We start from the raw sequence: 137,225 nt of genomic DNA on the forward strand, positions 1-137,225 counted from the left end.
ACATGAACTGACATTCACTGACCCTGAGCTCACTCAGCACCGCTCCGACTCCCACACTGTACCAGTCTCAAGGTTGCACTAGCAGACCCAAAGACAAATACAGACTTAGAACAAAGCCCATTCCCATGCCTCTGTCCTCCCTCTCCTCTTCCAGTGCTGTTACACCCCTGCTTCACTCTGAAGAAGTTTGGCTAGGCCTTAACAAACAGCTCATATGGCTACAGTCCTTCAATAGCAAAAGCCTGCCACAGACTACAACTCTGTAGCACCAGCTCTGCAAGGCTCTGAACTTCCAGTGCCAAGTCAGAGAACCAAGGAACAGAGGAAGCAGGACAGGATTCCAGGACAGGACACTGTGTGTGTGTATGGGGGGTGGGGGGGGGGGTGGGCAGAGCTGTATAGTATTCTACTAAACCTGAGGCAAAGCACATAGCATCCAGATGGGGCCAGTTCTGAAAACCAGTTCTAGGACAGGGATCTAGGCTGGCAAACCATAAATTGTACAGCATGGAAAGACGTTGAAATTCTTTGAGATGCAAAACCTCCCTACCCACCCCACCCCCCAACCCAAGGATATGGCCATCAGAAGGAACATACTCAGAAAGTAAATAAGGGAAAAGAAAGAGGAAAGAAGGAAGGAAGGAAGGAAGGGAAGGAAGGGAGGGAGGGAGGGAGGGAGGAAGGCAGGCAGGAAGGCAGGCAGGCAGGCAGGCAGGCAGGCAGGCAGGCAGGCAGGCAGGCAGGCAGGCAGGAAGGCAGGAAGGCAGGAAGGCAGGAAGGCAGGAAGAAAAGGAAGGGAAGTAAAGGAAAAGAAAGGACCAAAGATCTAAGGGAAAAGGAAACTCAAAGACCCTGAACATAAGCAAATAAATCAATAGGAAAAAAATATTAACAAACAATGAAAATATGGTCTCCAGATCTAGTAAAGGAGTACAGACATGTATGGATAAAAACTATGAAACAAAGGAAAATGATCCAACACTTGATGCAGCAGAAGAGCCTGTGGAGTGAGAGGAGAACATGGCACTACAACTTGCTGCTCCTGGGTGATTCAAAAGAAAAATGAAAATTATAAACGTGCAATTTATGGCCTACACAGTAAAAATAATGGGAAAAACATAAAAACTGAAATCCTTGATGGAATTTTATCAAAGAAGCAAAAAAGAATAATCGATTGGGAGTGCAAATGTACAAAAGTAAAAGACAATCTAGAAAAAGAGAAGTAAAACCCAGTAACTTTAAAAGAAAATATGCCCACTATGCAAGCAAAACATACTGATCTCAAAAACAAGATGCATGGAGACAACCATAGTTCATAAGTCTCCCAGAAGTATATGACAGGACAAAGAACCTTAGCGCCATACAAAATGACTAATATGATAAGGTTTCACATAATTGCACATGTATAACCTAGATCTGATTTCTTACTGGGAGAGGGAAAGGGCAGGAGTGGAGGGATAAAATTTGGAATTCAAAACTTTAAATAAAAATGTTTATTATTTACAGGAAAAAAAATAATCAAAGCCCCTAGAACTTCTGAACTTAGAAAATGAAATATCAATTGAAAGAATCCACAGATTGCCTGTAGGGAAAAAAAAAAAAACCAAAGCAGCAAATTTCAAGATACATAGTAGCTAAATTTAACAATTCAATTCAGAAACAAGTTCAGCAAGTGATCAGGAGAAAGTCTTTCAAATACAGAGGAAAGAAAATTCTGATAATGCAAGAGTATTCTGCAACCAGCAGAAAATGTAGAAGGGAATGGAATGTGTTCTGAAGAGCAGGGGAGCTCAGGATTCAGCACAGGGTGACCTATCCTGCAAATCTCAGCTTAACCACTCATGGAAAAAGATGGACATTTGATAATAAAGAGGCATTCAAAATATTTTTTAAAAGAAAGTGGATGTTGCAAAATTACAAAGGACTAGCAAGACTTCAAAGAAGCAAAATTAAAAGACACCTCCACCCCATTCCTCTGCAGAGGTAGAAAGTTCACAGGTAGGGTACATTGAATACATTTTCAGATTTTTTTTTCAATGTATTTATTGGTTTTGCTGATTTCATTTCTCCTTACTCTTTTTTTATTTTATAAAGTATTTGTGATGCATGACTCTGGAAAGGTGAAGAGGAAGGAGAGTTATACTGGGGGAAGTTCTGGTGATTTGAAAAACAACAGAGCAATGAAATCTTATTAAAAAAAAAGATTTGGTGAGATTCTGAATTAAAACAAAGGACCTTTTACAATGTGGCATCATTATTTACAAAGCTATTGCGGTTGTTTTTTGTCCTTCGTTTTTTCAAAGACCAATGAAAAGCAACTTTTGGGGCAGGTAGGTGGCACCATGGATAAAGCACAGGACCCTGGATTCAGGAGGACCTGAGTTCAAATTCAGCCTCAGACATTTGACAGTTACTAGCTGTGTGACCTTGGGCAAATTACTTAACCCTCATTGCCCTGCCCCCAAAAGAAAAGAAAAGAAACTTTTAATGAGCAGCAGAATTTAAGGATCCCTCAAACCTAGGGATAGTAGGGCAACCACTCACTTTGCTCCTAGGCTAAACCACATCTCCAATCCCAGCCTCATCAACCCTGGGTGGGAGCAGCTTGGCCTGAATGTACATAGACTATCATCAGTTCCCCACATGAGACTACATTTGATCCTCTTTAATGAGATAATATGTGAAAATTCTCTGAAAAATTCAAAGCACCACATAAATATAAGATTATGAAAGGAAAGGATAAAACGGTTTGTCTTACCCCAGAAGCAGGAAATACATGCCAGGGTGGTATTTCTAACAAAAATATTGATGCATATTTTTATGCTGTATGCTTGTGCTAATGCAAAACTGTATGGGGGAGGTAAAGGGGTTGGGGGGGGGGCAGGGTTCCTTATTAGAATGATGAAGCATTTCAGTGAGAGACAGTATTAAAACTGCTGCTTACAGGGGCAGCTAGATAGTGCAGTGGTAAAGCGCCAGCCCTGGATTCAGGAGTACCTGAGTTCAAGTCCAACCTCAGACACTTGACACTTACTAGCTGTGTGACCCTGGGCAAGTCACTTAACCCTCATTGCCCTGCAAAACAAAACAAAACAAAACAAAAACCTGCTGTTTACCTAGTAGATCCCCTGAGTTAGGTAGGAACCAAACCTGTCTCTCCAGTAGCCCTTTGGCCCAGGAGCCAGAGCTGATGAGTCCCCTAGGGCCAGCTCAATCCAGGTTTCTTCCAGTAGAAAAGTCTCCAGAAGGCCCAAAGGCTACAGATCTAGCTTGAAATCTCCTGGTATGCACTAAAGAATGATCTCTAGTGCTTAATATTCTGAAAGGGAATCTATACAGGCCTGCAGTACAGAAATTTGGAAAGGTGAGCTGGTATTATGGAAAGACCATGGGACATGGAGTTAGGAAACACCAGGATTCAAATACCTATTTTGACATTTTCTAGCTATGTGACTATAAGAAAGTTGCTTTAACTTCTTCATCTGCATTTTAATATTTCAATGGGTCCATCATTTCATCAGCATAACCATTCATATATACATATATATACACACACACATACATACATGTATATATATATACATGTGTGTACATATACATATATTGTGTGGAGAGAGAGGTGGGGGAAAGGGGGGAAAAAAGTTACATGATAATTTTATTATATATTTAAAAGCAATAGCCAGTTTCACATAATAGATTTACAGTTTATTGTGCAATCATCTTTTTTTCTATTCCACTGTTATGGAAATGCTTGTTTTACTTCTTAAGTTCAGAATAAAAAGTAAAAATCTGAAAAGAAAAAAAAATAAATTGCATGCTGTGAAATTATAATGACTGAGCTTTCTCCCAAAGAAGCGATATAAGAAAGCACCTTCACCCCTTCTATGCAGAGGTCGGGGAGTATGGGTATTGAATAGTTCATATAGTGTTAGACTTTTGATGCATTGGTTTAGTTTTGATGAATTGGGGGGGGAGTTCTCTTTTTATTCATTGTTTTAGAAAAAGCTTTCTGAGATAGGGGATATAGTGGATACACTGAGAAATGTAGGTGATATAAAAACAAAAATGTCGGCAATTTTTTATTATTATGTGGGTGTCAATGTGCTATGTCCATCTATTATCCTTGTTCTTGCAACACACCAGTCCTACCTCCTTTTCTATCCATACATCTTTCTGAAAATTCCTTCCTGCTGCTTCTTGTGTTTAGTTGGTAATATGCTACAGGATGTTTATGACCGTCATCTGTCTCTCCATTACACTTTGGGTGACCCAAAATTCTGATTCTTTGTAAGTGGTGTTATTCCATGAATCATAGCCATATAGCATCAGCAGAATAACTGATGATTAAAAGGATGGCTTTTGTTTTGGGAAGAAGCCTGGTGTCCTTGGAAGCACTACTTTCCCAATGCAATTGTTCATTGTCCATCTACAGCATTAGTCTAAGATGGACTAATGGACAAACTCAATGGACTATGTATCATTTGTACATCATAATTTGGAAAATAGAGATTCTTCAATACTTTGGTTTTTTGTGTTGATTATTAAGGTGTGCTCATTTGAGTGGTTGTAAATCTCATACAGAGAATCTGAATTGTTCCCAGGGATTGGTACATTAAGAACAATGTCAATCCCCAACAGAAACATCTGGAGATGTATGCCTGTGATGTATAACTCTTCTATTTGGACTCTATACTAGAAGTCACTGTATCTTGTATGAGCATCCATGGCCATATTGATTCCTGACATGTACATCTCTTTTGTACATCTTCCTTGACAACCGTGTAGGTTCTCTGAAGGGGTGCCCTCTCTGTGTATTCCCTGGTCATGCATGTTCTCTGTGTTGATACCTTTCCCCATTGGTGGTATGGTACCTTGTGAGAACACAATCTCTGTAAGTACATGAGGTAGAGACTGGGTAGGGAGGGGGTAGCAGAGACTCTTTGCTTTTTTGTCTTATTTTGAATTAATATGACCTCTGCTTGGCATAAGTGAACAAGTTAGTGGGTGTTCATGAACCAAGGTCTTGAGGGGATAGGGACTCACAAACTACATTGAACTTGGAGCAGCTTTTCTGGCTGTCCACCTGTGAGAGGAAGCTCCAGGTGCTGCATCTGTAAATGGGGATAATCATACCCATAGAACCTATTTTAAGGGGTAGTTATAAGGATCAAATAGGATAATGCTGACAAAGCTCTTTCACACCTATAAACATGAAACAATACATTTTAGTTCTTTTTTGTTGTTAAATCTAGCCCTTCTCCACCTTTCCTGGGGGATAGTGAAGGGCATATGTTATAAGCAAAAGAGCACCGGTCAGTCAAACTGTCACTACAAGGCAGTGTGGTGTAATGGAAAGAGTCCTAGGCGGATAGAGCTGTGTGATCTTGAGTAGGTCCCTTAACCTCCCAGCCCATTCTCAGTTGCAAAGTAGAGATGATGCTTGCAATAGCTACCTCACAAGGTCATTATTCAGAAAGCACTTTATAAACCCTGTAACCTGATATAGGGATGAACAACAATGACTCCCAGCTACTCCCATCCTACTCAGCTGTGTGACCTTGAGAATGTCTTTTCTCCCATTTCTTCTATTTAAGGCCTTGCTGATAGGAAACTTGACCTCTCCAGGTGGTTATAGTATAATTGTTGGGAAGTAATTCCTTAGATGAAGCCAAAAACTGACTCACTGAACCTTCTACCTATTCTGCTCCTCTTTTGCCTTTCTTAGACCAAACAAAGCAAGGCTAATCCTTTGAATCATGTGTAAGAGACCTCATAGGCCAAAGAATGTTTTGAGAATTCTCTGTCCAGTTCTTAGTATTTCAGTGACTTGAATTTTAATATGGTTTGTGATCTCTTTCTAAAACATGATGTACTTAAAGGAGTGAGATAAAAATTAGGACCCAAAGAACTGAAAGTGGAATGGGAGATCACTGTAGCAATTGTTCCTGGAGAGCTGGAATGTGTGGTACAGAGTAGAGTAAAAGGGATTTGGAGCTCTGCCTCTCCACTTGGTTACCTTCATGACCCTGAGCAAGGCACTTCTTCTCTCTGAGCCTCAATTCCCTCATCTATAAAATGAGTGGAGAGGAGAGGACCAGATGACCTCTAAGGTCCCTTGCAGTCTAAATCTATTATCCTATGAAGCTATGAAGAAACAAATTTATTTGTATAAGATTTGAGGATAGGAGTCAGATATGGCAGAGGTGGCCAGTAAAAGAGACAGCAATGAGTAGCCAGTAGATTATACAAAACAGGGAAAGACAGAAGGAATTTACCTTGTGAAAGAGGACAATCTACCTCATTATTGCAGATGCTGATTTTTCTACCTGATACTTATCACCAGGTCAGATTCATAGGCAGTGGTGTGCTGGTCAATATTTAACTGGTTCTAGTGGGGGAGGGGGGAGAGAGAGAGGAAGCATCACATGTCTAAAGTTTAATTGGAATTATTAGCATCTTCTCTCTCACTTTATTATGTCTAGATGATCAACAAAATAATAAATCAAATCCTGATTTGTAGTGTTTGCTGATTTCCAAGGTACAAATGCTCTCACTTAAAATTTAACTATCAACTCTTACAAGAGCTGGCACAAGCTGGCTTCAACACAGTCCTTTGCCACAGAGTATTTTTAATGAAATGTGGTAATTAAATGGAAAGCATAAATGTAATGTTTTTGTGACCTTTTTCTACAGAATTTTAAAGATTCATTTTGGAATGTGTCCAGAAAGGTAAGTTCTCTAATGAGGATGATTTTTCACTGGTAAATTAATTCATTTTTATAAAGGATTGAAATTCTTTCCAGCTTGGGGAATGAAAGAGAAAATTTTGTAGGACTTTTGCCAAATGATCTTCTATCAAACATAAATGTTTCAGACAGCCTGGACAAAGACAAGGATTCCACATGTAACAGGGTTCCATGAAATTGTGACAAATTGTCCCATTCACAGTAACACTGCCAGATTCCGTCACACAGTGTGGGAGACATTAATAAATATATGTCAGCCTGTCATCCCCTCACAAAACACTCCCTTAGCCCAAACAAATGGGCATTTTGCTGCCACAATGGAGATCTTTATGTGAGAAACACACATTCAACTTGTTTGCTTTAAATGGAGAATAAGACAAAACTCTTTATACCTGGAAAATCCAAAAAACATTCTTTACTGGAACCACAGATCATCCCCTCTGCCTCCCAGAATCTCTGCGAGAAAGTACAATCCTCCATCATCAAGGCTTTCAGAAAGAGTGGCAGAAAATCAAACCTAATATATTTCAGAGATGAAGCTCTAACAACAAGACAAATTGGAACAACTATCAAATAATTTTAACTTCCAATGATGTGACAGCACAGCTCAACAATGTGAGACTGCTGATTCATTTCATTTATTACTTTCAGAGAATACTAATGCAAGCATTTTGTAGCCCTGTTCATAGTAAAGTTATTTTGGTACGTTAAATAAAAATTCTTGAAAGAAGAATGAGTTTCTTCTCCTTTTTCCTTTTTCTTCTTTCTTAATCTTTTTTCTTCTTTTTCTTCTTTTTTTTCTTTTCTTTTTCTTCCTCTTTCTTCTTTCTTACTGTTGTAGTTGTTGTAGTTGTTATTGCTCTTCTTATTTTACTGATAATATTAATCTCCAAATGAGGAAAGAGGAAGTCTTGGGAAGTTATCTGAGGCATTAAGATGTTAAGTGACTCACCCAGGGTCACAAAGACAATATGTGGTAGTGACACTACTTGAACCTATGTCTTTCTCATTCCTAACCAGCATTATCTCTACTATATTATCCAAACACAATCAATTTCAAGATCATAGACTGAGAGCTGGAAGGGATCCTCAGAGATTCACAAGACCAATTCACTCACATTACAGTTGAGAAAACTGAGACCAGAGAGATTCAAGTGACTTCCTGTGGTTTGCACAGCTAAGTAAATGTCTGAGGTGGAAAATGATACTGGGTCTTCCTGACGCCATGGCCAGCATTCCATCAGCTACACTGTTCAGTCTCTCAAATATTTCATATGAAACAAAATATCCCTCAAATTTTTTTTTAAGTTACTTGGCAGAATATCTTTCCAATAAAACTCACACCTACCTCTTGTGATGAAAAATAGCATTGGGGTAACTTCCAAGTACATTAGTGTTAGGGCCCCCTAGCTCTGCCTAAGCTCCCCTTTAGTTAATGGCTCATTCAAGAGCACTAAATGGGACCTTCTTGCACTGAAAGAGTCCCTTCAGTGCATTTGGCTAAGTAGCGCTCTGCCAAAAACCTGCTTATTCACCACAGAATGAGGCATCATTAATAAGCAATCACTGAATTTCATATTAGGAGAGTGCTTTGTTCATTACCTCTGTCTTCCCTTTTATGATAGTGGTGAGAGTAATATTGCTAATAACAGGGAATTTAGAACCAAATGAGATGTGGAGGAAAATCATTAGTATTGGTCTGGCAGATTTCAAATCATAGAAAGGTGGGGAGAAATCAATTAATGCTAATGTTACATGCATATTTAATGCATATTTAAGGTTGTCCCTTGAATTCCTCTTCTGGTTCTGCTCCTAATCCTTTATGTGATAGACTTGAATTTCCTTCACTCATCTTTGACTCAGTTGGCCCAGATTTCTCCATTGGACAATGCTTTCTTCTTATTCAATTAAAAGATACTCCTGATCCTGACCCCCCCCCCCATAGGATGTTTTTATCCTGCCAGAGTTGGTTTGGGGTCAGGTTTTGCAAAATCAGGGTTTTTACCCAACAATGGATAATTTGGGTTTGGGTTTTGGCACTGTGGACTATAAGAACATGCAGCATTTTCACTTTCTAAGTTTTCTTAGCTAACTGGTGATGCTTCCTGAAACAAGAATCCCTTTTTTCCTTTCCAATAATTCCTTCTCTGCTGTAAAGATAGCCATTCGTGTGTGTGTGTGTGTGTGTGTGTGTGTGTGTGTGTTTTCCAGGTATAAAAAACTTCAACCCAATGAAAACATGCAATAACATCATTGAAAAATTATTCATCAGAGTAGACAAAATCCCAATATCCTCTGTCCTCTTGAACACAGAGAGGAGCTAAAGATTTGGGGTGAGATAACCATGGGCAAGCATTCTTCACTACTCTAAAGGAAAAGTGGCTTCCTACTTTTTAACCTGGTCATTTCTCCCTGACTTCTGACATTTCTACACACACACACACACACACACACACACACACACACCCTTCCTATGCTACAGTTTTATTCCTTTCCTCACAAACTCACACTTCCTAAAACTTACCTTTTCATGACTAAGGGCAAATAGGAAAATTAGGGAAAAGGCATTAAATTCTTCCCTTTGTTTTTCTGAAAATAAATAACTAGGACTGCTGACTTCTCCTCTACCCACCTCCATCCCTCTAGTGATTTACTTTTTGCTTTATTTTTCTCATATATGCTATGTTTTGGCTCAAACCACTGCTTGGGCTTATTTAAGGCCTACTCTCTGTTACTTCTGTTTTTATGATATTTACAAATTCTGGGTAAAATAGCTACAGAGTCACAGTGTAAAAACACAGCAATTTTCAAGAAAAAGGTACACTGTCTTGCTAAGAACTTTCACCAAAGCGAACTACAGGGTATACAATCCTAAAGCAGGGGGTTCTTAACCCATATTGTGCCATGGACCTCTCTGGCAGTCTGGTGAACTCTTATCTACTCCTTCTCATGATTTATTGTCATTGTTGTTGTTCAATCATTTTTCAGTCATGTCCAACTCTTTTTTTTTTTAGTGAGGCAATTGGGGTTAAGTGACTTGTCCAGGGTCACACAGCTAGTAAGTGTTAAGTGTCTGAGGCTGGATTTGAACTCAGGTCCTCCTGAATCCAGGGCCAGTGCTCTATCCACTGTGCCACCTAGCTGCCCCACATGTCCAACTCTTTATGAACCCTTGTTGGGTTTTCTTGGCAAAGATATTAGCATGATTTGTCATTTCCTTCTCCGGCTCATTTTACAGATGAGGAAACTGAGGCAAAAATGGTTAAGTGACCAGCCTAAGGTCACACAGCTAGCAAATGTCCAAAGCTAGATTTGAACTCAGGAAGGAGAGTCTTCTTGACTTTAGGTCTGGCACTCTATCCACTGTGCCACCTAGCTGTCTTCTCATGATAATGTTTTTAAATGCAAAAGATTTAGAAAGAAGCCAAATTTCCATTAGATTATAAGCTCCTTGAGGTCAGGAACTACCTTTGCCTCTTTCTGTATTCCCAGTGGACATATACTAGGGATTTTTTTTAATGTTGATTGATTGATATTAGAATAAAGTTATCCCCCAAAAAAAATTTTTAAATAACAAGTGTATGGACCCCAAGTTAATAACCCTTTATTAGGCTTCCTAAAGCATGACATTTTTCTCTAAATTCAGACTGCACAGTTACTCAGTCACACCACAGAGGGGATACAAATTTTACCTTTCTTTTAAATGGCATGAGGAAGTTTCCATTTATCAGGAGTAGTAATGGTTTGGGGCAGGGGGATGGAAAGCAGCAAGTATGGAATCAGAGACCCTGAGTTCATGACTTTGGACAGTCTTCAGGAGATAATGGAGAATAGAAGGACCTGGTGTTCTAAGGTCCATGGAGTCAAAGAGTCTGACAACAAGTCTAAACAACAACAACAAGTCCAGAATCCTGCTATGCCACTAATTGCCTTCACAACCTTGGGGAAATTATTTCTATGTTTTAGTCCTGTTTCCTCAGCTGTAAAAGGAGGGCTGAATCTTTACAATTCCTCTCCCCTCAGAAATCAATACCACCTACCAGTGGTCCTGACCATCCTGCCTGTTGTAGGAGACAGTAAAGGCCTTTCACAACTATTCTAGTGCTTCCTTTCTACCTGCCTGTCCACACTCTGTCTCCCTTCCAGTAAAACAATGTGAGCAAAAAGATGCCAGAGTAGAGGTGGAGACACTTCCAAATGTGGCACTAGGACCCATTATCACACGCCACCTCAGTCAAAGGTTTAGATGGGCACTAGCCCAGTGCCCTGCAGCTCCCCTCCTTCATGCAGCTCCTACTAAGCTAATTCTTCCCTTAGGCTTCCAGTAGTTTTGCCAAAGGGTTAGTTCCATAAATAACTCTTCCATTTATGATGCCTCCTCATGATCTCTGGGACCCTTGGGTCTTAAATTCAAGATGTAGACCTTATTTGCAGAAATAAATCAGGAAAAAAGTGTCTGCCTGAAGCGACTAACCTGTCATTTTCTCTTTCTATTTTGAAGCTGACAGTTTAGGAGTTTAGCTTGTCCCTTTAAAAAAAAAGGCATTTAGAAAATACTTGGTTAGACAGCCTATTTTCCATGCTATGAATGAAACCGGTGGTCAGAGATAAACCATAAACTCTATTGTGTGTCTTCTCATTTCTATTTTTTCTATACATTTTTCCTTTATTTTCTTTTAATAAAAAAGTTACTAGCTTACAAAGTGATGTGGAAATAGCTGGAAAATACCTAGAAAATAATTTATTTACTAAAGCCTCACTAACTTTATAAAACATAAAAAGTACCCTACTTTATAAAGTTAAAAACTAGAGTTTCATATCTCTCTCTCTCTCTCTCTCTTTCTCTCTCTCTCTCTCTCTCCTCTGCCTCGCTACCTCCCTTCTTAGCTCTCTCCCTATTCAGTCTGAATGTCTCTCCCCACTTTCCTTTCCTCCCCTTGCTCCCCTCCCCCCAACAGTGAGAGTAAATATGATTTTCATTTCACTTTGGGCTTGCATTTTAATAGAGCTTGCTTTGTTTAGATGCCCCAGCCTCCTGCTCTTGCTTCAAATTGAATATTATAGAAATGTTGTTGCAAGCTTCAATCAGAATGACTGCAATGTTTCTGTAGGGTGTCTACTTCCCAGTCGTCATTAATGTTTACAGTTTCAATAGCAACTTGAATTGCTATAGTAACTCTTAAAGGGGCATTCTTCCCACCCAAAATGAGACTGGAAAGAAAACAAATCCTGGTATTTAGACCAAAAATTCCTGACATACTGATTGGCATTTAGATAACTCCAAAAAAGTGTGCTCAGAAACCCAAGGGTCTCTTATCCCATTAAATCAGTTTTACATAGTGCTGGATGATGAAAAGTAACAGAATTTGGACAAAAGCCCTATTTTTTTCTTTTTCAAAGACAACTTTTTAGAAATGTAACTTCTGTTGCTGCTGGGGGGAGTATGTGAAAGAGGAAAACATACTCCAGCCAGAAAAACTTTTTTTTTTTAATGTGAAGAATTCAGCTACTAATAAGAAAACGAATTCATTTCAAATTTCATATTTACCTCTTGGATAGTAAGGGGAAAGAAAATTATTTTAATTGTAACCCAGACTATCTATCAATATAGTGGGTCCACATATACACAAAATATTTGTATTATGTGGTAAATGGGAGGAAGCTATAAAATAAAGAATAAAAAGTGGTATTCCATAGCAAATGATGACTGAGATGCTGATTTATTATGAGATTTTTGGAGCTACCCCCTTTTCTTGCCTAAGGATAATTCTTATTTCTAGGAGCTTTGTCGGACTCACCCCAAATCTTCAATATGCCAGGAATTCTGTTTCAATTTCAAAATGGAGTTGGCCCTGGGCAATGCTTATATCATCAATCCACTTTGGACACTAGTATGCTCAAAGCAAATAAACTTACCCTCCCTTTTTTCCAACTTAAAAATGGGTGGAGTGATGAGAAGGTACTTGCCCTAGGGCCTTAGGGAGTTGTTGCTATGAATAATGGCATCACCTCCACAAAGTCTTTTGTAGCTCTGAAAAAAGAATGAAGCTATCTAGTTATATTCCTTGTTTAAGATTATTATTTATTTAACATTCTTTTTTAAAAATTTGAGTTACAAATTATCTCCCTTCCTCCTACCTTTCCCCCACCCACTGAGAAAGCAAGCAATATGATAGCAATTGTACGTGTGAAAATCAAGCAAAACTTATTTCCATATTGGCCATGTTGCGGGGAAAATAGAATGAAAAAAATTATACTTCAACTTGTATCCAGAATTCATCACTTCTCTCTGGAGGCGGATAGCATTTTCTCATCATGAGTCATCATGAGTCATCAATATATTGATCAGAGTGGCTAAATCTTTCACAGTTAATCATCATTACAATGTTGCTGTTATTATGTACAATGATCTCCTGATTCTACTTACTTCACTCTGTGTTAATTCCTATAGATTTTCTCAGGTTTTTCTGAAACCACCCTGTTCATCATTTCTTATGGCACAATAGTAATTCATCACAGTCATATACCATAACTTGTTTAACCATTCCCCAATTGATGGCCATTTTCTCACTTTCCAATTCTTTGCCACCATTAAAAAAAAGCCACTATAAATATTTTTGTACATATGGGCACTTTTCCTTTTCCTTTGATTTCTTTGTGGTACAGACCTAGTAGTGGCATTTTGGAGTCAGAGTATGCACAGTTTTATAGACCTTTGAGCATAGTTCCAAATCATTCTCAAGAATTATTGGGTCAGTTCACAACTCCAACAGCACATTAGTTTCCCAGTTTTTCCACATCCCCTCCAACATTTGTCATTTTCCTTTCCTGTTATGTTAATCAATCTGATAAGTATGAGGTAATACTTTAAAGTAGTTTTAATTTGCATTACTCTAATCAATAGATATTTAGAAATTTTTTTCACATGACTATTTAAAGGTATATTCTTTTTTTTTTCTTTTGCGGGGCAATGGGGGTTAAGCGACTTGCCCAGGGTCACACAGCTAGTAAGTGTCAAGTGTCTGAGGCCGGATTTGAACTCAGGTACTCCTGAATCCAGGGCCGGTGCTTTATCCACTGTGCCACCTAGCCGCCCCCTAAAGGTATATTCTTAAGCCATTCTCAAACCATTATTTATTTGTAAATAATAAAGTCTTATCTGACTCAAGAATTTCAAAATGGTAAATTGTAAAAACAGAGATATAATATACCACCTTTGTGTAATGTTTACCTACCCACCCTCCAATTTAATGAATGAATAATATAATAACCCAACTTTGTGTAAAATTTGCTTTCCACCTCTCTTCCACAAAAGGTAGGGCATCATTTTAGAGACAGGAAAATGAGGCCCAGAAAGTTTGCTTAAGGTCATATATTAGTTAGGGCAGCTAGGTGGCAAAATGGATCGAGTGTAGGGCCTGAAGCTAGGAAGTCATCTTCCTGAGTTGAATCTGACCTCAGACACTTCCTAATTGTGTGACCCTGGGCAAGTCACTTAACCCTGTTTGCCTCAGTTTCCTCATCTGTAAAATGTGCTGGAGAAGAAATTAGCAAACTACTCCATCATCTTTGCCAAGAAAACCACAAATGTGGTCAAGAAGAGTTGGACATGACTGAAAAATGACTGAACAACAACACACTAGTGTTAACCTGAAAATTAATGAAACTATCAATCAATATAGGAGAAATAAGGTCTTTAATCAGGGCAGAGGAGTTATAACTCAGAGTATCTATCACAAATCAAGATGCTAAGAATACCAAAGATGGTTACTGAGGACAGGGTTTATATGGGGTAACAGAACAGAAGAAACTATGAGACTGCCCTTGAGTTAAGTATAGAAGCTACTTAACTCTAAATAGAAACTACTTAATGTAAATAGACCCTTTTACCCAAAGGCCAGGGAGTATGGTTGGGAATCTTTGGGAGGGGATAGTTTGTTTTGGAGAGATCTATAAGTCAATCCAGAGTCTGAAATTGACAAAAACTGGTTAGTCCCAGGCAATTCATTGGCCTGGGAATAGGGAGTAGGTGGGGATTAGTCAGTTCTAAGTAAATTGTCTTTATCACTAGATAGGACTAAAAATCAGTCTTCTTTCTTCTTAACACCACTGTATTCTATGGCAAGAGTTTTCTTTCTACTGATAAACACCAAACTTCCCTTTTCCCACTAAGAGAAGCTATGGTTTTAATTTCTTAATAGTAATGCTATCAATGCAATTGTGAGCCTGAAGAACTGGAAGTATGGTATTGCACTCTGTAGTAATAGGGAAGCTAGAAGAAGGAAAGGGTTTAGGGGGAAAGATAATGAATTCTGTTTGGGACACGTTGCATTTAAGATACCTACTATACATCTAGTTTGAGATGTTTGAAAGGCAGTTGGAGATTGCAAGATTGGAAATCAGCAAAGATATTGGGGAAGGAAAGGTAGAACTGAGAGTTGTCAGCTTAAAGATGGTAATTAAATCTATAGGAGTTGATGAGATCACCAAGTGAAGTAGTATAAAGTAAGAAGAGGACCTAGAACAGAACTCTGTGAGACAGCTATGGTTAAAGAGAGTGATCTGAAGAATGACCCAGCAAATGAAACAGAAGGAATAGTCAGATAGATAAGAGGAAAAACAGTGATGTTCCAAAAGCCTAAAGAGAAGAAACTGTCAAAGAGGAAAGAGTGATCGATAATGTCAAAAGCTGAAGAGAAGTAATTTTTTTTATTTAATTTTTTTTTGGTGGGGCAATGAGGGTTAAGTGACTAGCCCAGGGTCACACAGCTAGTAAGTGTCAAGTGTCTGAGGCTGGATTTGAACTCAGGTACTCCTGAATCCAGGTCTGGTGCTTTATCCACTGGGCCACCTAGCTGCCCCCTGAGAAGTCATATTTTTAAGAAAAGGCCATTGAATTTAGGACCTAAAAGACAGGTGGCTCAGTGGATAGTGCACTGGTCCTGGAGTCAGGGTGACTTTTCTTCATGGGTTCAAAGCTGGCCTCATATGCTTACTAGTTGTGTGACCCTAAGCAAGTCACTTAACCCTGTTTGCCTCAGTTTCTTCATCTGTAAATTGAGCTGGAGAAAGAAACAGGAAACCACTCCAGTATCTTTGCCAAGAAAACCCCACAAGGAGTCATGAAGAGTCAGACACTACTGAAAAACAACTGAACAACTACTAAGCAGACCTTTAGTAACTTTGGAGAGAGCAATTTCAATGGATTGATAGAGTCAGAAGCCGGATTATAAGAGGCTAAGAAGAGAGTGAGAGGAGAGAAAGTGAAGGTACCTATTGTAGCCTGCCTTTTTGAGAAGTGTAGCTACAAAGGACAGAAGAGAAATAGGATAATAGTTAGCAGGGATGGAAGGATCAAGTGAGAGTTTTTTCCAGGATTGGGGGAATTTAGGCAATAGAAAATGAGCCAGTAGAGAGGGAGACATTGAATATAAATGAGAGAGTGGGGTTGACAGAGAGCAATCTGTTGGAGACCGGATGGAATCACTTGTTCAAATAGAGGGGTTACCTTTGGTAGGAGTAAGGCCACTTCATCACATGAAATAGGGGTGAAGGAGAAGAAAGTGGCAGAAGGTACCTGAGTGACAGGAGATGAGGAAAAGGTAGAGGCCACTTTTTCCCAAACTTTACTCTTTAGAACACTGGCATTTCAGAAATGAAAATGTAATGCTAATGATAATTTTATCTAAAATATTTTAAATGAAATAATATGTATTGCAAATACTTATTGCATGGGGAATTCTGTGGTATGAAACCATGTTTAATTTCCTTTTCTTCACTCCAAAATTTAACCAACCCTCCCTTTGTTCAGAGTGTTTCATGCCCACAGACCAGAATTTATGGGTTCTGTCAATATAATTTAAACCCCAAATTGTTTGGTGGCCAAATAAGTTGGGGAAACAATGACTTAGGAGAAATGTCATTTATTATATTGAGAGAAGATCCATTAAGATGAACCACAAGTGTCTTCACTTACCCCTACATTTACTCTACAATTTATTTTTCTTATTGACTAGAAATATTCCCCAACATTTTATGATTGCCAAACCAATGTGACTGTCTAGCTTGGAGGCTAACAGTGAATACGCTGAAAAATCTAAACTGTTGCTAATGGAATGAACAGTCATTCACTTGAGGAGCATCTTCTTCCTCTTATGAAATCCCCTCTGTCTTTCTTCCCTTCTTTCATACCACCTTTTTTTTTCCTTATTTTTAATTGAAGCATCTCTCTGATTCTTTTTTTTTCCGGGGCAATGAGGGTTAAGTGACTTGCCCAGGGTCACACAGCTAGTGTCAAGTGTCTGAGGCTGGATTTGAACTCAGGTCCTCCTGAATCCAGGGCTGGAGCTTTATCCATTGTGCCACCTAGATGCCCCCATCTCTCTTATTCTAAAAGACTTCCAAAGGGTTATTATATCAGACAAGTATTTCTCTGAAAAGAAAAATGAGAAGTTCACCAAAAATGGCCATAGAGAGTATAGTAAGTAAGGAAGTCAGTGAACTTTTTTGAAAAAAATTATTTGATAACAAAATTTAATATAATTGGTTTTCCTTGTAATCCTACATATTTTATTTTATACATTTAAAGATACTATTCTGAAAAAGGGTACATTTTAAAATGGACTTTTCTTGTTATCCTTTGTTTTTCTATCACATATTTTTCTTTGTAACCATCCTCCTCCCTCCCCATAGAGGCATCCTTAATCACATTTTTTTTTTCACATCAATAAGCATTTATTGAGTATCAACTTTATCCTAGCTATGGGGCTAAGAGCTAAAGATACAAAGAAAGGCAAACAAACAGACAAAAATTTCATCTCTGCTCTTCAGGAGCTTACAGTATAATGAAACATTTATTTTTAAAGAAAGAAGGGAACTAGAGAAGGAGCAAGCATTTATTAAGTACCTATCGTGTGTCATGCACTGTGCTAAGCATTTTACCAATATGCTTTCATCTCACTCTCACAACAACCCTGGGAGGTGGGTGTTATTATTATCTCCATTAAAAAAGTAAAACCAATCAACACATTAGGAGACAGCTAAATGGCTCAATGGATAGAACTCTGGGCCTGGAGTCAGAAAGATCTGAGTTCAAATCCTACCTCAGACACTTGCTAGCTGTGTGACTCTGGGCAAGTCACTGAACCTCTGTTTGCTTTGATCCACTGGAGAAGGAAATAGCAAACCACTCCAGTATCTTTGCCAAGAAAATCTCATGGACAGTACAGTCCACGGGGTCACAAAGAGCTGGACACTACTGAACACCACCAACCAACACATCAAAAAAAGCCCCATGTCTTATGCAATAGTCCACACTTCTGGACCCCCAACTCCATAAAGGAAAGGGGGTGGGGATTGTCTCCTTATATCTCTTCTTTCAGCCAAAGCATCTCCAATTTTGTAACATTCAGTTTCATTTGTTTTATAGTGGTTGTTCTTTCTGGTTACATTAGAGCCATTTTGCATACTGTTTTCCTAGTGCTGATTAATTCATTCTGTATCAGTTCATGTAAGTCTTTCTGTGCTTCTCTGTATTCATCATGTTCATCATTAACTACAACACAGTAAAATTCCATTACATTGGTGTACCACAGTTTGTTTATCCATTCCCCAATTAATGGACACCTACTTTCCTTATCACCACAAAAAGTGCTGCTATAAATATTTTGATTTATAAGAATTCTTTCTTTTTTGTCAATAACTTCCCTGGGGTCATTCTACCCAGCAATGGAATCTCTGGGGGACAAAGGATACGGACATTTTCTTTGTATCATTCTGAATTACTTTCCAGAATCATTGTTCCACCAGGAATGCATTACAATACTTGTCTTCACACAACCCCGGATTATTTCACAGTGGATTAGAGGAGATTTTAGAGTTGATCTAGTTTAACTCCTTCATGGTAGATGCTACCAGTGTGATATCACAGATAACAAACACTTGTCCAATTATCCAAGATCTAGTGGTACCAAGTGATTCTTTAGAATCAAACTTATTTGGGGACACAGTAGAAAAAAATAGAAGGTACAAAGTTGATAGTTGTATGATGATACACTAAGTGAAAGGAAACAACCGTGTGTGTGTGTGTGTGTGTGTGTGTGTGTGTGTGTGTGTGTGTGTGTGTGTAGTAGGGGTATGAGTATGTATATGTATACACACATATATGTATATATTATATATAATCTATATACACATATATCTCACTCTCAATTATCAATGCTACTAAGAGTAAAACTAAGAACATCATGAAACAAAAATATGAATTTAGACAAGTATTTCTACCTTCTCCCAGTATCAAATGTGTGATGAATTTGTATACAGAAGAGTTGGGTTCACATCTCCACTATACTAGTAATTAACAGTATTATCTTGGTCAGGTCCTTAAATTCTGAGTCCTAGTTTTCCCATCTGTAAAATGAGAATAAGTATATCTTACCTTCTTACCTCAATAGATTATCATGAGGAAAGTATTTGAGTAATTGAAATGAATGAATAAATTTTAAAAAATTATTAAGTTACAATGTTCCTGGCACTATGCTAAACCTTGGGATTACAAATATAAACAAAGAAGCAAGACAGTCTTTGCCTTCAAAGGGCTTATCTTCTAGTCATGGAAGCCAGTGTTGTTTACTACTATTACTTCTTTAGTTAAGATAAGAATCCTTAAATTCCATCAAGGCTCAGGTTAAGCCACTTCCAATGCAAGGCTTTTTTTTGGTCTCCTCAGTAATTAGTGCCCTCAACTTCTGTATGGGTGTTTGGTTTGTGTCTCATAGTGACTTACCTGTGTATGTACCCCACAATAGAACTCAAGTTTTATCAGTGGAGGACATATTTCAGTCTTATTTCATCCCCAGTGCCTAATACAGTGCCTTGCACATAGTAGGTGATTTTAAATGCTTGTAAAATTAAACAATAGATGACCTAAATAGCAACTCACCGTAGGCTTGAATAGTAAAAGTAAGAAAGAAATTATATCCCTGTGCTCACCTCCCTCCCCTGGGTCCCTGGTAGACTAATTCCCAGACTGGAAGAAACCCTGGACTCTGGGCCAGGTATAAACCATCAGCTGAGCATGTGACAAGGAAGTCTCTTTCTTGTGCTCAGACTTTGTACCTGTTTGTCCTGCTGGTTCTGGTGATGTGAAACAGACAGAAAAGACAAGCTTATTAAGCAGATCATCTGACTTCAGCCTGAACTCAGCAAACCAAAGAGAAAGGGCATTCAAAGATCAGTGAGGCAGTCATTGCTCACTGACCCTAGAGGATGGTAGAGTAGAGGAATCCATAACTGAGCATTCTCCTAAGTGCTATAATAAATAGCCTCTGTCCTTTGGGACCATACTCAATCAAGGCAATTGAGACCCACCCTTCTGCAATGATCTATGATGGAGGCAATTTGAAACCTAACCACATAGACTATTGGGGCAGCTAGATGGTGCAATGGATAAAGCACTGGCCATGGAGTCAGGAGGACCCAAGTTCAAATCTCACCTCAGACACTTATTAGCTGTATGACCCTGGGCAAGTCACCTAACCCTGTTTGCTTCAGTTTCCTCATGTGTAAAATGAACTGGAAAAGGAAAAGCAAACCACTCTGGTATCTTTGCCAAGGAACCCCCAAAATAGGATCACAGAAAATAGGGCACAACTAAACAGCAACAAAATAAAGACTCTCTCTGTATATTATTTCATTTGATCCTCAAAGCAACCCTGTGAGGTATGAGTTATTGCCTCCATTTTACAGATGCAGATATTGACAATCAGAGAAATTGAACCCTTTGCCTATGGGTCACACAGGTAGTCAGTGTCAGACCCGGGATTTAAATGCATACCTTCATAATTCCAAACCCAAATTCTATTCACTATGATGCTTCCCTTCTGGGAAGTAGGAGAATATAACTTTGATATAGTTCATCAGTGTAGGTATAAGGCTCAAGCTCCTCCATACATTTTCATCCTGTGAGATTCTTGCCTGTTTTTCCATAAATATTCTCTAAAGGATGTGTCCATGTAATGGAGGCCTTCCTGTTGTCCTTTTAGAATCTTTTGCAATATTGAAATGCTTAGCCTATCTATCTCTTGTCTCTCATTTTTGCTACCATGAAAAAAAATTCTCAATAATGTCTTATGACCAGTTTCTTCTACGCACTGATATTTTTCTACACTCAGGGACTATGCCTATAAAATGTCTCCAAGGAGAAAATTGCAAAAGGATGGAACAGATTGAAAACAATGTTTTCATCAAAAATGTGACCAAGAAGACATCAGGTAGTACCAACCCATGAGCCTGCCTCTTCATCTCCATAAAATCTTTATAGATGATTTATGCACAAAGGGGTAGAAAACATGAGAAAGCTGAACAGGGATGCTTTTAGAATGAAGGGATTTTTTTGCAGGATACCAGCTATACAATTGCCTAAAAGGTATTGAGAAAAATGACTAATATGTTTAATTATGTTTTACATAATTGTACATGTATAACCTATATTTTATTGCTTACCACCTTAGAGAGGGGAAGGAGGAAAGGAGGGATAGAATTTGGAACTCAAACATTTAAATAAAAATGTTTATTATTTTGGGGGCAGCTAGGTGGTGCAGTGGATAAAGCACCAGCCCTGAATTCAGGAGGACCCGAGTTCAAATTTGACCTCACACACTTGACATTTACTAGCTGTGTGACCTTGGACAAGTCACTTATTCATAATTTCCCTGCAAAAAAAACACCCCCCCAAATGTTTATTTTTTTTAAATAAAAAAGTATTGAGACTACAAGATACCTTGATTTTAAGAAAGTATTTTACTTGGTAAACCAATCTTCAATCTTAAAGTTCTTTTTTATCAAAAGGTGTCACTTATAAGTTCATTAAATTCATGTCACATGCATCAATATTAATGTAAATTGATGGATATTAATTAAAGCCAGTGTTGAGTGATGGGCAAATGCCCAACATTAGCTGAAGAGAGTACAATGTTGAATAAATAACATACCAGAAAAACACCCACATGAGGGATAAATGGCATTTTAAATATCATTAATTTATCAGTTCTCATTCACCTAATATATTGATTTTCATTACAATATGAAGGTTTTCTCTATAGATTACTTTATAATTATCTATGGCAAAGATTTAAATCAAGGGGTACATGGGGGTACATATGAGGCATCTCCCTCATCCCCTACTCTTGGATGTTGTGTGCTCAGGAAATGCAAATAAATGTATAGTGTGTAATATTAACATCTAAAGTGTCCTTCTTGGATTTCTGGAAGAATGGAAAACTTCTACTCTTCTTCCCTGCACCCTCCCCCCAAAAAAGCTGGCCACTGATCTCCTATGGAATAGTAGAGCCAGACTGATTATAAGCTTAAACAAAACATAATTAGGAAAGTCAATTTGCTGTGACAAAAGAAAAAAAAATCACCACTTACATTCCAAAGCTGAGTAGCAATTAGTTGGGGATTACTTGCTGTTTGTGATTTCTCAGACCAATATTCCTCTTCACAAGTATAATAGTTGACATGTAAACCAGGGAACTTTAGCATAGTTTGAACTTAATTGGTCTTCCCAGTTGCTAACTAAATAGTATGGGGGAGAGGGAGTAATTTTGTAAAAAGAAAGAAAGAGAGAAAGAAAGAAAGAAAGAAAGAAAGAAAGAAAGAAAGAAAGAAAGGAAGGAAGGAAGGAAGGAAGGAAGGAAGGAAGGAAGGAAGGAAGGAAGGAAGGAAGGAAGGAAGGAAGGAAGGAAGGAAGGAAGGAAGGAAAGAAAGAAAGAAGGAAAGAAAGAAAGAAAAAGTTTTTTGTTAAATTTTTCCTTTATAACAAAAACTATTTTCTGCCACAATTTTTCAAACAGTAAAATGGACCAAAGAAGAGATCTTCTGACCAATAATCCCTTAATACAATAGTGCCTAATTTATCTACCTTTGGGAAGATGGAGATTCCTATGCCATCTATAGTCCTGTCCACAGGGGTATCCCCAGTGCTTAGCTGCAAAGTATATTTTGCTAAGTTAAGCTATCATCAATCTTTGTATGGTGTTTTATTGTTTTCTTTTATTTTGACTTTCAGTATTTCGGCATGTTATTTCACTGAATAGAGGATTCATGAGAAAGGTGAATGACAATACAATGTAAGGAAAGATGTTCTCATGAATGAATTCTATGTGTAGGGAGAAATCAAGGTTAGGCCAAAGAATTTATAACCAGAAGGGGGAAGAAATGAAAGAGGCGAGGATATCATTAGGGGAAAGAGTTAAATCATTAAATACATGCACATATACATACATATACAAACAAACATATATGTGCATGCATATATGTGTGTGTGTGTGTGTATGCTATATATAATATATGTGTGTACTCACACAGGTCCATAAGTGGACCCCAACAAATATATACTAATATATGCATTTAACTTTGATGGGTGCAACCATTATTCATGTATTGAGTTTACATTCCATTACTGACAATATATATATATTTAATTTTTGATCCAGAACTAAGATTTCATTTGTGCATGAAATTCCTGGTATAGAAATTCTCTCCATCAATGCAGATTAGCCAACTGTCTCCATCTTGGAATTTTAAAGAATTGACTGGAACATCAAGAAGGAAAATTATTTGCCCAGAATCACACAGCTACTATGTGTCAGGGCTAGAACCTAGATCCTTGTATTCCTTGCTCTAAGGTTGGCTCTTTCTCCACTATGGAAAATTGTCTCTTGGTAATATTCTGGAACATATTCTAAGAGAAATGGTTAGTCATGTTGAATTCATTATGTAATTTTTTAAAATAAGCTCTCCATCATAGAGATTTGTGGGAGCATGCGAAACTCTCCTTTTCTGTTCTTATTATGTTGAAATATTAATATTTGTTAGGGCTTTTCAAGTTCATAAAAACAAAAATAAAAATTATTTTTAATGGAGAAAAAAAAATAGATGCCAGTGACCTTCTAGGAAAAGAAATGAGCCAATCAGCATGGCTTTATCAGAAAACTTCCATGCCACTTCACAGCTCCACCAACAATGCATTAGTGTTCCAATTTTCCCACAGCTTCTCCAACATTTATTATTTTCTTTTTTTTGTCATATTAGCCAATCTGATAGGTGTGAGGTGGTACCTCAAAGTTCTTTTAATTTGCATTTCTCTGATCAATAGTGATTTAGAGCATTTTTTCATATGGTAATAAATAGCTTTGACTTCATCAGAAAACTGCCTGTTCATATCCTTTCACAATTTCTCAATTGGGGAATGACTAGGATTCTTATAAATTTTATTTAGTTCCTGATACATTTTAGAACCATTCTGGAGAGCAATTTAGAACTATGCCCAAAGGGCTATGGGACTGTTCATACCCTTTGACCCAGTGGTACCACTGCTAGGTCTGTCTGTTTCCCAAAGAGACCATAGAAAAGGGAAAAGGACCCACATGTACAAAAATATTTATAGCAGCTCTCTTTGTGGTGGCAAAGAATTGGAAATCGAGGGAATACCCCTCAATAGAGGAATGGCTAAACAAATTATGGTATATGAATTTAATGGAATACTATTGTACTGCAAGAAATGATGAGCAAGAGGAGTTCAGAGAAACCTGGAAGGACTTACATGAACTAATGCTGACTGAGAGGAACAGAACCAGGAGAACATTGTACACAGTAACAGCATCATTGTGTGATGAACAGTGGGGATAGACTTGGCTCTTCTCAGCAGTGCAACAATCCAAAACAGCTTCAAAGAACTCGTGATAGAAAATATTCTCAACATCCAGAAAAAAGAATTGTGAATTATGAATGCAGATTGAATCATACTGTTTTGACATTTGGACTGTTTTTTTTTCTTCATGTTTGAGGTTTTTCCTTTGTGCTCTGATTCTTCTTTCACAAGATGACTAATGTAGAAATATGTTTGATGTGATGGTACATATACAGCCAGACTGCTTTCCATCTTGGGGAAGAGGGAGGAAAGGGAGAGGGGAGAAAATAAAAATTTGGAACTAAAAATCCAGTGTAAACAAATGTTGAAAACTATCCTTTATATGTAATATGTAACTGGAAAATAAGAAAATAAGAAAAAAATTTTTTAAACTTCCATGCCAAGGTAACCTCACTTCTTTTTTGATGAGGTTACTCAACTGGGAGATCATGGGAATACTCAAGCTAGAGTTTACCTTTCAAGCTACTAGGCAAAAAGGAGAGCTTATGAGGCAGACAATATAGTACAGTTAGGTAAATTCATACCTGGTTTTTATTTAGTACTTTATTTAGCATTTATTAAGTACTTACTATCACTGTGCTAAGGTCTGGGGATATAAGAAAATTGTTTTTGTTTGTTTTAAACAGCCTTCTTCTTCAATGAATTCACAGTCTAATATGGGATAGAACATGCAAACAACCATGTATGAACAGGGAAGTTGGAGGTAATCTCTGAAGGAAAAAACTAGGAGTAGGGCAGATCTCTTGCAGAAGGTTGAATTTGATTTCAGTCTTGCAGGAATCCAGAGAAGCCAAAGGGGAGAGACAATGAAAAAGAACATTTCTGGCATAAGGGACAGGCAGCCAGAGTCAGGGGCACAAAGTCAGGGATCCAAAGAACAGTAAGCAATTTTTCACTAAGAACTTGGAAGATGAAAGGATCTGTGTTTGGCTCTATAATGTTTAACATTTTTATCAATGATTTTTTTAAAAAGCAAAGATTGCATGCCAATCAAATTTGTAGAGTACACAAAGCTGAGCAAGATAGATAAGAGAGTAAAAAACCCCAAAAAGATAGATAAGAGAGGGGGTGACAGAATCTGGATCCAAAAATGATCGTACATCAGAAAGTCAGACCTAATATAATAATGAGAAAGTTAACAGAGATTTTTTTTTAAATCCATTTTATATGTATAAAATGGGAGTGGGGTAACACATAGATAAATAGACATATAGCAATTTATTTGAATAAGGCTTGAAGGTTTTTTTCCAGATTACAAGCTCTATGAATCCTTAGTGTGATTTGGAAGCCAAAAAAACCTAATGGCATCATTGACTAAGAAAAGACTAGGGGCAGCTAGGTGGCGCAGTGAATAGAGCACCAGCCCTGGATTCAGGAGGACCCAAGTTCAAATCCGGCCTCAGACACTTTACACACTTACTAACTGTGTGACCCTAGGCAAGTCACTTAACCCCAATTGCCTCATCAAAAAGAAAAGAAAAGACTAGTATCCAGCAATAGGGAGGTGGCCATTCTTTGGTACTCAGCCCAGCTCAGATCACACCTGGAGGACTGTTCAGTTCTTGCTGCCATATTTTAGGAAGGATGCTTGGTAAGTGGGAAAGCATCCAGGGAACCATAATGATGAAGAACCCTCAAGAGCCTGTCACACAATGAAGAAATTTCAACTGATTTTTAGCCTAAACAAGAGACTGATAAGGACATGACAGCTACCTTCAAATATTTTATGGGCTGTCAAGTAGATCAAAGAGGATAAGGAAGAGGAGGAAGAGAAGGAAGAGGAATAAAACATTCATATAGATCTTTAAGGTTTGCCAAGCACTTTACAAATACGATCTCATCTGATCATCACAATCACCCTGGAAAGGGGAGGAAAGTGAGACTGAGAAAGGTTAAGTAACTTGCCCAGGGTAAAGTCTGAGGCACAAATCTGAACTCAGCTCTTCCTGGTTTAAAGTTCAACATTATACCCACTGAGACATCTAATCATTTTCTTTCTTTCTTTCTTTTTCCTTCTTTCTTTCTTTCTTTTTCCTTCCTTTCTTTCTTTCTTTCTTTCTTTCTTTCTTTCTTTCTTTCTTTCTTTCTTTCTTTCTTTCTTTCTTTCTTTCTTTCTTTCTTTCTTTCTTTCTTTCTTTCTTTCTTTCTTTCTTTCTTTCTTCCTTCCTTCCTTTCTTTCTTTCTTTCTTTCTTTCTTTCTTTCTTTCTTTCTTTCTTTCTTTCTTTCTATCTCTTTATTCATTTGTTTGTTTTGACTAAGTAAATGAGGTCATTCTCTGCCTCTTTCCATACCTAACCTTAATCACTGAATGAGCGTTGCCTCAGGCAAACTAAAACCTGGGAAAGACCTCAGCTTAAAAAGGTCAAGGTCTCCCACTGCATCCACCTCCATCTCCAGTCGCCCTGATATATATCATGCCACTGGGCCCAGATGGCTCTGGAGGAAAGAGACTGATGATTTTGCACAGCCCTCCCTCACTAAAATGCAATTCACTGTAAGTCCTGGCATCACCTCCCCATGTCATGCTTCTCATCCAGAATGAAGGACAAATGACAACAACAACAAAAAAAAAACAAAAAAAAAAACCTCTTGTTTAGCCTGAGGGTAGAACTGGGAAGCTCAAGTTGTAAATCGGCAAATTTCAGATTGAAATGAGGAAAATTTTTCTGAAATTTAGAGTTATCCAAAAATAAACTAGGCTTCCTCTGGTGCAAGGGTTCTTACCCCTCGCTTTTTTTATTTTTGGTGTCATGAGATGATTTTAATGTATCAAATGAGATACTATTTGTAAAGTACAGTACCTGGCACATAGTAGGTTCTTAATAAATGCTTGGTCCTCTTCTTTCCTTCTTCCCCTATCATGTACTCCTTTGGCAATTTGATGAAGTCTATAGATCACTTCCCAGAATAATACATAAGATTACAAAAGAAACCAATTATAGTAAAAGTAAAAATGTAATTGTTTTACCCAACCAAGATCACCAACCCTCTGAAATCTGTCCACATACCCATCCAGGTAGTGAGTTTTCCCTTGAGAGGTTTTCAACCAAACACTAGGTTACTCTTTAATAGGCATATTGCAAAAAAAAAACAAAAACAAAAACAAAAAAGTTCCTTATTCAGGTAGGGGTTATACTAAATGTTCTGTGAGATCCCATCCAGTCCTGACTGAAATGCTGTCAGCCTTCTTTATTCTCCAGTTTCATTCAGCATTCATATGTGATCCATTACCAGGACCATATACCTTACTAAAAGGCCAAAAGTAAAATACCTCCTGCTCAATTCTAATTGAATCATCAACTTTGCTATTAGAAAAGTTCTCCAATAATTAGTTACATTTGGGTCTCAAACAGGCCATTTAAAGTTAAACTCTCAGAAAATTAAATTCAGATTTTCATCTCTACATTTCCTTTTCTTGGTTTTTCAAAAGCTACTCATAAACATATACTATTGCTTTAAAATCATGTGCCGTGGCCCGAGAGGAAGGACCATTTTCCATTCAAATCAATAATGAAAATATTGAGCACCTATTTCGTGTTTAGCATTTTGTTAAGAGTTGTGTAAGGAGGAAAGGCAGTGAGCTCTCGAACTCATGACATAATCAGTCAAAAAAATATCCAAATAATGCCATAGGACAATTTCTGGAGCAGCAAAAATCCATAGAAGAATGTGCTGAGATCATTTTCCAACCAAGGATGGCTTGGAAGGTCAGAAGGAAGGAGCTGCTGTGCTGAGACAGGAGTAGAGCCCAACCCCACAGTCACCCTGACACAGATCCAGTCCCAGGAAGGCTTCCCCAGAGAAAGAGACCCCCAGAGCCTCTGAATCAACTGCAGCGCCAGTGTCATCTGGAACTAATCTCACTGTCTGGTGAGAAGGCTGAACCCTTGACAGGGGGAGATTACAGGGGTCTCTGCTGGTGCTGAGGCAGAGCTTGAGTTTTTCACCCCTGCTGGGAACTAGGAGGTAGGCTTGAGTATCAGTGGCCCAGGTGGGGGAGGGGCACAGGCTAGTTGGAGCTTACAACTACAACACACAAAGCTGGTTGATTAGCAAGTTGGTCTGGGGTCATCTACAGACCTGGGAACAAGCCAGGTAAGTGAAGAACCTGTTCCTCCTAAATCTTATGAAAATGAATAGGGGGCAGCTAGGTGGTGCAGTGGATAAAGCACTGGTCCTGGATTCAGGAGTACCTGAGTTCAAATCTGGCCTCAGATACTTGTCACTTACTAGCTGTATGACTCTGGGCAAGTCACTTAACCCTCATTGCCCCACCAAAAAAAAAAGAAAGAAAGAAAGAAAGAAAAAGAAAATGAAGATTGAAAACTACCTTTACATGTAACTGGAAAAAATAAAATAAATGTTTGTTGCATTGAAAAAAATTAAATTAAAAAATAAAAAGAGTTGTGTAAGATAAAATGGTATGTAATGATAGCAAGATGTGAGGACAGAACACAATTGCTGTCACCCTGTCTGCTACTCCATTGTACTAATGGTACTTTAAAAGAGCCTACAGGGGCAGCTAGGTGGTGAAGTCATCCTCCCTTAGAATTGCAATGAAACACAGAAATCTAACTTCCCATGTAATTCAAGGATCCCTTCTGCACAATCCCTCACAGATTGTACTCCTGCATCTATTATAACATTTCCAGGGATGAAGAGGTCACCATTGCTTTATTGAGGTGGGCATTTCACCATTGGACAGTTAGGAAGTTCTTTCACATATTAGGTTAAAGTCAATTGTCTTGCTCCACTTGGAATCACATGGTTAGCATGCCCCCATTCCCCTTATATTCATCCCATTCCAGTGATTCTCATAAACACACCCAACTGCTAATGCAACAACCCCATTTTCTGTGCTAAACTCATTGATTCCTCATTCTTAATCACCTCAACCCAACTACCTCTCCCCCAAACAATGTTGCATTCCAAATCTTCCTACCCCTTCTACTGTGCATTCTGCAATGCCCATTCCAGTTAATAAACTTCTTTCTTTCTGCATTCTTCTATCTTTTGATCCTCACTGAGACGAGGTTCGTCCCCATTAATACCAATTCTGTAACTGCCCTTTGTAGTACTGGCTAAGCTTTCTCTTAAAGCTCCCAGCTCACTGGTAATGACAAGGGAATCAGAAGATTTCTTGCTTTCCACTGCTACTCCCAGATCCTCCCTCAGTTGACTTTGGCTTATGCCTTCCATCTTCAGCTGGATGCAACATATCTGCTGAAGTAAGGCTGCTGCAAGGGATGAAACCAAATGACTTCCATCTGCCTGGAAGGACTTTCCCCTGTGCAATGATTCTACCACTTCCTGCTCCTATGTCACAGCCAGCTTCCTCAGCTAAGAACACCCTCGGACTTCTGGCTTTCCATCTACTTTGAGGGAAGTAGGAGAGGAAAGCTGGTGGGGAACAGTCTCTTCTCCTGTGTAGGCTCTACTTCCATCTCCAGCTGTGACCTTTTCCTGATTAATCTCAAGTTTTGGAGGGATGAAGATTTGTGATTTGGAGTTTCCCCCCGCATTTAACAATCTGTCCATATGCTGCCCATCTCATATTGCACTTTTCTCCAGCTTCATCTCCACCCTCTGTCGGGAAGAAAAGTGGCACCCTCCATTCGATGATGAACATCTTCATACTTAGACCTCTCATATTCCAGTGACTCTATGCTCATAGATCATCATGCAAACTCCATTCCCCAACCCTTACTGCCTGATTCCTCATTCCCATCCCCTCCCAATTCTCTCACCCCAAAGTTTCAAAGTAATACCACCCAGCTCTGCTGCTGTGTCTTCTGGAATGCCTGTTCTATAGGCAACATTTTTTTCCTTATCTTAAACCTTTTCCTCTCCCACTCCTTCCATCTACTAGCTATTACTGAAACCTAACTCTCCACTGATGACATAGTCTCTCCAGCCACCCTTTCCAGTACTGGTTTGTACCATCGTTTAGTTCCCTCAGCTCACTGATCAAGGTGAAGAAATCAGAATACTGGAATACTCATTGCTCCTCATTGCCATCTCCAGGTTCTTCCTGTTCCTCTATTACTCAGTAACCTCTCTTCTCTTGAGGTGCATGCTATTCATCTCTACCACCCAATCAAAATTCTGGTAGCTATTATTTACAAACACCCAGATCTTCCCCCTTCCTTACTCAATGAGTTCAATACCTGGCTCACAATTTTTTTCTCTTCCCCAACCTTTGCCCTCATGGTAAGGGACATAAACATATGTATTGGCTCTCCCTCAAACACCCTAACCACTCAGTTCTTTAACCTATTCACTTTCCAGGAGCTACTCCTCTACCCCACCTCAACCACACACAAAGATGGTCATATCTTTGATCTTGCCATCACTCACAAATGTACCACCTCCATGTTCAAGAATTCTGAAATCCCCCCATCCAACTACAATATATTGCCTTTTTACCTCTCTGTTTGTTTTCCCTTACACAAGTCTACTCTTCATCCACACTTTGACCTTTAATTCCCTGATTCTCCACTTCTCTCCCAGGCTATCTCTCCTCTTTTCTCCATTTTGACTCCTTGGTGAGCCAATTTAACTCTACACTGTCCTCCTCTCTTGAATCCCCTTTCTCCTTATCAAATCACTGATTGTATCCAGCCATTCCTCAGCCTTGGATCAATCTATCTACCACCTTTCATCCTTTATACATGCTGCTGAATAAAGATGGAGAAAATGATGTAGCAAGGTAGTACAATGGATAGAGTATCTGGCCTGTAGTCAGGAGGATCCTCTTCCTGAGTTCAAATATGACCTCAGCCACTGACTAGCTGTGTGACCCTAGGCAAGTCCCTTAAGCCTATTTGCCTTAGTTTCCTCATCTGTAAAATGAGCTAGAGAATGAAATGGAAAACCACTCTAGTATCTTGGCCAAGAAAACCCCACAAGGGGTCACAATTAGTCAGCCAGGACTGAAACAATGAAAGAGCAACAACCCTGGGTTTCATCCCCCAATCCAGTCTTTCACTTCTATTCACATCTTGTATAATGGGACTGGAGGAAATTACAAAACCATGGTGACTGGGCTCACAACATATTTATGCTATCTAATTTCAACTGGACCCTCATTGCAGAAAGGCAAACATTCTATTCCTCTCTAATGAATTCATTCCTCTGCCTTCCACAGCACTCTTCTAAACCTTTTTCTATCTCCTCAAGCTTCCTATGACACCCACCCTTCTTACCCTTTCAGTCTAGGATTGCACTTCATACTTTCCTACCAGAATTGAGACCATTCACTCTATTTCCCCCCCTCCTCATCTCATATCCTTTAGACATATTTCTTTATTATTTCCTACTTCATCCTTATGCATCACAAAAGGGTAGCCCTTCTCTTTGACTAAGCAAACCCCTCTTTCTAGGTGAATCATTGAGTACACACACACACATACACACACACACACACACACACACACACATACACACAGACACACACACACACACACAGGCCTTGTCTAGCAAACTTCCCAGTTACCATCCTTTTCTCTCTTATTTTCAATCTCTCCTTATCTACTGGTTCCTCCCCTTCTGCCTATAAATATGTTAATGTCTTTCCCATCTTTAAAAAATCTAACTTTATATGACTTTTCTTGTTAGGCATCACATTTTGCCTCTATTCATCTTCATGAATATGCTCCTTGAGAAAAAACATCTATAACTGGTGCCTCCAATTTCCTCTAAGTCATCTGCAAGCTGACTTTCACCTCTATGTATCCAACACCCAAATAAATAATTACTGTTTGTTTAACTGAATTGAGTTTCCTATGGAATTACATCCATCCATTGAAGACTTAGCATGATTGTCCTACTCCCAAGTCTTTTCTTCTTCAGGCTTCCTTTTTCCCAGTTCCTTCAACAATTCTTTATGTAGCACCAGTTTTAATAACCTTTCCCACAGAGAATAAATATATTGTTACTATATCTTTTAGAGGCTTTGTTTTGTTTTTTGGTGAGGCAATCGGGGTTAAGTGACTTGCCCAGGGTCTCACAGCTAGTAAGTTGTCAAGTGTATGAGGCCATATTTTAACTCAGGTCCTCCTGACTCCAGGGCCAGTGCTCTATCCACTGTGCCACCTAGCTGCCCTTTTAGAGGCTTTGGAATCATGAATAGTGGCAGTATAATTGACTTTCCTTGAGGAGTCAGTAAGTAGTGTGTGAGTTTTAACTTTGATCTCTGAGGAGTCTGTGAGAAGACAAAAGGCTTTAAATGTCATCTTTAAAGAGAATGCATTTAACTGTCATTCTGGAGAGACTGTTAACAGTGATGGATTGAGAGAAATTGGAACTAGATAGAGAGAGAGAAAGAAGATGAATAAATGCTTTTTCCTGAGAGAAGTCTTTCAGCTCTCAAATTAGGAAGAAAGGATATTAAGAGAATTCCTTGAGGAGTTTTGAATTCTGAAGATTCCTTAAAGAGATTGGAGAATTTCAGCTGTCATTCTGGAAAATTATTCAGCTGAAGAGAATCTATGAAAGGACAGAGGAAAAAACAAAACAAAAACAACTCATTCCCTGAGATAAGTCAGTTTAACCTACGTGTGTGTGTGTGTGTGTGTGTGTGTTTAAAGAATATTCCTGAGAGGCTTTAACAACAACCGTGAGTGCTCAAAAGTGGCATTCTTTTTCTAGCTGTGAGAAGTCAAGAGTAACAATGATGGTTAGAGCTGACTCTAGCAATGATCTTTTTTCACAGTTAAAATATTGCAAACAAATATTTATGTCACTGTGTTATTATTGGGTACATTACTAATAAATTGTATAGCCATTAATGCTGATGCATATTTAAACATAAAATCAGGACTTTTTCTATTAGGGAAAGATGAGCCATTATTTATGGGGAAAGAAGTTTTCCAGTTTATTAAATAAAAATATTTAATAACTTGAGGTAGAGACTCACAGTTGTTTTATTAATTAGAAAGGTGTTGCAATCTAGTAATTAATCAACAAATATTCAAACTTACCTCTGTATTAGTTTAGAACTTAAGATAATGAGAATGAATATGAAATGAATCAAGTAGCAGGTGGAGGTGTGGTCTCCCTACCTAGAATACAAGGGAGAATGGTCAATTCAAAAATCCTGTTACACTTATATGAAAGGGTTTTCACACCTCTCATTTTCTCTCTCATACATTGAGGGAAATGCTCCAGTTTGCTAATGTCACATTGAGCCTAGAACTGAAGATAGTCTTACATGTGTGGATCAGAACAGAATCCAATGGGATTTAGGAGTTATCTCTGACAACTGAATATACTGGCAGCCCCTTCTGCATGCCACATTTTTCTACAATACAGATGATCTTGATTTCAATATTAATCTGCTACTAAGTATGTGGCATTGGGAAAGTGACTATACTTCAATCTATTAATCTGAATAAATAAAAATGAGAGCTGCCTTCAGGTTTTCTACAAAAATATTGTGATGAAAAAATCAATGACAATTAGGACAAGCACTTGTAGGACTCTCAGAATAAGAGGCTAAAGCAACACAAATCTTTGTTTTGTTTTTGTTTTGCAGGGCAATGAAGGTTAAGTGACTTAACCAGGGTCACACAGCAACACAAATCTAATGGACATGCATTTCAAGGTTACAGAATGATGAAATGAGTACAGCCACTACTCTGCCCCACCAAGTGCTGGTTCTGGGTCATAGCTTAGACAGATTACCCGAACTCAGTGAGATCAAGTGGAAAGAACACTCACTGGATTTGGAGTCAGAATGGGGTGGGAGAGTGGTCCTGTTGAACCCTTTGATCTTGGCTCTGGCCACTTACATTAAAATGATCTTGGGCAAGTCACAAGACTTTTCCTGTCCCCCGCCTCTTGATCTGCACAATAATAATAATATAAGGTACCTGATCTCCAAGGCCCTACTAATTGCTATTCCAATTATTCCCATGCTTCCTTCCAATGAGATTCTATCTGTCTGGTCTATGAGGTCCAAATCCATCTAATTTGTACTTTCATTTAGCCTACATCTCTCCACCATTTCCACAAGAACAGCATGAGATATTTATGGGCTGTTGCCCACACATTTGTGGAAAACTAAACAAGTATATTTGGAGATGTCCCAGAGTAAATTTTGGTGGGAACAGAACAGAGAGAGAGAGAGAGAGAGAGAGAGAGAGAGAGAGAGAGAGAGAGAGAGAATAAAGTGGAGTAAAAAGAAATCCATTAACCCTTAATTCTGCAAAAACAAATTATTTCTGCTTTCTACTTTTCTCCTTTCTCCCCCCATTCATTATGGGTTATTATAAAAAAGTACTAACTTGGAGTTAAGGCATCTGAGTTTTAATCTCACCTTTGTCACTTATTTATCTGCGTGACTTTGACTTACTTTTCTGGATCTGTTTCCTCAGCCATAAAATAAGGGAGTTCGAATAGATGGCCTCTAAGGTCCTTCCAAATCTAGATTGTATGATTCTATGATACCATCCCTTCTATTCTGTCACTTGGTTTCTCCTTGGTCTGAGGATAGTTCTTACTCAAATAATGAGAAATGAACCTCCAGTTCCACTCAAGGAAATAGTCCTCAAACCCATTTCCCATGATCAGTCTATTCTCTGTGGGGACCAATTTTTAATTGGGGAATGTTAGCTAAGCGGCTCACTGCAATATTGGGGCAAGGAAGGAGACCAGCAGCCTCCCTCAAAACAGAACAGGATTTATTTTAACAAGAATGAACTTTTAAAAAAAAAAACACAAACAGGATCAGTAGGATCAAGGGAGAGGAAATAAAATGGGGAAAGGGAAATTATACAACCTGAAAAATACCACCCAGGAATCAGCGGAGGATATACAGCAGAGCTCCTGTCGCCTTCCAGCTTCCAGCTAGAATGCCAAATTCTCCATTCCCAGAAACCCCACAAAGCCCCCAACCAATTGTCTGGCCACTCTGACAGTCACATGACTGCCCTCACTAGGCTTCCAATCATTATAATTTTGCCAGGCCCATGTAGGCATCGGCGAGTGGTGATGACGTGAGGTGCCAGCGCCATGGTAACAGCTACAACCAGTGGGTGGAGCCCCATGTGGTTTATGGAGCCCCAGGCCAGTGCACGCCAAGGCATAAAAACCTCAAATAACAATTAGTTCTTTACATCTCCAAGTCCTGCCCATTCTGGCTTCATTCAAGCAAGCCAACCACAGTTGAATATTCTGCCTTACTATCATCATGATCCCCAAATTCCCAATGATACCCAATGACACCTACATGTAGGTGCCCTGACATTGACCTTTCTGTCCTTTGTTGCTTACCACAGTACCTCTTCCTAAGGCATTTATTTGTGATGGAAATGAATATTTATAGAAACATCAAATCCAAAGTTTGGTATTCTAAAAAGTTTAGAAATGAATTCTACCCAGCAATCACTCTAGGTGGCTCCTACTTTATTCTCATTGGTTAATTAAGATTTCCCCTGGGCTCTATTCAGAGTTTTCAGAGCTTCTTGCTCCTGACTGACCACAAAAATGAATGTGAATTCTTTCTTAAAAGGACACTCTGCTCCCCTCCACCAAATTGGGATTGGTTTAGTCAGCAAGTCACCTTGAGCAAAGATCATTCAATCAACAAAAGTTTATTAAGGAACTACTATGGAGCCAGGTGGCATAGTGGCTAGTTGGACTTGGAGTCAAGGAGATCTGAGTTCAAATCCAGAACCAGATATTAAATAGCTGTGTGGCCTTGGACAAGTCACTTATCTTCTCTCAGGCTCAGTCTCCTCATCTGTAAAATAAGGATCATAATAGCATCTACTTTACAGGATTGTTGCAAGAATCAAATGAGATAAGTTCTGTAAAGCACTTTGCAAACCTTAAAATGTCATATGGAAATGTCAGCTGTTATTATGATGATCCAGACACTGTGCTGGCTATTTTCGATTTGAGTCAAGCATGAAGCCCCCTGATAAATGACACCTTTTGAAACTTCAATCTCATCCTACCACCTAAACACTAAGTTTTAATTAATTAATTAATAGCCTTGTTCACTATTTTAGAAGAGAGCTCCCATCACCCACTCAAATTAATTAAACAAATATTTGAGAAGCATCTACTGGGTTCTGTGTGCTGTTCTAGGACCTTCCCTTCTAAAGGCAGAATAAGAACTAGGCCTATGTTCTAATCTGTTCTGTACCCCTTTCAGATTTATCTGGGGGTCTCTAATGATTTCTTATTTCCCTCATTCAGTTTTTTTGGGTTTTGTTTTTGTTTTTGTTTTTTTGTGAGGCAATTGGGGTTATGTAACTTGCCTAGGGTCACAAAGCTAGTAAGTGTTAAGTGTCTGAGGCAGGATTTGAACTCAGGTCCTCCTGAATCCAAGGCTGGTGCTCCATCCAGTGTGCTACCTAGCTGCCCCTCTCTCGTTCAGTTTTGCTCTTACCAGATTTGAAAATCTTGGAATTTCTGAAATAACCTAGAGGCCAATAGACCCAGGCAAGAAAGAGCACTGAAACAGTAAGACGCTTGACTGGGGAAGACATTAAAAGAACAGTAAGCAATCTCAGCACACATTTCCAAGGGAGTAAAATCTCCTCCCTCTTGCTCCAGAGCAGTTTAAGAAATGAGCCCCTTGAAGAGCACCTCAGGAATAAGGTGTGGCAGAGCACAACCCCAGTATGCTGATAAGCAATACCAAGGTCTTCAAGATAATGTGCAAGATGTGGTTGGGGGCTGCATATCTTATGGATGCCCCATTATTCCAAAATCCCCTCCCTGTCTTTGCTTTGTAATGCCCTCTCCTCCCCTTTGGTTTGTAAAGATACAAAAGACCCAGTCTTCTCTTACTCCAGCCGCAGTCACCAAGGTGATCTGTTCCCTGGTCATATATCCCTCGCTCCTAATAAAACTCTTTATTTAAAAAAATAAAAAAGGCATGTATCATGTCTCTCCCCATGATGAAGGGATTGGAGGATTCAGTGTAGACAGTCTTGGTTTCTTTGCAAGAAAACTGATCTTGTTTGTATCTGCTCCCATTATTGTACCTACACTATCAATCAATAAACATTTTTTAAAGCTCCTACTACCATGTGCCAGGCACTGTGACTTTGTATTATTTATCCATCCTGCTTGCCTGGTCACTTGCAACTTCCATGCAATTCTTGCTTTGGCTTGCCGTTACTATTAATTACTCCTTGCTCCATTGCTGCTCCTGGTCCCCAGGCAGTTCCCAACTTGACTCTCCAGCCATGTGGCCCAACCCTACAAAGACTTTCATGAATCCTAAATCTCATGATTTCTTTCCTCTAAGTCCCTGAAACAACCAACCTGGGTCGCTTGTATTCAAGCTTCATTAAAATTTGAGATCCCTTTCTACCAAAGAATGACCATGCTATAGGCTCAGCATGCCTGGATATTGTAGTCCTTCCTGACTTTGGCCTTGGCTATTATACTATAACATACAATAGAAAGGTGACACAGTTTAGTGGAATATTGGATCTGGAGATACGGGTTCAAATCTAATCTCGAATACTTATTAGTTATAGGACCATGCACAAGATGTTTAACCTTTCTGAGCTTCTGCCTTCTCATTTATAAGATGGAGCTAATAAGGCCAATATTGTTATAGCTAGCCATATCTATAATAAAACAAACACTTCTGTCTCCATAGCTTGGTAGTACCTATCTTACTGGGGAGCTGTAGAGATCAAATGAGATAATTTATGTAAAGTACTTTGTACACTCAAGTTCCATGTAAATATCAGCTATGGTTATTGTTATTACTATTATTGTTGCTATACATGCTGAGTACAGTAGGTATAACACAAGGTGCCATATGATATCTGAAGGGGGTAAAAGGAATTCATGGAGGAAGAGGCATTTGAGTTTTGCTTTAACTCTTTAATTCAATCAAAAAAAAAAGAGGAAAGGGGTCTAGGAAACACCACAAATGATGTTGAACAGCTGGGACTATTCAGGCAACAGAGAACAATCCAGTTCAGGTAGGAATCAGAACTGATACAGGAGAACAAGGTGACCTAAGGCTGATAAAGTAGTGTGGCAACACACTGAAGAAGGCCTTGACTTTCTGGCAAAGAAATCTGAATTTTACCTAGCAAAGAATAGGGAGCCACTAAAGTTATTTTTTTTTAAAGAAGGTGGCACAGTGGACAGAGCACCAGCCCTGGAGTCAGGAGGACCTGAGTTCAAATCCGGCCTCAGACACTTAACACTTACTAGCTGTGTGACCCTGAGCAAGTCACTTAACCCCAATTGCCTCACCAGAAGAAGAAGAAGAAGAAAAAGAAGTGATTGGAGGAGGAAATAATGTGAAAGAGGAAAAAGAATACTGCAGAAACCCAGTTGGGTGGCACTAACAGTACTGGGCATAGGTTTTGCAGTGGTAGTAAAAAAGGACAAAATGAGGGGGAGAAATGTTATGTAGGTTTAATCTACAAAACTTGGTGATCTGGGGCAGCTAGGTGGTGCAGTGGATAGAGCACCGGCCCTGGATTCAGGAGGACCTGAGTTCAAATCCGGACTCAGACACTTAACACTTACTAGCTGTGTGACCCTGGGCAAGTCACTTAACCCCAATTGCCTCACTAAAAAAAACAAACAAACAAACAAAAAAAACCACTTGGTGATCAACTGAATCTGAGACATGAGAGAGACAGAAGAGTAAACAATAATTTCAACAATTCAAACATAAAAGCCTCAGTTAATAGTGATGGCCTGGGCAAGAATACTGTAGTTGTTGGGAGGGGCGGATTTAGGTGAGTGACCCTTCCCAAAAGTGTAGATACTCTTCTCACCAGGTCATTACAAGCCCCTAGATGCAAGACTGATATATGAAGACAGGACAGAAGGTGGTCCTTTCCTTGAAGGAGTCTATATTCTTTAAACAACAACAAAAACAAATGTTCAAGGCATATACAGAAGATTAGATTGATTTGTTTTCTTTTTTAAAAAGCAGAAAAGATCAAAAGTGTTGCCTCTCCTAGCCATTAAACAAATCTCCTGGAAATACTCTATTTTGTATTATTTATCCAGCAGGCCAAGCCATATAAGGACAATAAGAACAATCTTGCTGTAATGTGAATGACACCCCATCTCTGCATTGTTTGTGACAGAGGAATGAATGAATGAATGAACAAAAGACTGAAAAGACATTTATTAAGTACTTACCATGTACAGAACACTGAGCTAAGTGCAGAGGACCCACACAGAAAAGAACTTCTCAAGGAGCTTACATTCTAATGGCGGAGACAGCACATGGAAGAAGCTTCAAAGGCAAACAGCAGTTGAAGGCAGATGGACCAGTCCAGTAACACTTTGGGAACAGCAGTGATATATCCTTTAATGTCATTTGGATTTCTATATCCACGATTGAAGCATTTAATAGTACTGAGGGCTTTGGTGGCAAGAATTTTTTTGCTGGTCTTCAGTTCCCAGAAGTGCTGAGGAGGTGGGGGTTGAAGCCCCTCCTGAGACAGTCTCCTTAAGGGAAGTTTCCATGGACATGGTGGACAAAATGGAAAGACGGTCAGTGGTATGGGGAAGGAGGGCAGGTGGCTGGTATTCCAGGGGTTCTTGGCCTCAGGATTCTGGGCTCTCTCCACTGAGGTTGCTGGGAAGGTGGTGCTCAAAATGGTGGTCATGGCCTTGTCACCTCCCTCCTCTCCCCAAGGTTCCTTGCTGCTTCAACTGGGAAAGAAAAAAGGTTATATTACCTGCTGTATTCTCAGACTCCAGTCATTCATTCCTTGTTTAACTGGAAAATCTGTAGCTGCCAACAAAGCCTCCAGGAGCAGACAGCTTACCTTTTAGCAAATTCCAAAGTACCACTTAAAATTCACAAGGAGCTGCAGAATCCAAAGGGGGAGGAGGACTGGGGGAAAAGAAGAAAAGCACTAGGATTTTTTAAGCAAAAGGGGGAAAAAGTTTAATTATGGAAGAGAAGACACACACATAGTATAACCCACAAATGTAGCACTGCTGTGGAAGCACATTCCAGTAAAATCTTAAAAGATTACTTTAATAATAAACCATGCATTCTTCAGCAAGCCATCCCAGGATTAACCACCCCCTTCCCTCTGCTGGAAGCAGTGTTTTCAGGCCAGGGTTGTACAAGGGGTAGTGTCATGCAAGGTCTATACTTTTCAAAGTTTGCACTTCATCTTGACCACCTCCTTTTTCCAAACCTGAATTTCAGTGTGGTAAGAAAAGACTGTGGTTTCGACAGAGTTAACATCTGGAAAGGCAACCCCAGAACAAGCAGTGGTGAGATTTTCCAGATGTAAGAAAGATAATTTTAGACCTGCTGAAAAGTGATTTGACTATTGTGGCATAAGGCAATATTGCACCAAACAAAAAAAAGAGTTAATTCCCTGCCCCCCATCAACATGGGTAGGACACTGACTCTCTGCCAGAAGTAATATCAGAGCACTATAGATATAAAAAGATATTCTGAACTAGAGTCCTCCATTGTGAACTCCCCACATTTTAGTTTAAAAAAAAAATACTAAGATACTCATTTTACATTGTTTAGGTGGGCCAACTGCACATAAATGAAAGAATTTTCAATAAAAGCCTCTTCTTGATATTGTAGCATAGAGATTTAAGCATGCTGTAATGAAAAGAGTCATAGGTTTGGAGCCAAAAAAACCTGAACTCTGTTTGTTATTAACTGTATGTCCCTAAGTAAGTCATTTCCCTTTTCTGGACCTCAGTTTCCTCATTTATAAAATGAAAAAAATTAAAAAGAGATGATCTCTGAGATCCCTTCCAGCCATAAATGCTCTGGTCCTAAATTTTTATATTTTTCTGGGGTTTCTTGCCTGGCCCTTAAAATAATCTCTTTGCTGCATTTTTCAAGAACTAAAAAAAAAAAGTTAAAATGTTGGGTTGTTTCTGAGTTTCAAGAAAAAATTTCAAATTCAAGAACAGATTCCTTCCTTTAAAACAGTTAAGCCATTCTATTTTTTATGAAATGTCATCTTTCCCCTGTTGCTTATAAATTGAGCAACAAGGTAGTGAAAAGGTAGTGAAAAGTGCTGAACTCTGGGTCAGGATGCCACCTCCACCATGGACAGGGAATTGGTCTTGTCTCATTCCTCATCAGATAATATTCTCATCAAAGAATATCAGTATCGTAATACTATTTAGAGAACCTATTTCACATGGTTGCTGTTAATTAGGAAATAAGCAAATATACGTACAAGGAGAACTTTGTAAACCTTAAGATATTTTTTGTAAACCTGTGACCACATATATGTACATATATATATATATATACACATATATATATATATATGTTTTTGTATGGCCTACCTACCATCACTTATTGCTATCACTTAAAATATAAAGAATATATAATGATTTGTCCTGAAAGATAGAATAACTAAAAATGTCTACAGTTATATTTAAACATTTAATAGGGCCGAAAATTGCTATACCTATCATGAAGTGACTAATGATCATTTGACACATAGCAAGTTTGATATTATAAGTGGGAATACTTTTTTGTCCTCATAACTGTCCCCCCCGCCCCCAGCATCAGCAAGTGCAAGGTAAATTACTCCACCCAGTGCTCCTACACCTCATTCCTGACCCTCTCTTCCACCCCTAAACCCTTGCTATTCCAAGCCTGACCTACTTCAGAGAGGAGATTGCCAGTCACACTGAGCTACCCTAAATTACAAAGTGGTTTTACAGTCAGGACTAAGTGAGACCACAAAACACATATTGCATGTGACTTGAGCCAGAGTTGACCCTCCTTGCTCCTCCCCAGTCTTCCTCCAGAGGTGAAATGCACATCCACTTATTCACTGGGTTATTTGGTCAATGAAACAAACCAATCCTCTCTTAAAATGGTTTCAAATTGTCTAACTTACTAAACATCGTAAAAGACTTGGCTTTAATAAAAACAGAGAGAACAAACAAACAAAAAAAGTAATTTTAAAATTTTTCATGTGGAATGTCTCTTTAGATAATGATTTAATAATTTTAACTAAGTAGTGTTCTATTAATGTAATTTTATGTTGCTTGTATAGCAGTCACATTCCAGAGCATAAACAATAGTTTGTCCAGGGGAGGGGAAGAGAGTGTGTATGGCACTCTAAACAAGTTGTATTGATTGAATAAAATAATTGGAAAGACTAACATTTAACATTTTCAAATGCTATGTAAACTGATATATATTGTTGTTGTCTAAGGCATTCTTCAGTAGAAATTCTAGTGATGTGGGTTGTGTGTAAGCTTTAAAACATTATATAGTAACTTCTATACCAATTTCCCTAGAGTTGACACATTTTTTTCATTCCTGGTATAAATCCAGCTTGGTCATAAGTAAATATATATACATATATATATACACACACACACATATATATACATATATATATACACATACACACACACATATATATATACATACACACATACATACATATAGATAGATATAGCTGTAATCATTCCTCTAAGGCTATACATTATTTTCCAAAGAGTATTATGCAGCTTAAAAAATCTTAAAGAAAAAATCTACTATGTGTATGCATCAGGAATGATCAGAACCCCTTATAGAATTAGTTTGTCCCCTGTGCACTCAGACATTTCAACTAGTGGACTGAGGGACTCATCAACTCAATTAGAGGTTCCCCTTGATTGTCTTCAATACATGTAATTTTATATTATACATATATACAAACATATGCATTGTACACAGTAGAGTTCTACAAGTCACCTAATCTTTGTTGATATGGTGCACATGTAATGTTTAGGCTACAGATAAAAAGGAAAAAGTTGTTTAGAAAGAATATATGGGGAGAGGGGATGTTTTGTTATTCCTGCACCTATAATATCGTTTTGTATTTGTTCATACACACGTATGTGGAGTATGAAAGCTGTATTTGTGCGCCTATGTAAAAACATATTTGCATGGATTCATATTACAAACCCACCCAAAGTTCATCCACTTCTGAAATGAGATGGAAAGATAGGAGCCTTTTTAAAGACTCCAATTGCATCCAGTAGGTGTGAGATCCCACTTCCAGAACGTCAGAATTCCAGACAGCCTTTTGTTGGACCATACAGCCCAAAGCTGAGCTGATTTGCCACATCACTTCGAGCTGCTACGGAGGGGTACAAGTTGTCCTTCAACTCCAGCCCCCAAGCCCTTAACTGAAATGTTGCTGTGGGGCCTTTTTACATCGAGCCCTAATATAAATCTCACTGTATCAAGAGCTAGCTATACTGCTGCGATCTCTCCCTGCCCCCAGCTGAGTCCCAGCGCCGCAGGGAACGAGATCCTCTGGTGGCTTAGGCAGGAGTTAATAAACAGTTAAGTTTGGAAGACTCAGCAGACACGTTGAGGGGGAGTAACCAAGCTGGAGCAGCAAAAACATCACAGCGCATTCCTGGGGAGTCCTCAGCTGCCAGCATCTGATTAGAACCATATCGCTCCCTGTGAGTGGCTAACTCCGCTCCGGAGTCTAGCGTACAACCGAGTATTTAACCGGCCCGAGGGGTTGGCCAGTCCGCCCGGCAGAGGGTTTGGGGAGCGGTGGGGAAAGAAATCATGCTTGGAGTCGAAAGGAGCTAGTTTGTGAGTAGTTTTTCCCCCCTTTTCCCGCCCTGTCCCTTCCCTACCCCTACTCTCCACTTTCACTTCTTGGAGGTCCGGAGCTGGGCTAGGGCTCGATCTTTCCGGCCCTCTTGGGAGCGCAGGCTGTGGGGAGAGAGCTGAGCAAGAATGCCGACGTGCGGTGGGAGCGGGCGGTCCTGTAGCCTGGCATTAAAGACAGGGCTGGTGGTGAATTAACTTACCTTCCGAGCTCGGGCTTAAACCCGACTGTGAGGAGAGGGAGGAAGGGAAGGAAGGAAACTGACACCGAATCCCTGCCTGCCTTTTCCAGTGAAGGGGGAGGCGGACGCCGGCAGCTTTTAGAAAGCCACCGTTGTCGGTGATGGTTTTTCCTCCCCTCCGATGACTGCCTAATTAGCTACCCGACGTGTTTGTTTTTGCTTGCTGCCTAACAAAGAGGGAGGACCTGGTTTGTGCGGCTTCGGGGCTGCCTGGATGGGAGTGACAAGCGCGGCGACTGAACATTCTTGAACTTTGTCTCGCTCTCTCGCGCTGCGGTCGTCCCTAAGACAATAGCTGCCAAAGGTACTGGACCGACTAGTTGGAAGGCTTGAAGCAGCCTCGCCGCCGACACCGCCGCCTCCAGGATGGGGATGGCGCTAAGGCCAGTGGGCTCTCGGGGCTGGAAAGGGCAAGTGGAGGGGGACGGGAAATGGAATGGAGTAAAAAAAAAAAATGCTCGACAGCTAGCTCTAAATGTAGCGGTTTTCATTGCTATTTGGCGTTAGGTGTCTCTTTTTTTAACATCCCCAGGGGCTACGGCGTGATTTCTGCCTTCGATTTAGGGCTCAGAACTTTGCTGAGATTATTATTTTTTAATGACTGAAGACTTAGCAGGAGGGAGGGAATTCAGACAACCCCTCCCAAATTAAACGTGAGGTCCAGAAACTAGCTTCTCTAAGCCAACGAATAACTTTAATATGGCAGAAGGGAAAGGCAGAGTGACTGGGTGGAGAAGGGGGCTTAATTTTGGGTTTTAAAATGTCAGTATTGACATAGAAATTCCTTGATGGGGCTTTTTGGCCCCTGTCACTGTGGGGGAAGGGAACATCCAAGAAAAGCCAGAAAGAACCTGAAAAATGCTAGGGAAAAACATCCCCTAAGTATCGGATTAACTGTTTTAAGTGGCTTTTCTTATACTTTCTCCAATGTAAGCTTTCCTGTCCACTTTGAAAAGAACATGAGCCAGGTTGTTGTTTTTCCCCCTTCCTCTTTTAAAATGGAGAGACAGGGAGGGGAACGTATAGAAACCACCAGATAGATTGCTGACACTTGTGATCTAAGACAAGCATCCTACAACAGAAGCCTTGTCGTGACTCCACATTTATTTGTTCTGGGCCCTGTCACTACTCCGAGATGGGTTTCAATAACAAGGTGGGAGATAAGATTTTATGGAGTTTGAAATTACAGGAGATCTTTGCAGCTTCTTCCTTAATCCTTTTTGGAAAGGGGGAGGAGAGAGAGTTTGGGGAAGAACAGCATCCATAGTCAAGATTAATAAAAACAAAATAGGCCATTCAGTCCTCTCCTAAAAAGGCAGGATGAAAAGATTACCATGCATTTTAATAGTCTGTTCCTTTTAAGGTAGATGCTCCTTGTTGCTACATCCTTCTATTAGCCTTGTTTCCCCTTAAAATTCAAGTATCTCATCCTAAGTTAGATGTGACATCTTTTCTCTGAAGTTGTAGGTAATTTTTCCAAACCCCTCATTACTCAGCTCCCTTAATCTCAATTTATGTGTGGCTGTGTGTGTTCTGTGTGTACATGTGCAGATGTATGTAACTATGTACCTCCCCACTCCCACCCCATCTAATCTAACTTTCTGGAGCAGTCAAGCACAGGTAACACCCCATATCTTGCAGATAAAGGAGGGGAAGTGTTACAATGCAAGTTAAATGATTTGTTTAAAATAAAACTAGTAGGGCAGCTAGATGGCATAGTGGTTAAAGCACTGGCCCTGGATTCAGGAGTACCTGAGTTCAAATCCAGCCTCAGACACTTGACACTTACTAGCTGTGTGACCCTGGGCAAGTCACTTAACCCCCATTGCCCCGCAAAAAAACAAAACAAAAAAAAATAAAAAAAATAAAACTAGTAAAGAATAGACTTTGATGTAAAATGAGTGCTGGGCTCAAGACCTAGTTTAAGACTGAAAATATAAACTTCCCTGATATTGCATTCTTCCAGTTTTGTTATGAATTCTGGCTCTGGCTCTTACCTGTGTGACCTTGGGCAAGACACTAAATGTCCTTGGCCCTCCATTTTCCTAGGTTGTAAAATGAGGGAATTGGACTAGATGACATCTAAGTATGTGATTCAGTGACTTGTATCATTGTATTCCTTTACATACTCAGTGGCTTCTAAGACAATTTGTTGATATGAAAGGAATGCTGGGGACTTCTGGGTCCTGCTGACTGACTAGCTGGCAACATTATTTATTGGACTGCTAAGTCATTCCTCCCTGTTTATTACCTAGAGATCAAGAGAAGGCAGGAAAACATGTGCTAAACAGTTTGGATTCTGGCTAGCAATATGTTTTGAGGAAACTTGGGCCTCTTCACAAGGCAGTGACTATGTTGTGTTGTGTGTGTTTTTTTTTTTCATTCCTGTCACTTGGTGTTGGTAAACTTAAATTTAGCACTACTAAACTGCCTACGCTTCATGGGTTTAGCTTGTGACTACAATCTCCTCTACTCTAAATCTCAGCCTTTCAGACTTTCTCTACTCTGTTGCTATTTAGTGGCCAAAACAGTGTTGAAATGCTCAACCATTTGGAGGAAAATGCTCATTCCTAGGACACTCTACAAACTCAGTAGTGGTTGGACATTGCCCTGCTCGTCTTTTGAACAAAGATAACTAGCTGGAGGGGCTTGGGGATTGACTGACTTGGACGACAATGCTGCTTGCTGCAGAAACATGCAGTTGTCTGTCCTTCTGAGTGAGCATAAGCAGAATGGCAATATGAAACACCTGAGTTACAGAATGTGGTATTTTAAAATGTTCTGTGGCTCTGCAATGTAATACTAAGGTTGAACCAATACCACTGCAATTCCAGAGTTAGAAGTCTCAACCAGAAACTTAAATTAGCTATGATAGCAGGGTTGATGTGCTTTGGATAGATTTGTTGTTCGTTTGTTTTTAAATAGCGGATCTATACCCCAAAGAAAACTAACAGATGCATTAGGAAACTGAGAAATCAAGCATTCTAATCTACTTAAAGGGGAGAGGAGTAGATTTTTTTATTCAAAAGTACCTCAATATCCAGCATAGCCATTGGGATCATAGAATCCCAGACTTTTTAGAACTGGGAAGTTTAGAATGCTGAATTGAGAATAAAATGATGTACATTTAAATCAAAGCTCTGCCTTTGTGATTTTTGGTTGTTACAATCTCACTAGGCCTCAGTTTCCTTCTCTGTAAAATAAAAGGATTGGATTGGATGACTTCTAAGGGACTAAGGACCTGTCCAGCTCTATATCTATAACCCCCTTCATCTTAAATATAAAGAAACCATGGTCCAGAAAGGATGACCTGTCCAAGGCCAGTCATTTAGACCAAGGCAGAGCTGAGACCCTAACCAATGTAATCTGAGTCCAAACCCATTTCTCTTTCAAATACGTCATACGGTCTCTTAACCTTAATGCATACATCTTAAGTATCACATGTCAGTGCCTGGAACATAGGAAAGGGAGTGTAATAGAGGCAAACTCACCGGAACACATATGGAGCAAGAAACCCTCCCCCCACACACACACACAATAAGACCACGCAAGTCAATAAAAGCCGTTTGTTATAAAATACTCATTTTATTGAGGCTCCATAATTAGGTATTGCATTTCACTGAATAAAGACAAGCATTCAAACATTTTAATATAAACAAGGCAAGCAGATTTGTCCTTATCCACATTGGTACAGGCCAGACCAAATGCTTCTCTGCTTGTGGTTCAAAGGACTCTCCATAATCTAAGTTATCTTTTCTACTTACATTTTGCCCAGCTACTCTTCTCCCCTATACCCCACCTCCATAACTACATACAAAAAAAAAAAAAGTTCTTTCTCCAGAAACCTGCATTGGATGGAAAGAGTATGGAAACAGGGGACCACCCATAATAATCGCAATGACTAGGCTAGCCATCTGTGGAGTGACGGGCTGCCTACACAGCAGGGCACATGGCCAAGGATAGCTCCTTTTCATGCATCCCTTTCTGAGCCTTGAAGAAAGCCTGTGACTCCAGAGTCAGAGGGAGTCCGAACAAATCACTTCCTGACCTAAAATAAGAGTGACACTTTTGGCAAGGGGAAGTAGAATCTCCCTTCCCTTGTCCACTGCTCCTCCTCCCCAATATCTCCTTTGTTTTATTACTTTTCATAATGTTTTTCTTTCTAATAGAAAATCTTTTAACAAACAAGAAGGAAAAGAGACTTCTGGGACCAAAATTAAAGCTGGCTTGATAAAGGGCCCACTCCCATAATTTGTACAAAGTATCTAATGACTTAAGTGTGCTTTTAGGATGAGCAGCTGGGTGCATGCTTGCATTTTGGAATCAGGCAACAAGTTAAACTATATTGAAGGCATAAGGAAGCAAAAATCTGGAAGAACTAGGGCTGAGCCAACAGTAATCCCTGGGAGAAGGTGGGAGAGTAACTTCCCAGAAAGTTTAGGTATGAGAGGTTTTCAACTTCAGGGAATCTTAGTGATGTGTCCTTAACAGGCCCCCTCTAATTGGTTAAAGCTATTGCATCACACTCAAGCTGGTGAAACTGGCTGTGTCATGCAGAAGTAGACATGTTGTCTCTATGTTACTCCATGTAACTGCCGAACTATCCCAAAGCACACAACTTAACACAACCTGACTGCTTTGTCATGTTCCCAGGATTGGAATCTTTCTCACCTTGCTTTTTTTCCTTTTTTTCCTTTGTGGATCAGCTGCAGCACTTAGCAGTACTGACTGACTTCATTTCTAGGAAAAGAACAGACTGAGAGAGAAAGGGAGACAAAACTTGTTAGGAAAAATGCCAAGGGTGTGAGTGATAGCCCTATATGGGAGGAGAGAAGCAAACTGGATGAATTTAGATCTCTAAAAAATGATGAGGCAATCTAAAGTGCATTTAAGGTGCTGTTTATTTTAACTAAAAACTAAAATAAGCCCTAAATTGTACAAACCTCAGATTCAGGCATTTTTACCTCCTTTTATCCCCTTTCCTTTCCTTTCCCCCTCCCCCTCCACTTCTCCATGGTGGGCATATCCCTACCTCTAGGGAAAATGTGTTAGTTCATTTCTTAGTATTAGAGGTGCCAGTGACTTATTTCTCCCTTAGGAAACCTGGGGGTGTTATACGATATGTGTTCAATGGTGTGGCTTTAGCTTTTTTGGGGGGGGGAGAGAAGGAGCAAGAAGAAAAGGTGTAAACTAGATTCATGATTTCAATTGGTACAGGGAAATCTATATTAGAAAATTTCCTCTACTGGTAAAGATTGGCATCTGTTCTGTCTTAAAGGGTGGCCTGGGCTATTGAGAAATCCCATGGTTTGCCCAGGGTCCCACAGTTAGTATGTGTCAGAAGTAATCCTCAAATTTAAGTTTTTCTGATTTGGCACCCCTCTCTCTCTCTCTCTCTCTCTCTCTCTCTCTCTCTCTCTCTCCCCCCCCCCACTCTCTCTCCTGTCTGTCTCCCTCTCCATGTCTGTGTCTCTGTCTCTCTCTGTTTGTCTCTGTTTGTCTCTTTTCTCTCTTTCCTTCCCCCAGAAGTTACTGACTCTCATAAACAAGGATATACCTCTTTAAAATTTACTTAACAGTATTCTTCTCTCCATTTTATAGAACATAAATGCATATTTAGTAAATTTCAGAATGGATTGGGACCTAGATTTTCACAATTCCAAATCTAGTACTAATGATGAGGACTTGGGTCAGGGAATATCCTTTGTTCATATATGTGTGTGTATATGTCTGCATATATGTATGTGTGTGTATGTATGAACAAAGGATGAGCATATATATGAACAAGATATGTGTGCATATATATGTACATATATCTATATATGTATGAACAAGCATACACACACACATATAAACCTGGGGAAAGTCATAGGATTTGAAGTCCAAGAAAGAGGGTTCAAATCTCAGCTCTGCCACATATTACCTGTGTGACTTTCAGCAAGTCACTTAACCTCCTAGGGCTCCAGTTCTTCTCATCTGTAAAATTAAGTAAGGGGTTATACTAGATGACCTCTAAGTTTCCTTTCCAGTTCTAAATCTAAGATCTATGACCTCTAGTAGAAGAGATAACTAAATCATGATCTCTAATCTGCTTTCAAATATGCTTTGAGGGAAGAGGAGAGGACAGAGTTTTGGATATTTGTTTAAAAAAAAAAACAAGTGGTAGCAGTATTCAAATTGAGTTATGAGACCAACTCTTTGCATTCTCCTGCCATTGGCTAGTTTGTGTGTCCTGGGGCAAGTCATTTAGTTGTCCTTCCTGCGTCATCAACAAAATATAATACCTTGTGTACCTCACTGGAAGACATGAAAGAATGTATATGAAGTTAGAACACAAGCCTAAAAGGTAAGGGTTTTGGTTTGGTTTGGTGACTATTCTGACTTCTCATATCAATAGGGATAATTACCTAAACGTGGTATTCCATCTTAATGGGAAATATGGACAAGCTGGCTTTTCTGGAGAGCAATCAATCAATCTCATTTATTATCATGTGCCAGGCACTGTACTGAGGATTGGGGATACAATTTGGACTAACTACTCTATGGGGAGTAGGGTGGGGAATATTTCAAGTGTGTACAAATCTGTTAAAAAAAAAACAGGGTTCTTAAAAAACAAACAAACAAACAGGGTTCTACTAGACTTAAAAAACAACACCATGCCTGGCATTCCCAGCAGACTTTCCACTATTCCCCTCACAGTGGCAGCTCATGTTCAAGCAAAGATGAGAGATGTGCCAATTTCATAAACCTTCAGCTCTTGTCAATGCAGGAATGGCAGACAAGAGACTCAAGTAGGCATCCAGACTAGTTACCTTTCCTGGCATATTTGATATTCAGTTCAGCAAATTATTTTTAAGTGCCTATACTGTTCAGTGCATGGTTCTAGGAACTACAAAGAAACAAAGTATAGAAATTTCATGATCCCTGACTTTGGGGCACTTACAGTCTAGCATTTAATCACTAGCTCAGCTATCTTTGTAGGCTGTTCCTGTTACAAAATTCATGTTTCTTGTTTGTGGGGTAACCATTTCTTTTGAGTGGTATAACTAAGTTGAGTTTCTTAGCATTATATAGAATAATCTGAGAACCTTACTAAGTCTCTTCCCCTTAAAATCAAAACAACTAACCCCCCCCCACACACACACACACAAATTGTTGGACCTCTTTGTACCACACTTCCAAAGGGGAATAAAGCATTCATGCTTAGGACATGGATTGTAAACCCCATTGAAGTCAAGGATAATGTGCTAATCTCTTCCTCACTCTGGGTTCAGTGCTAGGCTTTGCAATAGTGCATGGCTAGGTGGCACAGTGGATAAAGCACTGGCCCTGGATTCAGGAGGACCTGAGTTCAAATCTGGCCTCAGACACTTGAAACTTACTAGCTGTGTGACCCTGGGCAAGTCACTTAACCCTCATTGCCCCACCAAAAAAGAACAATTGTGCATGCTTAATAAATGATTGTTGAATCAATAACTTTCACTACTGAATACCTAATGACTCCAGTTGCAATGATTTAGGGATGAATATGCTCTTTACTCCCCAGTAAATACATTAAAATGAGGAACTTGCATTTTTCAGATGATTTAGAACAGAGTACTGTACTCATCCACTAATCAACACCATTCCTTGTGGCTTAGAATTCCATGACTTCTCCTCTTGGGCTCATTGTATATTGTTTGTACCTTTTTTGGTATGTCATGGACCCCTTTGGCAGTCAGATGAAGCTTATGGGCCCCCATTATCTTCAGAATAACGTTTGTAAATTAATAAAACAAAGGGTGTTCCAAAAGAAACCAATTGTATTGATGCTAAATTACTAAAATATTTTTTTAAGTTTACAGACTTCAGGGTAAGGATTCCTGATATAAAGACCTTGGCAATGCCATGGGCTCCTTTATCAAAATTCTGAAATGGTCTTTGGACAGCGTGCCATCCAGTAAAATGGTATTTTATGGTATTTTTCCAAACTTACTCAAGTAGACAGTAATATAAACAGCTATCAACTCTTTTTTCTTACTTTTTTCTTTTTCTCTGCTCTACTTTTTAATAACACCTTATGAGAAAATTATTCATGACACATATCTGGAAAATGCTGAGTTTTCATTTAGTTTCAGATACCTTCATCTTATTTTTAATTTGTCAACTTACCTTCATGAATTTGTTGACAAGAATATTGGAAGTCCCTTGTGGCTAGCCCAGTACTCCACCTACAGGTATACAAGTGTTTTTTGCTTTGTCCAAGGAGAATCCGCATATCAAGATTTTTTCAGCACTTTAAACTTTCAGACAAATCCAGAAAGTAATTCCGGCAAACCCTCTCCCCTTCAAAAGCATCCAGCAGATGTACAATGACACCAATCTGCATAAAGCAGTATGTCTTGTTAGAAGATGGGGGATTCCGCTTAATAGAACCTCTGTTTGGCCTCCCAAGTATTAGTACAGACTTGGGTGTTGTATCTATATTATTGGTTCTGCTGGATAGCCATAATTACCTAAATGAAATGGCCATGTTCCTGTCAAAAGTATTAAAAATCCTGCTGAACAAAATATTAACATCTGGGATAGGAAAAATGTTTTGGACTGTAGTGATACTTACATAATGAACTGGCAACTTAATATCTATAAAATTTCTTCTGCAGCCTACTGGTGATCTATACTCATTCAAACAATGTGTGAAATATCTGTTCTGCAGAGACTCTGTGCTTGTGATGGGAGGAGGTATAAAGAAGTTAAGGAGACTGTAATCTAGGAGGGAGTATAACATAACCCAAAGCACATATTATTTTGTTCAAGTGCTATGTGAATAATATGTTCAAAGTGTTATACGACTGAAGATACAAGAACTCCCTTGTAGCTTGGATAGTCAGGGTGGTGATATTTGAATTGGGACTTAAGGGTAGGTTGAAATCATGATTTCAAGACGGGGGCTTAACATCAGGAAGCTTGGATAGTCAGGGTGGTGATATTTGAATTGGGACTTAAGGGTAGGTTGAAATCATGATTTCAAGACGGGGGCTTAACATCAGGAAGTCCTGGGTGCCAGTCTTATCATCCATACTCATTAAACTGGGTTATTATGGGCAACCTTTCTGAATTTCCTCATCTATGGTGTGAAACAGCTATAGGGACTAGGGACTGTGATTTCATTAGAATAAGGACGTTCCAGCTGAAGAAATTCCCTTTACCAATGGAATTTTTTCTGGGGCAATGAGGGTTAAGTGACTTGCCCAGGGTCACACAGCTACTAAGTGTTAAGTGTCTGAGGCTGGATTTGAACTCAGGTTCTCCTGAATCCAGGGCCAGTGCTTTATCCACTGAGCCACCTAGCCGACCCCTACCAATGGAATTTTAGAACTTTTCTCTTCAACTTATAACTTCTTAGTGCCTTAAGGTAAATTGCTAAGATTAGATTTATCCACCTGTGTGTGTCTCAGGTAGAATTTAAACTCATGTCTTCCTGACTTTGAGGTCAGTTCTCTATGCAAGGTACTAGTAGATAAATGTCAGTTTCCTTATTAGTTAGAGACGAGGGTATTTTGAAAATGTCATGAACAAAGAAACAAGCAGGAAGAAGCTAATGTGTTTAAGGGATATTTAGTAATTTAATTCAGTTAGAGTATGAAAAAGGAGCCTGGGACCAGAATGGGGAGAGCTTTGAATACCAGCCTAAAGCCTGTACTTAATTTTTCTTATAGTCATGGGGAGTCATTCACTTTTCAAGCAAAGAAACCATTCTGGCTTAATATGACATGCTAGTGTTAAAACATCAAGAATTGGAATAAACAGAGACTGAAGTTGTATGTTGTACTGCATATTAATTTCACAAATCTTAGTATCCAAGACCTCAGTATTAAGAGTCCAACCCAAAATTTACTCTACTCTTTTAAGCTTAGCATTGAGTTAGGTGAGGCAAAAGACACACAAATAATAAATACTTTTCATTGCATCTTCTTTGAACCTCTTGAAATTTAGTTTTTGTGTAAAAGCCTTATCATCCATTATAGATTTAAATTCAAATGAAATGTGCATAGGAGATTCAATTTTACAAGAATGGTCACTACTCACAAATGGCTAAGTCTGGTTGTATATAAAATTAATCTAAATAAAACTACTAGGGAATAATACAAAACAATAATGCCAAGATTGCGTATAGACAAATGTAGGGGAAGATGGGTTAAGGAGGAACTTGTAATCCAAACATCTCTTACCTAGAAAGGCTCTATGAAAAAAGTGTGACTTGAAAACAACCTTGAAGAATATATTTAAGTTAGATATGTAGAAAGAGAACACATGAGCAAAGGCATGAAGTTATGAAGAAATATGTTCAGGGGAATGGGTGATCTTGTATGTGCTGGGTGATGTGGTTCTGTAACCTGGATGGTTTGACCTTGAGTTTGGTATCTTTTGGGGAACTGTTATGGGTTCTCAAGTGGGGGGAATGGTATATTAAAACTGAGGGAGTCCTTTATTCCCTCAAATTCTTGCTACCTATTGTCCCTAATAGATTATAAACTCCCTGAGGGCAAGAACTGTTTCTTTCTTTTTCTTTTTCTCTTTCTTTCTTTCTTTCTTTCTTTCTTCCTTTCTTTCTTTCTTTCTTTCTTTCTTTCTTTCTTTCTTTCTTTCTTTCTTTCTTTCTTTCTTTCTTTCTTTCTTTCTTTCTTTCTTTCTTTCTTTCTTTCTTTCTTTCTTTCTTTCTTTTCCATCAATACCTTACAAATAAATGACACAGGGCAGCTCGGTGGTGCAATGGATAGAGCACCAGCCCTGGATTCAGGAGGACCTGAGTTCAAATTTGGCCTCAGACACTTAACACTTACTAGCTGTGTGACCCTGGGCAAGTCACTTAACCCCAATTGCCTCACTAAAAAAATTAAACAATAAATAAATAAATAAATGGCACAGGGGTAGGTAAATGGCATAGTAGACAAAGCACTGGCCCTGGATTCAGGAGAACCTGAGTTCAAATCCGACTTCAGACACTTGACACTTACTAGCTGTGTGACCCTAGGCAAGTCACTTAACCCTCATTGCCCCACCAAAAAAATAATGACACTAATAAATTATTATTACTCCTCATAATAGGAAAAAGCAGGGTGCAGAGTATAGCATGGTGACATAGTCTCCCTCCCCTCATCCAATCCGTTATGGCAATCTCGGTGTTAAGGGCTAAAATTCTAGCTAGTCTGTCTAAAATATCTAATGAGTGGTCGCCAATAAATTATAAGCTTTAGCAAGAGTTAGGCTTTTAAGCATTTATTAAGGAAAACAAGAATTTGGTAAAGAGAGAGAGAAAGGCCTAGATTCCTATCTATTAAAGGGAGAGCACATTTCTCGCTCCGCTCTCCACCAGAGTCCAAAGGAAAGAGAGCGAGCCTGAGCGCCAGTCTCTTCCTTCCTCCTCCCACTAGCCCGCGTCACTTCCTGACTCCTGGTCTTGCCCTCAAAGACCTTCCCTTCATGGGCAGAACTCTTCTACAGTAAGTATCCAGCAGGTGGCGTTATTCCAATCGTTACATCGGCGAGATACTAAGCATACAACAGTTCTAATGTCCTAAGGGTGTGTGGTTTTTTTTCTTTTGAAATTTTCCCTGCTCCACTGGACAAATTTCTATGACTATCTACCGCCACAAGCAAAATCTTACCAAACGAGTATTTGCAATACAAAGTTGTACAAGGCAATTCTGCCCCTCCATGAAGGCTTCAATCTAGAGAAGACATGGCCAGATATTGTAGTTAGATACCATGAGTGAAGGTTGAATAAAGTACTGTCACTACTATGAGGAAGAAGAGGTCACTTTGTGCCTGATTTGGGATAGCTTGGTTTTGTGGAAAGGAACAGAGGTCATGTAACTATCTTTATCCAAACTAATAGATGGGTAAAGGAAAAGAGCAAAAAAATCTATTACCGGAGTGTGCTTTAAATTCAATATTATATTTAAATACAACCAAAAGACATTAGGAATAAGCCAAAATCATAGTTTTTATTCCTTCCCACCCCTTGTTCTGTCTACCTCAACTAGGGACAAACCCATTTGCTTATTATATATCAAAATGTAGGGACTTTGGTGTAAATATATACTCAATGTTCCCCAAAACTCTCATAGTTGAAAAAAAGATTATAGATTATCTTCCTGTCCAAGGCAAGATCCTCTCCCATATCCCTGACAAGTAGGTTCCTTTGGTTGAATACTTTTGGAGCCGTAAGTTCATATCAAGATAATTCATTTCATTGTTGGATATCTCTATAGTGGTGGTGGGGAGAACTCTTTATTCTATGTTAAATCAAATTCTGTCTCTTTTCATTTTAAATGTATCTTCTTGAACAAAGTAATGGGTCTGTTCTCTCTTTGTGAGAGGCCATCGAATGTTCAAAGATGTCTGTAGCATCTTTGTTTCCTTAGCATATCTCTTAAATCCAAGTCTCTTCTTTTCTAGGCTAAAGCTTTTCAGCTATTTTTCTTTTAATATTCTTCTCTATTCTGTCTTCTTAATTGATATTTTGAACAATGCAGATTTAGGGCTATGGCTTTTTGATTTGATTTGATTTGATTTTTGCATTAGGGTTGAGCACTCAAAATATAGCCAGAAGGGGGCAGCTAGGTGGCACAGTAGATAAAGCACTGTCCCTGGATTCAGGAAGGACCTGAGTTCAGGTCTGGCTTCAGACACTTGATACTTCCTAGCTGTGTGACCCTGTACAAGTCACTCATTGCCATACCAAAAAATAAAATAAAATAAAATAAATAAACACACACATGCATATCCTGAAGAATTAATGTATTCCAGTGTTCAAGCTTTTGTAATTTGCTTCTATTCTCCTTACCAAGGAGAATAACTTTTGTAATGGAACTGACAGAGCAACAACAAAAAAAAAATGGCTATGTTAAGGGCTAAAATTCTAGCTAGTCTGTCTAAAATATCTAATGAGTGGTCGCCAATAAATTATAAGCTTTAGCACGAGTTAGACTTTTAAGCATTTATTAAGGAGAATAAGAATTTGGTAAAGAGAGAAGAAAAGGCCTACACTCATCTATCTATTAAAGGGAGAGTGCATTTCTAGCTCCCCTCTCTGCCAGAGTCTCCAGGAAAGAGCACGAGTCAGAGCGCCAGGCTTCCCCTTCCTCCTCCAACAAGCAAATGTCACTTCCTGATGCCAAAGAAAAGACACATGGTCTTGCCCTCAAAGACCTTCCCCTCAGGCGCAGCTTTTCTATAGTAAGTCTCCAGCAGGTGGCATCATTCCAATCATTACAGCTAGCAGGAAGTTGGTTCCTAAAGTAAATGAGGAGATAGTAAGAGCTAAGAGGGAGCTAGAGGTAAGTAGCTGCCCTTGATCAGTCAAGTCACCAAGCTACATCTTCCAAGAATAAAAGAACTGGTAGATGACCCCCTATCAGTAATATTTTAAATACTAGAGAATGACAAAGGAACAGTAGGACTAGAGAGAACAAAATGTTCTAGTCTTATACACACACACACACACACACACACAATTGGGGTGGGTAGAAATGACAAATCTGCAAGCTATATGCCAATGAGATTGGTTTTGATTCCTGGAAAAAAATCTAGAATAGATCATTAAATATATAGTTAGGAAACAACAAAAGAAAGAAGCAATTTCAAAGAAACTCAACATGGCTCCACCAAGATCACATTACACCAGATCAATTTTGTTTCTTTTTCTCTTAATTTTTATAAGACTATCAAACTAATGTAGCAGGAGAGTGCTATATTCATTCATTTCCTAGCAGCCACATCATATTAGGAAAGTAATAATAATTAAAATAACAATAGTAATAATGATAGCTAACATTTATTTATAGTGCTGATATACCAGACATTATGCTAAACACTATATATATCCCATTAGATCCTCACAACAACCCTGGGAAGTGGGTGTTATTATTATCCCCATTTTACAGTTGAGGAAACTGAAGCAGAGATTATGTGATTTACCTTAGGTTACACAGCTAGTAAGTGTCTGAGGCCAGATTTGAATTTGAGTCTTTCCCAATTTCAGGCCCAATGTTCCATCCACTGAATCATCCTGCTGCTTCACTTGACCAGTTATCATAGACTGACAGTGAGAATCTTAAATTCTTACAGCCATTATGTAGATCATGTTCCAAGACATTTTTTTCCTATTTAATTCACTCAATATGCCCGAGCAGATAAATAGTATGAGCGTAATTTAAGATAGATTTTTAGCAGTGATTCACAAAGTCGGTCAATAAACACTTATTAAGCAGGTACTGTGGTAACAGCTGAGGATATAAAGACAAAAGACAGCCTCTGCCGAATAGAAGCCCACAGTCAACCACAACTATCTACAGAAAAAAATAGGAAGTAACAACAAAGGGAAGGCATTAGAATTGAGAGATTAGGAAAGACTTTTTGTAGAAGGGGGGATTGGTATGATAAATTGTCATACTAATGCTGTTGCAAAGATAGATATGTTTCCTAGATAACACAAATGTTAGATCTGGATCTAGTTAAGTGGCAGAACTCCAAATATAGTTATTAAAGATTTTGTGCTAATTTAAGGAGCTGTCTCCAGTGGGGTCTCTATGGGATCTGTACTTTGAACCTATACTGCTGAACATTTTTGATCAATGACCTGAATGAAAGCATAGATAGCATACTTTTTACAGATGACAAAACTAGGAGGAATTGCTAACCCACTAGATTACAATCTAAAAAGATCTCAATAGTCTAGAGCATTAGGCTAAATGTAATTAGATGACTTTCAAGAAAGATAACTGTAAATAAAATCTGGGGGCAGCTAGGTGGCGCAGTGGATAGAGCACCAGCCCTGGAGTCGGGAGGACCTGAGTTCAAATCCAACCTCAGACACTTAACACTTACTAGCTGTGTGACCCTAGACAAGTCACTTAACCCCAATTGCCTCACCAAAAAAAAAAAAAAGTAAAAATAAAGAAAATATGTTTCACAAGTACAAAATGAAGAAGGCATGACAGACTAATTCATATGAAAATGAAATGGTTTGGGGGCTTTAGTGGATTTCAGACTCAACAGAAGCCAGCAATGTAATGTAGCGGCCGAAAAGGATAATGCAATCTAAGGCTAATTTTTTTAAAATATTAAAAATAATTCAATACATAAATTAACATAATCTCTTCACTTAAGGAGTTTTTGATGACAAGAAAAAGCATATAGTAGCATAGATACAGTGAGATGTTAGTATCCAAGCATTTGGAATTCCCCAGTACAAATGTAATCTGGTAGAAATAGTAACATACTTTATTTTTACTTTACAAGGGCACTGTTTCTATGCCAATTACCTCAAAGTTAAAATATATGAGCATTGCAAATATAAAATAGAAATTGAATTTTAATGAAAAAAAATTAAAAAGCTTAAAATTCAAATCTTACATTTGCCTTTTGCCCTGGAGCAAATTATAAGCCCTTTTCTTCTGTACAGAGATATTGCAGTAACTATTTTTAACAAACTTCGTAGGGTTAGTAACTTTGCCTATACATTGTCACAGAAATCTAAATCTACAGGCACAGCTTCCAGGATTGACGAGATGATAGGCTTCCTGCATTCTAGGTCCTGTAGTAAATAGAACACTGGATGAAGAAACAAAAGGACCCGATTTCAAATCACCCTGGGTACGGCAATAATAACAGTGTCTACCTCACAGGTTGTTATGAGGATCACATGAGATCATTTATGCAAAGAATTTTGTAAATCTTAAGGTAATATATACTAGCTATCATTCAATTTAACCTCACTCAGCTTGAGTTTACCTGTATGTAAAATGGGGACAATCTCCCAGGGATGCTGAGAGGATCAAATGTAAGAGAATTTTGCAAACCTTAAAGCACTATTTAAATCATCATCATCGTTATTACTCTACCTTGATCAAACCACATTTGGAAAGTGTTGTATTCTGTTCTATGCACCAAAATTTAGGAAGAATGTTAAGAAGATGGAGAATGTCCAGAGGACTAGGAAAGCAAAGGTTTCCTTAGAGAAAAGACTGAGGAATTTAGGGATAACAGAAGGGTAATAATTTGTCTTCAAAACTTTGAAGCGGGGCAACTAGGTGGCACAGTGGATAAAGCACCAGCCCTGGATTCAGGAGGACCTAAGTTCAAATCCAGCCTCAGACACTTGACACTTACTAGCTGTGTGACCCTGGGCAAGTCACTTAACCCTCATTGCCCTGCCCCCCAAAATAAAAACAACTTTGAAGCACTATCACATGGAAGAGGGATTGGGCCTTCTGTTTGATCCTGAACACAAATTCAGTAGTAATGGGTTGAAGTTGGAAAGAGACAGATTTGAGACCAATTTCAAGGAAAATTTTTTTCATAGCAGTTAGTTGTCCAAAGGTAGAATTCCTTACCTCAAGAGGTCACTCCTCCTTGGAGGTCTTCAAACCTAGCAAAGATTGGACGACTACTTGCTGGGTGTGTTGTAGTGGAAAATTTAAATATATATATATATATATGCATCTGGAGTCAGGAGGACCTGAGTTCAAATCTGGTCTCAGACACTTGACACTTACTAGCTGTGTGACCGTGGGCAAGTCACTTAACCCCAATTGCCTCACTAAAAAAAAAAAAAAAAAAACAAACCATATGAATTGGATTAGAGATCCCTTCCAACTCTAAAACTCTGGCTCTATAATTCACCTCAATATTAAACATCTGCTTTGTACTGTAAGGGCCTAAAATTCTAGCTATGATGTTTAAAATCTAATGAGTGGTCACCTTAAATTAGAAGCTTTAGCATCAGTTTTTGGGCATTAAGCATTTATTAAAGCATACTAGGTATTAGAAAAAAATAATAAAAGAACACATGGAGTTAAGAAAAGACCTATCTAGCCTAGAGTTCCAGCCTGGTCTGGTTCTTCCTCAAGTCCTCCACCATGAGCCTGCTTCAATCATGAACTCTTCCTTCAAACTGAGTGTGGAAGTTTTTTATAGGTCTGGAGCAGAGGCGGTCCTTACACACTGCTTCAAGTTGATTGGTTGGCGTCATTCAAATCCATTGGTTCACTGGACTTGAAGGTGGTCTTGAGTTGAGTTCAAAGTCCTTGGCTTCTGAGAACAATACCTCCTTAAGGGTTAGCCAGGTGTGGTTACAATCTAATTAACTTGAAGTAGGCTAATCAGCAAAGTCAATCACTATCACTTAATTCAATCAGTTTAGATGAATCTCCAGGTGAGCCTTTGAGTATCTGCCAAATCCCATTATTTTCTTACAGTAGGAGGCACCATAGCTAGGAAGAATACCCTTCAAAGTAAGGAAAGCAAGTTAGTGTGTGTGTGTGTGTGTGTGTGTGTGTGTGTGTGTGTGTGTGTGTGTGTGTGTGTGTGTGTATGCCTTGATAGGTTTCTACCTTGCCTCAAACATTGATTTATTAAGTTAGTAAGACCAGAAAAGCGATACCTTCTTGAGTACCTTTTGGCATAGCTACTGAACTTAATGGAAAAGGAGATCTCAGAATTTGTTCAACTGTCTGATGTCTCTGATATCTCTAGAACTTAAGATGATCAATGTCAATATTTTGCCACCTACTAAAGGGATAAAACTGCTATGAATGGAATGAAAAGCTATTCTACATTTCAACTGAGTGGATGGTCTTAAACAATGCCTTCCTACCTACAGGACAGTGTCATTGGTAACACTTGCAACCCTTGGCAACAAATTACTCTTCATTCTTATCACAGAAGCTAGTGATCTACATAAGCTACAGTGTTACCTCTCTCCACACTCTTCCTGATTGCAGTAGAGCTACAGAGTTGCAGTAACCAAATGTATCTTCATGCTTTTAAGGCTATTAGTGAATGTGAAGGTCTAGAGTTGTTATCTGACAGTTGAGGAGATAACAGAGCTCTCATAGCCAGATCTTGCATCTTCCTTAATTAGTTCCTCTTAGACTTTTTACTTAGCAATAAAAGAATGTAATCTTTTTTGCCAAAGCTTCCCTCTATTCATACAAATCATCCATAAAGCAATAGAAACACGTAGCTGGCCTCATTTCCTACCAAACTGGGAATCTGTTGGTAACAAGTGAAAACAGCATTGAGAAGTAAAGGGTAAAATAAATATCACTTACAAGTCTTTGTGGTAGGAATCAGAACACTTCCAAAAGGCTTCTGCTAGACCTGGACTTTGGGTTTGGGGATGTGTAAGTGACTATTTAAACAGCTTTATTTAAATTTGCCTTCAGAAAGGTAACTTATTTTTTGTTTTTTTTCTCTTGGGGGGGGGGGTTGTGAGGCAATTGGGGTTAAGTAACTTGCCCAGGGTCATACAGCTAATAAGTGTCAAGTGTCTGAGGCCGAATTTGAACTCAGGTCCTCCTGACTCCAGGGCTGGTGCTCTATCCATTGTGCCACCTAGCTGCCCTAGTAAGGTAACTTATAATAAGAATATGTATATGCTTCCCAAGCTCATGTCAACTCTGAGCTTGGGAAAGGAATATGAGCTGGGAGAATGAAATTCTCTAGATGATGTTCTTTTCAAGGCTGCAAACATTCTGAAATGGTTCTTCCTTGTAACTCTCTTATCTGGCACAGCTAGGGGAGTGGAGTGCTGTGTTATTCGGTCCCCATGCAAATTAGCATGATCATTCAAATTCTCTGGAAGCTAGAAAACTTTTTTCCCCCTTCCTCTCTAGGGGATGTTAGCCACATAACTTTGGGAGTAGTGTGACACTATCAGATGCTGGGATGCCATCTAAGCTTACCCCAATGGGGGCAAAGGCTTTTACACTAATCAAACATGGCTTCAAACTACTGCATGAAATGAAGGGGTCTATAATAAACCTGCCTCATATTGTAGAAGTAGTGTTCTTTTGGATGCTCTGAATTTAATCGATTCTACCCTTTTCCCCCATCAATACTACTCTTACATTTTGTTACAAGATAGACTACCTTCACAAGATTGTTTACTTTGGTGTGGAGGGGGGGAGGTATACATGTTAATGAAAAATTCATTTTTTGATCCGTTATATTTGCTACTTATGTTACTCATGCCATCTGTTAACTTTTTTGGGGGGAGGGTGGACAGTGAGGGTTAAGTGACTTGCCCAGGACCACACAGCTAGTAAATGTCTGAAGCTGGATTTTGCTTTATCCACTTCACCACCTAGCTGTTCCCATCTGTTAACTTCTAATTTGGGAGCTACTTAGCACCTTTACTCCAAAGACCTCAAGGTCTAATGAGATGATTCTACTTCAATAACAGATCCAAAATATAGCCACCAAATGTGAGTTTGTCACTTTTTGGACTGAGCAGAAGTAAATGTATTTGTGTCCTTTTAGCACTTGGCTCTCCTCCCTGCTTGAAAACTTCACTATTGCCTACAGGATAGAGTCTGAGCAGGAGGAACTCAGGTAATTTAATGCAATTCCCTCATTTTTGCAGGTGAGTAAAGTGAGACTTATGGAAGTCACTTAACTTTCCCAAAGTTTGCCACAGACCCTAGGTGGTGGCAAAGATAAAATTAGAACCTGGAGTCCCTAGTCCTTCTTTTAAAATATGACCACAATTCTATATGAATACAATGGAATACTATTGTGCTGTAAGAAACGATGAGCAGGAGGAGTTCAGAGAAACCTGGCGGGTCTTGCATGGGCTGATGATGAGTGAGATGAGCAGAACCAGAAGAACATTGTACACAGTGTCATCGACATTGAGTGTTGATCTACTGTGATGGACTATATTCTTCTCACCAGTGCAGTGGTACAGAAGAGTTCCAGGGAACTCATGATAGAAGAGGATCTCCCAATCCAGGAAAAAAAAAAAAAGAACTGTGGAGTATAGATGCTGAATGAACCATACTATTTCTTTTATCTTTGGTGCTGTTGTTTTTCTATTTTGAGGTTTTTTGTCATTACTCTGATTTTTCTCTTATAACATGACTAATGCAGAAATATGTTTAATGTTATTATGTATATATATAACCTATATCAGATTACCTGCTTTCTAGGGGAGGGGGGAGGGAGGGGAGGGAGGGGAGGGAGGGAGAAAAATCTGAAATTGGAAAGCTTGTATAAACAAAAGTTGAGAACTATCTTTACATGTAATGGGAAAAAAATAAAATACTTTATTAATTAAAAAGTATATATGACCACAATTCAACAAGGATTTACTAAGCCCCTGCTATGTGCTAGGCACTGTGCCTACAAAGACAAAACTGAAAGCCTTTGCCCTCAATGAATTTGTATTCTCTTGGGGGAAACACATGTATACAGTTAAATGCATTAGGAAGGAGACAAGGCTTGACTTCCTGTGGGTAGTAGTACTTTAAATGAGCTTTGAGGGAAGCAAGGGATTCTGTGAGGGAGTGCGTCCTGTGCATGGGAACATTGCTTGTGTAAAAGCACAGGAATGAGCTGGAATGTTGCAAATAAGGATCAGCCAAGTGTTCCCTTCTGGATGATAGGTAGAATGTGTGAAGAAGAGAGATTTAGGATCTCATAGAAAGGGTGGCTTAGAGACACATTGTGAAAGGTTTTAAAACTTAAAACAGAAGAATTGATATTTGGGGTAGCTAGGTGGTGCAGTGGATAAAGCACCAGCCCTGGATTCAGGAGGACCTGAGTTCAAATCCGGCCTCAGATACTTGATACTTACTAGCTGTGTGATGCTGGGCAAGTCACTTAACCTTCACTGCCCCACCAAAAAAGAAAAAAAGTGATATTTTATTTTATCCTGAAAACAAGAGGGAGCCACTGGAACTCCTTGATCAGGACAGTGACATAATCAGACCTGTATGTTGAGAACTTCATTTCGGTGGTTCTGTAGACGGTGAATTGGAGAGGAATGACAGGACATAGGGAGATCAATTAGGAGGATGAAATTGATTAGGTGAAAGGTGAAGATGAAGTGAATGAGGTGGCTGTGCTTTGAGAAGAGAGATGTTTTAGAGGTAGAATAGACAAAACCTGGCAACATATTAGATGTGGGCTGGGAGAGAGGGTTGAAGTTGAGTTCTAGGTTGTGAACCCGAGTTAATGGAAGGATAATGGAGCAAGGACATTAAGAGGGGAGGGAAAAAATAATGCATTTTTTCGGACATGTTACATTTGAAATGCCTATGGGACATCCAGTTAGAGACCATTAAATAAGCAATTCATGATGTAGAACAGTTCAAGAGAGACCAGAGGGGGCAGCTAGATGGCAAAGTGGATAGAGCACTGGCCCTGGAGTCAGGAGTACCTGAGTTCAAATCCAGCCTCAGACACTTAACACTTACTAGCTGTGTGACCCTGGGCAAGTCACTTAACCCCAATTGCCTCACTAAAAACAAAAAACAAAACAAAAAGAGAGACCAGAGTTGAAGTTATAGATGTGGAAGTTGTCCCTAAAGAGATGATAGTTAAACTCAATGGAGCTATTGAGTCGAGTGGGGTGGGAAATAGGACACAGGACAGAACCCCACAATTTATCTTGCCAATCTTAAATCCTATTGTTCCTTCACATGAATTTTGTTATAGACCAGTCTGATTATCCTTACCTACCTCCTACTTCCCAAACTTGCCTTATATGTAGCTACACCCAGGCCTTTGCCTGAAACACGTTCTCCCCTTCTACCTGGGTGGATATGCCCCAGTCTTCAAAGTGAGCACAATGACTACCATTTCCTTCACACAGTTAGGCCTCCACTTTCCTCTCAATTACCCTGTGAAGTAGGTAGCACAAGTATCATCTCAATTTAAAGAGAGGGACATAGAATCAAAGTTTAAATGCTTTGCCCAGACCTGGTTTATTGCCCCAATGCCTTCTTCCCTATCCTTCTGGTTCTCAATTCCTTCTTTTGAACTGATGCCAAATAATTGAGAAAGTGCTTGTTCATAGCCCATCTTGCATAATTTACTTGCCTAAGCTAAGGGCCTTAAGGGTAGGGATTCATCTTTGAGGAGTCAGGGAAGAGGCTGTTAGGTGCACTAGCTTTTGATATTTACTGAATGAAAGTCTGTTTTCATCTTCCTGACATTTATTCATGGACTGAAAGTTGAATCTATAACCGTGAAAGTTGTTTCTTTTTGCCCCAAGCCCTCCAAGTAGAATGTATTAAGCTCCTTGAGGACAGGGATTGGGGTGTGTGTGGGTGTGTGTGTGTGTGTGTGTGTGTGTGTGTGTGTGTGTGTGTGTGTGTCTATGCACATATCTTTTGATTTCCAGTGCCTTGAACATGGTAAATGTTTAGTGAATGTTTGAATGTTAGGGTGAAAAAATATCAAAAAGACAAGTGAAACATACTGCAATCCTTATTAGCCTAAATTCTGGAAGATATGGCTTTCTCTAGGAGAGTTAACTTTCGTGAAAAGTCACCTTGTTAATAGAGACATTTAATAAGACATTTTACTCATTTTTCATCAAGTAAGTCCTAACTTAGGCTTATGGTTCCCATTCCAGGCCCTCTGCTCATTCATCATAACGAGCTGGAAGCACATTCAATTAGTGCCACAATTTTCATATAGAAAGAAGGAAGTGGTCTAACTTTTAGGAAAGATAATCAGAGCACACAGGGTAATTTAATTGGTATTCCAACACCTGTAAATGTCATACTCCACCACAGTAGTGAGAAATAATGACCTGCTATTAACCTTGACCTTTCTGTGAAATTCTAAGCACAGACTAAACTTTAAAGTAGCAACCAGTTCATTTTTTGCTAAAATTTTCCATAAATAAAATAGAATTCCTCCTCAAAGAAGTTTTTGTTTGTGAAGTTGGATTAGAGATTACCTGTTTATACCTCTATAATTTATTAGTTAAATCTTAATAAAGTATACTATCAATTAGAAACTTTTTTGAGGACAGAAATTCATGTGAGTTTAAGCATTTATAACTCAAGTTACATGTGGTAAAGAAGCCCAAGAAGTGAGCTCCAATATATTGGGTAGTTAGTTTCCCCATAGAGGGCTTATGGGATGACACAAACAATTGCAAATCACAAAACCATATGCCCAAGATGAGACAGTGAGGACAGTAAATGGTAGAATGCTACCAGGCAGCAAGGACATACCAAGATGGCTTATTCTGCTCACTAAAACTTAGGAATCAGTACTCAATTTTGCAGACTCACTTTTTAAATTGGATTAAGTAGCTTCGGAGGGGAGGGCTTGTCTTCACTGAACTACAGTGTTCAGCTGAGGAAACAAATGATCTAATTGAGTCCTCCACTGCTATAAATGTCTCACATAATAGGTTACTGGAAAAACACAGACACTTAACCCTGCAGCTCAAATCCATTGCTTAAGCTCTAGTCTGAGGCCCAGTGCACCATCCTTTTCATTCAGTGACTGAGTGGGTCATAAAGTACAGTGTGCAAATAGATGAACTCTAGCTTTGATTAGATAAAGTCTTGTGTTTTCTTGAAATGTCCACTGTTTGGGGAGTCAGTAATCCTCAATGAGCACTTTAATGGTTCAGGGTATGTTTGACTCTGAAAGGACATTGCTAGTGGAACATCTCCCTTAAACACTAAGCTGTTTATGAACCAGGAAAACTTTAGGATGACTCATTAATTGCTTCACTTAGTACTTCCCATATTGACACATTCCTACGGTGGCTGACTAGATCCTATTGAAGGAGATCTGTGTCACAGTTCAGTGCAAATAACCTGAATATTTTGTAAGGGGCAAAAGAACCGGTGACAAAGCCAGCTTGGTGGTTCAGAATGACAGTGTGGTCTACACATAGGAAGTAACTTGTCCTTTAGTGTATATTGGCACAGTGCATCTGTGTACTGGCTCAACAAAAATACTACCTGTGCTGGAAGACTTGAAATCAATCCCATGGAGTAGGACTGTTTGATGGAAGTTGGAACTCTCAGTCTCTCTTGCTTCATCTGGGCAGGCTTCCCAAGGGCATGAGAAATCTTAGCCAATTTCTTCCTCTTAAACATGAGTCATGTCAATTTACGTAGGATGTGTGACTTTATCAACCTCAGGTATGCTTTCAGATAAAGTATTTTGTGAATAGGACAAGCATTGGATATATTCTAGTCTTTAAAAGAAAGGACACAGCCAACACAATAGAAAGAGTGCTGGAAGCCCTCAGTGCAGATCCAAGTTCTGGTATTTGCTCGTCTGTGTGACCTTGGGGAGGTCACTTAACCAACCTGGTCTAGGACTCAGATTCCTCGTCTTTAAAATGAGGAAGATGGACTAGATCGTCCCTGATGTCCTTTCATCTAGATCAGGGGATCTTAACTCAGGGTCTTTAAAATAGGTAATTGTGTTGTTGTTGTTAATATTATGATAACTATAATATGTCATTTAAAAACATGATTCTGAGAAGGGACCAAAGGTTTCACCAGATGGTCCAAGGGGGCTACCATGCAAAAGAGGTTAAGAACCCCTGGGCTAGATCTGTAATCTATAAAGAGAACTTTTGCACTAATAAGTATAAGGTATGACAGTTATATGAACCAAACACTTTTACTATCTGTTTGTTTTTAACTTAAAGCAAGATAAAATCCACAGGGCCTTTGCATGTTGTTGTTAGTGTTGTTGTTGTTTGAGATGGTGAATGCCTTCTGTTTTTTAATATTTAAAATACACTTGCTCAATGAGATTTCACCAGAGGAAAAGAAACTAATTCTTTAGTGCATAAGCCATCCCTTGGGAAGAAATTAGACATAAAAAGTTCATAGGATCTTAGACTTCAAACCAGCAGAAAACTTAGGGATCATCTGTTCTAATTCCTTAATTTTAGAGATGAAGACACCAGGACCTATTGAGGTTAAACTACTTTTTCAAGGTAACAAAAGTAATAAATGGAAGAGCCAGAATTTGAACCCAACTCTTCTGTCTCCAAATCTCTTTTAGGTATTCTAGGCTAGATGTATCAAAATCAGAGGCAGCAAGAGCAGGCAAAACTCCGGAGTGGGCTGGAACCAAATTAAAATACAATTGGAAAGTGTTTAACAAAAACAAATAAAAATACAATATAACATAGATGATTTGATTCATGGTTTTCAACTCAATATCTGGTTTACAGGGATTTGTTTCTGTTTGAGTTTGAGGCCATTGTAATGCAGGCCATACTTCTTCTTTTCAGTCCTGTTAGGTGTTTCTTTATCTTTCTCCCTTTCTTTCTAGGGGCAGAATTGAGCATTTAAGTGCACAGAGCACTGGGCCTGGAGTCAGGAAGACCCAAGTTTAAATGTAACCTCAGATATTTACTAGCTGTGTGACCTTGGGCAAGTCACTTAACCCTATTTGCCTCAGTTCCTCATCTGTAAAATGAGCTGGAGAAGGAAATGGCAAAGCACTCCAGCATCTTTGTCAGGAAAACCCCAAATGGGGTCATGAAGAGTCAGACATACCTAACAAAAAGATTGAACAACAAAAAGTCTTTCTCCCTCTGTGTGGTCAGGAAGACAGTCAGACATGCCTATAAAGAACATGCTTCCTTATTACTACATAGCAATGCCTTTTGTTCAAGCTAGTTTTACCTTTCTCCTCTGTGAAGCCTTCCCTGATTTTTCCTTTGTTCCCATCACATTCTACCTTGAATCATACTTGTGTAAATTATTAACACTAGATACCCCCTGTCTTATAAAGATGAAAGGTGATTTGTACTCTCCCTGAATCTCTACAAATTTGAAATCAAAGGAATGGTCATCAATTGGGGAATGGCTAAACAAACTATGGAATATGATGGTGATGGAATATTATTGTGCTACAAGAAATGACAAGCAGGATGATTTCAGAAAGACCTGGAAAGACTTGTATGAATGGATATATAGTGAATTGAGCAGAACCAAGGGACATTGTTCACAGAAATAGCAATATTACTTGATGAAGAATTGTGAATGACTTAACTATTCTCAACAATACAATGATCCAAGACAATCCCAAAGGACTAATAATGAAGCATACTATCTACCTCCAAAGAAAGAACTGAACAGACTGAAGCATGCTATTTTTCCTTTCTTTTCTTTTTTTTTCTTTTATTCAAGTTTTCTTATATAAAATTACTAATATGGTAATGTTTTACATAATTGTACATGCATAACCCAAATCTGATTGCTTACCACCTCAGGGAAAGGGGAGGGGAGGGAGGGATGGAGGAATAAAATTTGGAGCTCCCTATGTCATCACTTCTTATCTTCTACCTAATTGACACAATAAATGTTTCTGTAATGAACAAGAGGCATCCTATCAATTGAAAAGGTGGCTCACTCAAAGTCATACATGAAATTTCTCTAAAAAATGCCCCGTTGAATAAAGTATCACTTATTGTGCACAATGTTGAAACAGTTTAAATATATTCATTTCCTAGGGATGATCCCCTTAAAACCGAGGCCTCAAGCCTTGTTATGGGAAATGAGACCTTTTCTAATTATAAAGAATTAGGAAGGAAGGATGTTAGTCCTTTCAGGACATTGGCACATCAGACTATATCAGGAGTTGGCCAGTAAGGGACTCTTAAATGAAAGAGAAGACTCCAGCCTCCAACAGGATGGAATGCCAAAGGCTTGCTGACATAATATGGGAAGAGATCTTAGAGTTCTTCTCCTTTATGCAACTGGTACTAATCATATAAAGATTGCAAAATCAAAGGCTGGAGAAGGAATTTTAAAGGTCAGAGTATCCTACTACCGTTAGAGAAGGAAGTATTTGCACCATCTCAGCTTATATATATATATATATATATATATATATAATCTTTATATGCAACAACTATAAAAATAGATTATTTAATTGTTGGTACCTAAAGTCTTTCCTTCCTAATAGAGATGGTTTTTCTTCTTCCCTAATGACATTGAAGGAGTGACTTAAAAAAAAATCTGACTTCCCTTTACTACACTTAACAGCAGTAGGTATCTCAGGTAACAATCAAACATTTGGGATTTTTTTGGCAAAGATACTGGAGTGGTTTGCCATTTTCTTCCCCAGATCATTTTACATATGAGGAAACTGAGGCAAACAGGGTTAAGTGACTTGCCCAGGGTCTCACAAAGCTAACACTGATCATATGCCAGACACTGTGCTAATTTATGGAACTACAAATGAAAAAAGTGAAAAATGACCCATGTCTTCAAGAAGCTTATATTCAAATGGGGGGGGGGGGTTGGGGATATGTAAGCAAATGAATATTTACAAAATATACAGAATAGATACAAGATAAACATGGCACAGTAGATAAGAGTGCTGGGCCTGGAGTCAAGAGGACCTGAGTTCAAATCCAGCTTCAGACATTTACTAGCTGTGTGACCCTGGACAAGTCACTTAACCCTGTTTGCCTCAGTTTCCTCATCTGTTCAATTCCTCCCTTTCTTGTACTTAATTTAAGATTTTACGAAGACTCGTTGCTCAAATGTATGATAAGGAGGTAGTCATTTGATGTTGGTTGTGGTTAAAATGAGCTGGAGAAGGAAATGGCAAACCACTCCAGTATCTCTGCCAAGGAAACCCCAAAAGGGGACACAGAGTTAGACACAACTGAATAACAACAGGGGAAGGAAGCCCTCCTGGAGAAGATGGTGTTGCTTTAGCTGAATCTCAAAGGAAGGCAAGGATTCTAAGAAGCAAAAGCAAAGGGGGTGGGGGGGGAGCTTTCAAGTATGTGGTAAGGGGTGTCAGCCAGTGCAAAAGGTAGTAGGTCTCCACCATGAAGTGCCTCGAGAGTAATAACATATAAAAAGACTGGAAAGGAGGTAGAACAGGGTGGAATTGTAAGGAATTTAGAGTGTCTAAGTGAGGAGTGACATGGGGAGTCACTGGAGTTTACTGGATAGAAGGTGACATAGTCAGACCTGCACATAAGGAAAATTCCCTTTGGCAGCTACTTGAAGAATGGATTGGAATGGAGAAACATTTAAGGCAAGGATATCCATTAGATGGCTGCTTAAACAGTGGGACTCCATGGAGTCCATATCACATGGCTCCAAGATTCTGATCCTGACTTTCTTTTTTTGTCTGTTTTTTTTTTGTAAGGCAATTGGGGTTAAGTGACTTGCCCAGGGTCACACAGCTAGTAAGTGTTAAGTGTCTGAGGCCGAATTTGAACTCAGGTACTCCTGAATCCAGGGCTGGTGCTCTATCCACTGCGCCATCTAGCTGCCCCTGATCCTGACTTTCTTAACCCCTGTGTGACCTTAGGCAAACCGCCTTTCCTCTCCGGGCTCCTTTCCTTATCTGCAAAATGAAGGGATTAGACTAGGATCTGAGAAGCCAGAGCAAGAAGGGGTGTTGGAGGCCATCTCATTTAGTTTTCTCATTTTGTAGATGAACCCCAAGCATGAGATTTAATGACTTCCCCAAGGCTACAATAAATAAACAGAAGAGCCCTGCCAGGACTGAAGTCAGATCTTCTTACTCTAAATCCAACATTCCTTCCACTGGAGCACACTCCTCATTGATTATTGTGTGCACGGGGCAGCTAGGTGGTGCAGTGGATAGAGCACCGGCCCTGGAGTCAGGAGGACCTGTATTCAAATCCAGCCGGAGACACTTAACACTTACTAGCTGTATGACCGTGGGCAAGTCACTTAACCCTAATTGCCCTAAAAAAAAAAAACCAAACCTGAGGCCTAGAGAGGCAAAAGGATTGACTTGCTCAAAGTTGCAAAGCTGCAGTTCGTGGAAACACTCTCCAAATCTCTTTCAGCTCTAAAAAGCTTATATCAACCTCGCTCTAAAAAATATGCATATTTATGTGTGTTTGTGTGTGTGTGTGGAGACAGAGATAGATAGACTGATTGATAGGTAGATAGAGATAGAAGCAGGAAAAAGACTACTCCATCCTCTTCCTCACCAATAAAGGGGTTTTCCTCACCAAAGCCATTGGTTTTGGCTTCAGAAGGGTAGTCAGAATACTTAGTACTTATTTGTAGTAAGATATTTAATCCATATGATGCTCCTAGCTCTGTGTGTGTGTGTGCATGCACGCACACGTGCATGCATGCGTAAGGGCAAGTGCACAGGAGTGTGTTGGAGCTGGGCAAGGCTGTTCCAATAGGTATGCCTGACCATACATTTTTCCTTACATGAATAAACTTTAGAGATATTAACTTCTGAATTTTTATTTGGAGATACCTCTCTAACTTTGATTCCTTACTCTTCTTTCCAGCAGATACTAAACTACTTAGATATGCTTAAGCATAAAATTGAGAATTAGGTCACTGGAGAACTGGGGTTATATTGCTGTGATTCAAGCATGCGATGCTTCTTGTCTCTGGGTCTCCCTTTGGTTGTCTCTCTGCTCAGGGAAAGAGAGAGATCTCATTTTAACAGCCCATGAAATTCGCTAGGGGACCCATAATAACAGAAAGCCTTAAATCATCGAGCCTGATACTCTAGATTCCTTTATGCCTTCAATCCTTTCTTCAATTTTTTCTTTCTGTTGCTACAAACTAAGCACGACTTTGCATCACTTCCATTTCAGCTTGCTGGTCAGTAACTTTGCTGAGATGTCCATAGATTTCAAAACTGACAAGTTAGCCATACTCCAGAATATCTGCTGATTCCGCCTCCCAAGTCCTGCAAACAGGGTTGAGGTAGTACTTCCAGAGATGATCTGTAAGCTAAATAGAATTAGCCTCATTTTACATTCGACCAATGGTAACCTTGGAAGAAATAGCAGGATCAGAAGTCAGATGTAAGGGATAGAGAATTGAGCACAAGTTAATTTCCCACTATGATCTAAAAATAATACTTCCCTTATCAAGGGGTGACTTACCTGACATGTATAAGAACTATTTAGAAGTCAAGCCTTTTTTTGCTTCTTCTAAAGGTACCTAAACAGGTGTCCAAGTTTGTGTTTTTTTACTTGTCAGAGACCACCACAGAGCCTCCTGGCCTACTTACTCTGACATTTCAGACAACTCTTTTTCTAGTTTTACCAGCCCATCTCAAACTTGGAGGAGGACTGGGTGGCACAAGGATCACTAAGGGTAGCAGCAAAAATATGTGTCCAACAACTTGATAGCAAAAGAAAAAAACTATTAAAAACATGGCAGTCAGGGGGCAACTAGGTGGCACAGTGGATAAAGCACTGGCCCTGGATTCAGGAGGACCTGAGTTCAAATCCAGCCTCAGACACTTGACACTTACTAGCTGTGTGATCCTGGGCAAGTCACTTAACCCTCATTGCCCCCACCAAAACAAACAAACAAAAAAAGAAAACCATGGCAGTCTTGAGTTAATTCAACGTAAAGGCCAACAGTCTTGAAATACATCCTTTAAACAGCTGCCATAATCTAAGCCTAAGGATCTTGCCATGTGACTTCCCTACTCAAACATCTTCATTGGCTCCCCATTGTGTCCAGGATAAAGCTATCTTCCTAAATCCTGTAATTTGACAGTCTGACTTCTTATCCTGCTATTTCTTCCAAGGTGATTGATCTAACTTAAAATGAGGCTAAATCTTCTCACCTTCTTTCTTTGAGAGCTATCTATCTGACTCAAAGCTGAAACCTCTTGTGCTGTGCTTCCTCCCCCATTAGAATGTGAGATCCAAAATGTTTTTACATGTAATTGGGGTGAAAATAAAATAAAATTCTGAAAAATGGAAAAAAAAATGAGATCCATAAAAGCAGGGACTCACCCTGCCTTCTCCGTTTGAATACCTATCCCTTAGCACAGGGTCTGTTACATATTAAGTGCTTAATAAATGTATATTATTCATTGTCTTGTTTGGGGTTTTTTGTTTGGTTGGCTTTGGTTTGGTTTTGTTTTGTTTTTTTCTTTTTTTTTTTGGTGAGGCAATTGGGGTTAAGTGACTTGCCCAGGGTTACACAGCTAGTAGGTGTCAAGTGTCTGAGGCCGGATTTGAACTCAGGTACTCCTGACTCCAGAGCCGGTGCTTTATCCACTGCGCCACCTAGCTGCCCCTATTATTCATTGACATGTCAAATTTCAGACCAGGCAAACTAAGGCACATACTTCAATTTGTGCCTGCTTTGAGATAGTAATAACTGGCATCTCTGTGGAATTCTACATACATCCTCTTGTTTGAGTCTGACAACCCAATGAGGTAGATAATACAGGTATCTTGATTTCACACTAGAGGAGCCTGGATTTTGATGATAATCCCATAGACACATAACTAAAAAGTGCTGGGAAGGGCATTCAAAACTAGTCAGGAAGACCCCTAATTCTCAACCTACCAACAAATGTAGCATCTTATCCACCAGGCTACAAGTCCTCTATTCAGAAACAGGAACACAGACCAATCTTAGGCAAGGAATATTCCTTGGACCCCTGCTGAGACATTAACTCCACCAAGGCTTAGTGGAGTTTAAGATAATAAGGACAAAAACAGTATTGAAAATGTTGTTTGTGTTTGTATGAAACTTATTTCACCTGCCTCAAAAAAAATTTTTTTCCCTTTGGTTCAGATTTCTCATCTAGAGACTGTGCCACATTTGAGTGTATTGAGTTCTCAGTATACAACCAATCATTATTTCAAATACAGATGTTTCTAAACAAGATACTTTCTTGTTCTCTCTAGATGAATATAATGTTTTTTGAGATTACGCCATTGCAATGGCACTGGGGTAGAGAATGTGAGCAATGTTCAGTAATTATTTTTGAGATTTATGTGCACAATTGTCACTATAGGTCAAGCCACACAGGGACTGATTTGAATGTCCCATTGTGTATCCTTAGACCCACATGCTCAAAGAGTATATGCTGTACATTTAATGTAGTCATTACCTAACGTTTCAGGATTGTTTCATGCTGGGGAGGGAGAAACTTCTTCACTCTTAGAAATTCTGATGCACAAACAACACCCCCCCACCCCTTCCCATTCATTTACCGCATAATCTCTGTTAGTAATGCAGGCAAGAAAGTTATGCAGGCTTTTTTTTTTATAAAGAGCTTTACAAATCTGACTTGATCAGTATGCTAGATAGTAGGTATCTCTTATCTTTATGAGCTCTTCAATCCCATTATTAACTTTTCCAGAAGGAATTAGAATTTGGGGTGATGAATCAATGTCCTTTTGACCTGGCAAATGGAAATAGTCCCAAATGTCATTCACTGAGTTAGCATTCAGGTGCTTGAGTTTAATAAGCTGTTCTCATGTGTCAGCTAGAAGAAGGGGTGTGCTGTAGCCAACTCCAAGAGACAATAAGTTTTCGATGTGAGAAAGGCAAATACCACAAATCTGGTCTGGATTTATTGTTTTGTTGATTGTGTAGATGGAGATGTTAATAATGCATATAAAACTCACATGTCACACATTTTGTTTTTTCCCCTTTGAGAGCCATTTGTTAAATATTTACCTGAACATTACTGGCTAGGAGTTACAGGATTTAGTTGGTACTGAAGCTTTAGCCAAGCCTGAAGTCAGGAAGACTCATCTTCCTGAGTTTAAATCCAGCCTCAGACACTTATATACAACCTTTCCTATTACCTTCATATACTCTGTATGCATCTTAGAGTATTTAGATAATTTACATGCTGTCTCCCCCATTACAATGTCCACCCTTTAAGGGCAAGGACTGTCTGCTTTCTTTTATCCCCAGCATTTAATACACAATGCCTGACACATATTAAGCATTTAAGAAATGTTTCTTGACTGACTAATTGACTAAGGTATGAATATCACCAGGGTCCCATATAGACACAGAGACCACCCTTTCCACCAAGTGACTTATTAGCTTTTTAATACAGCCCCTATTCCTTTAAAGAGCTTAAAACACAGCACAATAAGGACACTTGAAAGGCGAATAGGGGCAGGGAATACATAAGGAGAAGAGAACCTAAATCCCCAGAATCCTGGGACCTGGGTTCAAATCCTGCCTCTGATTTTTACTTATCAGTGTGACTTGGTCAATTCACTTTAACCCCACTGGGGTTCTGTTACCTCATCTGTAAAATGTAGAGGATGGATTAGAGGATTTCTGAGGTTCCTTACATCTTTAAATCTCTGCTCCCACATACATTTCTGCATCAGTGTAATGTTTTTAGCCTTCTCTCTTTTTCCATCCCAACAAATAAACTATAAGCAGCTTTTTAAAGGAAATAACCATGGTTTAGGGCTTTTTTTTTTCCATTCCTCCTTATCCTTTCTATCAGTACTTAATACAGTGAGCCTTCAGTCTGACTGGTGCCTATAAGGCACTAACAGTGAATAGACTAATTCTCAAGGGCACTAGCTTGTTGCATGTGTTCCCAGAGTAGGAAGATTTTCTCTGGGAAGCTCAGATGCCCTCTGGTTCTACTCTACACAATAAAGCCAAGAGGGCCTAAGATCAAGGTACCCTTAAGTGTTTCTGCTATCTATTCTTTAACCTACCCCCTGCAGTCATTCTTTAGAGGCCATTAGTGCATGGAAAAATGTGCAGCTAGGCCTAGGTCTCTGGCAGTACATATCCTTCCCTAGGGCTCTTTTAAGAGGAGACCGCCTTACTGGAAGCTTTTACTTAAAAATCAAGGGTGGGGTCACTCACTCACAGTGAGCCAGGAAGACTTAAATTACCAAAGTAAGAACTCAAACTTCTAACATGTGCCTGAGAAGAAGAAAGACTACAAAAATCCAAGCACTGATTAGGAGGGAGTGCACAGAAACAAAGTCAAATTCTTTGATCTCCAAGGAGTATCTCTGAGCCAGCCAAATGCTGTGTTCTGGGCAGCAACATCCTTTTTAATGGGCTGACTGGTACCATTCAACGGGTACCAAGTATACGTTTTGCCACTAAGTGACTTTCCAAAGTTTATATTTGGACTAGTTAAAATTAAAGGCTCAGTGGGGGTGAAGGGAGTGTGTCTCTGTCTCTGTCTCTGTCTCTGTCTCTGTCTCTGTCTCTGTCTCTGCCTCTCTCTCTCTCTCTCTCTCTCTCTCTCTCTCTCTCTCTCTCTCTCTCTCTCTCTCTCTCTCTCCCTCTCTCTTCCCCCTTAACTTCTACCTGCTGTATCCATCTACCAGAGGATAGTTTTAGACAGCAAACTCATTTTTCCCTTCAAGATTTCATGTTCCCTGATTCTCAAGGAAGCTTCTGGAGAATGAAGTTGGTTCCTCTATCCCCTGTCTCCTTGGAATATAGTCCTGACTTTGCCACTAACTAGCTAGTTTGGGTCAAGCCAAACTGGAGACAACATCTGGCACCTTCTTATTACCATTTGGATGCTCTGAAGACCAACAGGCTGATTCAGTCAATTTCTTGTTTCGCTTAATTGAAATGGAATAAGCATTCCCCTAAGAGTTCTGCCCTGTTGTCTTTCACATGGGATATAGAGCTCCTAACCATGAATAAGCTCACCCAATCATTTTAATTAGGGAAAGAATTATCTTTCCCCCTTTTTCTTCTGCACCAACACTTAACAATTGCTCATTCCAACACTTGGCAATTACTCATTAAAAGTAATATTCTTGGGACAGCTAGGTGGCACAGTGGATAAAGCACTGGCTCTGGATTCAGGAGGACCTAAGTTCAAATCCAGCCTCAGACACTTGGCACTTACTAGATGTGTGACCCTGGACAAGTCACTTAACCCTCATTGCCCCACCCCACCCCCCCAAAAGTAATATTCTTCAAAAACTAAGCCTGTTTTCTGTTTATAATTTGAAGATTCCATCTGCCTTGGTCAGACGTGGAAGGCAGTATCTCTTCCTCCTACAAATATTCAGCAAAATGAATGAAACGTTCCCTGCCTTGGAGGGTTAAGTATAAGTGACACATGCTTCCTGTGAATGCATAACTTGTGTGTAGCATCCTGGCTTACAAACATGTTCTCCAGTTACTAGGGCCCCACAGCCAGGCAAAATACTTTAACTGGGAGAAAATTGAATGTAGCCTATTCCCTTGTATGTTTGTAAATATGCACAAGTTCCCCAAATGAACTATTGGCTGCATTAATCTCTCTGCTCCCTAGACGTGGCATTTGCAGGAAGAGTAGAACAGCCCTTTCTAATAGGAAAGGAATTTAAGTAGTTACAGGAGGAAAGTATTGGCTCCAGTGTCGGGAACAAAATTGCTCTGATTTTGCAGCATCTCTGGCAAATTCTTATTCCCAACTGGAGACTCGGAAGATGGTGATAAAGGCTGGTTCTTGGCTTCCATGGTTTGGCTTTTAAGTTAATATCTTACATTAATCCATCACTTCGGCTAAAACAGGCACAAAGTACCAAGGGAAAAGGAAAGCACAGACTATAAAAAGGACAAAGTACTGGACATTCTAGCAAAGATGTTTATGCCACTTTTTATAATGTTCCTAACTCTTGTTTTCCTTGGCCTGCCTCTGTTTTGTTTGGTCCTTTCTTGAGGAGCCAGCCAAATAACTGGCATTTTAAAATCAATGGGGTTACTATAACTAAGAGAAACAGCTCATCAAATACAGGTAAATAAGGAATGGGGAATGATGACCTCATGTTGCAACAGTCGTTAGAATGCTATCCTAAGCCTTCAAAAAAAAAAAGTAAAAACCTCCTTTTCAAGGAAACCGTTAGCAACCAGTGGGGTAAGGGAGTAGCTTGAAAGAAAACCCAAAAGACAGCTAGGTGGTACATTAGATGGAGTGCTGGGCCTGGAGTCAGGAAGGCCTAAATTCCAATCCAGCCTCGGACATTGGCTAGCGTGTGACTTTGGGCAAGTCACTTAAACTGTTTGCCTCAGTTTCTTTATCTGTAAAATGGAGACAATAATAGCACCTATCTCCCAGGGTTGTTGTGAGGATCAAATGAAATAATAATTCAAAATCATTTAGCACAGTGTTAAAAATCATTTAGCACATATATTGTTGTTCAGTCATTTTCAGTGGTGTCCAGTTCTTCATGACCCCATTTTGGGGGATTTCCTGGCAGAGGATACTAGAGTGGTTTGCCATCTCCTCCTCCAGCTCATTTTATAGATGAGGAAATTGAGACAAGTAAGTCTTGCCCCAGGGTCACACAGCTAGTAAGTGTCTGAGGCTGGATTTGAACTCAGGAAGATGAGTCTTCCTAACTCCAGTCCCAGTCCTCTATCTACTGTGCCACCTAGCTGCCCCAGGTGCTGTCTAAACGTTAACTGTTATTGTTAATAAGGAGGAGAAATCAAGAGATTTATAGAAATCTCAAGAATTGTATTCCTATTACAATGTAAATTGTACCACTCATCAGCACTGTAAACCTTTTTTTTTCCTGTGATTTGCCTTCCTTCCTCTCCATCCCTCTTCCCACCTGTTCCACATAAGCACCTTAGTTAATCAGAGAATCTCTTCAGTATTGGAACTGGAGGAACTCTTCATCCCTTGATTTTTACATGTAACAGACAAAATGGAAGGCCAGAGAAAAGTGACTGCAGAAATAGCAGAGAACTAAAAACCAGCTATTTCTTAGTAGGCAGTCATCTACCTGCTAGGCATTGATTAGACCGTACCTGTTCTGTGATAGGGATGGTCGGAGTTGTTATGGTTAATGCCCAAGTCTCAAGTAATACCTTGGTTTGAACTCCACCTAGCCTCTCCCAATAGCCTATAATTAAGATTAGAGTTGTTAATGAGTTAGATAACTGACCTTAACTGCCCTCAGAAAAAAAATCAATTCAAATCTTGAAATAAATTCTCTGAGTTCCTTTTGTTTGCTCAACTCTAATACTTGGCCCTGAGGGGTGTGAAGAAAGTACTGGGGGGGGGGAGGGGGGAGATAGGGCTGATCTGAGTCTTGTGCTTATATCCCCGGTGCCTTCTGAAGTTTCAAAGGCAAACTTTATCTGATCCATAATACTGCCTCAAACCAGTTTGCCATGGATTCCCGGAATGATGATAAGTGCATTATGGGTAAAATGCTGTGGATCTGGATCCAGAGGATCCCATTTGGAATCATCACTCTGCCACTATGTGACTTTGGGCAAATTACCATCTCTGGGCCTCAGTTTCCTGACCTGTAAAATGAAGGAGTTGGGTCCCAATCCTATTACCTTTGAGTTCCCTTTCACATCTAGAATCTATGACTTTAATCACTCTTTTCCAGATAGGCAACAGCCAATACATCCGCACCCAAATTAACCCAGTCTGTGTCAGTACCATGTGGATAGACCACCATCAACCTCTATTCTCCCTGAGATGTAATTTAAAAATCATAATGGCCCTTCACAGGGTGACCAGGCATGAACCTGTGACAGGAGGCAAATTCCTACCAGTGTAAATGCTAATGCCGTTCTCTCCTTGCTCTGTTGCAAAAGGGGGAAAGCAAAGGACTTCTGAGCTCCTGACACACATCATGTGCTCTGCATACACTTGGGAAGGGAAAGTTCCAAGTTACTATCCAAGTGATAATGCCCCAGCTGGACAAGGTTTAGAACCTAACCAGATTAACTTTTAACTTCACCCCCAACTAACAATTGCTGCTTCTTTTTTTTTTTTTTTTAGTGAGGCAATTGGGGGTTAAGTGACTTGCCCAGGGTCACACAGCTAGTAAGTGTTAACTGTCTGAGGCCGGATTTGAACTCAGGTACTCCTGACTCCAGGGCCCGTGCTCTATCCACTGTGCCACCTAACTGCCCCCACAATTGCTGCTTCTTAATTTAAGAGACACTGACTGCCTAAATAAATGGGCAGAGAGTAACAGTTTCATGATCTTGGACAAAAAATAGCAATTTCAAAAGCCTTAAACCTTTAGTGAGGGAAGTCTCCTGCTTTATCTTAGAATTTAGTACTCTCATTTTAATTGGCCCTGAATTAAAAAAAAAAAAGTCCATCCCTGTCATCCCTAACCTCTTGAGACCTGTTCTTTTTTTGTAAAGTAGTTGGGAATGCCTCGGGTATGGGACAACATTAGACCCTAGGGCTCACCTGACAATGTTTCTGTCAGGGCTTACTCCCTTCTCTCACTTTCCCAGGGCAGGGCAAATGCTCTTCTAACTCAAAGCATCCCTGTTGTGCTTTTTAAATCATCACTACAGGCTTGAACTCTTATTTAAATTAATGCTTCACACTTCCCTCCCCCCACTCCCCAGCCTATTAATTGAGAATGAAGCTATAACACTTGAGCAATTTAATGAAAGAGTAATATTTGCCAAAGCTTTAAATGCAAATTTAGAGAAGTCTCTGGGAGAGGCAGCAAACTGACATTTTACCTGGTTTTCCTTATCTGTCCACCATATGTCAGTTGTCTTAGATACTTGGAAAATTAAGTCCCTCTTGTACTTTCTGATAACTATCTCCTTCCTTGGTGCTGGTTGACCACCATATCTGGAATGCTCTCCTTGTCTCCACCTCCTAGAATCTCTAATTTCCTTCGAATCCTGAGGATTTCTTGTAGTTATACTCTACATGTCAAACTTAGAAAATCTATGAAGATTTCCATAAATATAAATTTATATATTAATTTTTCCCTCTTTCTTACCCCTCTCACCTTGACTATAAAACTCATTTTTAATGACAGCAAGTACAACAGAGTCATAACTAGACATTCTTAGGCAAACCTAGGGCATACTTAGTGGTGGTGGGAATCCTAGTTGGGACTGTTTGTACTTCTCCCTCCCAGCCCAGTTCACCCCTGGACTACCCTGTGGGTATGCTACTCCTCTCTCTAGAATTAACATGATACAGAAAAGTCATCCCACCTCTGCAGTGTCCCATCTTCATGAGTGGTCCATTATTGAGGTATTACTTTCCAGGCAGAATTCTTGTCTCCAGGCTGCCCCATAGCTACACATCGCCTCTATCTAGAAGGAATGAGTCCCAAGAAGTAATAGCCTGTTTACCTGAAGGGCCCCATCTGGGTGAGCAGAAAAGTGCCTAGGGGAACCAACCAAACATACAACTGCTTCTATGTGGACGATTACACCTGGTCTTGAAAAACATCACTCCAGGGGATCTTGTCGCAATCTGTTCCTTATCCTTAGACCAACCTAATAGGGACTCAGAATTTCTTGTCCCTCCCTTTTGTAGGAGATTGCCACAGAGCAGGAGTCTGTCCTTTCACTGGCCCTGGGGCAAAACTTTAATGGCCCTGCTCAGTAGTTGGCATAGTTTCCAGTTTGAGGGTATAAGGACCTAAAATTCTAGCTATGATGTCTAAAATCTAATGAGTGGTCACCTTAAATTAGAAGCTTTAGCAAGAATTTAGAATTTTAAGTATTTATTAAAGTGCATCAGAAGTTGGTAAGGAGAGAGAGGTAAAAGTCAAACTTCATCTAACTATTTCTAAGAGAGAGGCCCACATCTCACCCGCCAAAGCCCAAGTCAGTAACCGAAAAGACCTCCCCTTGGCAGCTGCTCCCAGAACCTGTTGTGAAACAGGAAACAGGACCACACACACACACACACACACACACACACACACACACACACACACACTCCTCCAAGCTAATTGGCTGGTAACTTTGATTGACACAACTAATAGGTGGTAATTTCTGGACACTAAAGTCACATGGTTTCCAAGTCACATGCTTTCTCCTCATGGTGGAGCTTCCCTGCAATATCTTTCTCAACAGGTTGGTAGTGCTCTAAATCTCACAAGGGATAGTCTTTTGGTAGGTGGGGTTTGCAGGGAGGGTGTGATACATAATGGTTGCATGGCCACAAACTCATTTTTGTTAAAAAGTAGCTACTGGATCAAAAATGGGTCTCTCTCCCTGTACCCCTAAGCAGGACTTTATTTCTTTTCTTAATAGTATTTTTTTCCAATTACATGTACAGATAGATTTCAATATTCATTTTTGTAAGATTTTTGAGTTCCAAATTTTTTTCCTTCCCTTTCCTTCCCCCACCCTAAGACAGCAAGCAACCTGATATAGGTTATATATGTACACTCATGTTAAACATATTTCCACATTAGTCATGTTGTGAAAGTAGAATCAGAACAAAAGAGAAAAACCACAAGAAAGAAAAAAATTAGAGAAAATAATATGCTTCAATGAGCATTCAGACTCCATGGTTCTTTTTCTGAATGTGGAGAGCATTTTCAATTGTGAGTCTTTTCAATTTGTCTTGAATCATTGAATTGCTGAGAAAAACTAAGTATATCACAGTTGATCATTACACACTGTTGCTGTTACTGTGTATGATGTTGTCTTGGTTCTGCTCACTTCACTCAGCATTGGTTCATATAAATTTTTCCTGGTTTTTCTGAAATCTGCCTGCTCATCATTTCTTTATTTTTTTGGTGAGGCAATTGGGGTTACGTGACTTGCCCAGGGTCACACAGCTAATAAGTATCAAGTGTCTGAGACCAAATTTGAACTCAGGTCCTCCTGAATCCAGGGCCGGTGCTCTATCCACTGTGCCACCTAGCTGCCCCAAGCCTCTGTGGCTTTGCAGAGATTGACATGCCCCAACCCCACCCCTTGCCTAGAATGCTCTCCTTCCTCTGCACTCTGCCTCTTAAAACCCTGAGCTTCCTTCCAGGCTTGGCTTAAACACCACTTCCTTACTAAAAGACTTTGCTGATTTTTATTATTTTTTTTACCTCACCCTCACATGCTTGTATTTCTGCATTCATTGATTTCCTCCCTTCCCCCCATAGAATGGAAGCTTCTTGAGAGCAGGAATTTTTTCATTTTTGTCTTTGGTTCTTCCCTCTGCCATCCCCCCACCCCAACCCCTGCCCAGTGCCTGATACATAGTAAGCCTCTAATAAATGCATTTTTTTTTTGGTGAGGCAATTGGGGTTAAGTGACTTTCCCAGGGTCACACAGCTAGTAACTGTCAAGTGTCTAAGGCCAGGTTTGAACTCAGGTCTTCCTGACTCCAGGGCCAGTGCTCTATCCACTGTGCCACCTAGCTGCCCCTAATAAATGCATTTTGAATGAATAAATCTTGAGCATTCTGGTGACTTAGTTTCCACAACAATTATCTCTTTGAATACAACTGATGGGAGGGAGGGCAAAAGCCTATGAACTACTTTTTTTTTTTTACCTTTAACTTTTGCACAAGGGGCAGCTAGGCGGTGCAGTGGATAAAGCACCAACCCTGGATTTGGGAGGACCTGAGTTCAAATATGACCTCAGATACTTGACACTTACTAGCTGTGTGACCCTGGGAAAGTCACTTAACCCTCATTGTTCCACAAAAATAAATAAATAAATAAATAAATAAATAAACAAATGAAATAAAAATAAATAAAAATAACTTTTGCACATCCCTAAATGGTTAGCCATTTTTAAGCTTTGTAGGAGACAAAATTCAGAATTCTGACCTCACTGAGAGAGCCCCAGGAACTCTTAACTCACTAGCCTTGAGATGGATTTACTTAAAAATCTGGGTGAATCCTCTAATTTTTCTTTTTTTATTATTATTATTTTTGTTTGTTTTTGCAGGGCAATGAGGTTTAAGTGACTTGCCCAAGGTCACACAGCTAGTAAGTGTCAAGTGTCTGAGGCTGGATTTGAACTCAGGTCCTCCTGAATTCAGGGTGGGTGCTTTATCCACTGTGCCACCTAGCTGCCCCCTTTTTCTTTTTTTTTTTTAAAGAAGTATAAGTGATGCTACAGATACCTTAAAAAGAGAGAAGGCAAATAAATTGGGGTTTTTGTTTGTTTGTTTTAGGGAAAAACAGGGCTCTGAGAGAAGGAATTGAGCACAGATTTGTTTTGGGAAGGTTTTCTAAACTGAAGGGTAGTCTTCCTGGACTTTACAAATAATAGTGTCTTGACTTTAGGTAAGATTTATCTTTTCAGTTGCTGCAAAATAAGAGATGCTTTTGTCTTTTGGGAACGATTCAGATACCGTGGTCTAGGAAAAATTGGTACCCTAGATTTGTATGTTAATCATGACTTCATGACTTTTCCCCCTTTTATCTACCTCCTCCCCACTTAACCTACTAGAGCAGAGACCCTGTTGCAAAATGTATTGTATTGATGCTGCCTTGTAGATAACACTACAAAGAAATTAATAGATTGTAGATGTCTAGCCTTGTTAAATTGAGCCTAAGTACAAATCAGACTAGACTAGTAGCCATTCATTATTTCATCCTGTATTTTATTACCTCCATGAATTTATACAGGTTGGTCCATGTCTAGAATTCATTCCTACTGTAACGATTAGAATGACGCCACCTGCTGGATACTTACTGTAGAAGAGTTCTGCCCATGAAGGGAAGGTCTTTGAGGGCAAGACCAGGAGTCAGGAAGTGACGCGGGCTAGTGGGAGGAGGAAGGAAGAGACTGGCGCTCAGTCTCGGGCTCCTTTCCTCTGGACTCTGGCGGAGAAGGGAGCTAGAAATGCGCTCTCCCTTTAATAGATAGGAATCTAGGCCTTTTTCTCTCTCTTTACCAAATTCTTATTCTCCTTAATAAATGCTTAAAAGTCTAACTCTTGCTAAAGCTTATAATTTATTGGCGACCACTCATTAGATATTTTAGACAGTTTTGCTAGAATTTTAACCCTTAACAGATGGCTGACCACGAAGAGGAAAGCTAAACCTCAGTCTTCTGATCTTCTGGTTGGGTAAGGCATTTTCTCTACCCTCTCCCTTTAACTGCTAAGTACTGGCGTACTGGCTGTGTTTTCCTTTAAATTTTTTCAAATGGACCTTTTAAACTCCCTAATTATCCTATTTTTGATTTTAGTCTGTTTAACCAGACAAATGGGAGATAAGATCATGTTAATGCTTTGTTTTTGTGGATTTTCTATTTTTCTTTTTATTTTTGTTAAAAGAGCCAGCAACTTACTCACACAAGGAAATATCTCTCCCTCTCCCAACCATGCTTTTTCAGAGAAACCTGAAGAGATTCCCGCAGCTTTTCCCAGTTCTAACAGTAATTGTTGCTTTAATTTTGCATGCCTGGAGGCAATGACCCACCCTCTGGAAGCTTTTAATCCCCTAGCACCTGGAGGCAAAGTGGGGGAAGAGGAATCCAGGCCTGAGTTCAAAATCAAGTCTGATTCAAATTGCGCTGGTCCCTCCCCTCCTCTCCAGACCCCACCCTCTACTCCTCCCATGGCCAAGCCCATTGCTTCCCCGGCCTGGGAAGTCCAAAGATCTAATGCGCATGCTCAACTTTCTCTAACTACATTTGCCGCTTCAGGCTCAGCCCTTCCCCAGCCTGGCTGTGCTTCTGAAACAACCTTAGAAAACCCTTTAAATTCCAGATATGCTCGTTTTGTTCTTAATTTTGCTAACCTGCTTTTGTCTTTAATTAGTAATCTTATAAAGCATTTGTATGGTGAAAAGGCTGACAGACAATATGGAGGGGTTAAAGAAGAAAAACTTAAGCCGAATAAGAATGATAATCATCAACATAGTTCAAGACTCCGATTCTTTTGCCATGGAAGGGTATATATTTTACAGAAATGTAGAAGTAAGCAGCAAGGTATTGATATGAGTATTGGGGATTTTAGATATCGGAATCAAAAGTGTTCTGAATTCACTCAGAGTAATAGTATCAGTTCAGAGGTTACATAGGATTTCTATGCTATTATATATACATTTTGAAATTAATGGTTTGGGTTTATTTTCATAGAGATTTTCATGCTTTTGAGATTGTGACATACTTAGTTTCTAAAACAAGGAGAATATTTGTAAAGCTTTTTATAGTCATATGATCAAGTTTATATTTTATAAGACTCATTAATATTAAGTTCATATTCATTTAGATTTCCCTAGTTTGAATTTCATTGTCTTTTATTGTTCCATGTGTATTTTCTTCTATTCATTTATCTAATTTTGAAAAAATTGCAAGATGGTTTTGATTTCATAATACAATGTTAATTCTAGGAGTATTGTGCTCCCATGTTCTGAGTTGTTTGTTTTTGTTATTTTTTCTCAACTGATTATTTGATCAAACTCTTCAAAGCATTTCCCTGGCAAATTGGTTGCCATGGCAAGTGTAAATTGATTCTAGAAGTATTATTTTTGATAAGCATACTCCAAAAAAAAAAAAAAGAGGGGAACATTTGTAAAAGTTTTCTTTTTTTAAAAAAAGTTTTCTTTGAGATTCTGTTGTGCTTTAACTTGTATTTAAATATGTTCAGATTTTTCACAAAAGTAATTGTATACTAAGTACAAAAAAGGGGTATTATTTGAAATTGTTGCATAATTATATATTGTGTTCTGAGTCAAGATGTATTCACATTTTTTGCAATCATTTATTATCCTCAATTTTAAATCCATATGAGACTTGGATTATGGGAACTTATCATTTAAGACATTAATTGCCTTTATTCTGAGTTATCAGATGCCAGTTGGCCAAGATGCCATCCAATCACAAGAGGAATACATGCAAGAGCAGACACTGAACTGTCACATGAGGGGAGACATGCATGAAGTCAAGGTATGGCCGAGGGAACGGCTTTTGACTAATGTTGAGGTTGGATTCTCTTGGTTTAATATTTTATTTTATTTTTCCCCACAATATTGTACAGATGGCTGGAAGTATTCATCCCACCCATCTCACTTCTATACCTGGCTTCTATGCTCCCTCCTATATGCCTGATGCCATGGACATCTCAATCCCATGCATCTGATTAAATCTGACTCAGTTTCCTCCAATATGTTCGGTGGCATGGACATATATTCCATCCACCTATTTTAAGCCTGGCATACTGCATGGACAGTACATACTGCTCAAGTGTGGGAATGCTCATATCCCATCATTTCTCTGTTCTTTTATGGTAACCCCCATAATTATCTCAGGTGTCATGATAAATACAGTGTTGAATTTGGCCTTGACACCTGTTACCAATTATATTAAATTTTTTAATTTCTCATAATGGCATGAGGATAATTAGGCAGATGATGCAAAAAGTGATGAAACAAAGATAAAAAATTATTTTTAATAATTAATATCGCAGCAATTGTCTTCTCAATTACCCTCCATAAGGGGGGGACTATAGTAATATTATAATTTTAAAGAATGGTTCAATTTTTGTTTTATTATATGTTTCATGTGTAACAACTAAGATTCTGAATTCCCTTAGACATGTTTTTGAGAACTTTCATTGTTTGATTTGATTATTGACAAAGCTATTTTAAAGTTGTGTTAAGCTCAATTTTGTAGGAAATTTTCCTGGCTGATTACCAGCATCCACACATCAACCCCTGAAAAGACTTCCATTCCACGACTACACCTAGAGGACTTCTGAGAAAAGACTTTCAGAGACTTTAAATGAATAGTTTTGTTTTGTTTTTTTCTCTTTTCTTTTTCTGTTATAATATACACCATCTGTAATATGTATTCTCTGCAGAGGCCCTCCCTTTGCAAGACTAATGTCAAAGCGTCGGTTCATGAGGACAAAAAAAAATCGCCCCTCTGGACAAAACTTTCCTCTCTTCCTTTTCTATATTGTTGTTCACATATTATTAGTTAGCAATAGTTATTATATTCTTTTTACTGTTCCGTCAAGGAAACATTTTGTTTCTTGAGGAACAACAGGAGGGACTGTAACGATTAGAATGACGCCACCTGCTGGATACTTACTGTAGAAGAGTTCTGCCCATGAAGGGAAGGTCTTTGAGGGCAAGACCAGGAGTCAGGAAGTGACGCGGGCTAGTGGGAGGAGGAAGGAAGAGACTGGCGCTCAGTCTCGGGCTCCTTTCCTCTGGACTCTGGCGGAGAAGGGAGCTAGAAATGCGCTCTCCCTTTAATAGATAGGAATCTAGGCCTTTTTCTCTCTCTTTACCAAATTCTTATTCTCCTTAATAAATGCTTAAAAGTCTAACTCTTGCTAAAGCTTATAATTTATTGGCGACCACTCATTAGATATTTTAGACAGTTTTGCTAGAATTTTAACCCTTAACACTACAATCCTTCTTCCTGCTGAAATCTTTCTTCCTTCAAGGTCCAACATTGATGAATCCTTTCTCTGTGAATTTATTCCTCTTCTCTCCCCCAGCAAAGTATTCCTAAATGCTTTTAGATCACTTTGGATCTTCTCTATGCCTTTATTTCTATTGTGACTGCTGTCATTTGTACACAAGTCCTATTCATCCCCTCCCCTATGCAATAGATCATAAACTCCATAAAGTGGAGACTACTTTATATTTGTATTTCTGTTACCTAACACAGTGTCTTGTATATGCAGAGACTTACTATTTAGATTTAATTGAAATGTTAGTCCTATTTGGCAATCATAGGGTCTTGTAAAATCAACCTCTGACCAGTACCAGTCCTAAAAAATGGTAAAATGAATGGCAGTAGGACTTTTTCATAGTGGATATTTAAATCTAATTGCTCAACTTCAAACAAAAAATATCTAGCTAATAACCTACAGCACCTAGGTGGCACAGCCTATAGAGCACCAGGCCCGGAATTAGGAAGACTCATCTTCCTGAGTTCAAATTCAGCCTCAGACACTCAAAGCTGTGTGACCCTATGTAACTCATTTAACCCTGTTTGCTTCAGTTCCTTATCTCTAAAATGAGCTGGAGGGAAATGGCAAACCATTCCAGTATCTCTGTCAAGCCCCAAATGGGGTCATGAAGAATTGGACGCGACTAAAATAATTGAATATTCTATGGAGGAAATCAACTGGATCAATTTCCATTTTAATAACTGACTTTGATAAATTTGTTAAGAAGTTAGCATGGAAATAGTGTCTCTCAAAAATCAGAATTCCGTCAAAAGGGAGACATGGGGAAAATTAGAACTATAGAATCTTTAGGACTTAATGTATGCTAAGTACTATTGTTCTTATGTCTTGGTGTAGATAATTTATGTGGGCATATGCCTTTGACTTCTACTTACAGATCATCTTGGATTATGTCCATCTGAGACTCCCCAATTGTGAATCCTCCTGGGATCTCTAAACATCTCCTGGAGCCAGGGCTTGCAGCCAGCTTCCTCAAAATGTCTGCTGAAGTAGAAACAAGTATGGCCAATGGTCAGCCTGACCAACAGGCAACCCCCAAATCATCATCAAAAAAAGAAAAAAAGAAAGGTACAGAGGATCTTCCTAACCTATTGTTTTGAAGAAGAAAAATAATATTTTTGTGAGTTAGTTATTTTAGTGTTAGGGAAATTCTGACACCAAGGAAGAACTAAGCCAGTGAGAGAAGGTAGACATTTTGGCTGAATCCCCAATAAGTATAAGATTAAATTAAATATCCTAGAGCCTGAGAAAATAGGAACCCTCAAGGAAGACTATCCAACTTAAATGGAAAATAGGGGAGGAAATTATACTTTTTTTTTTTCAGCTGAGAAAGTAGCCAGAGAAGCAGTGGAAGAGAAGAGATGATAAAACTCTTAAACTTGATTGTCACAAGAAGCAGACAATTGCTTTGCACTTGGGAGCCACCATGAACATTTTTAATAAGCTTTTCTCAGTTTTCCAAAACTATTAGAATGGGATTTTAAAAATTCATGTCTCTATGTTCATTACATCCATCATTTCTCTCTATATCCTTTCTCTTCACTCCACCCCAATACCTACAACATTCCTTTGAAACCAAGAAAAGAAGACCATTACAGTAACTGTTTGCCAGTTCTGGAATCCATAATCATCTGATCTGGATTCATTATTGACCAATATTTATTATGACTTTGAGACTCCTTTACCCCACTTGATGAAAAAATGTAATCTTGCCTCATGAAAGGAGTTAGAATTTTTTTTAATGGTTGATGGGAAAGAAAGGAAGGTGAGAAGTCAATGCTAATCTACATCTCCTTCTATAAAAAGGCTCCAGCTTCTGAGCAGCTGCCTTTTCCCAGTGGTTTTATTTACATTATTTATGGCATTTGCAATTACAGTTCTGCATGCTTTGCTCTATGTTAGCTTGTAAAATTCTTTCCAGATTTCTCTGATTTTTCTCATTCACCATTTTTATGGCAAAATAATATTGCATTATATTCATATGCCACAGGTCTGGAATAGCATTTTAAGTTTCATAAAAAATACTTTCAGGGGAACACCATGACATCAATCTAGATTAACTGAGTAATGAGATCCTCAAGGCCTATAGAAGGTTCTTATTGTCAAAGCACAAGAGAAAGGGAGGGTTTGTCCTAGGACTATAAGGAATTTATTTAGATCTGGATGAAATCCTCAGCTCTAAGATATTACTCATTAATATCTCTCATATCTTCTTAGGGATATGGAACTAATCCAAAGCATTCTCCTTTTTTCACACACTGCCCTTCCCTTCCATTCTCTGAATAAAGTATTACTGAATATATCATTGCCAAAAGGCACTCAGAGGTAGAAGAAAACTAAACAGCTGACTTGCTCAATTAACTCGATTAATCTTTGTGTAACCAAGAGACAAGAGTAGCCATAAATATTCCAAAACCTTTTAGAGGTTCTGAAGCATATTCATTCCTGAGTCTGGTGTCAAATACTTCATCCACTTTTTACCATTAAGATTATATTTTTATTTATAAGCTTTAAATTTATTTATTTATTTATTTTTGACTTCACTAGGAACCGAAAAGACAGATGAGTATCTCTTGGCCAGATTCAAAGGTGATGGTGTAAAATACAAGGCCAAACTAATTGGCATTGATGATGTGCCAGAGGCAAGAGGGGATAAAATGTGTCAAGATTCTATGATGAAGTTGAAGGTAAGGACTTGACCCCTGCAATATAGGGGGAAGGGAATGAGATCAATGCACAGTGGCATAGCAGGAAGATGGTTGGGGTGGTGAGGCATGGTTGGGTCTGGGTACAGTTCATTTTAGTGGACTCTTCCTTATCAGGACAGTGTAGCCTCAAGAGCAAAAGTTCCAGTAGCAGCAATGATATAGATGGAAAATGACAAACATAGAAAGTTGCCATTTTCTGTATTTGAGGGAAGTCATTGATTGTTTGGGGTATTAGAACTAGAAGCTCTTTCTAAGACAGTATTACCTTTTCTAGGGTGGTTAACTGTACTGTGTCTAGTTTTCATCACCTTACGATCCCCTATTTAAATGCTGAACCAGGTTCTTAATATGCCTACAGCTGCTCTATGAACAGTGACCCAATGTAAATATTAAAGCTCACCTTGACATGACCTTCAACTTTAAATTTCTCTTCTTTCCCAACCTCTAATTGCCAGGGAATGTCCGTGGCTGCTCGGTCTCAGGGACAGCACAAACAGAAGATCTGGCTAAACATTTCTCTCTCGGGAATTAAGATAATTGATGAGAAAACTGGGGTAAGAATCCAAAGGCATTGAGCTTGGTTTGACTGTCCTTGATGTAACTAGCTGGTTTTGAGGACTTGGAAGCTTGAGTGAGTAAGCTTCCTTCACTCCACCTGAAGCTCTATAGGAGAAATGGGACCTTGCCCTTAGAGATAATGGATAATTTTTTTTAACTAGAAAGAGGAGTGAATGAAGAAGATAGGAAATCAAATGCTAATCCCTTCTTTTTTGTGGGCAAAGTCTCCAATTTCATGAAATGTTAAATAAGACTGACCATTTTGGAACAGTTCTCCCTCATTACATGTAACTCAGGAACAGTGTCTAAATAAGGATATCCCTTCAAAGAAAAATTAAAGAATTGGGTAGCGGAGGAAGGGAAGTAACTATTCCTATGAATGTTGGGGCCTTCTATCTTAACTACTATTAATGGTTTTCTTCTGTCTTCTAGAACTCTCTATCCTCCTTATACCCTACTTTAGGCTTTGTTTGAGCCAAGAGATATGTAGTCCTACTTGTTACTTAGTTATTCCCTTCAAAAACTTCTGGTCCTCTAATCTTCCCTTCATTTAGTGCTTATGCTACAGCTTCAAAAAAAAAGGGGGGGAAAAAAACTTTGCAGAATGAAAATAGTTTTAACAGAAGATTCATTGTTTCCATTGAGGTTTTTTGCTACTTGCTCTGCAAGGGAAAATGTGGCTTTAGCAGCCAACAAGAGGCCACAATTTTTTCTTCCCTCAAATTCTAGCTCCTTGAAGAGGCTTGTCTAATGTTAGTAAAAGCAAGAGGTGCTAGTAGTGCTGGCTGGCAAATGGACTTTGTGGTTTTCCAAAAACAAGTTATAACTTTGTCACAGGTGATCGAGCACGAACATCCTGTAAACAAGATCTCTTTCATTGCCCGAGATGTGACAGACAATAGGGCTTTTGGTTATGTGTGTGGAGGAGAAGGACAGCACCAGTTTTTTGCCATAAAAACTGCACAACAGGTAAGAATTCCAGGGCCCAGGGGTGAGGGGGAGTTTATGGGGGAAGGGGAGGGAAACTGAAATTAGAATAAGAGGGATTTTATACATTACTCACACACACACACACACACACACACACACACACACACACACACACACACCAAATCTTTCCATTGATTCCATGGAGCTCCAAACTTAGCCATGGTCGGGGAGGTCAAGATGCATCTGACTCCATTTCTTCTCTCCTTTGTCCCCCAAGGCAAATATAAACAATTCAGAACATGGCAAATAGAAGGGATGTGTTTAAGTGTGTCTTGAAGCAAATATTGGTACCCAAATAAAAACAAAGTTATACAAATGAATTTTCTAATCGGTGGGACTTTGTTGTTTTGTTTTGTTTTGTTTTTGTCCAACAACATCACCTTACCTACTTTTTTATACTTAACCCACGATAGTTATCCTTTTTCTCAGTTTTCATATTTAAGAAACAAAAGTCAAAATCTGGTTTCCTTTTAAGAGGACTTAAGCATCTTAATTCTTTCTTTTTCATTTGGACTATTTTCTTTTAGTGATGGTTTTTCTTTTTAAAATTGCTGTCACTTTCCAATGATTTCTCTTCCATTCTCTCCACCCCCTCCCTTTCATAACAAAGAGCAGAGCTAAGGAAAACAAACTTACTCATTAGGCATACATGATAGCATTTGCCTCATTCCACATCTGTAAGACCACCAGAGCAGAGAGGCATGCTTAAGTAAGTCAGCATTCTAAACACAATTTGTTACTTCTATCCATAAGAATACTGAAGCTATGTGGCATGGCTTAAAAAAAATTTTTTTTAAAAAGAATTAGGGATCAGGACAGAAGAGAAAAAAGAACAGTGATGTATAGCTCAGTTTGAATGAGTTTTCTTGGCAGTTTGGGACTGATAAAAGTCTCCTTGGCAGACCACAATGCACAAACATTCTTGTTACCCATCTGAGAGCTGTGTTGAAAGCAATTGAATATGGTAGGATTAAAAGGGGATCCAGAATGTCTTCATCTTTTGTATGCTAATTTGAAGTAGTTATACTTTCAAACCTATTCATTAGTGACCATTTGATAGGCATGCCAGATGTGGCAGACATCTCTGTAGGGACTCATCTTCTCTAGATTCTAGAATAATAGCTATATGTAGAATAGTACATAGCTCTCTAGATAGTTATGTAGATATATCTATCTATAATAAATGTAATACATTTATGTGTATATGAGGATGGCAATGTACAAGGAAGACCAGAAGCATTTAGAATGCATTGGATAATGATAGAAAACCATTATCTTGTCAATTCTTTTTTTTTTTTTAATTTTTTTATTTTTTAAAGTGAGGCAATTGGGGTTAAGTGACTTGCCCAGGGTCACACAGCTAGTAAGTGTTAAGTGTCTGAGGCCGGATTTGAACTCAGGTACTCCTGACTCCAGGGCCAGTGCTCTATCCACTGCACCACCTAGCTGCCCCTATCTTGTCAATTCTTAAACATGAGTAATGGAATCAGGAAGATCAACCTCCCTAAGGCTTAGTTTCCCCATCTGTAAAATAGAGGGAGAGGTAATACTTGTAACACTTCCTTCACAGGGCTGTTGTGAAGAGCAAATAAGAATGTATGTAAAGTGCTTTGAAAACCTTAAAAGCAATATATAAGTGTAAGCTGTAGAGTACCCTAGTAGAGTGGCAGAGTGAATAAAGCACTGACCACAAGTCCAAGGAAATCTGGGTCAAATTCTGTCTCTGAAACATACATGCTATGTGATCTTGGAGAAGTCATTTAACTTTTCCGAGTTCTAAGCATCTTTCTAAGTTGTAGCAAAGGTGCTGACCTACATTAGTAGAGGGAATCTCTTGGCATACCAATGACATCAAAGGTTCAATCTCTATCCCCACCCTACTATTGTTTGATAAATGTGATTCATCCCTCTGCTGATGCTGATTGCAACTCCTCTATTCCCTAGTACTTATGATTTTCTTTATGAGTTGCTATGGCCAAAACATTTAATAACCTGTTGGTCAACCTTTCAAGTGATGAATATTTGTATTCAACAAGGCTGATTCTTAGATAGCAGACATGTTATCTGCCACTAAGCCAATTCTCAAAGCCCTTCCAGCTCAGGAGGCCCTGACAAGGTTTGTGTGCCTCTGGCCATAGCTTTTGTTGTTGTTTTTGTTGTTTTTTTGAAGGCAATTGGGGTTAAGTGACTTGCCTAGGGTCACACAGCCAGTAAGTGTAAAGTGTCCGAGGCCGGATTTGAACTCAGGTCCTCCTGAATCCAGGGCCAGTGCTCTATCCACTGTGCCACCTACCTGCCCCCATAGCTTTTGAAAATCCCACAATACAATGAGGTTGCCTGGAAGAATTTCAGTAGAGACAGTTCACATTACCTAATTGATTCTAATCTATCTGTTCAATTTCAATCTTCTCCCATTAATGGGAGAAGGTTTGGGGTGAAAGAAGAATTTGGTTCTCAACTATAATATTAACAAGTGGGAAGGGGAGAAGCAGCAATCTAGGAATCACTAAATATTTTGTTTGTTTTTAGGCAGAACCATTAGTAGTTGATCTTAAAGACCTTTTTCAAGTCATCTATAACGTCAAGAAAAAGGAAGAAGAAGACAAGAAAAAGGCAAGTACTAGAGTATAATAGATTAGCAGGAATAGATAGCTTGATGAGGTTTGTTTGTTTTTTTCTTAATTACTCCAATAGTAGAGAATTTGGTTTATTATATCTGAATGTAGAGGTGGAGCCAAGATGGTAGAGAGAAGCCAACATCTGAATGTATTGCTTATCACTGAAATACTTGACTTCAATCTCTTATCAGAATAGCCACAGGCCATAGTACCATTTTAAATGTGGAGAGACTCTCAGAGACCATGGTTAGATTAAGTTCAATAAATCTGTTCTAATCTGTAACTGCATGGGGAGGTGAGGGAACACTTTTCCCCCCTTTTGGGCTGGAGTACTCCTAGGCAGGTATCTTTTCCAGATTCCTTCTCCTCTTTTAGCTAGATCAACTCTTCTGAATCCTGAGTGGTATTCAGAATCATCCCATGTATGCAAGGGTCCTATGAGCTAGGAGCACTCAGGATCTAGATTGATTCTAGAGAGCCATAGGGGTATTGCCTATCCTTCTGAGGAGCCAAGGAAACTTTGCTAGCCTATTTATGCCATGCGACAGTTATGCCAAGCTGCATGGAATTTTAAAAGCCACTTCATTTTCCTGCAGTATTAGGATGGAACAAGTGAGTTTTGGTTTTTGTCTGTTTGCTTTAAGCAGCTACTGCTAGATGAGACCAAAGTGGTAGTGCAGATTTCTGGAAAATCTAGGTATTTTAGTTAATGCAATTAACATAATTTTCCTTTTTTTTTTTTTGGTAGACTGAAGAAGCCAACAAGGCAGTTGAGGTAAACTTGTTTCTATGCTTAAATAAATAATTTGATCTAATACAAATGTTACGCTATCCCTCTCTTCTTCTAATCGAAGTAGGGTATTCTCCAATACAAAATCTAAACCTTTGTTTAGTGAGTCATTAAAATTGGGAATACACTCTTAATTAAACTATATATTTAGAGTCAGAAGAACCAAGCTCACATCTAGGCTCTGTGACCTTGGACAAGACAATGACTCCTCTGGGTTTTCTCTTCTTTCTTTTTTTTTTTTTTTAGTGAGGCAATTGGGGTTAAGTGACTTGCCCAGGGTCACACAGCTAGGAAGTGTTAAGTGTCTGAGGCCGGATTTGAACTCAGGTACTCCTGACTCCAGGGCCGGTGCTCTATCCACTGCACCACCTAGCTGCCCCTGGGTTTTCTCTTAAAAGAGGTTGGGTTAGGTTTCTCAGGGTCTCTTCCAGTTCTAACACTCTATGATCCTGTGATCTTTTCAGAATGGGAATAAAGACCTGCTGACACTTGATGACCCAGCTAGCAAAATGAAATTGGTATGTCCATGAAGTCTTATGGTTCTGCCCTAATTGTATCTACTATGTTCTATGGATAATGCTAATGTAGCCACAGAATTAACAAATCCCATTATCACTAAAAATTCAGTGTGGATATTTATTCTTCTAATATTAATGCTATTTTAAAATTCATGTAGTAACATAACAATGGTATATGTCTGAAACTAATGGTATATGTCTGAAACTAAAATTGCTTTTTTAAGGGCGTTGACCAGATGAATTTGTTTGGGGCCATGTCCACACCTCCTGACCTAAATAGTCCAACAGTAAGTATGTGGGGGGAGCATGCAGGGGAAATTTTTGCCCATAATAGCACTTAGGCCTGTAATTTAATTCAAAATACCAATAGCTAAAAGATTTGCCTTTCCTAGCAGGAAATACATCCCAAATTGCCTTATATATTTTCTAGATAAATCATAAAGACACTGTACTATCACTTGTAAGTCAAGCCAGTTGTACTTTAAAAAAAAAAGTTGTATCATCTTAACAACCTGTATTTATCACCTGAAAGATGAACTATCCAGAAACATCCACCCTTTTAGGCATTGAAAAACAAAAACAAAAACAAAACAGAGGAAGGAGCTGATTAGAACTTGTTGATTAAAAAAAATAAAATTTTAAAAATTAAAAATTAAAAAAAGAACTTGTTGATAAAACCAACTTCAACTTGAATATTCAGATGCTAGGATTCAAGATGAAGACTCCACCCTAATCTCCCCCTTTCTGTTGCCTTTTCCTACCAAATGAATTTCAATTCATTGGCTAGTTCATACTCAAAGTTTTGAAAACAAGAGCACCAAAGGAAACTTGGTACTGTAAATTAAGTTATTTTTTTTACTCCAGGCCCATTGTTTCTTTCTGTTTGTGGTGCAGATTGAGAAATTATATGATTTTTTTTTTCTTTTCTTAGTGAGGCAATTGAGGTTAAGTGACTTGCCCAGGGTCACACAGCTAGTAAGTGTTAAGTGTCTGAGGCCAGATTTGAACTCAGGTACTCCTGACTCCAGGGCCAGTGTTCTATCCACTGCGCCACCTAGCTGCCTGAAATTATATGATTCTTGATCAGTCAGCAAGCATTTATTAAGCACCTACTATATGCAAGCCTCTATGTTAAGCATTAGTAATGCAAAAAAGGCAAAAACATTGTCTCATCCTCAAGGAGCTCACATTCTAATGGGGAAACAACACATAAGCAATCTAGATACATAGAAAGATGTATATAGAAGAGATGAAAGTTCATAGCAACTCGGAAGGTGATTTTTGTTCTTGTATTCTTTCTCCTTGCCTTAAACCTCACTCATCCAAAAAGACCTCATTTAGCTATTTACAAGTAAAACCTGTGTGTGTCAATAGTTCGGTACCACCTGACTATTTGGGACCTTCCCCCTTTCACCTACACACCTCCCCTCAAATTACTATAATGTTTCTTTGCCCTATCCTTTCCCTAGTTATCCGTCAAATGTTTATTGAATATCCTTAGGTTATGTGTTAACATCTGGCTCCTTCCTCTTAAGGAATACCCAATCTAATTGATATTATAGACAAACACTATCAGTATAAGTAATGAGAGAAATATGACTAGGGCAGGCAGAGTGTGTGTAAAAGTTGGGGAGGGAGGGAGTGTGTGGAGGAGGGACCAGTTGGCAGAAGGTTCTTTGAGAAATTGAGTCTCGAGCTGCCTGTGAAAACAAGGCAGGAAATACAATGGGAGATGACAAAAGACACTTCTTTGAGAGTGGCATCTGGAGCAAATGCTCTCTGCCTAGAGCCCTAGCCCAGCTTTTATCAGTTTCTCAAGGCAAAGCCTGGCTCTTTAACAAAGCCTTTCCTTATGAGCCTTGTCAGAAGAGCTCTTCTCAGAAAAAAGTTCTCATTTCTATCTCACTTTGAGGTTTACAGAGCAGTTCCTATGAAATAAAAAAAAGGGGTGGGGGGAGGCACTTTTTTCCACACTGATGAATGAGAACAATGGTATAGACTGTTTCAAGTGGTAGATAATGCAGATATTCTTATTTTCTGTGACATAGGTAGGAAAAGTATCCAAAATTCACAGATGAGGAAACTGGGTCTCACATTAACTTGGCCAGATTCACTCACCTAATCGGTATCTCTGTCATGTTCAATAGAAGTTAAGGTTCCTCCTATTCTTCCACATTGCCTCTCCTCTGAAATGGCATCACATTGAATAGCACTGTAAGATTGAACAATGTATAAACCATGAGAGGCAGCATGGATACTGGAGAGAGAGCTTGCTTCAGAGCCAGGAAGACCTGGATGCGAGTCTTGCCTCTGTATGACCCTGGGCATGTCATTTCACTTCTGTACCCTGGGCCACTCTCTAAGACTATAAATAACAGAAAATTACATTAGTATATATAGTTTTCTTATCCAGGAGTTTCCCTGTAGTAATGAAAACACTGGTTCAATATAGGAATTTATAGACATGTCTTAGTCCTTGCTTCTAGATAAACACCCTTGAGTTCTATTTCTCCATGTCTCACAGCTTTTAGTAGAGGTATACGTACAGGTGTAGAGTTGTTTAAAATACTCAGTAAATGAGGGTAGGCAGAATGTAGGGTCCCATAGAAGGTGAACTTGGCTAGGAAGGGACTGCACAGGCTAAAGCTGAGACATTTCACTAGAAATGACGATAGGAGAAAAATTAATTGGCAAGAGGCAAAGGAAGAATCTAGGAGAGAAAAACAGAAGTGGAAGGTTATAGGCCGAACTAAATTTAAACTAACTGCTTATAAGGAAGTAAAGTTTTATGCTAAATTCATTAATTAATTAACTCCTGACAGGTGACAGCAAGTTACTAGGCTAGAAAATCAGGGTGACACTCTGGATATGCTTTACCTCAATTTTTGTAAAGGGCTGACAGTTTAACATGCTGTTTAAGTGGACAAGGTAGAAAGCTAAAAGCAGGGAAGATTCAAAACTCAAAACAAAAGAATAGTAATGGTTTAATCCCAACTTGGAAATCAGTCTTGAGTAAAGGCTCCTGGAATCTCTGCTTGGCACTGTATTATACAGCTAGGCCCAGATCAGTGTGAACAATGATTTCTTCGAAGTGGGCATGTCATTGGAATTCACACTGCATATTGTCATTGGGCTGAAACAAGTTGTTTTACATAATTATAACTTCAAATAATGCAAATTGGAATACATGGGACCAACTAGAGAAGAATGCATTATTTGCACTAATCCAGGACCTGCTGTAGTAATGCTTATCTCCATGACTTTATTTAAAGGCAGAGGCATATTTTTTCCATATTTAAATACAGCTTAGTTTACCATCATTAAAAAAAAATAGAGATAAGGGGACAGAAATGATAGAATTGGGGGCACCTAGGTGGTGCAGTGGATAAAGCACCAGCTCTGGATTCAGGAGGACCTGAGTTCAAATCCAACCTCAGACACTTCACACTTACTAGCTGTGTGACCCTGGGCAAGTCACTTAACCCCAATTGCCTCACCAAAAAAAAAAAAGAAAGAAAGAAAGAAAGAAAAAAGAAATGATAGAATTTAGTGGCAAGATCTGGGGGGAGGGAGGATTGCTAGCTAGTGAGGAAGAAAATTTAAGAGGCTACTGGGAAGAGGGAGAGAGGGAGGAAATGAGAATTTACATAGCACATACTTTGCATCAGTCACTGTGCTCAGTGCTTTATAAATATGATCTTGTTTGATCTTCACAACAATGCTGTGGGGTAGGTGCTATTATGGTTGCCATTTTACAACTGAGGAAACTGAGGCAAATAGAGGGTATGTGACTTGCCTAGGGTCACAAATCTAGTAAGTGTCTGAGGCTGGATTTAGACTCAGATATTCCTGACTTGCCCTGTCTACTATGCCACCTAGTTGCCTCACCTTGCCTATCACAAACCAGAATTGAAGATGGTGTTCCTAGCCTTGGTGAAGCAGAAAACTAGTGGCAGAAATAATGAAGCTTACAATAAGAGAAAGAGAGAGAGAGAGAAAGTTCAGACTTGGGAATAAGCATCAAAGGTGAGATCTTCACACTCTAAAGGCAGCAATCTTTCCACAGTACCAAAATGTAAAGGTACACAAGAAGAGTTATTAGTATTAAGAGACCTGTATTGTGGGGGGCAGCTAGATGGCACAGTGGATAAAGCAACGGCCCTAGGTTCAGGAGGACCTGAGTTCAAATCCAGCCTCAGACACTTGACACTAGCTATGTGACCTTGGTCAAGCTATTGGCCCACTAAAAGAGAGAGAGAGAGAGAGAGAGAGAGAGAGAGAGCTGTGTTGAGAGAGCCAGATGACCTTGTTAAGAGATAGAGAGTTAGAGTAAGGTTTTTTTTCCACCCCTGTGTGTGAACTGTTTTGTCTGCCCCTCCCCACTTAAATGTCTCTGCCCAAAATATGCTGCTAAAGTATTTGAAAAGGGCAATCCCACTCATATAAGCTGGTTTGTGTTAGAGGGCCTGCCACTTGACACATCAAGAAAAGAACATTATGCTGGACACAAGGATTCCTGGGTCCTAGTCTATACTCACATACCTAGTTAGTGTGAAACTCTGGACAGGCAAAGTATTTGACCCCTCTAAACTTGGTCTTTGAACTGGAAAGGATTTTGGATATAAATGTCAGGATCCCTTAAATTCGATTTCTAATGACTTTAAACTTTGAGGATTGTCTCTAAAGTCTTGATGCACTACACTGAGGAGTCAGAGAGTCATGAGTTTGAATCCTACCTGAGACACTTAGTAGCTATATGAGCCTGAGTAAGTCACTTAACCTCTCAGCCTACATTTCTTTATCTACAAAATAGAAATAATAGGACCAGTCTCACAGGTTATTGTGAAGCTCAAATGAGATAAGTTTACATAACTTTCCATAAGTGTTTTGCACTTAGTTATTATTTTTAGTTGAATGAGAAGCAATAGCCTCTAGCTAAGAGAATCACAATAAAACAACACCTTATTAAGGACTCTCATGAGCCAAAGTGGGAATTGGGGGAAGAAAGGGTGTGTGTGCTGAGAGTGGGAGAGCATATTGATAGCTGGCCACTGAACTGATTGAGAAGCAACTCATTTGAGGTACGTTGCCAATGATCACCATGACACAGCTCACCTTTAAAACCATGATATTGACTAACACTGTCTCTTTTCTTTCTAAATTTGATAGGAAAGCAAAGATATCCTGTTAGTGGATCTAAACTCTGAAATCGACACCAATCAGAATTCTCTAAGAGAAAATCCCTTCTTAACCAATGGCATCACTTCCTGCTCGCTTCCTCGACCAAAGCCCCAGACACCTTTCTTGCCTGAAAATGCTTTTCCTGCCAATCTCAACTTCTTTCCCACCCCTAATCCTGACCCTTTCCGTGATGATCCTTTCACACAGCCAGACCAATCGACACCCTCTTCATTTGATTCTCCCAAATCTCCAGATCAGAAGAAAGAGAATCTGAATAGCTTCTTACCGCTCCCACTGAGTAATGGGTCTCTGAATGGCGATTTTGATTACTTTGGGCAACAGTTTGACCAGATTTCTAATCGAACTGGAAAACAGGAGGCTCAGGCAGGCCAGTGGCCCTTTGCAAGTTTGCATGTCCCTCCTGCGATAAGAACTCAGAATGGGGTACCTGAAAGAGAACAAAATGGCTTTCTTATCACATCTTCCCCCAATTTTTTTGTGGGGAGCCCTTCCAAAGGACTGTCACTACCCAACGGAATAAAGCAGGACACAGAAAATTCTGCCCAGTCCTCAACACATGACTCCATAACAATTATGCCACCTCCACAAAGTACCAAACCTGGAAGAGGCAGAAGGATTGCTAAGGTGAATTACCTTCTTCCCATATCCATTGGCAGAATGCATGTTCGGTACCAAAGGGTGGCTTAACACAAGCTTCTTCTACCCCCCTCTGCTATTGTAACTCCCAAAGTGTGGCTGTCAGAGAGAAGGTGGGACCAGTCACATCAGTTCTCCAGGAATATTTCTCTCTAATCATCCATCGTTCTTAAGCTTTCCCTTCCCCTTCCAGCAGTGTCTGTCGCCCGCTTTCCACTTGCATGCTTTGTCACTTAATATATTTAACTAAACAAGTTTTCCATTTTAATGCTGCCGGGCTTCTGTATCTCTCTCTGGTAAGTCGATCTTATCATACTATGGGGCAAGGGAAGGTTAGAGTTGGAAATGTGTTTCCACAGTGACTTGTAAAACTGGGGCTTCATTTAAAAAAAAAAATAGATGTTCATTCTAGGACTGATGAGTAGAAATCAACCCATTACTACTTTAGGTAGTAAATTCATCCTTTAGATTTGTATGTCTCCAAGCATATTGGTCTAAGTGTCTAACACAAATGCAATGGAAATGGCCTAGATCTCTTCTTGGACAAGTGTTTTCATCTATACATGCTTTTCCAGCTCTTAGGCAGACTATCTGACAAACTTGGGGGGAAATGGGATCATCTCAAATAGGCGTCAGCAAAGTAAAAACAACCACAACAACAGCAACAAAAATACAGCTAACTGGCAGTTAGACCTAAGGTATAGTTCTGGCTCTAACATTAACTTTCTGTCTGCTCATCTGTAAAGTGGGAAGATTGAATAAGCTCTTCAAGGTCCTCTCCTGCTCTGATGTTTTGTGACTTGGTTATCCAGCCTGATCTTTCTCTGCCAACTATTCTGTAGAAAAATTACTATGGTTCCAACTGTTCTCATATGGCCAACAAGAGACTTCTGGGTTTTATGAAATTTAGTCTTTCCCCTTTCTGAAAAGTGAAGGATGAGAATGGTCATAATTATTTACTAGCTTTTTCTGGTTTGTTTTTTTTTTCCCTCCCTATCCTTCCTCCTCTTACTACCACCAGTCTCCATTGAATGATATATTTGGGTCAGATCTTTTTGCTGCTCCTACCCCAGAATCCCCATGTCAGACTTCACCAACAGTCTTGCAGAACAATCCTATGGACCTCTTCAACACCAATGCTCCATCGTCAGTGGGTTCCCTGGCTGGTCTAGGTAAGTTTATCAATTTCCTGTCCCCTTTTTGTTCAAGTCTTCTAGTTATGAGAGTTCTGAAGAGTTGGAAATAGTTCTAATATTCCCAAATTGAATTTGAAAAGTGTCAAGGAAAGGTGGGGTAGGGGGAAAAGTGACTTCCCTTTCATATAGGCAAGACCTGTAAATGACTACATGTGGATTAAAAGGTATGCTGGTATCCAGAATATGAGCAGCTAGGTGGCGCCATGGTGCATGGAGTGCTGGGTCTGGAGTTAGGAAGACTCACTTTCCTGAGTTCAAATTTAACCTCAGACACTAGCTGTGTGAGGGGCTTACCCCTATTTGCCTCAGTTTCCTCATCTGTAAAATGAGCTGGAGAAGGAAATGGCAAACAGCTCCAGTATCTTTGCCAAGAAAACCCCAAATAGGGTTATGAAGAGTTGAAGACTAAAAATGACTAAACAATGACAAAAATCCAAAATAAATCCTCACTGAACTGCTGCAGAAAAGTGAAATGCTTGATTCCTTCAGGGTTATCATCATCATCATTATTAGACTGGAGTTATAATTTCTTTAACCTATAGAGCTTCCCAATGTGGAGAAACCCATTTACCAATGCAGATTGGCACCTGCTTTGTAATTTATAGTCTAAAAGAATTCCCCAGGGCATTGCATTAAAATGACTTGCCTCCATAATCACACGATCAGGTTGTAGCAGGGGTGAGACTTGAACCCAGATCTTCTTGCTTCCATTTCTGTATCCACATTTATATGATAAGTCATAAAGCCTCAAACCTTAAAATAAATAAAGTAAATTTAATTTAAAAAAAAGATAAAACTGACTTATGAGATCCTTGCCTAAAAGAGCTGATAGGTAGCTTTTTAAATTTGTGGTTTGTACAGAAGTTCCAGAGAGCTTTTGGTCCTTGGGGATGGGAAAGGGTTGAAGAACAGTAGTCATAGGCCTGAGCGGGAAAAGCCCAGTGGGTCCCAGAGAGCATCACACCTCCTTCACAATTTGCCCTGGGGCTGGCTGGCTCAGCAAGACCACTCTGAACAGCCTCCCATTATTTTCAGACTTGTTGCTAATTTCAGCCCTTTCAGCAAATGTCCACCATTGGGGGAGAGGGAAGGACTGATCTTTGCTGCTTGGCCCCTCTACAGACTCCCACAACTTAGGAGTGGGAAACTTCCAAGTAGCATTCTCCTCCCCTTTGCAGAACTTAAACCATAAATGTTGGATTTCTCTGATTCTGACACTGGCCCATCAGGTGTACCTTTCTCCTGTAGGGAAATATTTTGACACTGTCATGCTAAATCTGTTGAGTCATGTCTGTGGTAGAGAAGAGGGTGTTGCCCAGCTGCTGAATGGCTGAAGATTCTTCCTTGTGCATATTCCCTAACTTCTTCTGATTCTTCTTGATATGCAAGCAACTCTTTCTAAAGGCTCAATGATCTTTCTTGGGCTTTGTTGTTACACTCCCTCCCCCAAAATGACACTAGTAGACATTGCTGACCCCTTTACAGCAAAGAGAAAAATGCCTGCATGTCATGGCTACAATTAAATAATGTCAGAGAGCTTATTCTCTCATATCCAGGCCTTGAAGAATTTTTATAGCCAATATTTTACTAGTCAGCCTGAAAATACAGCTGGACCCTATAACTGTTCATTTATTCAAATGAAGTGAAGCGTTTTGGCAAGGTGCCCCCCTTGAGGCCTTGGGACGTACAACAGCAGAATACTGATGATTCTTCAGAGTTTGGCCACTGCTGTCGAATGAACTCTACAGTATAGGCCCTGTCCACTAGCTGTGAGCCTCCGCCAAGCCACAGAAGGTGGTAGGTCTGGCTTCCGCCCCCAGCTGGGCAATCACATCCTGTGGTGAGCATTCTGATGCTACATACAGCTGAGCCCTAGCATCAGGAAGACAGGAGACTGACCTCATATACACCTCCTTCCTTTCCCATTCCTCTGCCTTACATGCCCCCAGACACACACACACACACACACACACACACACACACACACACACACACACACACAGGCAAGATCTGGAGGACTTTCAAAATGGCCAATATAATGTCTCTTCATGTAAGTAAGTATATAATGAGGAAGGGGAAGGAGGGCTGAAGGTGGAAAAGCATTCAGCTCTTATTTTTTATAGCACTTTTCTCTTCCTCCTTGCCCCTTAACCCTCATGACCAAAGCCACAAATTTTGTTCCTAAGAGAATAAGAGTAGATAACATAAGGCTTGAGTGTTTCTGAAATGCTAACCTGTCTTTTTGTTATCCTACAATGGTTTTTTTTTTTTAATCAGATTAATAAATGTAAAGGCTAAAATTCTAGCTATACTGTCTAAAATAACTAATGAGTGGTCGCCAATAAATTATAAGTTTTAGCAAGAGTAAGACTTTTAAGCATTTATTAAGGAGAATAAGAATTTTGTAAAGAGAGAGAGAAAGGCCTAGATTCCTCTATTAAAAGGAGAGAGCATTCCTAGCTCCACTCTCTGCCAGAGTCCACAGGAAAGAGAAAGAGTCAGAGCGCCAGGCTCCCTCTTCTTCCTCCCACAAGCAAATGTCACTTCCTGACACCAAAGAAAAGACGCATGGTCTTGCCCTCAGAGACCTTCACCTCATTGCGGAGCTTTTCTACAGTAAGTCTCCAGCAGGTGGCATCATTCCAATCGTTATATGAATAATGAGCAAGAGAAAAGTCTTTAATGAAACTAAAAATGACATCAGCTCAGCTGAGTGGGTTATTCTTCCTACCATCTTTGAGTCAATCCAGTTTTTAGGCTTATGCAAAACTGCTACTTGTAGAGAATCCCAGGTTTAGAGCTGAGAGAACTCTGAGGTCAGTTCCAACTTCTTTATTTTACAGATGAGGAAATAGAAGTTAAGAAGTGTTAAGTGACTTACCCAAGGTCATACCACTATCAAGGCAAGGTTTGAACCCAACTCTTCTTGATTCCAAATACAGCACTCTATCCAACATACCCTGCTGCCTCTCATGCTAAAGAATCAACTCTTTTCTTAAGTTAAGCAATGAGAGAGTGGCTGGCTAAATAGGTGAACAGTAGAACCAATCAGTCCCCTACTAGAATCAGCCCACATTCTATAATAGCAGACTTCCCACCAAGGTTAAATTCTTAAGAAGTAAAGGAATCTTCATTTTCCTCCTTGCCCACCCTCTGGTTTTCCCAGTATCCCTCCTTTTAGTAAGTAATGTGGTCAGGAAATGTTAGTTGGAAAAACTTGTTAGAATATAGCATAAGATAGGTATTAAGTTGGTGCCCAAGAAGGAAATGCCTGAAGCACTAGAACAAACTGTGGGAGACCTCTCTAAAGGAGGGCAAGGAGGACTAATTTGGCACAATTGGAGAAATACTTTGATTCTAATGTCAAGCTTCTAGAATACCATGAGACAGACAAGTTTAATAGCTTAGATATAGATTGCGTTGAGGTTTGAGGAAAGTACCTCATAAGTACCTTTACTTCCTTCTGCCCTTCTGGTTAGAAGGCTGGAGGGCAGAGGGGGAAAAAACCCTCCCATCCCATTGTCTCCTTGTTAGAGGTCTCAAAATCCCAGCCATCTCTTCATTTGCCACCTGCTTCTCTGATTGGTTTTGATTCCACCATAATCACATCCATGCCCTATGGATATACTCATCACTAAGAAACTCACCATGGTGGATATTGCTTCACTTTGGTACTCATGCCTCATCAGTACCCTCCATTGCTTCTGCTTTTGATTGGAGGGCTACAGTATAGAGCAGAAAAATCTCCTCTCAGAGCTTCCCTTAAAAGAGGGCTGCTGAGAAACCCTGCCATCGATTCATTTCCCACCATCATCTGCCTCAACCTGGGTGCTCTCCCCCTAATTGCTTTTCAGCTTCCTTTTATCTGTTGTCTTCCCCCATTAAATTATAAATTCTTTGAGAGCAGAGACTGTCTTATTATTGTTTGTATCCCCATCACTTAGCACTGTGCTTGGCATTTAGTAGGCACTTAATAAATGTTTGTCATATCATTTTTATCTCACTATTATCCTCAGATTCCTGGACAAGTTTAGGTTGGATGATACAATGTAGAAAATTTACTTTAAAGTAGTCTTCTCTGTCTCTACGAACTGGCCAGTACCTTCAACAAGACTCCTAACGCGGTCACAATGAAAAATTTTTTTAGATCTCACTATCAACACGATGCATTAAAATTGGCAGAAACTACAAAATGGGCCCCATGGGATATGAGCACAATGAGGTTTTATGGAAATGAGCTGTCATGCACGTATGTGAATTATCTTAAAATTAAGCATTTAGTGTGGTGGCTAGCCTGGCTTTGTGTATGGGCATTGTTAAATTGCATTTGTGCGACAAGGGTGTCCATTTACTGCTATGTTTAGGGACATAAGAAAACTATCAGAGCTTATCAGTTGATGACTTAATTCTTCTATCTTTGACATTTCTCATTTGGTGAAATTTAATATTTTTCCTCTTTATTCCTTAGGTGGCTTACCAGCAACAACACCTCAGACAGGACCGTGGAACCCACCATCACTAGTTTTCAACCAGTCCACCTCAGTACCCATGATGAGTTCTCAACCTTCAGGATTCAGTCAGCCTCTTGCCTTTAGTACAAACCCAACAGTCTCAGGCTGGGATCAGCCAACATCCTTTGGAACCTCAACATCACCTTCATCCCCTCTGTGGGGCTCAACCACCAGTGTGCCACCTAATACATGGCCATCACAAGCCTCTATGGGGAACCCTTTTCAGAGCAACATATTCCCAACAGCTGCCACACCTGGCCAGCAATCTTCTGTGTTAATCTCAGGCTCACCACCTCAGCCCCCTCCTAGAACTGTCCCCCAGAAGGATATCTCTTGTGATGTCTTCACTGGCTTAGACCCACTTGGGGATAAAGAAATCAAAGAAGTGAAAGAAATGTTTAAGGACATCCAGCTGAGGCAACGCCCAGCAGTGCCAGCAAGGAAGGGGGAGCAAGCATCCTCTGGGGCCTCAGGAGCCTTCTCCAGTTACTTCACTAGCAAAGTTGGAATTCCACAAGAGAGTGCAGAGCATGATGACTTAGATGCTAATCAGTTGTTGGCCAAGATAAATGGTAAGGTGTTTTCTCCTAACAACCTTGACCAAGGTAATCAGGTTCAGAAGAACCCAGTGCTAGCTTCTTTCTCATTTCATTGACCATCCAATAGCTCCATTAAAAGTTTAACTACTGGGGCAGCTAGGTGGCACAATGGATAGAGCACTCCTGGAGTCAGGAGTACCTGAGTTCAAATCTGGCCTCAGACACTTAACACTTACTAGCTGTGTGACCCTGGGCAAGTCACTTAACCCCAATAGCCTCACTAAAAAAATAAAAGTTTAACTAATGATGTCTTGAAATATGTTAATGAATGAGTGTTATCTTTGGGGGGAAAAACTTGCCTGCCATTGCCCCCTAGTGACAAGTGTCTTAGCATTGGTCATACCAACCTTCAGAAGTACTAGAGACAGTGCCAGTGTTCTCCAGACTGGTTACCAGTATATGATCAGCAAGTAGTTCTCTTTCAACTTTTCCAATGCCTCTACCTTAAACAGCTTTGAAAGAGATCTTAAAAGCCTCTATTTCATAATAATTAGGAGTCCCTTCATTTTTATTCCATAGATGGGAGGGGAGGAGGAGTAAAGTAGAAGGAGGAAGGGAAGGAATAAGCATTTATTGAGAGCCAACTATGTGCCAAACATTGTTCTAAGCAGAAAAGCAGATCTATAAACTCATCAGTCTAGGGAACTGCCTGTATGGATGAAGAACTCATCTGTAACATAGTATTAATGACTTAACATAGTCTCATTTACTGAGAGGTTTAATTAACTTGCCAGTCAGACAGCCAGTAGATGTCAGAGGCAGGATTTGAACCCGCATTTTCCTGAATGCAAGGCTGACCTTCTATATGTGATATTATATTTGGATTCCTTAACTCCCTCACAATTCTAAGAGACAGTATGTAAGTGCTTTTATCAAATCAAATGAGATTAATATTTATAATATTTATAAAACGATTAGTACAGTGTCTACAACATAGTAGACACAATAAATGCTTGTTCTCCTTTATCTCACTAAGGCAAACGTTATCAGGGAGACTATTTAGACGAGAAGCCAGTCTACTAAGTGGCACACTTTGGATTTTTGTGCTTTCTTTTTCTTTTTTAAGAAGTTCCAAAGCCAGCTCCCAGGCAAAGCACTCCATTAGCTTCCAAGCCAGTGGAAAGCTCATTTGAGAACCTTTTTGCAAAAGATCTTTTCCGTTCTCCATCGCAAGCACCCGTAAGTATGATTACTGGGAGAGAAACCAGATAAACTGACAAATTATTATTCCAAGGTACTAATGTGCATGCCTTTTAAAATTGGTAGGAGCAGATTATTTCATTTTAATTTCTAGTTAATCTCACTTCAATTCTTAATTCATAAAGTAAAATTGGTAGGATCCGGTTGTTCCATTTTAATTTTCAGTTAATCTCATTTTTAGTTCTTGATTCATAAATAAAGTAATATTTTTGTCACACACACAAAAAGATAGAAAATTCCACTTTGAGAACTGTATTCATCTTTGGCACATTGTTTCCCCTAGAGAAAGCCCTCTTCCAAAGGTATTCACATGCCTTCAACTATTGTAGTTGGGCAAAAATGGATACCTTCAAGTTAGTTGCCTGTCTTTAGAAGCATTTATTATATGACTCAAAATCTGACTTTAAATGCTTTGCCAGGAGAAACTCAAAAGCTGTAATTCTACCTTAAAAGACAATTTCTTAATATGATCACCTTAATGGCAACAAATTATAGAAATTACACCAAGTACTATGTTTAGAAAGCAAACTTCCTTTGTTAGAAGCTTGTGTTTTCACTTGGATCTAATTATTCAGCGTCATCACTTTCATATCCACAGAGTTCAGTTGAACTCAGAGCCGTAGTCTCCAAACTATTTTCATACACAGCTCTGTAACCCAACCATACTTCTAAAAAAGAATTCCAGAGATAGCCTGAACTTTTCATTCATTAATAATTAATAATAGTTAAGTTTAAGACTACTTATGGATAAGAAATAGATCTATATTTATAGATAAGACTATTTATAAGTTTCCAATTGATTTTATATCTCCATAGACTGTGTCTCATCAGCCAACATCTTCTCATCTATATGGGGATCCTTTTGGAAATCGATTTGCATAAGTTCTGTAAGTAGAAGGTCTTATCAAGTTAATTGTCTGAGGGGAAATTAAATTTAGAAGAGAAGTTAAGTGCCCCTTTCATGCAGGTGACTTAGACCTGGGTTTCCATTCTTAAAACAGTAACACATTGTTAAGAAGGATAGGTGGACTTTAAAATTATAGGTATCTGGGGCAGCTAGATGGCGCAGTGCATAGAGCACTGGCCCTGGAGTCAGGAGTACCTGAGTTCAAATCTGGCCTCAGACACTTAACACTCACACCTTGGGGGAGTCACTTAAACTCTGAGGACTTCAGTTTTCTCATCTGTGGAATGGAAGAGTTAGACTAAAAGTGCCTCAGTGGTCCCTTCCATCTCTAAATCTATGATTCTTTGTTGGCTAGTTTGTTTGGATGCTTCAAAACTATATAGGGATGGAGGAGGATTAAACTTTCCTTGGTTTGGCCCTGTTTGGAAGAATGGATGGAGTCCAAAGTGTAGCTCTTGGAATTTGCACTGGGCACAGAAATTCATAGTTAAGCCTCCAGCCACACAGAACAGGAAATTCAGGCTGAGGGCTAAGGGGAGACATGCTTGATTTTCCTTCTCCCCAGCTCCTGTTGTGGAGGTGTGTGTTCACATAGGTACCTGTTACATGAAAAAAGAATAGTAAATAGCTTCATCTTTGGTTTCAGGCATGACTAGCCCACACCAGTGAACTTTAAACCTATCAGATGTTGTCAGTGTATATTGTGCTTTTTATTCTTAAAATACCAAGGTGACTATTGGATAAGGGTTTGAGAGGGAAAGGGGGAGGTAAGTAGGAAGTTCTTTGTAACATATGTGGAAAATAGCTGCTAATCTACAAAATAATCAAAGCTGCTATTCTCCCAAGTTGGGCTTTTTTTGTTACTGTACCTTTTACTTGAAAGGTAGACATTGTAATGAGATTTGTTTTGTACTTCAGGCCAATTAGGAGACAGCTTAATGGACTAAAAAATGAATGTAATTTCCCAGAGAGCAGCACAGCTTACCCTCAGGGAGTGATTTTCCTTTTGGGGATGGTAGATTATTTCCCACTTGTGGCTTCTTCTTACTTAATGATATCTGAAACTGTGTTCAATTTTGTATTCCCCAAAAGCAGTCCATTTAGTCCCACTGATAGAGAAACCAATTATCATTATTTTCTGTGTATCTATAGACTGCTAACTTTTCTCTCCCATTCTTCATTAGGATTTTGGTGCATTCCCTATCTGGATGAACAAAGAGGTTGGCCACATTTGCCAAGGACAAAGCTACTAGTGGGACAACTTCTTGTCTTGCTCCAGCTTCAACATTCATTACCTTTTGCCTTATTCCTTGATGGCTTTTTTTTTTTACTTATAGAGATATCTTTTCTCTTTTTGCCCAGACATAAAGCTAAGCTTCAAAGCTGTGGCTTGAAACATAAGATGTAAGAACCTGACCTTCCAAATTTTAAAATATATGAACCCAAGAAAATTTCTCTATTGGGAGGTGAGGTTTCGAAGGAGAGTATGTCTACTGGAGTCCCCCTCCTTCACTTTCCCAAAACACTTGGCATTTCACAAAGAATAAATGCCAAATAATACCATTTAACTACACACTCCTTTGAGAACTTTTGTTTTGTTAACAAGTTTTGGAGTTATCTTCACTTAAGGTTTAGAATTTGGGTGGGGTTTTTTTCTTTCTTTTTTTTTTCAAAGACTTACAAATTCACGGTTGTAAAAGGACCAAGCATTTATTAAAAAATAAGATGACATCTTGCTTTCCATCTTCCCTCCCCTTCCCTCTAGTGATGTGATGAAGTCAACTAAAGCAAGTCCTTCAACCATTCACAAATATTAGTTGTCACATTCTACACTTCCAGACCTCACTTTTCAAAGGATGGGAACCCTTTTTGAAGTTCACTTTTGGGAAATTCTCCCTTGCAGGATTGGCTTTGGGTTGTTTTTTTTTTCCTCTGACCTAAAAGCTATAGAAAATAGTGTGTAAGCATGTTGGGGGAGGGTAGATTTTGTTTTTTCCTCTCCCCCACCCCTGAAACATTCACAGTAAGGTCTGGTTTCTAAAGTTTCATTTACTTTGGCCTAACACTATGACTTTTCCCCTTTTGTAGAGCTGACAAGAATCTGTTGGTTTATGGGTTAACAGTCTCTTTACCAAATCACAGGTCTGACACTGTGTGGGGGTCTTTTTTGGTTAAGAGAGGGTGTAGTCACTTAATCACAGTCACTCATCTAGTGGGCACGTACTTCTCTTCCTTAACCGAATCTGAGGCCACTTTCTTGAATTCAAGCTCCAGAATGCAGACCTTTTGATAACATTTTTCAGTGAGCCCATTAGAAGTTTACTCATCATGGAGGTATTTATTGTACCCTGAAGGTCAGTCCATTTATTGAATGAAGTGATTGACCCAAATTGCCTCTGGAGTTTTGGGTGGTTACATTGGACCCTTTAAAGTAACTAGGGAACTTTTTTCAAACAGACTAGGGATTAATAAAGACAAAAAATGGATGAAAGATGTCCAGAACCTTGAAATGTCTGAAGATATTGATTATAACCATGGTCATACTGACCTTTTTTTTTTCTCTTTTTGAAAAACCAAAAACGAACTTGAACACTTTCCCAGTATATTTTGTATCTCTACTTTTAGCACAATTATGAAAGTGAATTTTTGCCAAAATGAGTTTTGTATTGTGTGTGTGTTATTGTTATTGCTTGTCTTTGACCCTTAACTCTCAGGTTTTGTGGGTGTTAAACATTCACATTCAATGTTAATTTTGGGTGGAGGAAAAGGATACCTGTCTGCAGTGTCAACTAGCTGGTAGACTCATGCACCTCTATTGATTTAACCCTAAGCCCTAAATCATTGTCTAAGGTAAAGTTAGGGTGACGTGTCTAACGGTGATAGCTGATCAATGTATAGGCTTAACCTTTCTGTCTGGCTTTCTGCTCAACCATTTATAAATATGAACTTGAAATAGTATCTTAATGTCCAAATACCTAAACTTGTGCTAAAACTGGAGACAATTACTTGTAGGTAACTGGGATTTTTGAAAGTAATTTCTTGAAACTGAATTTCAGCCACACATGTCCTGTACAGATCTATTTTTCTCCTGTGCACTTTTCTGTAATGCAAATAAAGCTATGAATTTACTCCATCTCAATAAACTGGAAATGCAGAACTGTGTCTGTCTTATCCATTTGTTTCATCTTCCTGAAGACCAGTTCAGATAACTTGTGGGGTGTTTTGTATTTTAAGGTGGGGCTAAAAGAAGATAAAGGTGGGTGAAAATCAGTGGTGCTTACTTTTTTTTCAAAGCTAGTTCATCTCACCCCGATTTTTCCCATTGCCCATCCTCCAATGAGGAATGGAGGTAGATACTAAAATGAATCCAAATTATGCCCCAAATTCTCCCAATTAGGATTTGCTGCACTGTGGGGGATCTTGGGTTGTGTATGGAGAGTTAGCCTCTGTGTCAGGAAGGCCTAGAGTCAGTTCTCCCCTATGATATAATGTTAACATATTGGTCCTTCATACAACTCCATCAGGTTCTAAGTTGCAGAACAATTAGGCAGCTAGATAGTATAGTAGATAGTATAATAGCAGTAGACTTGGAGCCAGGATGACCTGAGTTCAAATCCAGGCTCAGACCTTTACTAGCAAATGTGACTCTGGGCAAGTCACTTAACCTCAGTTTCCTCTTTTGTAAAATGAGGATGATAATACTAATATCCCCCTTGAAGGGGTGTGTCAAATTGAGATAATAGCTGGCAGCTAGGTGATGCAGTGAATAGAATGCTGGGCCTGAAGTCAGAAAGATTCATCTTCCTGAGTTCAAAATCTGCTTCAGGGGCAGCTAGGTGGCACAGTGGATAGAGCACCGGCCCTGGAGTCAGGAGTATCTGAGTTCAAATCCGGCCTCAGACACTTAACACTTACTAGCTGTGTGCCCCTGGGCAAGTCACTTAACCCCAATTGCCTCACTTAAAAAAAAAAAAAACCTGCTTCAGACACTTACTAGTTGTGTGACCCTGGGCAAGTCACTTCACCACTATTGCCTCCCCCCAAACAAATATGATAATAATAGCTAACATTTGTAAAGCACCTACTAGGCACTGTGCTAAGTGTTTTGTTGTATTTCAGTCTTGTCTGACCCTTTGTGACCCCATTTGAGGGTTTTTTGAGTGGTTTGCCATTTCCTTTTCTAATTCATTTTACAGATAAGGAACTGAGACAAATAGGGTTAAGTGATGTTCCTAAGGTTACACAACTAATACTTGTCCAAGGCAGGATTTGAACTCAGGAAAATGAGTCGCTCTATCCACTGTGCTGCCTAGCTGCCCTCTAAATCTCAGTTTGACACAACACTGCTAGGAAGGGTCTATCATTCTTCCCATTTTACAGAAGAGGAAACTGAAGTTAAGTAATTCGTCCAGTCTCACAGAACTTGTAAGCATCTAAGGTCTCATCTGAACTCAGGTCTTCCTAACTCTGTGCCAGCACTCTATGCACAGCCACACCTAGCTGCCTTAGCCTGATTCCTCTTAATCTCTCCCATGCTACAGCGTCTGGTTGTTTTCCAGAGCCAAGCAGGAAAAAATGTTTGGGCAAGTCTTGGCTCTACAGACAAGTTCAACTACTTTTATCGCAAGAGCACCATACAATGAGGCAAACTGGGGAGGAAGGAGAAACTATTTCAGAACAAACTAACCTAAAGTTAAAGTTACTGAAGGTAGGCATGGTCACCTCTGGTTACTGCCAGCCCTTCACTCACTTCCTGCAGTTTTCCCTTCTCTACCCCGCCCTCCTTCCTCCACCCTGATGTCAGGAGGTAAGAATGCAGAGAAATAGCTCACACTTGGAGACTGTATTACTTCCCAGTACTGAAGAAACAGCTGTACCTGAACTATGAGGTTTGAGAAGTAATTCTCTGTTGTGCAAAATCTCTGTGCAATATATAGATGCTTTGGGGAAGAGGGGGAGGGAGCAGGGAGGCAGGGAGACAACCACTTCCAACAGGCTGCCTATTTCAGTCTTCTTACTTAACCTTTTCCCATCTCTCTCCAAGAAAGTTTAACCTTCATGTTTATATCAGTGTTATGAAGAGCAAGGACTTTTAATGAAGTGGAAACCACCTGCTGCTAACTAACCGAGGAGTAGAAAGAAATGCTTACTCAAGCAGATTTGCCAAGAGTGGGAAAGAGGGAGGGGAAAATAAGGGCATAACGACCTTGTCTTTGACTGGACACTCCACACTGGAAGTTATTTACTTTCCAACATCATTCTCATCTGTGTCGATTGGAACAGTGGCCATTTTGTTCATGACAGTGCTTCCTTTTTAGACAGTAAGAAAACATGAACTACAAAGCAGAAACACATGAGGAAACACATTTTTATTTGTTAAAAATATATACATATAAAACTAAAAGTTACCATAATGTGTGACAGTGAAATACAAGAGGCTTTCATGATCAATTCAAAACTAAAGCAAGGATTCCCCTTTCCTTCTGTAAATAAAAGCCACAGTTCTGAAAATAGTAACAATAGCAATAAGACCAGGGAAGAAATTAAAGGCATAATTACAGGCCAAAAAAAAACCCCGAGTACCTTTTGCTGCTGACATAGTTTACCTAGAAAATCCTAGAGAATCTAAAAAACAAAAACAAAAAACACCTCACTCCAACTGAAACAATAGCTTTAATAAAGTGGAAGAATACAAAATAAACCCACAAAAAGCCATGGTATTTCTACCTAACAACAAAATGCAGGAGTAGATAATCAAAAGAGAATCCGCATTCAAAACAACAAAATGCATAAAGTATCTGGGAGTAAATCTGCCATTGAACACTCAAAATACAATGATAAAAAGACCTTTAAAGTAATAAAGCATGATCTAACTAGTGTTCGTTTGTTGCCAATATAATAAAAATGACAATATAACCCAGATTAATTTACAGATTTAAGGATAAATATATCAAACTACCAAGACAATACTTGTTAGAGCTATGCAAAGTAATAAAATTAATTTGGAAGAATAAAAGCTCTAAAATTTCCTAATGGAAGAGGGAGAAAGAATGAAGAAAGGAAAAGCCCTTCCAACACCTCAAATTTAAGTCTTTAACCACAAAAAGTATTTGGTACTGGTTACAAATAGAATAGTAGATCCATGGAACAGACTGAATAAGGAAGAATCAGAAGCAATTCAATAATCCAGAATTCAATGAACCTAAGTACATAAATTACTTGCAGATTCCAAATTTGACCCAAGTTACTGGGAAAACTGAAAAGAAATTTGGCAGGAATTAGATTTAGGCAAACATCTTGCACTATATTACACAATAAGCCTAAAAAAGATTTGACCTGAATAGCAAAATTAGAAGAGAATCAGATCTGGTATCATTCACAGCAATAGTTGGGGGAAATTATTAAACAGACAAGGAATAGTAGTGATCATGAAAGATAAAATAGATAATTTCAGTTATCTGAAATGGAAAGGCTTTTACACAAACAAAATCAATGCAACTAGGTTAAGAAGGGAAGTGAATGGAGGGAAATTTTTCATCAAATACCTTATAAGGATCTGATATATAAGATTTATAAGAGACTAATACAAATATATGAAAGTAAAAGCCATCCCCCCAGTGAATAAATAGACAAAGGATACAAACAATTCTTATAAGAATAATTGTGAAGTATTAACAACTATAAGAAATATCCTTGGGGCAGCTAGGTGGCACAGCGGATAAAGCACAAGCCCTGGATTCAGGAGGACCTGACTTCAAATCTGGCCTCAGACACTTAACAATTACTAGCTGTGTGACCCTGGGCAAGTCACTTAACCCCAATTGCCTCACAAAAAACAAACAAGAAATATCCTTATAAATCACTAATAGGAGAAACACAAGTTTAAAAAAACACACACCTCTGAAGTTTCACCTGTAAAGTTTCTTTCTTTTTTGGGGGGGGGGGGTAGGGCAATGAGGGTTAAGTGACTTTCCCAAGGTCACACAGCTAATAAGTGTCAAGTGTCTGAGGTCAGATTTGAACTCAGGTCCTCCTGAATCCAGAACTGGTGCTTTATCCACTGTGCCACCTAGCTGCCCCTGGTTGGTATCTTTTTTTTTTAATGTTTCAAAATACCTTGATGTGGTTAGAACAATCATCTATTAATAACACTGTCCTGTAGTACTACTGTTGTCTAGTCCTTTCAGTTGTGTCTAATTCTAATGAACCCATATGGGATTTTCTTGGCAAAGGTACTGGAGTAGCTTACCACTTCCTTCTCCATGTAATTTTATAGATTAGGAAACTGAGGCAAACAGGGTTAAGTGACTTGTCCAAGGTCACACAGCCAGTAAGTGTCTGAGGCCAGATTTGAGCTCAGGAAGAAGAATCTTCATGACTTCAGGCCCACCATTCTATGCACTATGACCCCACCTAGTTGCCCGCCTGTAGAATGAACAAACAATCCCTTATAATAATATCCCAACTCTGCCACTTGCTACCTATATGACTTTGGGTCAGTGACTATACTTATTGGAGCTTATTTCTTCATCTTTAAAATGAAGGAATTAGACTAGAAATAACTTCTAAGGTTCCCCGTAGCTCTAAATCTATGCTCCATCGATCTGTTATGAGGCAGCTAGGTGGTTCAGTGGATAGAACAATGGACCTAGAGCTCATATCCAGCCTCAAACACTTGCTAGTTGTATGATCCTGGGCAAGTCACAACTTCTTTTTTATAATGTACAGCTTGTTGTTTTTTTTTTCCATTTTACACTATTGCTGTTATTTTGTATACAATGCATTTCACTCTGCTTCAGTTCATGTAGGTCTTTCCAGGTTTTTCTAATAGTATCCTGTTCATCATACCCTAAATAATGTACCTTAAACTTGACAAAGAATTTTCTTCGTATTAGCCCAGCAAAGTCATCATAACTATTTCTCTCCATCCTATTCCCTTCCCATGATATTTACTCTATTTTCCATCTTCTTTAAAACTATTCCTCCTCAAAAGTATTTTACTTCTGACTGTCCCCTCCCCTACTCTGCACTCCCTTTTTTTTCACCCTTCCTTCCTTATCCTCTTCCCCTCATACTTTCCTGTAAGGTTAAATAGATTACTCCTCCCAACTGGGTGTGAATGTTATTCCCTCCATGAGCCAATTCTGATGAGTTTAAGGTCTTTGAGCTAATTCTATGTTCCAAATTTTCTTCCTCCCTCTCTCCTCAACCCTCCCTATGAAATCAAGCAATTCAATATTTCATACTTGTGCCGTTATGCAGAACATCTTCACCTTCCTTGAAAGTATTTTGCTTTTTACTACTCTCTCCCAGAATCTGCCCTTCCCTCCTTCCCCTCCCCCCCCCTTATCTCCCTCCCCTCCCTCAGGGCAAAATATATTACTATACCCACTTGAGTATGTATGTTAGTCCTTCTTTGAGTCAATTCTGATGATATTAAGGTTCAAACACTCCCCAATTCCTTCCCCCTCTTCCCCTCCCCTCCATAAGCTTTTTTCTTGTTTCCTTCATATGAACAACCTCTCCCCAGACCATCGCTCCCCTTCCCCCTCCCCCAGTCTATTTCTCCTACACCTCAACCCTATTTTAAGGATGTCATTATGGGTTAGTTAGGTGGCACAGTGGACAATGCACCAGCCCTGGACCCAGGAGGCCCCAAGCCCAAATTCGGCCCCATACATAAGACACCCCACAAAGAACAAAACATAACTTCCCTTCGTATTCAGTTCAGACCTGTGTCTTCTGTATTATCTTCCCATATAGGAATGTTAACAGTTTGATCTTTTAATATCCCTCATGAAGTCTTTTTCCTGTTTATCTTTTTATGCTTCTCCAGGGTGTTATATTTGAAAGTCAAATTTTCTATTCAGTTCAGGTCTTTTCATAACAAATGCCTGAAAGTCTTCTTTCTCCTTGAAGTTCCATGTTTGCCTCTGAAAGATGATGCTTAGTTTTGCTGGGTATGTGATTTTTGGCTGTAGTCCCAGTTCCTTTGCCCTCTGGAATATCATATTCCATGCCCTCCGGTCCTTTAATGTAGAAGCTGCTAGACCTTGCTTTATCCTTATTGGAGCTCCACAGTATTTAAATTCCTTTTTTCTAGCTGCTTGCAATATTTTCTCCTTGACCTGGGAGTTCTGGAATTTGGCTATAATATTCCTGGAGGTTTTCCTTTTGGGATCTCTTTCAGGAGGTGATCGGTGGATTCTTTCAATTTCTATTTTAGCTTCTGCTTCTAGAATATCAGGGCAATTTTCCCTCACAATCTCTTGGAGGATGGTGTCTAAACTCTTGTTTTGGTCATGGTTTTCAGGTAGTCCAATGATTTTCAAATTATCTCTCCTAGATTTATTTTCTAGGTCAACTGTTTTTCCAAGGAGATATTTCACATTGCCTTCTATTTTTTTCATTCAATTGGATTTGCTTTACTGTGTCTTGGTTTCTCATAAGCTCACTAGCTTCCATTTGTTCAATCCTAATTCTTAGGCAATTATTTTCAGCAGACAGTTTTTTAATCTCCTTTTCCATTTGGCTTTTCAAACTGTTGACTTTTTTCTCATGACTCTCCTACATTGCTCTCATTTCTCTTTCCATTCCTTCCTCTCTTTCTCTACATCTTCGTTCTATCTCTCCTACTTTCTCTTCAAAGTCCCTTTTGAGAGCTTCCATGGCCTGAGACCAGTTCATATTTTTCTTGGAAGCTTTGGATGTTGGAGCTTTGACCCTATTATTATCTTCTTCTTCTGAGGATGTATTGTGGTCTACCTTTCCCCCAAAGAAGTTTTCGATGGTCTTCTGCTTTCTCTGCCTACTCATCCTGGCTTACTATTTCTTGGCTTTTTACTCCTTAAAGTGTAGCGCTGCTTCCCGGACACACCGTTCGTGCTACAGCGTGGCCCAGGGGGTGATTGGGCTTCTTCTCAGCCTGCCTGGCTTGTGAGTAATCCAAGTCACAACTTCTGTCTGCCTCATGTTCCTCATCTGTAAAAAGGGGATAATAATAGAGTCATGAGGATAAAATAGAATCACATTTGTTAAGTGTTCCAAGTGCTATATAAACGCTAGTTATTATTATGACTTATTCCACCTTATGCCATATTTTCCTAGACCCAGTTGATTCCATTAGGTATGTTATACCTCTACTTGCAAACTTTCTTCTCCCACCCCTCCCCCCCAAATAAAAGCAAAACTGATTGGGTTTCCAATTCTTTTTCTTTATAGGGAGGAGGAGTAGCAGGCTTGGCTAACTTCCAAACTGGATTGGCCCTTAAATAATCCAGTGGTCAAATAGGTTATATTTCTAGAAATATGCCATGAATAGCAGGAAGCACAATGCAAAGTCTACTTGGTGAAATAAGATCTTTCTCCTCTTCCCTGCCCTCTCCTCACCCCACCCCCACTCCACAAGGCCTCTGGTTAATATTTAAGCTATGATTATTGGAAGAGATTGCTAAATAATGAAATATCTGTGTATCTTGCTGGGAAGTGTTTATGCAACATTATTCTTTTACTTTAAAAAAAACAACACCACTTTGTTTAAATGTTAGAAGTGTGCTGTGTTAGTCTGGGAAGCTCAGGATTAGGTGCCCCAGCAGCTTCTTTTAACATGGTAGTCATTAGCTTGCTGCTGATGGACGAACTCCAGCAATTTGTCATCTTACCTAATCAGTTACTGAAGCTCCTCCTAGGTTCTTGTTTTTCTGAAGAGCTCCAGGTTTTAATTACTGGTCACATGCAACATGCTTAGGTAGAAGATTGAAAACGTGTCCTGCAGGCCTTAGTCATCTCCTGGGGCCGTGAGGGGGATCCTGAGTTGAAGTACACCCTGTTTCTATACTTGCCAGGTGCCAAGCAGTCAGCTGCAGAGCCCTAACTACTTATGCCTTGGGTCAGATGGGCCAACTCTCATTTTATCCGGCTGAGGCCCAGGCTTCTCTACTACTTGGGCCCTGCTCCAAAGCAGCTCCATCACTAACCACCCCTCCCCCTTGTGGATCCTTTTAATGTATTTTCTTTCCTCATTGGAATGGAAGATCCTTGAAGGCAGGGATAGCAGAGGACAGTGCCTGGCAGATAGTAAGCATTTAATAAGTGGTTTTTCTCTCTATCAGGAATAAAACCAGTTGACTGAGAGGTCTGGGAGACCTGCCCAAGGCCAAATATCTGGTTAGTGGTAGAGCTGGAATTTGAACCCAACTCTTCTATATCCTAACCCAAGGTTCTATCTACAATGGCATATAGCCTTCTTTTACAGGCATGGAAACTGAGACTCAGAGAGGTAAAATCCAATCTAATCCAATAAAATTTTTTTGGTGTTTTTTTTTTTTGGTAGGGCAATGGGGGTTAAATGACTTGTCCAGGGTCACACAGGGTCAAGTGTCTAAGGCTGGATTTGAACTCAGGTCCTCCTGAATCCAAGGCAGGTACTTTATCTACTATACCACCTAGGTCCCCCCCACCCCCACCAATAAATATTTATTAATTACCTACTAAGTACCAAGCATTGTCCCAAATAAAACGGAAGATAGTCCCTGCTCTCAAAGAATTTGTTGTTGTTGTTCTTTTCCCTTCATTCTCTTAAAGAGGACCATGACATCAGGAGGTGATGTTATGACTTGCAGTGAATTGGATTTAAGTGAGGGAGGACTGTGCAGTCACCAACCCCACTCTCTCTCCTCCAGAGCCATCTGGGTCCAGTGGCAAGATATATATCAGGAAAATTGGAAATGGCCCTGGATGTTTAAGGCAATTGGGGTTAAGTGATTTGCCCAAGGTCACACAGCTAGTAAGTGTCTGAAGTGAGATCTGAACTCAGGTCCTCCAAACTTCAGGGCCAGTGCTCTATCAACTGCATCACCTAGGTGCCCCCTCAAAGAATTTACAGTATAAAGGGAGAGTGTGTTGTCTTTGTGTGTTGTCTACACAAAAGGAGTCAGGAAAGCAGCAGGGAAAGGGGCAGGTGGAACATCTTGTTTTATGGAGTTGAAATCTAGGAGAGGAGCAAATAAAGAGTGGTTTCTGCTTTCTATAAAGGAAGGCATTGGGAGGAGTTTGGTACTTCTCCCTCCAGTCTTCCAATCAGACAAGAAAGGAGGCTCAGTCAAGGATTGAGTTAGCAGTATGGTGGTGAGATTAGAAGTGATGAGCTGAGGGCAGCTAGGTGGCACAGTGGATAGAGCACCGGCCCTGGAGTCAGGAGGACCTGAGTTCAAATCTGGCCTCAGACACTTAACACTTACTAGCTGTGTGACCCTGGGCAAGTCACTTAACCCCAATTGCCTCACTAAAAAAACAAAAAAACAAAAAAACAAAAAAACAAACAAACAAACAAAAAAAGAAGTGATGAGCTGGGGCAGCTAGGTAGCCTGGTGGATGAAGCACTGGCCCTGGATTCAGGAGGACCTGAGTTCAAATCCAGACTCAAACACTTGACACTTACTAGCTGTGTGACCCTGGGCAAGTTACTTAACCCTCATTGCCCCGAAAAAAAAATGTGATGAATTTATACTGGGATAACATCTTGTTTTGTGGAGTTGAAGTCAGGTACAGCAGCAGATGTAGAGTGGAGTGAGCAGGGCTTCCTTTTTAGAAGGTAAAATGAATTGCTCAGAATCATACAAGACAAGGACAGACTCAGGACAATAGCTGCTTTAAAGTATGTGAAGGGCTATCACCTAGAAGAGATATTAACCTTGTTCCATTTGAGCACCCCACCCCAGAAGATGAAAATAGGAGCAGTGGGTGAAAATTTCAGAAAGACAGATACATTATGGCCTGAGGACAAAACTTCCTCATAGTTAGGCTGTCCCAAAGTAGAATGGATGATCCCAAGAGGTAGAAGGTAGATTTTCCCTTCCCCTAAGACCTTCAAACAAAAACCAAATGACTTTTTGTTAGAGATGTTGTAACGGGCATGCTTTTTCAATTATGAGTTGAAGTAAGTGGCCTCCAGGGTCCCTTTCAACTCTGGGATTCTTTAGTAACCATCACATCATTAGGAAGCATATTGAAGAATTGAGACCTTGAGAGAGGAACCAAGTTATAGAAATGTGGAGGAAGGGTACCTTGTTGGGACGTTCCACATGACACCTGTAGAGGACTACAAGGGAGGATGCAGGAATTGACCAAAGGACAGAATCTATGGAAATAGCTTCTACTGGGGAGGAAGCACACACCTCCCCTCCCCAGCATGCCACCACCTGGGCCAAGGCCACATTTGTCCCATGCTATTCATGGTTTTGTACTCAGCTGCCCCACTCATCTTTGCGGGTCAATTATCTACTTTGAATTGGTATTCAGATTGGTTGATTTGGAACTTTTTGTTCATTAGTTAATGTCATGATAAATTATTTTGGTCTTGCAATTGTAGCAGCCATCAAGACCATCATTTGGTATTGATTAAAAGTAATGAGGGGCAGCTAGATGGCGCAGTGGATAAAGCACTGGCCCTGGATTCAGGAGTACCTGAGTTCAAATCCAGCCTCAGACACTTAACACTTACTAGCTGTGTGACCCTGGGCAAGTCACTTAACCCCAATTGCCTCACCAAAAAAAAAAAAAAGTAATGGATTCTCACTGTACTAAGGCAACCTTTTGACACCTCCCTAAATGATTCACTATCCCATTTACCATAGTGGTTCTTCCAAACCATTTCATCGATCCTCAAGCTTCATGGCTTTCTTCCCACACCCCACATCCTTACTCTCAGCTGAAGACCTTCCATCTCACATGAAGAAGTGGTCCTTCTCCTTGCCAAGGCAGACTGCTCTACATGTGCCCATTATCTCATTCAATCTTGTCTTTTCCAGCGGAATGTCCTTTCTACCATCCCTACTCTTTCACTAATCTTCAATCTCTCCTTATCTAATTCCTTGCTGTGAGGGAAAAATCCATCCTCTTCTCAATAATTCTCAGGAACTCAGCAGTGAAGTGACAAAGGCTTTATTTGCTTCTCATGAGAAGGAGGCACTCTAGTGTGCAGCTAGTGGGAGCCCAGAAAGGGGGCTCACAGGCCCTGTTTTATACCCTAGTCCCTAATGCAAATGGATCTTCCCCTTTTTCATCACTGGTCGGGGTTACAATCTATGTGCAAAAACTAGCTAATCAGAACGCAGTATTCCCACCCCTCTTCCTTGTATGGGCATAACTCAGGAGTGGACCTTATACTTCCTTATATGGACAGAACCCTGGAGAGGACCTAATTGAGACCAGGGCTCCTTGAACCATGTGACCTTGCTAACCTGAGGAGGAGGAGGGGATCTGAGACTTTTATCCTACAAACAGGTCAGAGGAGTATGACTGACTGTTATATCCACATTGAGAGGAGACAATTACCCATTTCTCACACTTGCTATCTGCCAACATGCTTTTGTTTCCATCACTGAAAAAAAATCATCACTTGATCTGATCATCTCAGCTAGTTATTGTCCTATATTTCTCCTCTCTTTCATGGATAATTCTTTGAGCAATCATTCCATATTCAAGGACTCCATTTCCTGTCTTCTTACTCTTCTAAATATTTTTGTGGAGTGTTTCTGACCACATAATTCAACTTAAACTACCTTCTCCAAAGTAATCGATTTTTTTTGGGGGGGGGAGGCAATGAAGGTTAAGTGATTTGCCCAAGGTCACACAGCTAGTAAGTGTCAAGTGTCTGAGGCAGGATTTGAACTTGGGTCCTCCTGACCCCAGGGCCAGTGCTCTATCCACTGTGCCACCTAGCTGCCCCAAAGGTGAGCTTTCTAAAAACAAGTCTGACAATGTCAACTCAATAAGTTCCATTGCCCCCACTCCCATCACTTCCAGGATCCAATACAAAAAACTCTGGCACTTAAACCCCTTCATGTTCAGGGAATAGGTTCCCTAATGATCTTTCCAGTCTCCTTACATTTTACTCTCCTCCCTGTATTCCACAATCCAACAACACTTGCCTTCTTGCTGTTCTTTGCATACAACAGTCTGACTCCAGACCTATTCACAGATTATGCCTCTGTCTGGAATGCTCTATTTGATCGCCCCATTTCATGACCTGCCTGGCTTCCCTAGCTTTCTTCAAGTCTCGGCTTGAATCCTACTTTATGCAAGAGGCTTCTGATCGTTTCTCCCTAGACTCCACTCTACCCAGCCCCTACTGCTAATTCCTTTGAGATTAGCTCTAATTTAGTAGGGGGGGGGGGGCGGAGAGGGAGAGAAACACATATCTTGTATACATAGTAATTTTGCATTTTTTCTCCCCAATTTTGGATATTATCTCCCCCATTAGAATGTGAACTTCCTGAGGGAAAGTTGTATCCCCAGTACTTAGCACAGTGCCTAGAATATAGCAAAGACCTTATCAATGCTTGTTGTTCAGAGGGTCCACTCACAGTTTACAAACATCCAGACTTGAATAATAATTACTTTCTTCCAACTGAGAGCCATGTTCTATTGAGAAAAAAACAATGGGCTATAAATTGGAAGACTGCAGTTGGCTTTAGTTTTCAATTCTGCCACAATTTATTCATGTGCTTTCAGGCAAAGTTTCCTTTAGTCTCAGGGTTTTCATTTTTGAAATGAGAGGGCAGAGAACATGAGAAGTCAGTGTGGTATAGTGGAAAGAGGGTTGGATTTGAAGAATTTGAAGACAGAGGATCTGGGTTCATATCTGCTCCCCCCCCCCCAAGACAGCTAGGTGGTACAGTAGATAGAGCACTGGAACTAGAGTCAGGAGGACCTGAATTCAAATCCGACCTCAGACACTTGACCCTTACTAGCTGCATGACCCTAGGCAAGTCACTTAACCCCAATTGCTTTAAACATTTGCCATCTCCAATCATCCTGATGTATATTTTGCCACTGGACCCAGATGGCTCCAGAGGACAGAGTGAGGCAAGTCATGACATCATGCCAAGGTCATGGTCCTCTTCAAGAATGAAGGACAAACACCTGCTGCCACTCACTACTTCTAGCACTTTGAACAAGTTACTGGGCCTCAGTTCTTCATTTGTAAAGTGGGAAGGTTAGACCTGATGGCCTCTAGAATCCCTTCTACCTCTACATGTATGATCCTATGATCTCTAAGGTGATTTTTCTGTTCTAAAATTTTGTGATTCTATCTGTAATCCCAGGAGATCTTTATAGGAGCCACTGGACTGTTCTTGGTCAACAAGTTTCCCATGCCTTGATTTCAATAGATCTTGATGTCTAGTAGATCATGGACTGTTTCCTGCTGGGTTCATCCAGACTTTGATTCAGATGAGATCACAGACTTATAGACTCATAGGCCTAGAACTAGAAGGGACCTCAGAGGCCAAGAAGTCTACTCCTTTCATTTTACAAATAAGGAAACTAATGTTCAGGTAGGTTAAGTGATTCACTCAATAACACTCAGAGAGTAAGCATTGGTGTGTCTGTGTGTGTGTGTAAAGGTTGCCTGTGAAAAGTTTGAAAAAGCAAAAAGTACTACATAGATACAGACCATCCTCATCCTCATTAATATTATTGTATGTTCATCCTGCCATTAACTTACTGTAGGACTTTTAACCTGTACCACAGCAGCAAATCATAGTTAAATTCCCAATTGTATTTCAAAACAATTCCTCATTTGAATTAACTCAGCCAAGAACAAACTATAAACTTTTCTAAATATATTGGATGAGTCAGTTTCCAAAGGGGAAAACTGCTTACAAGCTCTGGTCACACCTACTTATAATTAAGTCTAATTAGTGTAAAATACTCTCTTTGTATAAAGGACTTTGCTTTTATATTGGCACTCTCAGAATGAGCTTCAAGAATGAAACCCATTAAAGAGACACATAAACTTGTGCATGGTGTCTCCTGGATATATATTGCCCAGGCCAGTGCTAACATTTTGTTACTTGCTGGGCTGAACAGGAAGTGGCTTGTGGCCATAGAATAGTTCAATTATCTACTGATAGTCATTTCCCACCCATTTTATCAGCCATGGAAAAGTCTGCTCTGCCTTTGTAAACTACAGTTCTGCACTAGTGAGATACAGCTCAGATATGCTTTCACAGCAGTCAGAGATTTGTTTTAATTGGGAGCCACAGATGTTAGGGGCTAAAGGATTCTGGTGGCTTTAATATCCATCTACTACAAGTGTCCCTGACCCCAGTTGTGTTGCACATAGAAATTCCTTGCAACTGCACACCTTCCATAAAATTATTCCATTTGAATTCTGAAAGCTCCTGATAAGCACCAACTTTGTGCAAAGCATTGTGCTAAGGTGGTGAGGATTGGAAGACAATACAAATCTCTGCCTTCAAGGAACCCACATTCTACTGAGAAGAAACAAGGTATACACAGATAAGTAGAAGTACAAAACACACTAAAGACAATGGGGTTGTAAGAGAGTCCATAAAATTGAGGGGGTGCTTGTCAATAACCAAATTGGTACCCCTTATCAAAGGAATAAATATGTTCTTTTTTCTTTCTTTTTTTTTTTTTTTTGGCTGGGCAATGAGGGTTAAGTGACTTGCCCAGGGTCACACAGCTAGTAAGTGTCAAGTGTCTGAGGCCAGATTTGAACTCAGGTCCTTCCGAATCCAAGAACAGTACTTTATCCACTTCACCACCTAGCTGCCCTAGACACGCTCTTCTTACAACTAATTGTTTCTGTTACTGAATTCTGTTCAACAAACATTTGGTACTAAAAGAAGAAGGAGAAGGAAAAGGAAATGAAGGAGGAGAAGGAGAAGGGGGAGAAAGAGGAGGAGAAAGGGGAGAAGGAGAACAAGAACAAGAAGAAGACAGATGGAGAGAGGGAGGGGAAGGGAAGAAGAGAGGAGGGGAGTGGGGGAGGGAAAAAAGGAAGGAAGAAGAACAGTTCTTTCTTTTTTTAAAAAAATTATTAAACATTTTTATTTAAAGTTTTGAGTTCCAAATTCTATCCTTCCTTCCCTTCCCTCCCTCAGGTGGTAAGCAATCAGATACAGGTTATACATGTGCAATTATGTAAAACATTACCATATTAGTCATTTTGTATAAGAAAACTCAAATAATGAAAAAAAATGAAAGAAATAAAGTGAAAAAAGCATGCTTCAATATGTGTTCAATAAATATCAGTTCTTTCTTTGGAGACAGATAATTTACTTCATCATTAGTCCTTTGGGATTGTCTTGGATCATTGTATTGTTGAGAATCATTAAGTCATTCACAATTCTTCACTGAATAATATTGCTGTTGCTGTGTACAACATTCTCTTGGTTCTGCTTACTTCACTATATATCAGTTCATATAAGTCTTTCCAGGCCTTTCTGAAATCATCCTGCTTGTCATTTCTTATAGCACAATATTGCATTACAAAAATATACCACAGCGTGTTTAACCATTCCCCAATGAATGGGCATTCCTTTGATTTCCAATTCCTAGCCACCACAAAAAGAGCTGTGATAAATCTTTCAGTACAAATAGGGCCTTCTCTCTCTCTCTCTCTCTCTCTCTCTCTGGGGTGGGGGGGATGTCTTTGGAATATAACCCTATCACTAGTGTTGTTTGATCAAAGGGTATACACAGTTTTATAGCCCTTTGGGTATAATTCCAAATTGCTCTCCAAAATGGTTGGATCAGTCCACAACTCCACCAACAGTAGATTAGTGTCCCAGTTTCCCCACATTTCTTCCTGCACCCAACATTTTCCTTTTTTGTTATATTTGCCACTCTGATAGGTGTGAGGTGGTACATCAAAGTTATTTTAATTTGTATTTCTCTGATCAAGAGTCATTTAGAGCATTTTTTATGACTATAAATAGTTTTGATCTCTTTATTTGAAAACTGCCATTCATGTCCTTTAACCATTTATCAAGAGGACTTACTTTTATTTTTATAAATTTGACTCAGTTCTCTGCATATTTGAGAAATGAGGCCTTTATCAGTGATACTTTTTACAAAAATTCCCAGTTTTCCACTTTCCTTGTAATTTTCATTACATTGGTTTTGTTTGTGCAAAAGCTTTTTAATTTTTTATAGTCAAAATTATGTTTTACATTTTGCATTGATCTCTATAACTTCTTTGGTCCTAAATTCTTCCCTTGTCCATAAGTCTCACAGATAAACTATTTTATGCTCTCTTAATTTGCTTATGATATCATCCTTTATGTACAAATTGTGTACCCATTTTGACCTTATTTTAGTATATGATATGAGACATTGATCTATACCTAGTTTCTGCCATACTGTTTTCCAGTTTTCCCAGAAGTTTTAGTCAAATAATGAGTTTTTGTTCCAAAAGCTCAGATCTTTTGGGTTTATCATATACTAGATTACTAAAGTCATTTACTATAGTGTAATTCATAAGTATTCTATTCTACTGATCCACCACTCTATTTCTTTTTTTGGGGGGGGGCGGGACAATGGGAGTTAAGTGACTTGCCCAGGGTCACACAGCTAGCAAGTGTCAAGAGTCTGAGACTGGATTTGAACTCAGGTCCTCCTGAATCCAGGGCTGGTGCTTTATCCACTGTGCCACCTAGCTTCCCCCCACCACTCTATTTCTTATTCAGTACCTTCTTTCACATTTTTTCAGTGATTCTCTTGATATCCTTGAGTTTTTGTTCTTCCAGATGAATTTTGTTATTATTTTTTCTAGCTCTATATAAGATTTTTTTGATAGTTTGGTATGGCACTAAATATATAGATTAATTTAGGTAGGATTGTCATTTTTATTATATTGGCTCAGCCTTCCTACGAGTAATTAACATTTCCCCTATTATTTATAATTTTTTTTTTGGTGAGGCAATTGGGGTTAAGTGACTTGCCCAGGGTCACACAGCTAGTAAATGTTAAGTGTCTGAGGCTGGATTTGAACTCAGGTCCTCCTGAATCCAGGGCAGGTGCTATATCCACTGTACCACCTAGCTGCCCCTTCCCAATTATTTACATCTGACTTTATTTGTGTGAAAAGTGTTTTATGGTTGTAGAATAGTTCTTTCTTCTTGAATTATAAGCAAGATTGGGACCTTTAGCCTGTTCCTATTTACCTTTCAGGTTCTTCTAACTTTAGAACAAAACCAAGCAGTAGTGGAAAAGTATACCATATTGGTTCAGTGTGGGAAATGGTTTACTTGTCTAATAGTAACAAAAGACCTTTATATAGTGTTTTCAAGTTTGCAAAATCCTTAATGTCTTATCTCATTCATACCTACAGACACTATCACTCTCTAATTTACTGATGAGAAATTGAAACAGAGGCAACCAGGTTAAACACCTAACCTGTGGGCACAGAACTACTAAATGCCAGAGGCAGAATTTGAACCCAAATCTCTCCTAATGTTAGGTGCTTTGCCCAGTGCACAGCTGCATCACCACTTTTTTTTCTAGGTTTTGAAACATTTTTTCTCTGTATATCTCTACATCTAAAATGCAAACTCCTAAAAACGCAAACATATTTTATTGAGCTCTGATTATACTAAAAAGACCCATACAGACTTCAGTTTGTTTGTTTTTTGTTTTTTTTTCAGTAATTTGCTATGTTCCAGAAAACACACACATAAAAAGTTGTTGTTTTTAACAATTATTGTGCCTCCTTGCTGTTGGTGTGAAAATGATGTGACCCATTCTCATAATTAAAAAGAAAAATTGAAAAAAAAATTGTGTGGCTGTTTCTTCTGGTTTTTAGCCTTTGAGTAAGTATGATAATACCATTATCATACTAATACCACTATAATACTAATAGCTAATACCATTGGACAAGGCAGCATGAAACATGAGAGCAATTAGAAGGTCTGGGTTCTCATTCTGGCTGTCATTGAATGATCTCTGTGACCTTGGGTAAGTTCTTTTAACTTCTCTGGACCTCAGTTTTCTCAACCACAAAGTGGGGGAGAGGAGTTTGAACTTGATGACCTCTAAGGTCCACTGGGGCTCTAAATCTGTGATCCTATGACATTCACCATTGCCTAAATGTGATAAAGCTAAGAGGGTTACGGTTTGAAAAAGGATAAGAAAATTCTTTCATCTGAAGCAAAAACAATGGAATTGGGGAGGGGGAATGTCAGTGGTAAAACTGGGTCCAACAATGGGTGTGCCACTACCCCAAGAGAGGGTCTGTCCTGTCCTCCCCATCCTGAGAGAGTTCATGGCAGAGAACCTTATGGCAAGATATAGGGGTGCTGGTCACCATGGAAAGTAATTAAGCTTACAGGGATTGTGCCAAAGGGCAAAACCCTATTCACCACAATCTATAGTTATCCCTTCCATATCCTGGAGATAGGGACAAGGCACCTTGAGATCTGGAAATCTGCTTAAAAGTTTTGGCCTCCCTTCATACCAGAGAAGAAGAAATTGTATACTTATGGTATTAAAAGATAAAATATGTTGATGTTATACAATACTATGCATATATTTTATGCATTTCTGATGTTGTGCTTTGGGATACTATCAAAATCATCAACTTCATTAAAAGCCATGCCCTTAATAGTTGTTTGTTTTTAAACCTTTGCAAAGACATAGACTCCAATTACAAAAGCTTATTACTGCATGAAGAGATTAGGTGGCTCTCAAAAGAGTGAAGTTTAAAGAGATTATTGAAATTGAATTATGAAGACATATTTTTGACAGCAGAAATTAGATTTTGTTAATTTTTTTCATAATGACTTATAACTTTCAAAATGGTGTTATTTGTCAGATCTGTTCAAAAACAAGATTTAAACATGTCACTTTAAGGAAAACATTGTAACATATTTATGTCAAAAGATAAAATTGAAAATTTTACTAAAAAAGTTAACATATGGAAAAATAAGGTGGAAATGTTTACAGCTACATATGATTTTATAATTGAAAATAACGTTTCCAAAGATTTTATTGTAAGAGTTATCATTTGGCCTCAGATACTTGACACTTACTAGCTGTGTGATCCTGGGCAAGTCACTTAACCCTCATTGCCCCAACCAAAAAAAAAACAAAACAAAGAGTTATAATTGATCATCTGAAGTGCCTGGAAACATAGTTTCAGAAATACTTCCATTCAAATTTTGATTCTAAAAACTAAGTTGGTTTCATAAATCATACTCACTTGAAATAAAAAAAAACATCAGTCATCTGCCATTAAAAGTTAAAGAAGAATTTGCTGAGCTATCAAGTAACACAGGTTTAAAACTTGAGTTTCCTAATAAATCATTAAATGAAATTTGGCTTGGGATTAGGACAGAATTTCCAACAATTTCTCAAATGGTCCTAAACATACTTCTGCCATTTTGTACTATGTATTTATGTAAAGTAGCATTCTCAGCATTGACGATTATAAAATCAAAATTATCAATCAACTCTGAAAAACGATTAAGATGTTCTACATCCTACAGTATCATTCTGCCAAAATATAATTCTTCGTGTAAAAATAAACAAGCACATCCATCTCATTAGTATGCAAATTTGTTTTCATTTTTAATAGTAAAATTATGTATAATAAAAGAATTGTTTTTTAATTAGAAAAAGTATTTTATTTTTGTTCAGTTACATGTAAAGAGAGTTTTCAACATTTTTTTCATAAGATTTTTAGTTCCAAATTTTTTTCCCTCCCTCCTCCCTGTAAGGGCCAAATTTTAATTGGAGAGTGTTAGTTAGGCGGTTTGCCATAATATTGGGGTAAGGGAGGACATTAACAGCCTCTTTCCAAAAAATGAAACAGGGTTTATTAACAAGAACGAATTTAAAACACAAGTAATATTAGTAGAATTAGGGACAAGGAAAATAGGGAATAGAGGAAGGAAAATAATATGACCTGGAATCACACCAGCTGGGCTCAGCTGTTCCCAAAGAGCAAAACAACTGCGCCCTGTCTCTCTCCCTCTCACACACCAGAATGGTGAATCTTCTCCCTTCTCCTTCCCAGAAAACCCCAGACCATTCACACACAGCCCCAAGCTAATTGGCTGGTAGCCCTAATTGACAGTCATATATGACTACACTCACTGGGCTTCTAGTCATTATAATTTGGCCAGACCCATGTAGGTGTTGGTGTGTGGTGATGAAGTGAGCTGTAGCATCATGGCAACAGCTACAGCCAGTGGATGGAGCACCATGCTGGCACTGAGGTGGCTGTGCTGGCCAAGGTGTGCCCCAGGGTGGAGAGAGCCCTTTGGGGCGCACCCGAGGCTTTCTAATTTTAGCCAAAGATGGGGTCCCCAAATTACAATTAATTCTTACATCCCCAAGACAGAAAGCAATCTGATATAGGTTTTACATGCATATATGTATATGTATATATATATGTGTGTGTGTGTGTGTATGTATGTGTGTATATATGTATGTGTATGTGTGTGTGTGTATATATATATATATATATATATATATATATATATACACACACACACACACACATAGTAGTAGTAGTAGTAGGCCTCCACCAGTGGCTGATGACCATGGATCAGCCCCCTGAAGAGCCACAGACGACAGTGTGGCTGTGTGTTATATCTACCCCATGAGGAGTAGCTGGAGTGTCCTCTCCAGGGCACTGGCCTGGGCAGATCAATATGGAAAACAAGCTGTTGCCCATGAAGCAGGTTTTTCATCTCCATGACATTCGTGGATCCAAACGAGAGGCAGAGCCAATACAGTTTGGCACCAGTGCCACCGCAGGAGTTGCCAGAGGGATGTGATGTCCAACATCCAACTGCCTAAGGGACTCTGACTCCTGATTTTTCCTCGGGGTTAACTCCTGAAGCTTTTCCCATATATGGGTATAGCCACAAGGCAGTGGAGATTTAAAATCAGGGTTTTCCTTCCCCTAGGCAAGCTGCCTACCAAGGCTGACAAGCCCCACCTGCCTGAAACGACTGGTTTTAAGGCACCAGTGACTCGCCTTCGCCCCTTCTCCTGTTAGTGGCAAAGGCCAGGAATTGGGCTTCAGTTGTCAGAAGCTATTTGAGACACACACCATTGGAGCATTTTATAAAGACTGGGAGCTTATCCCCACTCCCACCCTGGCATGACAACCTTTGGAACCAATACACACATGCACACACATAAACATATTTCTGCATTAGTCATGTTGTGAAAGAAGCAGAAAACAATGGAACCTCAAAAAAGAAATAAAACAAAAACAACCAAAAAGCAGAAAGGATTCTGGATCTGCATTCAGAATCTACAATTCTTTTTTCTGAATGCGGAGAACATTTTCTATCCTGAGTTCTTTGGAATTGTCTTGGATCATTGCACTACTGAAAAGAATTAAATCTATCTCAGTTGATCATCACACAATATTGTTGTTACTATGTACAATGTTCTCCTGGTTCTACTCACTTCACTCAGCATCAGACCACTTAAGTTTTTCTGAAATCTGCCTGCTCATCATTTTTTCTTTTTTCTTTTTCTCTTTCTTTCTTTCTTTTCTTTTGTGGGGCAATGAGAGCTAGTAAGTGTCAAGTGTCTGAGGCCAAATTTGAACTCAGGTCCTCCTGAATGCAGGGCCAGTGCTTTATCCACTGCACCAACTAGCTGCCCCTGCTCATCATTTCTTTTTTTTTTTTTAATGTATGAGGTATTTTATTTTTTCCATTACATGTAAAGATAGTTCTCAACTTTTGTTTATACATGCTTTACAATTTCAGATTTTTCTCCCTCCCACCCCTCCCTCCCCCCTCCCCTAGACAGCAGGTAATCTGATATAGGTTATATCTATATATCTCTATACATATACATATATATATATACATATACACACACACACATATATATATATACATAATAACATTAATCCTATTTCTGCATTAATCCTGTTACAAGAGAAAGAATCAGAGCAGTGATGCAAAACCTCAAAATAGAAAGAAAAAAAAAAACCAACAGCACCCAAAACAAAAGAAATAATATGGTTCAATCAGCATCTATACTCC

At 39.3% G+C, this 137,225-nt stretch overlaps 1 protein-coding gene across 4 annotated transcripts; it reads left to right on the plus strand.

The window, feature by feature from the left end:
• Positions 1 to 43,780: 43,780 nt before the first annotated feature.
• On the plus strand, positions 43,781 to 115,552 carry DAB2 (DAB adaptor protein 2). Of its 4 annotated transcripts, XM_043976737.1 has the most exons (16): positions 43,783 to 44,018; positions 44,455 to 44,582; positions 90,846 to 91,036; positions 92,516 to 92,655; positions 93,132 to 93,230; positions 94,072 to 94,203; positions 96,754 to 96,837; positions 97,591 to 97,617; positions 98,097 to 98,150; positions 98,375 to 98,437; positions 103,320 to 103,976; positions 105,010 to 105,160; positions 109,653 to 110,267; positions 111,361 to 111,473; positions 112,311 to 112,381; positions 113,586 to 115,552. In XM_043976737.1, exons 3-15 carry the CDS (start codon positions 90,946 to 90,948, stop codon positions 112,374 to 112,376), a joined length of 2,292 nt encoding a protein of 763 aa, XP_043832672.1. In that variant the 5' UTR covers positions 43,783 to 44,018; positions 44,455 to 44,582; positions 90,846 to 90,945; the 3' UTR covers positions 112,377 to 112,381; positions 113,586 to 115,552. The 4 variants fall into 4 exon arrangements, with proteins under 4 accessions (XP_043832674.1, XP_043832672.1, XP_043832671.1 ...); XM_043976736.1 differs by lacking the exon at positions 44,455 to 44,582; XM_043976738.1 differs by lacking the exons at positions 44,455 to 44,582; positions 98,375 to 98,437.
• The last annotated feature ends 21,673 nt before the right edge of the window (positions 115,553 to 137,225 follow it).

Source organism: Dromiciops gliroides, chromosome 1 (assembly GCF_019393635.1).
Source record: "Dromiciops gliroides isolate mDroGli1 chromosome 1, mDroGli1.pri, whole genome shotgun sequence".
Lineage (NCBI taxonomy): Eukaryota > Metazoa > Chordata > Mammalia > Microbiotheria > Microbiotheriidae > Dromiciops > Dromiciops gliroides.

Excerpts from the sequence above, each read along its gene's own strand:
- DAB2 (XM_043976737.1), top strand. The coding sequence starts at position 90,946 with ATGTCTGCTGAAGTAGAAACAAGTATGGCCAATGGTCAGCCTGACCAA. Across the intron at positions 98,438-103,319 it reads CTGACCTAAATAGTCCAACA|GAAAGCAAAGATATCCTGTT; the intron begins GTAAGTATGTGG and ends TAAATTTGATAG. Across the intron at positions 105,161-109,652 it reads GGGTTCCCTGGCTGGTCTAG|GTGGCTTACCAGCAACAACA; the intron begins GTAAGTTTATCA and ends TTTATTCCTTAG.